Here is a 144,179-nt window from a genome sequence, read left to right on the forward strand (position 1 = left end):
CTGCCTTAAAGGACAGCTGCATAAGATCAAGGTAGCCTATAACAAACCAAGACCTACTGTCTCTGGGGCACCACCTCCCAATCCATTCTGAGCTAAGTCATGAAACTGATGACCTTGGAGATCTTTTCTAAAGCCTTCAGGCAGAGCTACTGAGTTTGGGGGAGGGGCTGGAGGCTGTATGAAATGAAGAAGTGCCAAAACTGTGGATCCTTCACAGAATGCCTGTTAGCCTCCATTTGTCCCTGAAGCATAGAGTGTTAATTCTCTAGACAAATTTCCCGATCCATATACAGTGTGTCTGAGAGAAGAGAATCTTTCTTCTGTCACGTTCCCAATAGTTAGTTTTCAGTGTGACTGAATTTAGGTTAATTATTCTCTGCTTAGAGAGGTCGAGGTAGTGCAGCTCTGTATGCTTTTAGGGGTCTGCAAAGCAGCCACCAGAATTCCTAGCTGCACAAAGACGCTTTAGCATAAACAGGTAAGTGGGAATTGGAATTTACAGTCAGCATTGAGATGACGAAAGATAAATAACGGCTGCCTCTGGCCATGGGGTCTTTAGGAGGCTGAGGAAAGTGGAGAACTCTGTTGAAGCAAGAGACAAAGATATGGCCCTGTTTCTAGACTTGGTTTCAGTGTTGGTGAAGGAGTCTCTCAACTTAACTCCCCACTCCTGCAGCCCAAACCAGGGAATTACAAAGGGGAGTAAATAAGACCAAAAGGCCAGAGTTTGGCTGAAAGACATGTGACCCTGGGGGGGGGCGGGCAAGGCTGGCATTCTCCTGTGTGGGAGCGCTGTTGATAGCAGCTGAGCATGGTGTGTGTCCTCTGGGACCCACCGGTGACGTGGCAGGGGCTGGCGGCAGCCCCAGGGTGACAGTTATGGAAGCAGGAAGAGTGAGAGTACCAGGAACAAACGGGGGTAGGGACTGGAAACTAATTCTTGTGGTGATTAGAACCCACATCTGTGATTTTCCTCCACAGCTGGTGTAGCCCAGGGGAACAAAAGTTACATTCATGAATAAATTAAAAGCAAGAGATGTTTCTTCTTTTTCTGGAATTCCTTAATAGCGATTATAGTATCTTTTGAAATCAGTAAGAAGAAAAGTCTTCCACAGGGTGAGAACAGGGAAATCTTTATGTTCAAGTGACAGTCCCAAGTGAATTTTTCAGAACTCTCTGAGAACGAACTGCCTAAATACTTTGCGATAGCACAAAAGCTGTTTGTCATGAGAACCATATTCTAAACAGAGCCCTTCTTTAGAGCTGTAGGACTGAGGTTAGTCTTTGTAACTCATACATTCTTCTGGTCAGCAGTGGAAGATGCCCTTTTTCTTAGCTCTGTCCAAAGGGATGGCGCTGTCTAAGAATGAACCCTCCTTTCTCTCATTTCTCAATATGGTCTCGGGGACAAAGCTCTCATTTCACAGCTCTGAGCTTTGGGCTGACAGGGTCCCTTTAAGGCTTGGCTTCACCAGCTGGATACTTTGAAAGAGTGGCTGCAGGGGACACTCGGACATAGACATCACCATTGGGCACAGTGAAGTTGAAATAACCAGGGCGCAGATGGGATACTCACTGGGCACCAGTCATGGGGAAAAGAATGGAGAAGTACCATCCTTGTCCATCTCTGAGCATCATAGGCCCAGGGCCATAGAACTACACAAAGGCCACATCCTAGAGCAATTATTGGCAGGTATTCACATAGTACTACAGGGAAATGTTTTGCTCACGATCTGTGTGAATTTATCAGTCAGATCTTTCTATAGACCTGGCCTCACTTTGGGACCACTTGATTTGGAAAAGCACTTGAGGAGGCCTGAGAGACCTGGCGGGGGGGCTGGAGGGAGGGGCAGTGACTGAGCCCCTGTCAAGGCTGTTTATATTAGTTGTATTAATATTATTGTTTCCTGCATTGGAACCATTAGTTACACAGCCTCAGAGGATCTGTCCTCTTCTGGAATGCCCTGGGAGCACACTGAGAAGAGAAGACTGGGCAACATAGCCTTTCACTGAATGCTGTTCATTCATTCTTCAGTTAATCACCCTGCTGTTCAGTGAATATTTATCGATCGCCTAGTAAGTGGGAGGCACTGTGCTGGGTGGGTGCCAGGGGTGACAGCTGTGAACAAGAGAGGTGGAGTCCCTACCCTTGGGGAGCTTTTTTTTTTTTTTTAATGTTTATTGGAGTAGAGTTGATTTACAATGTTGTGTCAGTTTCAGGTGTACAGCAAAGTGAATCAGTTACACATATATATATATATATATATATATATACATATATCCACTCTTTTTTAGATTCTTTTCCCATATAGGCCATTACAGAGCACTGAGTAGGTTCCCTGTGCTATACAGCAGGTCCTTATTAGTTATGTGTTTTATATATGGTACTGTGTATATGTCAGTCCCAATCTCCCAATTTATCCCTCCCCCACCAGTTCCCCCACCACTGTAACCATAAATTTATCTTCTACATCTGTAACTCTATTTCTATTTTGTAGATAGGTTCATTTGTACCCCTTTTTAGATTCCAGGGGAGCTTTTTAATACGATACGTTCTAGATATTAAGTATTATAAGGGAGATAAGCTAATGCAATAGAAAGTGCTTGGGGTTTGGGGAGGGCTGTCTTAGCTAGGGAAGTTCTCCCCGATCTGAATGGCAGGACAGAGTCCATCAAGTGACGACCTGAGGGGTAAGAATTCCAGGCAATGGGATTATCTCAGGCAGAGCCCCTGTGAGCAGAGCTCAGAGAGCAGACATTGGGTGGCCTGGGACCATGAATCCAGGCAAGATGAGAGAGGCAGACAGAGGCAGGATCATGGCGGGCCTTGTAGGCCATGGCAAGGAGTTTGGGTTTTGTTCTTCTGTTGTCATCCAGGCCAGTCTTTAAACATTGTCTTTCCTAGAGAACTCAGTTTCATCTAAAGTCCGAGGAAGCAGCAGTGTGGGCAAGGCTCTGCACCCTCCTGCCATGTCCGCACTTCAAACCAATATACCTCCTTCTCTTTATCAGTTTCACTCACTAAAATGCTGTGTATGATTTAGCCTCTAAAGGTGGTAGATGAAAGACAGCCAGAAATCCTTTCACTTTCTCAACAAGAGGTGCAGTTTGTTTATCCTGGTCTTGAATCTGGGCTGGGCCTGTGACTGCTTTAATCAAAGGATGTGGCAGAAGTGATGCTGCCCCAACCTTCAAGAGGATGCCAGCTTCCACTTCCCCCTCGACACGCGGGCTCTTGGAGCCTCAGGCACCATCTAAGAAGTCCTTCTATTTTACTGAAGAGACCATGTGGCAGAGAGCCAAGGAACCAGCCAACAAGGAGACCTGAGGCACCTACATATGCCCCTAGTCCAGCTGTTCTGGCCAGCCCCCAGCCATCTGAGCCATCCTAGTGGGCATGAAGATGCCATCTTGGGGGTTCTATCTCCAGCAGACACCGCATGGTGCAAGGGCAAGAGCCTCCTGCTTGCCTTGTCACGGACCTCAGAACTGTGTTCAAAATTAAATGCTGTTTCATTTCACTATGTTTTCCTGTAGTTAGTCACACAACAGTAGAAAACTGAAGGAAAGGTTTAAACAAACAGTTTGAAAGCCACTCCGCTGAGCAGAATCAGTGGTTTTACAAAGAACTCCAAGAGCTTATGTCTCCCAAGGAAGGAGAGAGTGGAGGAGAGTAGACAGGGCAAGGACTTTGGAGTAAGATGGTCCCGGGGTTAAATCGCGACATAACTTAGCTTCTTCGTTTCTAAAATGCAGATAATAATACATGTGCTGGAGGTTTAATGTGAGACTTAAAATCAGACACTTTATGTTAAGACCTTGGCACATAATAAAAGCTCAATAAATTCTAACTATTGTGTGGTCATCAGGGTCCTTCCAGTGAGGGGCTCGTGGCAGGCTCCCTGGGTTGGGAAACTTTGCTTGGCGGGGCCAGTGCTCGGTCACTGCCAGAGCCCACATGAGACCACAGTGCAGGTGGCAGCAAGAGCAGAGGCTGTTCCCAAACCTACTGTCCGATTTCCTTAAATGTTAATGCATTACTCGGACACAGAATTTCATAACATTGAGTTAGTAGTGAAAACATTTTCTCCTTTTCAATTCTCTATCAATCCTGATAAAGTCAAAACATAAGTGCTACTATAGCTTTAACACCTCTTGCTAATCTACTTTCCTTTCTTTTCTTATTTTAGCAGAGAGAGCTTAACGAAACAGCAGGCAACACTATCTGGACTAACATTGATATCATTGCTTCGTCTTCATTGTGTTTGTTTTTTTGCCCATTACTAGTTTCCTTTTCTTTGACTTGACATAAAGATTTCCTTGAAAGTAAATGAAGAACAGGGAGTCAGTTTAAAGTAGAATATTAGATAAGGAATTGTACAAGTGGCGTAAGACGTGGCAAAGATTGCGATGAAGGTACGCAGATGACATTTGCGAATGCTGCTGCATTGAATGTCCCTAGAGCTTTGACGCGGCCCTACTTTGGGTTGTCACTGTCAAGAAAAGTTGATAAACTCCTTGTATGACTGGACTGTCCCTCTGCCATCTCTGAGGCCCAGGTACACCACAGCCCCTCGGAATCTGGAAAGGTCAGCCCAGGGTGGCAGGAGCGGACGACAGCTTCATGGCTGAGGCTCTAACACACAGTCAGCTCTGGGCATCCAGGTGATGGCCTCTTGGTTTCCAAATCCTTCGAAGAGCCCTGCTGGCCCCGGAGCCACCACACCTGCCTTGGGCTGTTCTGTCGGCTCAGCTCTCTCTGACCTTCCCTCCCCTCCCCTCACCCCATGCCCCTCTGCTGCTCTTGCCTCCCTCATGCGCTCAGCACTTTTAGCTGTTCTGTGATAGTCTCAGAGGACATGGAGATGAGAGCTTTGCTGAAAATGTGCATCTTCTGCAGAAAAGGGCCACGGAACACTTAAGAGAGGAAAAGGACAAAAAGATCAAAGTGGTTTTGGAACAGAAGAGGGAAGGAGGGACTATAAAATTTGAATGACGTGCCTAGAACAAAAGAGAAGCGGGAGAAGGGAGACGGCTTTGTTCAGTAGCTAGAACTGAGGCGAGAAATGACAAGAACAAGGATGGGCGCCCTTTAAATTCAGGGCTGCTTAAAAACTAGAAATACTAATGTCACTCTGATCAAAGCACCGAAACCTATCACAGTGTTGATCTGGAGTAGTGAGTGCGACTGTGGCAGTTTTGGCAGTGACACAGTGTTCCAACGGCTCCCTTATCCTCCCAGGAATATGCTACCGGTCACCTCCTCAGTGAGGCCTTCCAAGATCACACCACCTAAAACAGTGCTCCCTTCTCTCTAGCTCTGATCCCCTGCGTCTTTTCTCATTACACTTACCACTTTAGGGAATTTTAATTGGTCATTTATTTACTGCCTTTTACGGACCTGTCAGTACCATGAACTGGCACTTAAGAGATATTAAATAACAATGCCAAGGTCTGAGACCCAGGAAACGGCAGAGCCAAAATTTGAATGAAGGTGTGGTGGACTCCAACACACGTTCTCTTAATCTCACTGCAGGACTACCTATTGCCCTGCTGGGAAATATGTATTGGGCATCTACTGTGTGCACAGAAGTAACATGATCTCCGTTGTCATAGACTATAGGCCTGGGGCTTCCCTGGTGGCGCAGTGGTTGAGAATCCGCCTGCCAATGCAGGGGACGTGGGTTCGAGCCCTGGTCCAGGAAGATCCCACATGCTGTGGAGCAACTAAGCCCATGTGCCACAACTACTGAGCCTGCTCTCTAGAGCCCGTGAGCCACAACCACTGAGGCCGAGTGCCACAACTACTGAAGCCCGTGCGCCTAGAGCCCGTGCTCTGCAACAAGAGAAGCCACCCAATGAGAAGCCCGTGTACCACAATGAAGAGTAGCCCCTGTTCGCCACAACTAGGGAAAAAAGCCCGCGCAGCAGCAACAAAGACCCAACACAGCCAAATAAATAAATAAATAAATAACTAAAAGAAAAAAAAAAAAGAGACTATAGGCCTGGTGGAGGAGCTGAGGACTTTGGGCCCAGACTGCCTTTGGGGAGCCAGCCAACCCCTCTTCCTCTGCTGTTTTGGCTCCAACATGTGGGAGGGCCAAAGTCCATACAAACGGAAGGAAGACAGAAGGGGGAGGTGGGGCGGGGAGCTGGGCAAACAAGCAGCCCTGAGGCGGTTTACAGAAGCTGAGAGAACAAGCAGAGGGAGCCTGGGTTCTTAGACAGGCTTGCTGTTCTCCACAGGACCATGTCCCTGCTCACCCCTCTAAGTCACCTCCACCCGAGGGAGTCGGCCCCGGGGGGCAGCAGGCTGAGTTCTCCAGCAGAGGCTTTTCACTGGCCCGGCAGCACAATCACCAGCACCTCAGCGGATACAAACAATATCACCGCAGTCAAAGGAAACTTGGGACCTGAGCTACAAGCTGCCCGCAGTCCGTGCACACCAAGCGTGCACACCAAGCGTGCACGTGCACCCGCCGTTTCCCTCCCGGACTTCCGTGCAGTTCGCTGTTAGCGGAAGAAGGGGCTACTTCGTCTTTATTCCTCTTTTCCAGTGCAGTGGTCTTAGCGTCCCATTTTCAAGTTTAAAGTTACAAGACGGAGGACAGCCTCTGACTCATGTCCAACTTGACCTGAGCAGCAACAATTCACTTTTATTAGATTATACCACTCAGAGCTCAGGTTGATCTGTTGCAGCAGCTCCTTGTTAACTACCTGGACTAATACGTCTCCCTAACGCACTCCGCACTTCCTGCCCAATCTGTCATAATTACTGCTAATAATAATATCTGTTGGGGACTTCTCTGGCAGTCCAGTGGTTAGGGCTCGGCGCTTTCACTGCCTCGGCCGGGGTTCAGTCCCTGGTGGGGGAAGGAAGATCCCACAAACCACATGGGGCAGGGGGATCTGTTGTACCCTTTTAGTATTAGCGGTGTTTGACTTAAACTTCCATGGGCTTGTCTTATGGCACAATTTTTTTTTTTCTGGTGTATTGCTTTTTATTTCTTTAGGACTCCAACTTTATGGAAACATTTCAAGAAGATGAATTACAGGTTGAAGCATGTGAACATTTTCATGATTCTTGCAAAAGGAGCAAGATATTTTTGAAAAAACTTTTTTACCAATTTATGCTATCTTCTTCACTGCATCTATGTACCCTTTTTTTTTTAACATCTTTATTAGAGTATAATTGCTTTACAATGGTGTGTCAGTTTCTGCTTTATAACAAAGTGAATCAGCTATACGTATACATATATCCCCATATCTCCTACCTCTTGCGTCTCCCCCCCCGCCCATCCCACCCCTCTAGGTGGTCACGAAGCACCGAGCTGATCTCCCTGTGCTATGCGGCTGCTTCCCACTAGCTATCTATTTTATGTTTGGTAGTGTATATATGTCCATGCTATGGCACGATTTTATCCTGGGGTTGCTTTTGAGAAAATAGTAATGATAGAATTAAATCTGTGCTTGTGTCCCCTGAGTGATGTGGCACAAAACTATTCCACAGCTTCACAAACATATCCATACAGATTCTAAATATCATCTGGGTAAGCATACCCGCTGAGCAGATAGTATTCCCCGCCTGTTACAAGAGGAGAATGAGGCTCAGGAAGGTCAATTAACTTGCTCACCTTCACATGGTTACTGAGCAGTGGAGCTGGGGAACTCTGATTCCAAAGCTCATTCCACAGTGCCCTGCTGCCTTGACTGACAAGTTGCCTCTATTTAATTTGCTATGAGAGTCCACAATAGGAGAATACTCAGTTATGAACCTCAAGGAGAGGAGGGAGCAGATGAGGTCACTAGGTGAACCTGGGTAAGATAGTTAAAAGGCAATATTAAAAAGGCCCAGTGTGAACGAAACCTTTGAAATACTGCAGGCACCCAGACAAGAGGAGAGAGAGAAACATGACTGAGAGCACAGGCTGCCCAAAGCTTAGAGAGCTGAGTGAGGCCAAGAAGGACAGATAAGGTATGGGGCGAGAGGGCAAGGGGGTCTATACGTGAGAGCATCCTTGCAAGGCCTGAAGGGGGAACCAGCCTGGGGCATTGAAGACAGAGAGAAAACCAGTCTGGCAACATGTAGGCTGTGTGGAGAGAGAAGGGTGGAGGCCATGGGACAGTGGGCCAAGGAAGGCTGGCCAGGGAGGTTTTGACTTGACCCCGAGGCAGGGCAGAGCCACGGAAATGACAAAGAAGGTATCAGTTGTTTGCAGAAGATAATCTGAGGAAGGTTTGGAATGTTGTTTTCTTTGAAAGTGGAATCGACCTACAGGCAGTTAAAGGTACGGGGGTTTGACTCAGGAAAAATGAAGATCTAGAATAGGAATGAGAAGACATCCCGTGGTTGCAGTCAGTTCTCCTTCCCAACTGGCAGGCCACCCCTTCAATAACCTTCCCTCTCCTACTTTGAATGAACAATGTACTCATGTACTATTGAGATTATGTGGACTGAAGATCCAAAGAGCTGTCCTCTCACCCTTTATCCCAAGCCCCTTGATCTTTCTGGCCTCAGTTGCTTCATCTGCAACATGGGAGTGTTGGACCAGACAATCTTTGGTTGTCAGCTCTGATGACTATGCTCTCTTAGCTGGTCTACCCTGTCCTACTTTTCATAAAGCCATTCTGTTCCTTTTTAAAATTGTTTTGGAAGATGTCTTGGGATATGTAATCAGATTTCTTTTGGGGGGTCTTCGGTTATGTGGGAACACAAGCCACCTGACCTACTTTTTATGGGGCCTGACTGCCTGTTCTTGTGTTTTGGCCAAAACCTCATGTCTCAGGGAGTGCAGTTCCCTTAGGCTGCAGCGTGTGAGGATTGGATTTGGGGGACCGGGTAGATATAAATGTTCAAAAACCACCTCTGAATGGACACTGAAATATTTATGGATGAAGTGATCGACTATCTGGGAAGTGGGTAAGGTATAGTTGAAAGCAGATTGGCTACAACCTGGTCATTGTTGAAGCTGAGTGATGGTATGTGGGGTTTCACTAAACTCTTTTTAAAATTAAAAATTTTCCATTATACAAAGTTAAAAAAGAAGCACACACATGTTTTTGTTTCATGTTGCAGCATCCAGAAAGCCAAACTGTGGAGTATCCACAAAGTAAGATCCCAAAGCAATCTTGAGACGTGGGAAAGTAAAGCTGATACAACAAAATCATTTACTGTACATGGAAGAGTCTCTCTGAGGACTCTGGCCTTGGATGACTTGTTGACAAGAACATCTCCCTTTATGGAGAGCTGTTATTTTCTTGCCTGCTTGAAGACTCCGTCTTCCGCTTTTTTCCTTTCCATTTGTTTGTAAGTTAACTGTCTCTCATGGACAGAGAGAGCTGCTCTTTCAGTAACCATAAAGAAAGGATGACAGAGCCCTCCAAAGCAGTGATTTTCCTTTTTTTTTTTTTTTAACCACAACTCAGAGTGAGAAATATACTTTTTAATCATTGCATACAAACACAACTGACATACAAGTTTCACAAAATAACACCCTTTACTCAGTGGGATACATTCTGATATTTTCTGTTCTGGTCTATTCTAGAGAAGTCTATTCTATTCCAGTATTTTAAAGCACTGTTGTGATCCACTAAATTGATTTCAGGATCACTAATGTGTTGCAGCCTGCAGTTTAAAAAGAAATGGTTAATGGAAAGATACACTGGGGAGGAAACTTAACATTTAAAACATCTGGACTGGGGTTGAAGTCATAGACAGCTGGATTTCATTTGTATCTGACAGTGGAAAAGGCCTCCACACTTTCTTTAATTGGGTGGAAGGTCAGATCTACAAGGCTTGCCAAGGATTGACAAAAGTATTAAATTTCAGCAGATGTGTTAATTGATGTACCCATCAACAGTGAGCAATCATAGTCACACACAGGCTTAAGATGGGCTTTGGTTGAACTGGGCTCAGCCACACGCTATCTTGCCATTTTATGACGGTAAAAAAAAGGGGGTAGCCTTGTTTTTCACACCCCACTATGGCTATTGCTCAGAGGAGACACCAGACAAAGGTGTAAAGCTGTGCATGTCCTTTGGGACCAGGTGGACCCAAATTTGGACCCTACCAACTCCTAGTCATGTGACTTCAGACACATCACTTAACCTCTCTGAATCTCAGTTTTTCTCATCAGAACAGGGATGATAATACTGTATTAAATGAGATAATATAAAACATCTAGCGCAGAACCTAACATGAGGACAAATCCTCAGCCGACATTGTTAACCACTTTGTCTCTCAGCACAGAGGCCGAGGGTGGTTTCCTTCAAAGCCTGCTCAATCTAGTGGCCTGTATGGCAGGTCTGCCCAGAGGTTTGTTGGAGGGAAACGAAAGGCAGAACATCCAAACAGAAAGAAGTCTGAAGTGCCAACTAGACAAGAGAGAAGCTGCATCTTCAGGCTAAGTGACCTAGAGAGCATCATTCACCAGTTTTAGGTCTCCAGTTCCTCAATCATGAAGTGAAGATAGGCGAAATATGATGTTCTTCCAAAACTCTTGGCTTGTGTTTCTTTCTTTCTTTTTTTGTTTTAATATTTATTTTTATTCATTTATTTATTTTGGCTGCACCGGGCCTTAGCTGCGGCACGCGGAATCTTCATTTCAGCATGTGGGCTTCTTAGTTGCGGCATGCGTGTGGGATCTAGTTCCTTGACCGGGCATTGAACCCTGGCCCCCTGTATTGGGAGCATGGAGTCGTACCCACTGGACCACCAGGGAAGTCCCTTGGCTTGTGTTTCTTAAAGACATTTAGCTTCCTGGCCACCAACTCAGATCCATTGAATGAATCATAATCATCCCAACCCAATATCCAATAATTCACCAGGTCCTTTCAAGTCTGCTTCCTCAATCTCTCTCCAATCCATCTCATTGTCTCCTGCTCCTGGCCTCCCCTCTGCACCTGTTGGCTGGACTCCTGGCTTCTAGTCTTGCTTGTTCTCCATCCAGTCTCTGCTGCCAGACACATAAGGTTTAACAATACAAAAGTGACACAGGGGCTTCCCGGGTGGCGCAGTGGTTAAGAATCCGCCTGCCAAAGCAGGGGACACGGGTTTGAGCCCCGGTCCTGGAAGATACCACTTGCCACGGAGCAACCTAAGCTCACGAGCCACAACTACTGAAGCCCGTGCACCTAGAGCCTGGGCTCCACAACAAGACAAGCCACCACAGTGAGAGGCCTGTGCACCTCAACAAATAGTAGCCCCTGCACGCCGCAAACTAGAGAAAGCCAGTGCGCAGCAATGAAGACCCAACACAGCCAAAAATAAATAGATTAAAAAAAAAAAAAAAGTGGCACAAAGACTGCTGGACTGCCAGCCCCTGGACTGCTGCCAATTCAGGGGCGGCAGGGATGGTGTCTCTCCCACTACTGAGGTTGGTCAATGTCAACGCACAAGGCCTGGTGTAAACCAGGCACTGAATGAAAGAACAGTTACTGTGTGCCCACTAAAACTTTTCCGTAAAATTATGGCAAATGATCTATTTTGGGGACAAAATAACTTTCAGGTTCTATGGCAAATTGTCTCTTAAAGTCCCTATTGTGTTTTCTGCTGGATGTTTAAGGATTAAATCAATTGTACTATAATTTCTCTCATTTTCTATTTCAGGAGAAGGATTTCAACGTTTTTTGGGTTTTTTTGTTTCTTTCTTTGGATTTTGGAGAACAAATATACTTTGGGTGCTCTTCCTATGTTCCTCAAAATACTGTAAGTGGATGCTGGTAGTTACTCATTATTTCTATAAATTTATTTATTTATTTATTTTTGGCTGTGTTGGGTCTTCGTTGCTGCGCGCAGGCTTTCTCTAGTTGCGGCGAGCGGGGGCTACTCTTCGTTGTGGTGCGCAGGCTTCTCATTGCGGTGGCTTCTCTTGCTGCAGAGCACGGGCTCTAGGCACGCGGGCTTCAGTAGTTGTGGCTCACGGGCTCAGTAGCTGTGGTTCGTGGGCTCTACAGCGGACACTCAGTAGTTGTGGTGCACGGGCTTAGTTGTTCCACGGCATGTGGGGTCTTCCAGGACCAGGGCTTGAACCCGTGTCCCCTGCATTGGCAGGCGGATTCTTAACCACTGCGCCACCAGGGAAGTCCCTATTCATTATTTCTAAAGCCTGGTCTTGTGACATAATAGCTGAAGATTTCCCTTAGCAAGAAGAATGCCACGCATTATGGTTTTCACTTCCATTTAACCAGGTTAAGTATTTAAGTGCTTTGTACTCTGATTAGAGGTGTCTGTGTATGAAGTGCTCCTTGAACAAAAGTTATGGGTAGTCAAATGTAATTTAATTGAATAATGTTCCATAATTAAGGCAAAACCGCATCACTTAAATAATTAGCTTGAAGTGGTTGCAGTAGCAGAGTTCATAGATTTGCTTTTATTTCATCTATGCTACTGGTGTCACCTGACAACAGAACGCTGGTGACATGCTGTTCTACAGAACATTCGGGTTCAGCCATTTCAGGGTTCTGGGCTATGCAAGGACTGCCCAGCTGCATTTTGATTAGAAGGTGCCAAAGAGCAGTAATCACTGGATCGAATTCCCACCTATCGTTTATTCATAAGGTTGAATAAGCATTCAAAACACAGCATTCTGGAGAGAATATGGGCACTTTCCACTAGCATAGTCATGAATACTGGAAGAGGTATCATTCAAAGGTTTTTTTAGCACAGTGATTACCAAACCACTACTGATTTACGATGCTGCAGAGTCACTGGGGGTGGCAGCTCCAGGTGGGAGCAGTCAGTGCAGGATCGGTGTAGGCAAAGGAGCAGCTAGTTTATGTTAAGCAGGTAACAGAAAACTCAGTTTACAATGGCTTAAATGATGACTTTTCCCCCGTGATTAAATATCCATAAGGAGGTGGTTCTTTGGTTTGGTTCAGTAGGTCAAAAAGATCATCTGGGCGCTCAGATGCTTCCTCTTTCCAGTCTGCCATCCTTAGTACATTGGTTTCGTCCTTGACTCGGCACAAGCTGCAATTCCAGCTATGCATCAGCACTCCAGGCGGCAAAAAGGGAGGGGAGGCGTGTTCGCCACATACGTCCCTCTTCATCAAGAGGACACAAAGCTTACCCGCTCTCCTCTGCCCAGCAGACATCTACTTAGGTCTCGTGGACTAGAAATGCGTCACACACGCCCCCCTGCCCGCCCCCCACCTCCAACCTCATGGCTCCAGGGAGGCCGCACAAGGAGGAATAGGACTTTCATTTCTGCCTTAGACCCACTCTTATCAGAGCAAATCCCTCCTTTTATCCCCTCCCTTAAAAAAACAAACAAAAAACCCAAGATTTGTGTAATACTCCATCCTGAAAGGCAATGGATAATAGATCATATAACTCATTTATAGCTGTAATTTCAAAATAATGCCCTCATTGTAATAGAGAAATAAGAGGAAAGTAATTTATAATACAATATTACACATTTCAATGCATAATTGACTCGGTATGACTCCACCAGAAGACAGAATGTCAGAGTTGGATGTTGCACCTATTTCAAAGGGATAGTTGAGAAGAAAAGAGAAAGAAGATCAGAAGATATTCCATACAAGACGTACAGGAAGATGAAGAGCAGAGGTTCAACTGTCCACTACAATAAAATCCAGTGCAAGTTTAAGTAGTAACAAACCAGACTTGTTTGAATATCATAAAAGAAAGAGGAAGGACAAACCTTAACTGTCCAGACAAATTACAGAGTGTTGCAGTGGAGACGATGAAGACTATGATATTCTCTCAAGTGAGTTGAGCCTTACTGCTAAGTGCAGCATCAAAAATAATTCTTTCTTTATGACTTGGAACATCAAATGGGGAGGTATCACAGAAAACCCACCTCCTATCAAACTTCATACATCAAGATTGGTGCTTAGCCTTGAAGACCTACAAAATTGTGTTTCAATAAGCACTGGAATAAAAGATATTCTAGGAAAAAAGCATGATAAAACAGCCTGTAGAGTAAATCAACTATACCTCAAAAATAAAGAAATGAATAGATAAATAATCTCTCCTAATAACTCCAAAAAAAGAAAAAAAGAGGCTACAGAGAAGGTGTTTCGTACAATTCTGGCAAGAGGATCAAAATAAGGTTGAAAAATAATAGGCAACCCCCAAATAAATAAATATCATTATTCTCACAGCATAGATTTCTTATCATTATGTTAAACAAGCAAAAAATTTCAAATATGGGATGACAAACATGAAATCATTTTGAAAGTGACAATAATTTAAGTCAGATTCCTGTGTCGTGCATCTCCCCTTATTTAATAATATTTGATTTCTAAGTCTATTAACAGGGACTCAAATTCTCTCTGCCACATAATTACATGTGACAGTTACCAAGGCAGACTAATGCTGGGGTGTGGCACTGTCAACTCAAATAGAAGGAGTGATGCCCAACAGTGATGTAATTTTCTGTAATAGTGAACTGCTCCTGGTGAATTTCAAAACATAGCACAAATATAATAAAGCATAGCACAATCTTTCCTCAGTTTATTCAATAGCTGCTCTCCTGGAAAATGTCACTGTTTGTTAAAGCTGCAAAACAGATAATTTGTATTTGTATGTAAAATGGAATTAGACTCTTGGGCACAGAGGATACAGTTTTTCATCTATATGACTTTCCAGTGGGCATTAGAAGGATATGCAGGGGGACATCCTTGGTGGCCCAGTGGTTAAGAATCTGCCTGCCAATGCAGGGGACATGGCTTCGAGCCCTGGTCCAGGAAGATCCCACATGCCACAGGGCAACTAAGCCCGTGCGCTACTAAGCCCATGCACCGCAACTACTGAGCCTGTGTGCCGTAACTACTGAAGCCCACGCGCCTAGAGCCCATGCTCCGCAACAAGAGAAGCCACCGCAATGAGAAGCCCATGCACCGCAACGAAGAGTAGTCCCTGCTCACTGCAACTATAGGAAGCCCACACGCAGCAACGAAGACCCAACACAGCCCAAAATCAATCAATTAATTAATTAATTTAAAAAAATAAAAAAAAAAGAATATACCAGGCTGGTCTTTGTGCCACAGAACTCTCTCACATTGCAGGGCATCTAGCAGTCTAGCCCCCATTCTCTGCCACCCCCCTTAACCATTCAGACATTTACATTCACACCCCAATACACACTTTCCTAAACATTCTCTGGTGTGGGCTAACCTTCCTGGAGAACCACTAGCTTAGGTGAAGCGTGGTCCACGTTGGGTTGCACACAATGGCCCTGGGGAACAAAATCAGGGTTCTGTAGGCAAGGAGGAAAGAGGACAGACACTGGGCAGCAAATAATGATATGTCTGCCACAGGGAATGAGTGGAAGGGAGCTCAAGCAGGTCCTTTCTGAAACCGCTTATCTTGGAAGAGGAGAAGCTGGAGGAATAAGCATCCACAGGGAAGTCAGAAATGGTGTGGGGAGGACCTGAGGTGGGTGTGAAACCTCAATTCCACAAGCACCAGAGCCCTGCAGGGTGAGAAGCCCTCCTGCAGCACTCCCAGCTCTCAGCTCTCAGTGGGAGCAGATGGTGTCTCCAGATATGAAGTGGGTTCCGAATGAGGGCGGTGGTGGCCAAGGAAGAGTTAGATGCCCCCATGGACCTTGGGCTGTCCAACAAACCCAGAAGAGGAACTTCTGCCCTGGGTAGCACTGCCGCACATGGCCTCCAGCTGTCAGGCCCCACCTACCAACCACTTGTAAGCAGACAAATCTGGAAAAGCAGAACTCTAGAAAATCTCAGATCGTTTCCCTTACTAGGCCTGTGGGATTTGACCAGGAAGTCACACAACTGCTGCTAGAATTTATCACACCTCCTAATACACACTGGACACATAGGAACAGCCCCTCTACATGGAGAAAAACCACTGGACATTTTAAAATATATTTTTAAGACAAAAGAGGGGTGTATCCTGAGGAGTCAAAGCAAATGTGTTCCCTTCTGAAAGTATTACTTCAAGCCATTAGGAAGCCTTAAACCACCTCTAATTTGTATCCTCAGAGAGTTAAGCACATGTTGCACCCAAGACCCAGTAGAAAGCAGATAGGAAAAGGGCTGCAATGGGAGCAGGAAGATTGTTTATGCATAAAAGACACAACCACCACATTTGGAAATGCTATGCACATGGCTGATACTAAATTAGGCCAAGAAGACAAATGAGACATTTTCCCACAGTTGAATAGAGACAAAAAAAAAGACCCAGAGAAGAGGGAAGTCATGATGTTCAAATCCAGGAAATCCAAATGTGTAAAAGAGAAACTGGGCTTCCCTGGTGGCACAGTGGTTGGGAGTCCGCCTGCCGATGCAGGGGACGCGGGTTCGTGCCCCGGTCCGGGAAGATCCCACATGCTGCGGAGCGGCTGGGCCCGTGAGCCATGGCCGCTGAGCCTGCGCGTCCAGAGCCCGTGCTCCGCAACGGGAGAGGCCACAACAATGAGAGGCCCGCGTACCGCAAAAAAAAAAAAAAAAAAAAAAGAGAAACTTCCAGGATGAGAAAACAGCAGAGGCAGTGATTAAATCTGAATGGAAAGTTACTCTTCTTTTTTACTTTTTACTTTGCTTTTCCTTCAAATATGCATGGAATGTGCTACTTATAAACCCAGAAAATCACAAATTACAAAAGGCACACAATTCAGATAAGAATATCTGTTTAGAGGTCCTATTTTCTTTGTCTTTCAGAAGAGAAAATCTTAAAGAGCTAAGGGGAGAATCCCAGGCTGAAGGCTGGAAATGATCCGATATGACTAGTTTTCAACCAGAGGTGAACATTTGCTGGAAGAGACATGTCTTCCTATGCTACTCATTTGCCTCCAGCTTTCCTCCACATCTGGAGAAGGTGGAACCAGTTCTGTTGTCTGTGGTCCTCCTCCTGAGCAGGCTTTGACTCAGGCTATACATGATCTCCCTCATCTCATTGATTGGGGCTCCCAACCAGAGGGGATGCAACCTTGGGTTAATTCTAGACCCTCTCGCATAAGCATCTATGGCCTGGCATCTGGGGCTGTGAGCTCTTGTGGCTAATGAGGAAATGGCAGGAGATTCGATGTGGGGATGAGTCTGTATGCAGTAGAAGCTCCAGACCTTTTATCCCAGGGAAGCTCTGGTTTCAATGGCTGGTCATCAGGTATTCAGGTCCCAGGATGAGGCCTCAATGCAACTCTCACAGCTGGAGAAACAGCTTCAGTCACTGCTCTGTCAATGTCGTGTAAGAAAGAAAGAGACCCTTACTGCATGACTGGTCCACAGTTTTCTTTTTTTTTTTTAATTTATTTTATTTATTTATTTTTGGCTGCGTTGGGTCTTCGTTGCTGTGCATGGGCTTTCTCTAGTTGCAGTGAGCAGGGGCTACTCTTCGTTGTGATACGCGGTCTTCTCACTGCTGTGGCTTCTTTTGTTGCGGAGCACGGGCTCTAGGCACACGGGCTTCAGTAGTGTTGCTCGCGGGCTCTAGAGCACAGGCTCAGTAGTTGTGGCACACAGGCTTAGGTGCTCTGCGGCATGTGGGATCTTCCTGGACCAGGGCTCGAACCCGTGTCCCCTGCATTGGCAGGCGGATTCTCAACCACTGCACCACCAGGGAAGTCCCACAGTTTTCTTTTAAGGGGAATTAATGGGACGTTTGATTCTCTCGCGGCTACCAATGAAAATAGCATTGTACATGTAAGTACTCCCTTGCACCTCCCAAGTGAGCCTTCGCTCTATGGCACGTTCCCCTGAGAGGAAGCAGAGGCATTGATATTTTATTTTATTTTTAAATTTTTATTTATTTATTTATTGGCCGTGCTGCTCGGCATGCGGGATCCTAGCTCCCCAACCAGGGATTGAACCCGTGCCCTCTGCAGTGGAAGCACAGCATCCTAACCACTGGACCACCAGGGAATTCCTGAGGCATTGATATTTTAAACTGAATAACATGGGCTGTCTTTTTTTCTTTTTTGTACTTGGATATGAAATGGGTAAAATATGTGGTTCACAATTGATTAGAATTCCAGTCTTTTTCTTCAGCGTAAGCCTTAGGTGTATCTTAACAGTGTTGAAAATACCAGCATGTTGCCAGTCCCGAAAGAGTCATTATTGTGCCCTCAGCCTTAACGATGATTTGGCCAGGTATAGAATTCTGTTCATAACTGGTGAATGGATAACCAAACTGTGGTATCCAGCCATAAAAAGAAATGAAGTACTGATACATGCTACTGTATTGGTTGAACCTTGAAAACACACTAAGTGAAAGAAGCCATTCATAAAGGACCATGTATTGTATGAGTCCATTTATTTGAAATGCAAGGCAAGTCTATGAAGACAGAAAGTAGGTTACTAGTTGCCTAAGGGTGAGGGTGGGGAACGATGGCTAAGGGTATACATTATCTTTTTAGGATAATGAAATATTCTAAAATTGATTGTGGTGATAGGTGTATCACTTTGTGAAAATATTAAATTGAATTGTACTCTTAAATGGTTGAATTATGTGGTCTATGAATTGTATTTCAATATAGCTGTTAAAAAAGCAAAAAGGCAATGCCGGGCAGTCACTCTTTTCTAGGCATGTGCTTATACTTAAGACTCTGCTTTTATCTCCTCTCTGTGGCTCTCAGATTCTTGGCTTCATCCTCTGCTTTTGATGCCTCACTTTTGTTGTCCTGTTTAGAATCTCCTCCCTTTCTTTTTCTTTTAAATTGAACCCAGCTTTTCACTTGACTCTCAGCTCTGCTTACTCTCTTAATTTTGGCGAGTCTGCCAACCTTGGGTGAGAAACCCCTCTTCTTGTTCCAGCCCCCTCAATTCCACCCCCAGCGTCATCAGCAGGCTTACCCATGATCTTGCATAACAGATAGGGAATTCAGCAGAGACAGGCTCTCAACTCTCTTCCTTAGTGGCTTTTTCTTGCACGGTCAAAGGAGCTAAGAGATTTGACCTCACTACTACCGCCCTCTGTGAGTACTGTGCTTTCCAAAGCAGCTTTCCCGCTCACAATTGTACTTGCTTTTCACATCAATCCTGTGAAGTAAATATGGTAAGCATTGTCGTTAGGGGAACCACTGACCGAAACTGCCCGCCCTGGCCAGGCCTGATAGTAACAACTTGCGGGAGTTATCTTACGACAGGAAGTTCCGGTAAGGAACGCAGAACTAACAAGCTACCACCAACTGGAAGAGTTCGGAAAAGGTCAAAAGGAGAGAGGAGATGCCAGTCCATATGTCCTACCAACCTCCCAGAATCCTTTTCGCTGGAATCCGTCTTGGCTGAGCAATGCGCGTGCCACCAGGAAGGACCCTGAGTCAGAACAATTGGGCAGAGACAACCCAGAAACTAACCCCATCACCATAAAACCTGAGACTGCGAGCCACGTGGCAGAGCAGTTCTCCTGGGCTCCCTTACCCTGCTGCTCTCTTCCCGGGCTCCCCTTCCCAATAAAGTCTCTTGCTTTGTCAGCCCATGTGTCTCCTCAGACAATTCATTTCTGAGTGTTGGACAAGAGCCCGCTGCCCTGGAAGGGGTCCCCTTGCCTGCAACATTATCAGCCTTGTTTTACAGATGAGGAAACCAAGCTCAAAGAGCTAAACTGACTTGCTCCAAGTCACACATTGGATCACACACCTCAGATCTTCTGATTGTAGCTTTATTATTCTTTCCACTGATGCAGGACTCCCCACGATGAAATTCTTCCAGATGAATCCTTTACTCTAATACATTTCTTCCTTTCTTCCTTTCTTTCTTTGGGTCTTTGTTGGTGCATGCGGGCTTTCTCTAGTTGCAGTGAGTTGGGGCTACTCTTCATTGAGGTGCCCCGGCTTCTCATTGTGGTGGCTTCTCTTGGTGCGGAGCACGGGCTCTAGCTGCGGAAGCTTCAGTAGTTGTGGCACATGGGCTCAGTAGTTGTGGCTCGTGGGCTCTAGAGCACAGGCTCAGTAGTTGTGGTGCATGGGCTTAGTTGCTCTGCGGCATGTGGGATCTTCCCGGACCAGGGATCGAACCCGTGTCCCCTGCATTGGCAGGTGGATTCTTAACCACTGTGCCACCAGGGAAGTCCCACATTTGTTTCTTTGATTTCTGCTCTTCCTGCATATTTATGGAGCAACTACTATGTGTCAGACCCAGCAAGCTGCTGGAGATACAATTGAGAAAGATGGTCCCAGCCCTACAGACTGTCAGCAAAGGTCGACATACCTCACCTCCTTATCTTTGCTCATATAGAATCTCTACTGCCACACCAGCCCCTTGCCCACCATCCTCCACTACTACCTACACATCTGGCATGACTTCTGTCTCCTCTCCACCAGGTCAATGACAACCCAACCTTGAACACTCCTCCTCAGGATAACACACTTTCCTGATAAACACACAATCTCTGGAGATCTTTCTCTGCTTTCCTTTGGTGTTATATATAGGTTTTAAGTGAAGGTACCTATGAACAGACTGCCCCTCCCTCACTACTCTCAGATAAAGGGGAAACACGTTACCCTCTGAGTCCAAAAGGACTCAGAACAGAGATGTGCAAATTGACCTTAAAAACACAGACTGGCTGCCAGTAGCCAGACTGCAGATAACTTGATCAAATGTACTAAATTCTTTAAAGAAAGAAAGCACCATTAGGAGGGGGTTGGTTAGCCATGGAGATTAGAGGAAGGACAGTCCCTGAAGCAACAGTTACTGGTGCCCACTCAAACACCATCCAGGGAAGGGAGTGCCTAGCCAGTGTGCAGGATCAAGAATAACTATTGTAGAGCTGGTCCAATGGGTCACTCAAATCTGCTGGGACCAAGCCCTCAAATTCCATCCCTTGTTCTGAAGCCATGCTGACCAGATAATCGCCAGCTACACTGACTTCTCTTGCCTCTGAGGAAAAACGAGCTGCTTGAGCTGACATGCACATCTGGTCCACTGTAGAGTTCTTTTTCTCACTGGAAATTACTAAATGAACATGTACATCAGCCTCTGTGAACATGAGTCAGACTTCAGTCAACCCTGTGATCCTCCCAAGACTGAGTGTCTGACCCACCGAGGCTGAGGGCAAGACCTTGGACCACTGTAAATCACCAAGGAAAATGGCACCCTATGGGGCTGAGTGACACACCCACTTCCTCCAACCTAACAGCAAATGCTGGTTGGTTGATGTACTATCCTAGCAGGAAGACTTGGGGAAAAATCAGGCTTTACCCTTGCCTGCCAGAGGCTTAAGCACCTCTGTAATTTTATTTATTTTTTATCTTTAAAAAAATTTATTTATTTTATTTTATTTTATTTATTTTTGGCTGCATTGGGTCTTTTGTTGCTGCGCACGGGCTTTCTCTAGTTGCGGCGAGCAGGGTCTGCTCTTTGTTGCGGTGCACAGTCTTCTCATTGCGGTGGCTTCTCTTGTTGCGGAGCATGGGCTCTAGGCGCGTGGGCTTCAGTAGTTGTGGCACGCAGGCTCAATAGTTGTGGCGCACGGGCTTTTTTGCTCTGCGGCATGTGGGATCTTCCTGGACCAGGGATTGAACCCGTGTCCCCTGCATTGGCAGGTGGATTCTTAACCACTGTGCCACCAGGGAAGTCCCAAAGCACCTCTGTAATTTTAGCTGCCACTGATGTTGCCATTGTTTCCGTAAAACCAAATGATCAAGGCTATGACATTTCACAAGGGAAACCTGGGAAGGACGATTATTTGAACAAACATATTTTGTCACCATCGTATTTGGTGGGAAATATCTTTACTCAGTATTTGTTGTTATTTTCAAAAGCCAGACTTCCTGAATTCATTTTAAATCTCCAACTTCTGAAACTTCAATAAGTGTCCATCTGCAGAGGTGGACTGTCCACGGAAGTCCCTGTTTCATTGTCATATGGCTCAACTGTGCAGGGGTAGGATAAAGTTGTTTTGTTTTTACGTAAGGGTTTTTGTGATGATTTATCTAAATTTTATTACTTATGTGACCTTGTATGTTTTGTAGAAGTTCATTTAAACTGTGAAGCCTCATATACCGGAAGAAGAAATATCTATGTGAGCCCATGGAGACTGCCATAGGTCACCTTGAACAATAAAATGGCCTTTTGGCGACAGAGCTCTATGCAGATGAAGAAAGGCATACACTTGTGGCTTGAGGCTAATGATAACTAATGAGTTACTTACATTAAGGTCTCTTCTCATTTAAGAAAGAAGAATCATATTTGGTAATGCAATCATACAAGGGTATCTGTTTTCAGTCACAAAACTGGAAAGAACTGTGAAGATTAAAGGAAACTTTAGAATTTTCTACACTATGTACTATGTTCTAAGAGGGAAAAAATGTATCAGGTTGAGAAAATTAGCTTAATTCTGTTATCCAGACTGTGTTCACTGGTTCGCTTCCTTCCATTTGTTGACTAATTGAATATAAATCCCACTAAAGAGCACTGGATTCATTTTTCATTTGAGTGAAAGGAGCTCAATTTCCTACCAGAACTGGCTACAGAGAATAGCTAATACACCGCTCAACGTGCTCAAAATTTGCAATTGAAATCCCAGGGGATACCAAGTCTCAGGTGATAGGTGCACGTGTGCACATGCACACACATGTGTGTGCACACACACAAACACACCCACACACAATGAGTTAAAATTTTAAGTGTTTTGATTATGAAATAACTTAGTTGCTAGGCCCTTGCTATTTTCTTACTGTGAATTACAAACCCTCTGAACAGGAAAGTCTAATTTCAGAGCTTCCCTCTTTCTTCCTAGCAAGTGGCTCAAGCTTATGAAGGGCGTGCTAACGAAATAAACAGTCTAAGGCATGATTGTGAGATTTCAAACAGCTGGATAATTTTGGCCCTCCAAGAAAGGGGGGATTAAGAAACACCCTAATATTATCTAAATGATAGGACACTATGCTAAGTGAACTAAGTCAGACAGAGAAAGACAAACACTATATGATATCACTTATATGTGGAATCTAAAAAATACAGCAAACTAGTGAATATAACAAAAAAGAAGCAGACTTACAGATATAGAGAACAAACTAGTGGTTATTAGCAGGGATAGGGGAGTGGGAGTTAGCAAATATTGGGTGTAAGGTAGGCTACAAGGATGTGTTGTACAACACGGGGAATATAGCCAATATTTTGTAGTAACTGTAAATGGAGTGTAACTTTTAAAAATTGTATTAAAAAAAAACCCCATATCCTAACATAGAAGCCAAAAGTTTGGGATTTTCATTGGAAATATATTTGAAGAGGTAAAATCCTAGTATAAATATTGGTAAACTTGAAATTTAATCTGAAATCAAACACTTAGGGGTTACACTATCACTTACTACCCTCACGTCATTTAATTTTCTTTTTTTGGTAAGATTTATGTTATAACAAAAGAAAAAAATAGATATGGTTCCTTCATTCGCCCATAAAAGCTAAAGGTGCGTCTCTTTTGAAACATTTGTCACAAAAATGTCTGAGTTGGACATGCAATTATCTAAGGCTCTTTCCATATAAAGCCCTCCTGTTTCCTCTCCATTCAAACAGATGAAAGAGTTTCTACTCTACATTGCTTGCTGGGACCTCATGCAACCCCATAGTCCTGTTCTTTGCTTTGCTTCTGGGTGAGTCATCCAAACCAGGATGTGGTTCTTCACTTGGGGTGAAGAATCTCTTGGTATCATATACAGCAACTTCGTAGCGTGGCAGAATTTAGCTTGGCAGGATAATACATTAGTCTGGACTGTTTCACCCACTGTCCTGGCCCTAATCCATGGGCAAGCTGGGCCTTCTAACCTGAAGGCTGAGTGACAACTTCTGGTCCAAGTCCACAGTGTTCCTCTGCAGCCTCCTGACCCTCACGCCATTTGCCAATACTCGGTAGGTCTGGAACTCCTGGGTCTTCAGGGTTTCTCCAGCCTGAACCTTCACTCCCATCAGTTCTTGGCCTTCTTGGTCTAGTCCTCTGAAGTCGCTGCCCTCCCTGCTCCCCTTTGTCTCAACCTTCACAAGTAAGATCTTGGGAACCATGCTATCTGTCAGGATGGGGAGATGAGAGAATAGCTGCTTTGGGCTCTGAGGTACTGATAGATGTATCCTTCCTTCCTCACTCCTCCCCAGAAGAGGAAGAGGGAGTGTTTGGAATTTTATTTGGACAAGTGAAAATATTACAAAAGCTAGTGAGGCTTTTTTGGGTGAACTCTTTGGAGACTTCCTGGCAGAGGATCATGGGAGACCGCTGTTGGATGGGGAGTTTGGGGTGGCATTTTTGGTTGGTGGCTTAGGTGGGAAGAAGCCAAGATCAGGCTCCTATTAGGTCCTGGGCTTCAGAAATAAAGAGAGCCTCTTGGTTTCCTTCCCAGCGGTTTCATTCACTTACCAAGCCTGGAAGAGGGGCAAGGATCCTGGGAAAAGCCTGGCCCTGGATCTTCCTATGGGTTTTATTTTTCAGGATCTTGAGCTACTACATGTAGTGCTAGGGAGAAAGAAATCCTAAGCAGTATAGGGGAAGAACATTTTCCTCAACCCCATGGTGGCGTTGGCTGGGACTGAAAATTAAACTGACAAAGGCAGATTAATAGGAGAAAAGCATACAAATTTATTAATATAAGTTTTACAGGGGACTTCCCTGGTGGTCCACCAGTTAAGGCTCCATACTTCCAATTCAGGGGATGCAGGTTCGACCCCTGGTCAGGGAACTAGGACCCCGCATGCCACACGGCCAAAAGGAAAACAAAAAGTTTTACAGGACACGGAACCCTTCATAAGGAAATAAGGACCCCAAAAACAGTTAGACCTGTATTTTATGGTAGGTTTGATGGAGTGGGCAGTCCTGTAGAATATGATTGGTTAAAGAGTATGAGGTAATAGTAGTAAACTGGGGGAAACTTAGCAAGGCCTGTTTGCTAGGATTCTTCTTGGCATCCCTTTGTCTTTGGAGATTAGGTTGCCCCTTTTTTTCCAGACATAAGGAAGACACCTCTCACCTGAGGGTTTTATGACCTGTTTCAGGGAAGAAGGGCGACAGGGGTTGGGGAAGGGTGGGGAAAAAGGTCAGGGTAACCTTCTTGCTTCTGCCGTTTTCTCAGACCCCTTCAGATCAAAATATTCAGTATGCCAAGGTGCCATATTTGGGGGTAGCATGCTCTGAACCCTAACAGCAGTATTGACTTCCACTGCCCAATGGTCTGCAGAATTATCAAATTCTGTCTCTAAATCCCCTTGGCTTTTCCCAACTCTCAATGGAGTGATCTTCTAAATGAAGTTCCATCAGGCATTCACTGTCCAGCATTGTCCCAAACCACTGGCCTTCCCTACAATGTCAACCAAGTCTATTGGTTACCCATCTGGCATGCCCCCTACTCTGTGAGTCTAGAACTTCATAAGAGCCATTTCTGTCTCTTTTGCCACAGGCAGAGGGCAAGTTGACCTCTGGTGTGATAGTCCTAAAGCCAGCCCCAGCTGCCTACAACTCCCTCAATTCCTGATCTCGGGAGGGCAGTTGACTTTGGACTTTTCACTTCCATTCAGTATGGGTCATATGGGCCACAGGGCTGCTGGGAAACACTCTGTCAGCAGCTCCCCCAAGTTGTCTGCCAGTAGGGCCAAGGAAGGCTGCGGGGTGGAGCCTGTCACCTCACTCCAGCTGTTCTCACTGAGCCTTGGCCATTACAGACTCCCCCAGGAGGAAAGTCTTCTGATCTTCCATCTACAGAAAGCTTGAACTCATGTTTGTGAGGCCCCTTCCGCACCCCTGAAGTTGTCAGGGCACACATGTGGGTCATCTGGGGGCATTCAGTCATGACAGCTCCTCAAGCAGTTTTCACTTCACTGAGCAGGCAAATTACTTTTACTTTAATTTTAATAGCATTTATGCTTCAGTCCTTTAGATGTATGTGCAACTGTTGAGCCACCACAGATATAATAGATACCGCTTTCCAATGTGCAAGCATCCAAAGGCTTTAGCAGAAAAGTGCTGAACTCTTGACTTCTTCCCTGGCGTCAAAGACACATAAAATATTGAAGGGAGTGAAGACAAGAGAGAGGTGGGGAGTGGATTTTTGGAAACGTATTGTTGGTTTGCTGAGTGTCTGATCCCAGCCAAGGGGCAAGAATTGCTCCTATCTCAAACCCAATGCAAGGGGTCTCAGGAGAGCTAGATGGGGGTCTCCACATTTGGGTCACAGTGATCTGGGGACAACTCTGGCCTGAGAAGTGTACCTCAATGCTGAGGGGTGGGCTGGCCAACAGCTTTGGTGGTACGCAAAGGAGGGGCGGTTAGGTTGCAGTCAGATGTCACTTATAGACTTTAGCAGACTAGGCACATGTGTTTCCTGTGCACCAAATGTAGGTCACAAGATGAGAGAGAGCTGGCACGGGGTCATCTTTGGTCCTATCCCAGAGATCCACCGAGGGGCAAACAGAGCTGAGAGGAGGCGAAGGTGGGGCTGGATGCCTAGGGGCTAATAAATACCTTAGGTCAAGCACCAGTGGAATAGAGTTGAAGTCACCCAGGGCAAGGTAACTGCAAGGTGGCTAATCTGTTTTCTTTTGGTGGCGGGGGTGGGGGGCAGAGCTCTCCGAAGAACCCACAAAATACTCAAGAAAGGAAGCATTGACTTTAAAGCCCTGCCAGACTCAGAAAGCTTGGAGCCAGCAGATAACACAGCCAGTCAGCTCAGAACTTTCTTGTGACCCTCAGACCCTGGAGAGATCAGAAACCACAGCAGGCAACCTGGAGGAGGGATATCAGCAAGGCAGGAGCAAGAGAAAAGACAAGCACAGCTTTTCCCCCAAATTGAGGCTTCCTGTCAGCAGCTGATCCTGGGCGGCCACATGCCCAAGGGGAACAATTTGACTTTAAATCACATTTGAAGTCTTGCATTGTATCCTGGCCTACACATGTTAAATACTGAACCTGAGCCTGGGTTTGTGACTTAAAGAAGTGGACAGAGAAGTCATAGGACCTGCCTGACTTTTTATACAACGGCACAGGGAGAACTAGTGCCACCAGAGAAATCTAGAGACATGGTAGGCAAAATTAAGTTGCTTTAGGACAGCGTTCCACAAGTCCCATTTCTTCAGTGTGCCAGTAACATGGTATGCCTTACTTCATACAGTCAGCATCCATTTATTAAGTTATACCTGGCAGTGGGGAGACAAAGGTGAAAGAGCTAAGGTCTCTGTCCCTGAGGAACTCAAGAAAATTAAGTGTAAGAAAATGTAAGAGGATTATCAGGAGAGGAAGAAAAGAACTTTCCATGCTGGGTTGGCTCTGGGCTAAACTTCCAAGGGCGCAGTGGCGATGGCTCTGGAATTCAATCGTCCAGGAGTTACACACCTTCTCCTTGGGCCGCTGGCAAGTGGATAGTTTATGACATTCGCCCTGGGCTGTCCCTGGTGACTTAGCAGGACTAGTGGACCTCTAATGTTTTGGGCAGCCCAGCATCCAGAGCTTCCTTCAGTGAGACACCCCTCCTCCGAAATGTGCATGCTGTCTGTGGGGCTGCTAATCACGTCTCCTCATGTACACCTCAAGCAGGGTGCATCCGTGTGACCCTACTTCTAGATCAGTTAAACTCCTGGTCACACTTCCTGGACACTTGCTGCTTGCCAGGAACTATTTTTAGGGCTTCACATATATTAATTCATTTAATCCTCAGAACAACTCCATGAAGCAGGTACATCTTACAGATGAACAAATGGAGGGAAAGAGAGTTCAGTGACTTGCTGAGGGACACGCAGCTAGGAAGAGGCAAAGTTGGCTTTGAACCTGTGTAGTCTGGTTCTTGTTGGCTGCAGGCGAAAGGTGGGGGGAGGGCGGGAGAGAGAGAGAGAGAGAGAGAGAGAGAGAGAGAGAGAGGGAGAGGTTATTTCAGCTTTTCCAGCCTGTAAAGTAATAGCAGGCAAGAAAAGAAGGGGTTGGGAGATGTTGAATGAGTCACCTACGATGTCTGCCAAATCTGTCTGGTCAGTTTTCTCTTTCTCTCTTTCTCTGTTATGTTTCTTTGTGCATGATTCAAACAGTTCTCCAATGTCAGACTCATTGCTTCACGAACCTTCATCTGTGAGAAGGCTTGCAATTTTATTTTGCAATTGATTTCATTGTAGTCTTTCTAGTCACGGGTGTCACCTGAAAATGGCAGATACCTTTACGGTTTCTGACAGGATGACAGACTGACCTCAATCTTTGATTGATGGCTGGTACGGATACTAGACTGTTTCAGGAGGGATGTTTGAGTGAGGGGTGATTTAAAGAAATGGGCAGCTCAAGAGGGTATTTTTTTATATTGTAAGATATTTGCTTTCCTACCTAACCTGCTATCCCATGTTCTTGTATAATGAGTACTAGGACCACGAGAACCCCTTGAACATAGCACAGTGTGACCTAAGCCTTGATTCCCTCCTCAACTGCCTTAAGGAGGCTGTGCAAAGAATATGGGTAACATTAACAATATGACGAGAAGAAAAACCTGTAGGTCTGAGGCCCACTGAGCTCCCGGGCTCGTGCCTTCCTCTGTGTTCTGTTTCCCCTCTGTCCATGGCTGGGGCTGATATCCATCAAAGTCCTTCAGTGTCAGCGTAGATATGGCTCTTCCTAACCCACTGCTGCTGCATCACAGAACCTGAGCGCTGTCGCAGCCCCACTTCTGACTTACCCACTTACTGTGGTGTGTCTTTCATACTCCCTCCAGTTATATAAGGGCAATCCAGCCCTGGTCACTTCACTGACCTATTCAAAAGACTGTGGTTGTATATATGCATTCACCACAGCAAGGAAACTGAAGATGTGTCAGGGGATAGGAGGGGGGAGGTGAAATGCAGAGATGGCATGTCTCATCTTGTGGAATTGTCTTGAATAAATGACTTTTAGAGAATTTTCTGCCCATCACAAAGAGACACCTTTCACTCTTCTCCTTAAAATGTCTCCAGACTGTCCCGCTATCACTTCCTGGCTCCTTGGGGCTTTCTTTCTCCAATAGCTGCTAAGCTAGGAGAACATTCAGCCACCAACCTTTGTCCAACACCGACTCACCCATATCTGCACTGCTTAACACCTTGGAACCACCCATAAGGAGGGCACAGCAGCGATGATTGCATTTTATGGAGGAAAATCAGCCTTGTGGAGGGCTTGACTGAATGGCCTAGGGTCACCCAGCTGGTAAGTTGTCTGGCCCGAGTTGGAAGCCAGGTCCCTGGAACTGTGCCTGCTCTTGCTGGGTACCACACAGCCTCCCTTACATTCCGGTCCCAAGTCTCCTCTTCTATTCATAGAAAAACGGGAGCGGGTGGATATTACATGGGATAGTCATCATTTTCTCTCTCAATTCTAAAATTCTGGGCAGCTTTTCTAGTTTTATTTGCAATTCCACAGAGACATTTAGCAGGTTTGTAAGTTGCATCCTAGCTCACTCATTTTAGAAAATGCATTTTTATATTCACTCTCAAGCTGATCATCTGTTTTTTTCAGAAGCTGCTGTCTCCCAAGGTGCAGAATCTGAAATGACAATCAGGATATTAAGAGAGATGAAGGTGAAGAATAGACTAAAAAAGGAATAATTGTTCTGTTGGTCGTTTGGCCAAGGAGTAAGACAAAAATCAATTATAAATAACTTTTAACTCATTGAGTTGACTTTTCTCTTATAATCAAGGTAAAACTCAAATTGAAGATGGCTAGAAAGAAGGTAAATTTTAATTTCCAGAAAGGACCCTTCACCCATCACACAGGTAACAGATGGGTTCCCAGCTAGTTATCTATCTGGCTTTTGATGATATTAGCTGCAATTAGAGATCCTCCGAAAGCCTCAAAAAATGGCCTTTTTAAAAGTTCATTTTATCAAGTGGGAGCATCTTGTAGTCTCTGGGCTCCTGTTGAAACTTTTATAATTAACTGACATGACAAGATAAAGATATTAACTCAAATGGCTTCCGTTTTTCCTTTTGCCTTGTTTTACCAGGAGAATTTTATTCTTCCATAGTGTGTGAGTAAAAAACCAGAAGTTTGGGCATCTGGGAAGACAGCCAAGAAATGTCACCCCATGAAAAAACAAAAACCATAGGAATAAAAACGATGACATTAACTAACTTCTGAGGAAATAACACATTTAAGTGATGATGGGTAAGTGAGAAGCATTAGACCAGAGCAAGATTCCTCAAAGTGAATTGTAAATAGAAACCTACTAGAAAGAAAGAGTTCTATGGCCAAATAATTTCTGCAAATACTAATTTAAATCTTGTTGAAACACATTCTTTATTGTAGCACTTCTCAGAACTGTTAATATGTTAACGTACATGGTGAAGAGAAGCTATAGTGGTAGGTATTTGCCAAATATGTTTTATCACAGAATCTTTAGTTTTGGTAAAGAAACCTACTTTGGCAAACTCCATACTAGAATGTTTTTTTTTTAAATTTCAACAAGGGATTCTGATTGTCTGCTAGTATATATTTCTACAAATAAATTTATTTATACAAATAAGTTTATACAAAAAATTTATTTACACAAATGAATTGTAACATACCTCAGTATGTGCTGTGATTACAGAGAAGGAGAACTGAAAAAGAGAACTGGGTAGTAGGAAGAATTTGTCTCAGGCTCACCGAGCATGTCTCTGTAGCTGGGGGTGTTATTTGCTACGGCAGCCATAACAATGTATTGTAGACTGGGTGGCTTAAACAACAGAAATTTATTTTCTCTTGCTCTGGAAGCTACAAGTCCAAGGTCAAGGTATCAGCAGGGTGGGTTACTTCTGAGGCCTCTCTCCTTGGCTTGCAAATGTCTTCATTCTCTCTGTGTCTTCACATGGTCTTCCCTCTGTGCTTGTTTGTATCCTAACCTCTCTTCTCATAAGGACACGAGTCGTACTGGAATGAGCAGCTGTAATGACTTCATTTTACCTTAATTACCTCTTTAAAGGCTTCACCTTCAAATACAGTCACCTACTGAGGGTTAGGACTTCAACACATGAATTTTGAGAAGGCACAATTCAGCTCCTAATACTGGACTGGAAACGTAAATTACCAAGAGCTCACTACACAGTCTGTAGAGATTATAACATTCTTTGCACTCCAACCCAATCCTTTTTTTAAAAATTTTTATTGGAGTATAGTTGATTTACATTGTTGTGTTAGTTTCAGGTGTACAGCAAAGTGAATCAGTTATACATATACATATATCCTGTCTTTTCCAGGATTCTTTTCCCATATAGGTTATAACAGAGTATTGAGTATACCCCAATCCTTCTTGAGCAGCCTTCTGAACCTGAGATGGTTTCCCCGAGGATGTTCCAACTGGGAGGAACCAGACTCACAGCCAGACACAGTCTCTTTGACCATTATACTTCCCAAGAAACTTAATATGCGTCAGCTTGATGGTTTGTGAACTAATCTCTTGAAAGTTTGGCTGAGGTGACTCAGTTTCCCTGGCCCTGATCACACCTAACTGGATGGATAAAATGTGGTTTTTAAACTAACAAAGCTAGGGATGAGATATTGCCCTTGTGGTGCCTCTACCAAGGGAGCAGAGGGAAAGGAATGATCTCTGATAGGAGGTCACCTATGGAGAGTGACTCTGTATAATAACGGCTCACGTGTTCTGAACAGTGTTGGGCATTACACATCAGTATCATCTCATCTATTGCTTATAACATCTCTTTGAGATAAAGGTACTATTATTCCATCTAGATTGTAGATGAGGAAATGGAATTCTGAAGAAGGTATTTATTACAGACAAATAGGGAATAATTTGAAGGGAATAATCAAACAAGTAGGGAATAATCCTATGCTCTTAGCTATCATCTCACATGCAGTTTGTATGCTCTCACTTGATTTTGTAAAGGAGCAGAAACTGTTTTTCTACCCTCTTAGGTACTGTAGCTAGGGCCTGTGATTTAAACTGAAAAAAGAGGAATTCCCAGGCAGTCCAGTGGTTAAGACTCCACGCTCCCAATGCAGGGAGCATAGGTTAGATCCCTGGTTGGGGAACTAAGATCCTGCATGCTACACGGTGCTGCCTAAAAACAAATGAACAAACAAGAAAACCTGAAAAAAGACAAAATAGCAGGAGAAAAGGCAGACAGATTTTATTAATATATTTACGTGCATGGGGGATTCACGGAAAAGAAGTGAAAACCCAAAGACATGATTAGATTTGGGGCCTTATATATCATTTTAACAAAGGGTGATGAATTGTGAAGAAGTGATTAGATAAAGGAAATGAGGGTTGGAGCTCCTGGGGCAGGGGGTAAACTGTGGGAAGTTGACTAGGAACTGGATGGTAGATAGGGTTGTTAAGTAAGATTTGTTATGCTGACTCTGTGACTCCTGGTGCCCTCTACAGAGATTAAGTTAGTTCTCTTCCTGCTTTGGGAGAGAGGAACACTTTTACAAATGGAAATGTATGTCACCTTTATGAAAGGCAATATACGCCCTGGTTTTGGCAGAAAGGGAAAGGGCGGAGAGCTAGCTCTTCCTGTGTCTGCTGTTTCTCAATTGCCTTTAACTTAAAATAATCAAAATAATACTATGCCAAAGTGGCGTATTTGGGGATGATGTATTTGGATCCCCTTCAGATTCTACAACACTTAGAGTTGAGGGAAATGAAGGCAGGAATTGTCCAGGGTTACAAGGTTAAGAAGCAGAAACTAGATAATAAGCTGATCTCTCTGACTTCAAAACCACTAGTGGGCTTCCCTGGTGGCACAGTGGTTGAGAGTCCGCCTGCCGATGCAGGGGACACGGGTTTGTGCCCCGGTCCGCGAAGATCCCACATGCCGCGGAGCGGCTGGGCCCGTGAGCCATGGCCGCTGAGCCTGCGCGTCCGGAGCCTGTGCTCCGCAACGGGAGAGGCCACAGCAGTGAGAGGCCCGCGTACCGCAAAAAAAAAAAAAAAAAAAAAGAACCCACTAGTATATGTACCATATAAATAGAATTTTTAAAAATAAACTTTTAGTTTTAGAACAGTTTTAGATTCACAGAAAAACCGCAAAGATGGTACAGCGAGTTCTTAAATATTCTGTATCCCTATTATGAATGTCTTACATCAGCATGGGACATTTGTTACAAAGAGGGTTCTTAGCAAGTGACTAGACTGAGGCACTGAGAGGAGAGAGGAAGTTTAGAAACTGAAGATTAAGAGGAGGAAGAGGAGTTGGATTCCGTGAATTCTGAGGTCCTTTCTCACGTTGAAACCAGGGGTCTGGCATCTGCAGGTAGAAAACTAAGACAGGCTTTCCTCCTCTATCAACTTTATTTCTTTAATTGCTCATTTCTAGCTAAAGCCTTAAACAGAATCCTGATTCCTACTCCCTGGAGGCATTTCTTTGGCCAGAGTCACTGATTTAATGAAGATATAAACATTTCTTGTGGGAACAGATCCCAGCTCACTGCTTTGTCCACACTTGCTTCTATGAAGAAGTTCTGTCCGGTTTCTTCTCTTCTCCACTGTGTTTTCTACTGTTTTTCTGGCTCCTTTGCATCCAGTTGTGGTGAGATAAACAAAAGTAAAAGGTTTTTTCTTGATTCTCCTGGAGCATTTTAGTAAATACAGGTGAGAACTCACTCAGTACACAATCCCCTTTTTGGCCAAAGCAGTACCCATTTCTGCATTTATCTTAGGGTGAAAGTCAGAGTTTGGAAAATTTTATTCTTGCTTTGTGAACTTGAGAAAAGTCACAGTTCATTATTTGTATCTTTGGTCATTTGACACAAAACAAAACTTTTTTGTGAAATTTATGCCTGCTAATACTTTTGTTCTTTTTAAGGTTTTTAAATTAAATCCTATATGTTAACTCACTCACACTAAATATTTACTGTAGCTTGTTGCAATATTTCCTCTTTTTTGTTTTGACAAAGTACCCTAACTTTCTTCTATTTAACAGTTAATTTTTGCAAGTTAGCCACTTGCCCATTCACAATAGGCATCTGTAATATATTAATTATTGCCTCCAGGTGGAAAAGGAAAAATGTAGGAAGATATCATCATGCTTCAATTTGTCTTGCACTCATTTCCCCTCCTTGAAAATGGAGAACTAAGGCTATTCTTCTATCAATTTTCCCATGTCTTTCTGTAGCCCCATTTAAGAAAAAACCTTTCATTTTATGTGTTGTCAGTCCCCTTGGGTTCACTTACATCAGCTTTGGCTGGGTTGATGTTTAAAACATTTTTAGAAAGGGTAAATAATTTATTTGAAAGCTGGTGGAGAAAGGCACTTAAAAAAATTAGACCAAGTGAGTGGATTTGAAAGAAAAAATGTTACTGGGAACCAAAATATATGGCTTAAAAAGGCAGGAGAGGGCTCTATTTCAAAAGAAAAAGTAAATGTCATTTAAGTGTTACCTTCATATTACATGTTATTCTGTGAATCTTCAGTGTATCCATACAGATGTAAATATGTCTGAATTAGTAAACATGTCTTTAAAATATTGGCTTAAAGAAATGCTCCTAAGTTTTGATACTGTCTTATGTTTATATCACATTACAATTGTGAACAGATTCACTAGCTCTTTAAATAAACATCATCCATGCCCCATTTCGACAAGTTCTCTAGGATTTTGAAAAACTATCCTGCTTTATTTTTATTCTAGACTCTACCTTGATAATGTCTACAACTGATTCTGTCATATTTAAGAAAGTTTTCCAGTTTTTAGCAACAAGCCCTATCCTCAAAGTTTTTCAAAAAACATTCTTGTTGATAAACCAGAAAAAAACCTGAGGCCCTGAAGGGATGATTTGTCCCAGCACACTCAGAAGAAAAGCTAGAGATAAAAACCAGGAGACTTGCTGGACTTTAAATGAACAAATGATCCCCACTGGGCATCTGCTAGGCCCTCAGGAGACGCCACTGAGACTGGGAAACTGGAGGATGAACCCTGCCCCTTGCCCTTGAGAACTTACCACTTAGTATGCTCTGCTTCTCATTTTAAGGTCATGGCTTTTGTCATACACTCTTTTTGTTTTTTTCAATTTTTGAATTTTATTTTATTTACTTTTTTATACAGCAGGTTCTTATTAGTCATCCATTTTATACACATCAGAGTATACATGTCAATCCCAATCTCCCAATTCATCCCACCACCACCCACCGTCATACACTCTTTATTCAAAAAAAGTCCCAATGACCTGAAAAAACATATCTATCTATCTATCTAGATAGGTACATCTCTCTATATATCTGAGTCACTTTTCTGTACACCAGAAACTAACACACCATTGTAAATCACTGATACTTCAAAAACAAAAAAAAGTCCCAAAGATCAAAAAGGTTGAAAGGCAACTGAGTTTACTGTATTTTATAACTTGAGTGTCTGTGAATGGATAAAAGATGTAGTCAAAATCCTTTCAGCTCAAGGTTTTGGCTGGAGCCTGGCAAAACAGGCGGGAGGGGAGCTGGTCTGTGGCTATCCTTTCCCCTTTTTGCCTCCCACAAGACATGTAGCGTCCTCCAGCATTCCCTCTCCTTCCCCTGACCAACTATGGCCAAGCCTGTCCTGAGTTCCCAGGCTCGAAGGTGTCAGCCCTGGACTGGGAACTGCTTCATTTGCCAGCCCTCCTGAGGCAGCAGATCCTACACCTGATAGAACTCCCTGGGTAGCCTTTTAAAAATATAGATTCCTGATGCTACCCTAGATGTTCTGGATTAGATCTCCCTGGGATAGTGGCCTGGAAATCTATATATTGAAAAACTTCTCAGATGATTAGCCTGGTTTGAGGACCAGTGTTCAAGGGATATTGCATTTAAGTATCAAAGGCATCAAGCTGGGACTTCCCTGGTGGTGCAGCGGTTAAGAAGCCGCCTGCCAATGCAGGGGACATGGGTTCGATCCCTGGTCCGGGAAGATCCCACACGCCGCGGAGCAACTAAGCCCGTGCGCCACAACTACTGAGCCTGCGCTCTAGAGCCCGTGAACCACAACTACTGAAGCCCACGCTCCTAGAGCCCGGTCTCCGCAACAAGAGAAGCACCGCAATGAGAAGCCCGTGCACCGCAAGGAAGAGTAGCCCCCACTTGCCGCAACTAGAGAAAGCCCACAGGCAGCAACGAAGACCCAACACAGCCCCCCAAAAATAAAATTAATTAATTAACTAATTTTTTAAAAAGGGATAAAGCTGAGAAGGCATCTACCAGCTGTTCTGGCAGGAGCAGAGAAGGGAGATGTTCGTGGGACATTTACCAGGGACAAATTTCTATGATATACGATTGCAAATTAAACTGATTTATAATAACAGCAGTAGTAATAATACATCCACATGTTAAAAGAAAAGTCAAAACCTGGGTTTAGGTATAAAATGAAAAGTAACTCACCACCCTGCTTTTAGGAGCTTGTCTATTCTGTACAGGACAGAGGTTCTCCTTTCTGACTGCTGTCTATGGAGATCTGAAGAAATACAGATGTCTGGCCCCTTTCTTAGAATTACTGAGTCAAAAGGCCTAGGAATAGGAGCACCTATATTTTAAAAACTCTGTAGGTGATGCTGACCTATAGCTAGATTTGTGAGCCTACGGTTCATATGCTCCTTTAAATTATTACTTATGTATAAGGTTATCAGGTACTTTTGCTGGGAGTCTTTATTTTTAACCTATGATCCCTCAAAATTCTGACCTCTCATCTTGGTCTCTAGGGGGAATCTACACAAATCTGAGCAAGTACCTGCTTGCCCCACAATTGTTTTTGTACAACACTGAATCTTTTTGTCTCTAGAAGAAGCATTTGTGCAGGAAACATTTGTGAAAATGTGGTCGTGAAATCATGGTTATAGTAGCAACAGTAACATAAATCAGAGGAAAAGAAAAAAATTATCCATAAACCCTTCATCACTCCCTGTAAATCAAACTACTTTCATTTTTGCCTGTGACTTTTTCTATCCTTGTAAGCATGGATACATAAACAATGGAAAATTTGATGTGCCTCTCCAACCTACATTGGTATCTCCCTGAGATCCAACCAAAAGAATGAGCTGGTATTTCCAGATGCTTAAGCAATTACCCCAAATTATCTGGCTTTGAACCTTCTAAAGAAATAAAGGGACTTCCCTGGCGGCGCAGTGGTTAAGAATCCGCCTGCCAGTGCAGGGGATGTGGGTTCGATACCTGGTCCGGGAAGATCCCACATGAGGTGGAGCAAATATACCAGTGCGCCACAGCTACTGAACCTGCGCTCTAGAGCCCTTGAGCCACAACTACTGAAGCCCGTGCACCTAGAGTCCGTGATCCGCAACAAGAGAAGCCACCGCAATGAGAAGCCTCAGCACTGCAACGAAGAGTAGCCCCCCGCTCACTGCAACTAGAGAAAGCCCGCGCGCAGCAACGAAGACCCAACACAGCCACACACAAAAAAAAAAGAAATAAAAATACTTCTCAAACATCCTCTACCAGAAGCTAAACCTGACAGCATTTTATTCTCAACTAGCTACTTAAAATCCCCCAAGAATGTATTTTAAAGTTCTTTCAAAATAACATATTTTCCAAAAGTTTCAAATCTACCTTTTTCTTTTATGAGAAGCTGGTAAGTGTCTAAATAACGATAACGGGGCTTCCCTGGTGGCGCAGTGGTTGAGAGTCCGCCTACCGATGCAGGGGACACAGGTTCGTGCCCCGGTCTGGGAAGATCCTACATGCAAGCGAAGCGGCTGGGCCCGTGAGCCATGGCCGCTGAGCCTGCGCGTCCGGAGCCTGTACTCCGCAACGGGAGAGGCCACAGCAGTGAGAGGCCCGCGTACCGCCAAAAAAAAATTAAAAAAATAACGATAAGGTGTTGGAGGCTTTGTCTTAGAGTGTGCGGTTTGGGGTATTTTGGGGCATCTATTTTCATATCTACATGTTTTATCTGCCTATAGTTCCCAACAGATGAAAATGACAATAAATATTTTTCAGACCCAGGATTTAATTTTTTCTTTATTGTTTGAAAGACAGTATCTTTCATAATTGGAGTCTGTGCAGTGTATTTATGTTTTATTATCCTTGGACATAGGGCTAAGCAACTTTATAAAACCCACAAGGCTTTTGAGTAATGTAAGCCTCTGTGATTCCCTCAGATTCTTTTTGGCGCTATCAATATTTCATTGTTTACCATTTGCTGCATGGCTTGGAACACTTCTGTCCTCCTCCCAACCCAATAAAATTCTGTAGTTTAAGCAGTAGCTTCAGGGAATGAGGGGGGCGAGGTTGGCTGGGGTCTTCTGAAGCAGGGGGACAGGAAAAGGCATCTAAACCTACTTTAAGATGAACCTTTTGGATCCTTAGGCCCACAAAAGAGAGTTTTCAGAGTTGGAGTTGAAATATAGGAGACTGGGCATTTTATATTTTCTGAAAGGAATCTTCTCTGATTCACGTGGAACTTCAGTGTTGCTGACATAAAACTGCGACGCTCAGAAAATCAAACTGCACACAAATACATTTAAGAATTTATAAGCATGTTCTTGGCACAGACTCTAAAAACAATAAGTGAGTTTAATTGGTTTTCTAAATTTATAGGGTACCTTTTTTCAGCTACTCGCCCAATAAAAAGTGGAATTTTTATTTTGAAGTTGCCTTTCACATTCAATAGAAGTGTATTTTAATTTTCAGTGACTTGGATGGCCTTTGTCCCTCTGTACTACACAATGGGCATAGGTTACCTTTCCTGCTAGTAATAAGAAAACTCTATTGTCATCCTCTGAATGCCGCTCTTTTTTAGAAGCAAATTGGCTTACAGCAAAGTGATTCAGTTATACATATCCATACATCTATTCTTTTTCAGACTCTTTTCCCTGTATAGGTTATTATAGAGTATTAAGTAGAGTTCCCCATGCTATACAGTAGGTCCTTGTTGATTATCTATTTTATATATAGTAGTGTGTGTATGTATATATTGCTGTATACCTGAAACTAACACAATATTGTAAATCAACTATACTCCAACATAAAATGAAAAAATTTTTTAATGTTAAAAAAAAAAAAGAAAATAGAATAAAGACACAATGCAACCCATGAGGCCCCCAGGCATAAAGGTTTAAAGGGTGTAGTTACAATTTCTTGCTTAGAGATCATCCCTGCTTCATCCTGCTTCTAGGACCCATAGTTGCAGCCTTGGTCCCAGAACCACTGCATCAGTCAGGAAAATAGAAAGTTAAGGTGATGTGGGGAATAATTGTACAGTAGCACTAGCATCCTCTGCACACCCTCCCTCAACTCCCCTAGAAAAGCAGAGGAAATCTATTGAGTGAGGAGCCCTCCTTGGCCCCCTTCATGGTGAGTGTGAGCACGCACTCAGGAAGGTATGTAAACCAGCCCTACATGCCTTTATCTCCCCCAATTTTTGCAGTAAATGTTTCAATTGCCCATGTCAATTCTCTATCAAATCTCTACCCTGAGGATGATAAAAAACATGATTTGTCCATTTGATGTGGTATCTCTTTGCCCACTCTTGGACACTATGGGTTGTAAAGTGTGTTCCTTGGTCTGAAGAAATGTAACTCATTTCTTGGTCCAGACCGGTACAGTATCTTCTGCTCTACTCCTTTTATAGTGTTTTGAGCATTTGCATCTACCACTGGGGATGCAAAGCCCAATGTGAAATAAGTGTCTATTTCTGTCAGGACTCCTTCATAGCCTCCCGGGGCTACCGGCAGTGGCCCACTATAGTCCACTTGCCAGCTACGCTCGGGGGTCTTCTCCCTGGGAACCTGCCGCACAGCCGACTGCAGTCCCTGTCGTGTCGGCAGACAGGACAGTTCTGGTTGGCATTTTGTGCCTCTGTGGGTGAAGGAGGACTATGTCGACAATCAGCCTATCTCAGCACTGCTGCAGCTCCTCCCAGAGCCTCTTATTTCACGGACCCAGTTGAACACCTTGAGTGAGCGCACCAAGATACCCACTTGCTTGTTCCAATCATGGTCCGATCCGGGAAAGAGGTTGTCCTCCTGGGCATTGACATGTCCTATTTAATGCTTCCCTTAAATTCCCATAGTGATTTCCATAGGACCATACCCCATATGGACATCCACTTAATAATCCAGTTTTCCACTGCTCATCTGTCTGACCCTGTGGCCAAGCCACCGGCCACTGTCCAAGAGGAGGAATACACCCAGATTTTGCATCTCTAACTGTTGTTCACTGCAGGGAAAATACATGTAATCCAGCCCACTAAGCTGATTTGTTCTCAACTTTTTTTTTTTTAAGGAGGCATGGCTTTATTTATTTATTTATTTATTTATTTATTTAGCAGTATGCGGGCCTCTCCCGTTGCGGAGCACAGGCTCCGGACGCGCAGGCTCAGCGGCCATGGCTCACGGGCCCAGCTGCTCCGCGGCATGTGGGATCTTCCCGGACCGGGGCACGAACCCATGTCCCCTGCATCGGCAGGCGGACTCTCCACCACTGCGCCACCAGGGAAGCCCTGTTCTCAACTTTTTCAATTATAGTTTTTCCATTAGTTGGTCACAGTGTGCAGCCTTCTAAACAGGATGCAGCCCATCCGCTTTAGAACTGCCATCCATAAGCCAATCCGCTTTTTGTAGATTACTTGAGAGCTATTCATAAAATACCACCCATGTGTCAATAGGATACAGTAGCTTCTCAGGTGGTTCCAAAGTCGGCCCCAGAGGAAATGAGGCTACCTGCTTGTGAATATAATGAAAACCTCCTTGCCTTTCTCCAGAAGCATGTCCCTGAATAAACCACTTCCATTTTATTATGGAGCTCTTCTGAGCACTGGCTTCCTTATTGGAGAGTTTCTCCAACATCACCCAAGACATAATGCATGTTTCAGGTTTCAAGATTATTTTATGTCCTTCAGTCATAGAGGCAGCTTCAATTAATGCCCAATAATAGCAAGCCAATAATTGCCTCTCAAATGACTTGTACCATACTGCTGCATCTGAAAATTTTCTGGCCCTAAATCCCAGAGGTCACCACTGGGCAGTGTTCACGGACTGTTGCCATAAACTCCAGTCTGTGTTACACACGAGTCGAAGATACTTCCAAAATCTTATCGGAGTATGAATCATAACGGCCCAATTTTGATTGAGCCATTGTTTTTGGCTGTTGTTATGGCTCCATTTCAAATACTGCTTTCTTTCAGGTAGTTTTACGATAGGAGTTAGCAATACTCCCAGATGTGGCATATGCATTCTCCAAATCCAGACCCTAAAGATGCTGTGCTCCTTACTTAGTGCCAGGGGTAGGTATGACACCTGTTTATTTTTAGTTGCCTGTGGAATGTCAGGGGTGGCTTCTGCCCAGGTTATTCCTAAGAATTTTACTGTTTGGGTGGGCTCTGGGATCTTTGCTGGATTTGTCAACTATCCTCTGTTGGTCACGTGTGTTGCCACTGCATTTAAAATGTGCTTGCTTGTTCCTCAGTTGCTGATATTATCATGATATCATCAATGTAGCATATTATCAAACCAAATTATGGCAGTCAGCTGGTGAATTCAAATAACCCTGGGGCTTTACAATAAATGTAAATTGGGATCCTTCCCAAGTGAAAGCAAACTGTGGTTGGCTCTTTTCTTAGATTGTGTCGAAGAAAAAAGCATTTGCAAGATCAATCACTGAGTACCAATCTCCTCTCCCTTGTATTTTTATACTGTTGCAACCATAGCAGGGACTGCTAATGTTGTAGGCGATACTACTTTATTCAAGCCTTGATAATCTACTGGTAGTCTCCACGAGCCATCCACCTTTTTCATGGGCCACACAGGGCTAATGCACAGAGAATATGTTGGCACCAGCACTCCAACTTCTAATATGTCATTAATTAAAGTGCAAATCTCTTTTTGTCCACAAGGCATCCAACACTGCGTCAAATTAACAACATGTGTAAGGGCAAGCAAATCTATAGGCTCTCGTTGAGTATGTCCAATCAACGAGAGCCAAAAGGCAAACTTACATGCCTTCAGTTTCACAATACAAGATATAGGAAGTGTTCCCCAATCAGACATAATATCCATCTCAGTAATACATTCAGGTGGAGGAAACACAACCACTTCACATTAAGTCTGTTCAAATGTTCCAATTTTCATCCAAACTTTCATCTTAATCCCATCACGGTTGCAGCTCCACATGCTCCCAAGCTAACTTAGGTTTTGAAATCACCCAGAATAGTTTTTGTTCACCCTCTGGTCACTTTACCCACACATATGCACATGGCCTTTGGTCCCCAGCTAGGGATCAGGCCAAGGGACCTTGGCCCTTTTGTCAATCTTCATCCCGATTAATTTGCTGACCATCGTCCCCTGTGATAAAAGGTCAGGTTTTTCATTGCCATCTTTTGCCTTCTAGCTTTAAAAATTCCTCCAGACTACAGTAAATAGAGTGGATTTGTTTAAGGCCCTTTCATGTTGGGGTACCAGCAGGAGCTCCATCAGTCCACTCAACCTCCAATAGAGCCTCATTAAGATGTTTTGACCCCATCAATGTCCTCCATATTCTGCCCATTTGTTTTTTCTTTTTTCTTTTCTTTCTTTTTTTTTTGGTGGTACGCGGGCCTCTCACTGTTGTGGCCTCTCCCGTTGCGGAGCACAGGCTCCGGACGCGCAGGCCCAGCAGCCATGGTTCACGGGCCCAACCGCTCCGCGGCATGTGGGATCTTCCCGGACCGGGGCACGAACCCGCGCCCCCCACATAGACAGGCGGACTCCCAACCACTGCGCCACCAAGGAAGCCCCTCTGCCCATTTCTTAATAACTATATGAATATTTCCATCCTGGTAGGACTAGCCCCTTTGAAACCACTAGGTGATGTTCTGCGGGACTTTGAGGAGCTTTGCTCTTTTATGTTTTAGAGCAGAAAGAATTTAGCAAGAGGCAAAGTGGTAGATAAGAAGTGATTGATTAGAATAGGATGCCTGTGAGGCTTATAAGCGGGTAGGCAAGAGGGTGCCGCACCCTGAGAACTTAGTGAGCTACAGTTTTATAATTAAAGGAAAAAAAAGGAGGGAGAAAAGACCACCTTCTTTCTCATTCTTGAACAGACGTCACGCTTCCATCATCAGCTCCCACTCCAGGTTGGGCAGGGGAGTTTTCTTGTCCCTACAAGATCAAGCCAGGACTGTCGTGGCACGATGGAAATGAGCAAAAAGGCAGTAACATACGCTAAAAATAGTAAGTCATCTCAGGTTTTAGTATAATGTCACCTTTTCCTTATATTTTTGTTTTTAATGTGCCCAGAAGAGCATGTCCTAGGAATCATTAACTTACTGAGCTCACCGGGCAGGATGTTTTATTTTTTATTGTTTTGGGGCATCTCTCATGCTTCTGTTGCATGGTTTTGTGGTTAAGCAAACCTGCTTTCTTGAGTGATCATTAACTTACATGGGTCTCCCATACTTCTTTTTTTTTTTTTACTTACAATCCCCTAGTGGGATTAACTATTTAATTATCTACTTTGTCCCTTTACTCTGTCCCTATCATCTTGACTATCCCTCTTTCCCCCTATGCTTTTGTGAATGGATCCAATTTTCTTAGACTAAGGGTAAACTGAGATAACAATTCTGTTATGGTCTCTTGAACTGTTGCTTGATTTCGCAGCAGTAGGTTTACATGGGGTGTCTGTGCAAAAGGGGCTCTCTTAATCACAGCATTTGCTATGATCTAAGTTAAGGAGCATATTACATAGGTGCACATCCTGGTCATCATAAAGCCAATCCAGCATGGACTGCATATGCAGCATATGGGCTACCTCATCTGGGGAGTTCCACTCAGCATTTAAGGAGGGGAGCCATCAGCTAACATTCTCAGGGAAAAGAAACCTTACAGTGGCTTTTATCCAGTCCCTCAGGCTAGCTGTCCCTTCAGGAACAACCTACTGTGTGTTTGGATCATATATAGCCATCTCTGATTTCTGATTGTTCAATAGTAAGCTGTAGGTCCTGGATCAATCAGACATGCAAAGCCAAGTAGACCAGTCCTAAGTTAAGTCATACTCATTACCCATTTTAGTAAAAGTTCAGAAAGCTGATGATATCGATCTACAAAATGAGATCGCTCCTTCACACTGTATCCTTTGGCTTAATAGTTTCTTGGTTTTTCACACCTTTAATACCTGCTTCCCTTCACCACCTGGACTACCTCCTTGGTGACCAGAGGTTGTAGAGGTATTATCTGTTGTGCCAGCATCATTTGTCCCTTTGGTAGTAGCCCTGAGGGTAGCAACCATAGCTCAGACCCACCAAATCCAAGCATGGCACAGTGCCAGGATCTGCCTCAATGCTCCTTTTACTTTCGTTTTAGTAATTACAGATAAAAATAAACAAGGGGTTATATGTTTAACTTGTTTCTCATAGTTTTGCATTCTTTTCTGTATCCAGTTGGCCAGCTCTCTGGGAGTTGGGGCCATCATTTCTAATTCCAATTCGTAACCTTTATCTCTGTAACTGACAGGAGTGTAGCTGACCTCTCATCCCTATTTTGAGAGATGAGAGAACTAAAGTGCAGAGAGGTTATGTAGCATGCCCAAGGTCACACAGCAAGAGAATGACAGAACCAATATTTGAAACCAGGCCTATCTGACTTCATGGCCCTGCCCTTAACCATTAGCAACACTTCCTTCTATAAACAGATTCTAAACCTTAAAATCTAGAAGCTTCTCCCATCCCATTGGGCATTTTTTATATTATTCCATGGAAATTCCCTCTCTTCAACCTCTTCTCCCTTTGAGATTGGACAGTCCACTCAATCTTGCTTAGCTTCAGATGTGTATTGGGGGCCAGGAACATCCTCTGGGCTCCTCTTTGGGCTTCTTATCTGTTTCTACCCCAGGACCTTTGCTGGGCAGAAGGAGATGGCAGTTCAAATACACTAGTGATTCTTAAACTTGGTTGTATGTTGGAATTACCCAGGGAGCTTTAAAAAATACTAATGCCCAGGGTCACTTCCTAAAGAGCCTGATTTATTTGGTTGATTTCTGTCTTAGTATTTTTGGGTTGCTATAACAGAATACCATAAACTGGGTGACTTATAAAGAATGGAAACTTATTTCTCACACTTCTGGAGGCCAGAAAGTCCAAGATCAAGGTGCAGAAAATGTGGCATCTGGTAAAAACCCACTTTTTGGTTTATAGACAGCTTGTCTTCTTGGTGAGTCCTTACATGGTGGAAAGGGTGAGGGAGCTCTCTGGAGCCGCTTTTATAAGGGCACCAACCGCATTCATGAGGACTCCACCCTTATGGCCTAACCACCTCCCAAAGGCCCCGCCTCCACATACCATCTCACTGGGGATTAGGTTTCAGCAAGTGCATTCTGGGGGGGACATAAACATCCAGTCTGTAGCAATTATTAGTGGGTTGAATGGTTACTCCCAAAAAGGTATGTTCACTTCCTAGAAACTGTGGATGTAACTTTATTTGGAAAAAGGTTCTTTGCAGATGTAATTAAGCATATTGAGATGATATCATCCTGGATTATCCCAGTGGGCCATATTTCCAACAAGTATCCTTATAAGAGACACCCAGAGGAAATATAAGAGACACCCAGAGGACAGACACATGCAGAAGAGGAAAAGGACAGGTGAAGATGGAGGCAGCTATGCAACCACAAGCCCAGGAACATCTGGAGCTACCAGAAGCTGGAAGAGACAGGAAGATCCACCATCCCCCCCACCCCTGAGCCTTCAAAGGAAGAGCGGCCCTGCTGCCACCTTGATTTCAAACTTGCAGACTAGAACAATGAGAGAATAAATTTCTGTTGTTTTAAGCCACCGTGTTTGTGGTGATTTGTTGCACAGTCACAGAAAACTACTACAGCTGGGGCATGGCCTGGGCATTGTATGTTTTAATCCCTGGGTGATTCTAATGCACAGCTAGGGTGGGAACCCCTGGAATAGGGCATTTAAAAAAAATTTTTATTGGAGTATAGTTGATTTACAATGTTGCGTTAATTTCAGGTGTACAGCAAAGTGAATCAGTTATACATATACATATACCCACTCTTTTTTAAGTTTCTTTTCCTGTATAGGCCATGGAATAGGGCGTCTTGGAAACATCTCCCCTAGCAGTTTTCCTCAGGTCCGGGCGTAAATGCTTTTTGCAATATTGTGATGTCTTGGGACTTCCCTGGCGGTCCAGTGGTTAGGACTTCGTGCTTCCACTGCAGGGGGTGTGGGTTCGATCCCTGGCTGGGGAACTAATATCCCACATGCCATGCGGTGCCACCAAAAAAAAAAAAAAAATTATGATGTCTTCTTACTTTCGTTTTTATTATCTTTGAACAGAGCAAATATTTGGTGCACTATGGAAGCAGCCAGGGTATACAAAGTTTATGGTGCTTAAAAATACATACACTGCATACATATATAAGGTATAAAAAGCTTTATGTACAGGTATATAGGTATCTGTACCTTGAGTACAAATCCCTACACCCAGGATTTTTCCCTTTAAGCCTGCTTGGGCTGTATCTGCTACTTCTTTGTCTGATTTATGAACTATCCTGTCCCTTTTTTCTCCTGCCTTCCTGCTGCCTGTTCTTGAGCAGTTTATTCCAGGGCTCATTAGCACCGCTGGAAAGACTAGCCTGAGGAAGGAAAAGGGACGATGCCAGCTGCACACCTGCAGTTGCTCTGTCTGCAGGGCTGAGGAGAAGTTGAGTGACAAGGAGGAGATAGCCTTTGTGAGGTTTCTGGTGTTCTGCCCGGTCTCTGTATCACTACACAGGGAGATACTGTTTCTAATGTATAGTCACTTTTCAGTATAAACCTTGAGGATGAAAATGCTGGAATATGTTGGGGAGTATCTGTACTCAGATAAAGAGACTTTGTTACTCTCTTAAGGGAGTGGGGAGTAACTGAACTGATATTCTGAGAGTTTCCAGGGACTGGGATTCAACACATATTTTTGTTTTTATTTGTACTTTCAACACAAATTTGATAGTCTCTGAGGCCTAAGATTTCTCCAGCATACCCTGTCTCTTCACACACACACACACACACACACACACACACACACACACATGCTATATCTGTATCTATATATATATACACACTCATATTGATATATATGTAAAAACATATATATTGATACTGATATATACGCCGATATATTCTACAATGTGGATTACCCTCAAAAACATTATGCAAAGTGAAAGAATCCAGGAACAAAGGCTACATATTGTATGATTCCATTTATATAGAGTGTCAAGAAAGGGCAAACTTATAGAGTCAGAGAGTAGATTAGTGGTTGCCTGAGGCTGGAGGTGGGAATAAGGATGAACTATGAATAGGTAGGAAGGATCTTTCTGGGGTGATGGAAATGTTCTCATGGATGAAAATGTGATGGTTGCACAACCTGGTAAATTTACTAAAACTCATGGAATCATAAACTTAAAATTATTTTATGGCATGTAAATGATACCTCCATAAACTTGTTTAAATATATGTATATGTACGTATGTATGTGTGTAAATATATATATATGTAATATCTAATTTAACCCTATTACTATCAGAGTCGCACATTAAAATTTTTCATCTTTAGTGGCAGAGCCTCCTTCGCTTTGAAGGGCCTGGGCACCATGCACCTGTCCCGTCCTGGGAAGTCAAGAGGCCAACACCTGTGAGTGTAATCTGACGTCCAAGGAGTTTTACTCACCAGGCCTTCAGGTTAGTCCAGGGCCTTTCTCCTGCTGGATAGTTTGGAAAAATGACACTGTTTTTTCCTCCTGTCAGCCTCATACTGGGATATGTACAAAGGTTTTATTATCACCTTCCACAGGAAGATCATTAAAACCATATTACTGCTATAAACTCTACACAGGGTCTTGGTTTGACTTCCTGTATCAGTCAGGGTGGACTGGGTTATGCTGCAGTAGCAAAAGATACCCAAATCTCAGTGACTTAAAAGAACAATAGCTTATTATACACTGTTGCTACCTAATGTTGAGGGTTGGTGGGGGGCTTTGCTCTGTGTGGTCCTTACTCAGGGATTCAGGCTGACAGAGCCTCCACCATCTAGACGTTGCCAGTACCACGGCAGGAGGAAGGAAATATGAAGGATTATATACTGTTTTTTAAAATTTTTAATTTCATTATTATTATTTTTTTTAGTTGAAGTATAATTAATATACAACATCATGTTAGCTTCAAGTGTACAGCAAAATGATTCAGTTATACATACATACATATATATGTATAGATATATTCTTTTTCAGATTCTTTTTCCTTATAGGTTATTACAAAATATTGAGTATAGTTCCCTGTGCTATACACTAGGTCCTTGTTGGTTACCTACTTTATATATAGTAGTGTGTATCAGTTAATCACAAATTCCTAATTTCTCTCTCCCCTGCCTCCCCCATACTGGTTCTTAAATGCTTCTACCCAGAGGTCACAAGCGTCTCTTCCACTCATGTTTTATTGGACTGAGCAAGTCACATGACATCAGCTAACTTCAAAGGAACAGAGAAGTGTAATCCTCCTTCCTGTGAGGAAATAGAGAGGAACCCGAAGTGGGTGGACAATAATAATGCCTGTCATACCTACTCTCACTAGAAGGCAGCAGAATGGTAAGGGCTTACAAGGTGCCCTCTGCTGGGGGAGGGTGACCAACTGTCTCATTTTGCCTGAGGAGTTTCCTCAGGACACGGCACTTTTTGTGTTAAATGTGGGAGTTTCAGGCCAATTGAGACGGTGGGTCACCCATGCTATGTTCTGCCTTGGGTTGCACATCCTGAGGATGGCGGATGGAGGCATCTCTCTGCCCATGAATACACCTTTCAAAAAGTCAGTTCCAGGGACTTCCCTGGTGATGCAGTGGTTAAGAATCCACCTGCCAATGCAGGGGACGCAGGTTCGAGCCCTGGTCTGGGAAGATCCCACATGCCACGGAGCAACTAAGCCCATGCACCATAACTACTGAGCCTGCGCTCTAGAGCCCTCGAGCCACAACTACTGAAGGCCGCGTGCCTAGAGCCCATGCTCTGCAACAAGAGAAGCCACCGCAATGGGAAGCCCAAGCACTGCAACAAAGAGTATCCCCTGCTCGCCGCAACTAGAGAAAGCCCGTGTTCAGCAACAAAGACCTAACACAGCCAAAAATAAACAAATAAATTTATTAAAAAAAAAAATCTAAAAACTGAGGTTACTACAGAGTTCTCACTGGCTTCTAACTCTAAGAGGGAACTAGAGTACTGTCTCCCCTGTCAGGGCCTAGAAACTTCCCTTGCTCATTCAAAAGCCATCAGTGTTAGCTTTCACCACATGCCTGAGGCTTTGGTTGGTGAGAGCCCATCTCTGGCTTCAGGACAGCCACCTCATACTGTGAATGGGGTAGGGGGGGTTGTCCTTGAACCACCATTCAGAGACAGCCTCTCGCCTTGGAGTAAACCTGCATTTCACAGAAGGACAACGAGGTCTTTCAAATGCTTTAATAACAATACTACCAGTGATCACACCTCTGTCCGAGTGCTTACACATACTGTTTTATTAAAAGCTTTTTAAATCCCAGTATGACAATCAAGGATAACCAGACTGGAGAGTTACTTGCACAAGTTCACAGAGTGGAAAGTAGCAGGGAAAGGGTAATAAGACTGCCTCTTAAATCCCCAACTCAAAGGCCTTACTGGTCCCATTTCAGTCTATGAAGTGAGTCTATCCCATCCCAAGGGGGTTACCTGCAGGTGATGAAGCTTAAGCCTTAGAGCTTAAGACAGGGCACTTAATGTCTTTCCATGGTCATGTGTTTTTGTAAAATTTGCAAAAGTAGGTTACATGTATATTCTTTTTCTGAAAGAAGTGTTATATTCTTCAGACCCCACAAAACCTGATTGACTCCAGAGCATCAGAACATGTCCTCTAAGCTCTTCAACTCCTCCTCATGCTTCAGATGGCGAAAGGGCATGACTTTCCTCTGCAAAACCTTCCCCATCTCTCTGTATAGCCATTTCCCCCTATTGTACATTTTCAGAGCACCATGTACCACCCATTCATAACCAGAGCTGCAATTTTAACATTGACTTGTGCAATTATGTGATTAAAATCTATCTCCCCTGAGAGACTGTTCACTTCAGGAAGGCAGAGCCCATGTCTGCCTTCACTTGTATCTCCAGTGCCTATCAGGGTGCTTGGTACATGGTCAGAGCTCAATAAATGTTGCATAAAATAATGTCAGAATATTGTGTATATTGTGTGCATAAAAATTATTTTAGTTAAGTTTATTTTGAAGAATTTGTTGTACCCTTAGAAATAATTGGAGACCACCAGAAATTCTGCAGAATTAGGGCTGAGTGTCACTGCTCTAGGTTAATATCTAGATATTGTATCTAAATATATCTAGATAATATAGGGTGACACACATACACTCTAGTGGGATCACCATTTCTACCTGGGGAAATTAAACCCCAGTTGTCTGAGAATCCGAAAATATCTCATTTTTAATACTCCATTTACCTCCAGAATTCCTTGAAATATAGATAGGAGAAAACTCAGCAATTACACAATAGCCAGCAAACAATCCTTGTGGGATGCTGACAATAGAGTTCAAGTTTGAGAGTCATCATACATCATTGTAGCTTCAATCTGGTGCTTCAAGTATACAATCCTTCTCAATATTATCAGTAGTTAACATTTATTGAATACTTGCTTTGTGCCAGGCACTGAGCTAGTTACCTTACACACACTAGCTAAATCCTAACAATGTTCTTATGATACTACTATCCTCATTTTACAAAGGACAAAACTGAGGCTCAGAGAGGATAAGTAACTTGTCCAAGGTCACAGAGTGGTGAAGCTTGAGGAGGAAAAGACTCCTGGTTGTCCTAATATTCATTCTACCCTTCTTTCTTTCTTAGTAAAATCTATAAATTCTAGATGAGCACATGGTTGCCAGTATAATGTCTGTATTCCCCAGCCTTCCTCGGATCTAACCATGAGATGAAGTCCAGACCCGTGGGAAGGAGGCAGAATTCGTGCTTGCTTGTAAAAGGAAGGGATGTGGACTTTTGTTCTTTCTTCCTTCTCCACTGGCTGGAAAGTAGACTTGGTGACAGAATTGGGAGAAACTGTCCTGATGGTTATGGCCAGACTAAATTCACTGGGATTTGAAGCCAGATCTGTCTAATGCTAGAGTCTGTGCTGAGCAAGGCCTTCAAAGGCCTTTCAAAGGCAACTGTGTCTATGAAGAAATTAGCAGAACTCAGCAGTAACCTGCTCCTGGAAACAAAAAGGCGTTGGCAATAAACCCGCATTGGGATGGATGTCCACTCCAAAACTTATTAACTGAGTGACCATGGGCAAGTTTCTTAACCTCTCAGTCTCCTTATCTGTAAAATGGGAATGATAATAGTAGCTACCTCATAAGGCAGATGTGAGGACTAAGCAAGACAATACACATGAAAGAGCTCAGCGCTATTGCCAATTATATTGTAAAGAGCAGTGAAAATCAGTGATTACTATTATTGTAATTATTCCACTGTAAAATCAACTGCAGAGTGTTGATAATATTGTTGATAGTACCAAAGGGGATTTAAGATGATATCTTTTATTTATTTATTTATTTTTTTGCCATGCCACGCGGCTTGTGGGATATTAGGTCCCCAACCAGGGATTGAACCCGTGCCCTCGGCAGTGAAAGCATGGAGTCCTAATCACTGAACCGCCAGGGAATTTCCAAGATAATATATTTTAAATGCTTGGTATAATCTTTAACATATAGTAGGCACGCCACAAATGGTAGTTTTTACGAATACATACATATTCAAAATAGAAAAGGAGCCCTCTCCCCACAAAAAGGCAAGGAAATGAATGTGAATAAAGACATTTCAGTTTAGATAGGATGGTGTTAATATGTATTTTTCATCATCTATTTGCAGAGCAGGGATTATAACAATAAAAAAAAAACAAACCTAATATTCCTTTCTCTACTGCTTTAACTGAAAAGCTATTTCCTAGGGCAGGCTTTGCCAAAGACATTTGACCTTGAGACCTCACCCAATTTAAAACCCTGCTGAAAATCCTTTCACTTAAATGTAACATCAATGACAAAGAAAGAACTAGGGTTAGTGAAATTCATAACAGATGATAAAAGAACTGTAGGGTGTGACCTACTGTTAACAGACAGATGAAAGGAAACTATTGTGTCTTTCTAGAGAAAAAAAAACAGACTCATTATTTGAAAAACCCAAAATAAACATTGATTTTAAGAACAGAAGACTTGAATTCTGGTCTTATCATTATCCTGGTCCTTTAGCTGCCTTTGAACCTCCTAGAATTGGTCATAGGACCTTGTAGAAGAATGTGGAAAGTATGAGGATAAATAACAAATAATTGAAATGGTCATTTTAGTTCTTTAAAGTAGTTCAAAAGAAACATTTAAGATTTTCTCAGTTACTTTCTGCAGAAGACTCTAAACAATGAAACAACTTTAGTGTGATCATTTCCTTCCATCTGGGTTGCTAGGGTTTCCTTTATTGCTCATTCATATGCACATCATCACTAATATTAATTAGTAGCTTTTCCTGGTAATAGTTTTACCACAACACAAGGAGAGAAACACAACACAAGCTGATCCTGGGACCAGCATCTCGGTGGATGAGTCGATTCAGTTAGACGTGCATTTGTGGAATGTTACTAGAGTGCTAAGGAACACCTTTTATTGGAATAACACATTACAGTTTTCAATTTACTTTCACACACATGAACTCATGTGGCTGTGGTTCCAGGGTCACAGTACGAGGGCTTGAAGATCTGGGGTCTTAGCACTCTCAGGTCGCTCTGTGCCTCTCTTTTCCAATATGTGAAATGGAGGTAACGCTACTTTATCTGTCATACGGAGTTGTCCTGTTGGCTCAAATGAAAATAGATGCATGGGAATGCTTTGCAAACTGTAAAGTTCTGTGTCAATAGAAACTATCACTTTAAAGTAATATTAGAGATGAGGAAATCAGGCTATGAAATGCCCTTGCACTTGCTTAAGTTGTCTGGGCAGGTAATGGCAGAGCTGGACTCCACCATTCCTCCAAAAAGAAATACATAGGGAGAGGAGGTCTGTCATTCTTTTTGGCCACCCAGCAGCTGAACCCCCTTGCCTTTGTTTTGAAGAATCCCTCCGCCTCAGAGGCACATGCCTCCTTTCTGTTCCTTTTCCTGGCCTCACCTAAGCTGGGGGTTGGGCTGTGACCTGGGCCCCCAGGCTGCTGTCCTCACTGAGCTCCTCTGAGGAGTGACTTGGATTTTGTTCCAGATGTTAACATCCCAAATCTGATCCTCCTGAAGAAGCGTCTGTGAACTACCCAGTATCCTTAAAATCAGTGCTCTCCAAACTGTAAGGTGCCTACAAATCACCAGGAGATTCTGTTAAAAGGTAGAGTGGGACTCAGCAGGTCTGGGTGGGCCTGAGATTCTGCGTTTCTAACAAGCTTCCAGGTGATGCCCCCGCTGCTGGCCTGTGGACCCCACTTTGTGCAGCAAGCCTTTTCTAAATTTGTTCTCAGTTTAACTAATACCCTGACTAATATTACAGATTCTGTCATCAAAAATGGGGGGAACAGGGTTTATACATAAAACAGTACTGAAACACATGAAAAGGAAAACTTGCAATTTTTCTAGGATGACAATTATTCTATTGTCTTCTAGAAAAAAGCCTGGATGATGTTCAACTTTCAAAATTAAGGTGAACCAAAATTGTGTTGAGGGACTTCCCTGGTGGCGCAGTGATTAAGAATCCGCCTGCCAATGCAGGGGACACGGGTTCGCGCCCTGGTCCGGGAAGATCCCACAGGCTGTGGAGCAATTAAGCCCGTGCGCCACAACTACTGAGCCCACGTGCTACAACTACCGAAGCCTCTGCGCCTAGAACTCGTGCTCGCCAACAAGAGAAGCCACCGCAAGGAGAAGCCCGCGCACTGCAACGAAGAGTAGACCCCGCTCGCTGCAACTAGAGAAAGCCCACGTGCAGCAACGACGAACCAACGCAGCCAAAAAAAAAAAAAAAAAAAAAGTGTTGTGACATTTTATTGTTCTGTAACACCCCGAGAGTTAATTGAAGACACAGTGATGTACTGTAAAACTAGATGTGGAAATGATTCTTTGAGGTAGTTACGTCTTCAGAGGCGCAATTACAGTGGGAGCATAACGGGTGTAGGAGGGCAGGAATGCCAACTTCCTGACTAAATTCACTTTCTTGGAATCTCTTCCTCATACACTCCCTGTCTCTTTAAGTAACTGAGACAAAGAGAAAGTTCAGCTAGATAAAGGCAGAAGCAGAGTGGCCCTCCCTAAAATTATGGTAACAGGTGTCAGACATAGAAGCCTGAAGACTAGTGTCTAAGTCATCTCGAGCTGCCATAACAAAATACCATAGCCTGGGTGGCTTAAGCAGACATTTCTTTCCCACAGTTCTGGAGGCCAGCAGATTTGGTCTTTGGTGAGGGCCTGCCTCCTGGCTCACAACTAGGCTGCCTTCTTGCTATTTCCTCACATGGTGGAGAAAGAGAGCTCCGGTGTCTTTTTCTCTTCTTATAAGGATATGAATCTCATTTTGGAGGGCTCACCTTCATGACCTCGTCTAAACCTAATTACCTCCTAAAGGCCTCACTTCCTAATGCCATCACATTGGGGGGTTAGGGCTTCAACATATAAATTTGGGGGCCGGGAAAGGGGGGAACATTCAGGCCATTACAATTAGATACAAGATTCTTCTAGATTCTTCTAGATAAATGATTTAGCTTCAGTGCTGGGAGTCTGTCAGCTCTGGGCAAAGTTCCCTGTTGTCAGTGGTGGTGTGTTTTGCTGTAATGAACATGCACTGTGGTGAGCTCTGACTGACAGCAGAACAGTGGGCAACACCCTCTTTCCCTGTGGAGCCTGGAGGATGGCACGTTTTGTCAGTTGGAGAAGCAGATGCATAGCAAGCCCTAGGATGCCATGTAAAGTACCTTAAACAAAAAAGTTGGATGCCCTTGTTCTAGAAAACAAACAATGTAAGCTCCAAGGTAGCTCAGAACTCAAGAGAATATATCAAATGGCCTTTCGGAAGAAAACCAAGAGTTGCTTGAACACATAAATAAAGATTTCCCCTGGCTAATGTCAGCACCCAAAGAACATCTTACTGTTGGTTTCTTGTCTGCACCTGCCTTTCCAAGACGGAAACAGAAAACAAGAGTCTAGGACACAGAGAAAACAGACATGGAGAGAAAACTGAGTAGTTTTTGCCATAATTAAGTCAGAAAACGGCTGGTCTTCCCTTAATCACAGCTTACATAAGCAATTCTCACACTGGTATTGCAGTGTTTAAGGAATTCTCCTAGATGTCTTCAGGAAATCCTCTCTTCGAATCTCTCTCCACTAACACCCCTTCTCCAAAAATTAAAATAAATAAACTTACATTCTTAATCTAAAAACGTGCATGACACATACAAATTTCATATAGTACATTTAATATCAAAATCAGATAAAGTATTTTTAACAGAATAGTGCTAATAAATAAATAATAGTGTTAATAATAAATAAATAAATAGCAAAATTTGTTACTAAGATGCACAGACCTTTGAGATATATTGTAGCAAAAGAACAAACAAATTGAAAAATAGTGCATATATCATACAATTTTTGAAGCAAACATACACACACGATGTTTTTTTGTAATATATATGAAGGTGCAGGGAAAATGGTCTGGAAGAGACACTCTCAACTGAGATGAGTAATTATCCCAGCAAAGGATTAAGCAATAACCACCACACACACAAATCTAGTCATTGACCTTACCTAGAGAGATCCCCAAGAACAAGCCCCATTTGGGCCTCCGAGAAAGAAGACACACCATCTCTGTGCATTTAACCAAATGTGCTGGGCAAAATCATACACCAATATATTTAAATAAAAGGAGAAGGAGATGGAAAAATAATCACCTTATCCCATTGCTCTCCTCTCCCACTCAAATAATGCCTTGGACTCTACTCTCTCAGGCAAAAAGAGTCGAAAACTAAAAAGTGAAACAAACTAAAGATGAAGAAGTTAGCTCTGGGCCGGGGCATCCCAATCATTTGTGGGACCCTGGGCTAGAGTACAAATGGACATCCATATGTAATATGTCTAAACATGTAAAAGTTATAAATCGAGTGAATGCGCTGTTTAATGAAATATATTTTGTCTTCCTGCCTTGACAAATATCCCCGTCAAATATTCACTTGATTCATTTGACGGGAAGGACAGGTCAAGTGAGACTTCTCAGAGTCATACACCAGCACGAGGCAGCATTTGGAGAGCCGGCTTGGGGTCCGCGGGCTTCCCTCTTGGTCTTCTGCTGCTGGTCCGTCTGTGTGGCGAGGGGCTCTGTGCACGTGTGTAGGCCACTCGGCTTGCACACACAATCTAGCCACATCCCTTTAAACAGCTGCACCTGGTCTCCCTGTGCCCTGGCACGGGCTCTTTAGTGCTATGCCCCACCCTTAGAAAGCTGGACCTGGGGAAAGGCCTATGCTGGCCCTGGAAGTGAGCTCAGGGCCATTTGGAGAGGGATGTGGGGGTCTCTCATCCCCTGAGATTGGTCTAGAAGTGGGAGGCAGAGCACAGGCTCTGGAAGGGCACATCCCTTGGGGACTCCTTAGCCCGTGGGAGGTGTGATTGGAGGAGGGCCATGGAAGGGTCTTCTGAAGCCAGGGTCCCAGGGTTGGACTCCCTCTTACACTGGTCTAAAGTCAGTACTATTCTTGGTTTGGGGCTGTCCTGGGCTCAGGTCCTGACGAGTTAAGGGATTTCAAGGGTCACTTTGACTATGTTATATATAGATCCCAAGTCAGTGAATTAACTTATTCTTCCCACTTTGTACAAAACATGGATATTTAAAAATGTGCATTAAGACTTTCTTCTCCATGAGAGATGCCCAGGACTGGGTCAGAGACTGACTGATGAAACCAGACCTACCTCTTTCATCACATCCCCTTATTTCACTGGAGTAGCAGGCAGAATCGTTAACACCGTAACTTGTCCTCTCTCCCTCTTTTGCATAGTGAGTATGGTTGAATTTACCTAAAAGCGCAAATGATGTGATTCCACCGCACTAACTCTAGGGTCTTATTTCCTTTTGTACGAGTTATTATTTGGCTGCATAACAAATTACCCCCAAATATAACAGCTTAAAACAACAAATATTTATTATTTCATAGTTTGTGTGGGTCAGGGATATGTAAGTAGCTTAGCTGAGCGGTTGTGGTCCAAGGTCTGTGATGAGATTGCAGGCAAGCTGTCCACGAGGGCTGCAGTCGTCCCAGGACTCAGGTGAGGCTGCAGGATGCTATTCCAAGTCCACTCACATGGTTTTTCAGGCTTTAGTTCATTTGCTTGTCGTATCACAGGGGCCTCCTGGAAGCCAAAGGAGAATTTCCGGAAGGAGAGAAGAGTGAGGCAAGAGTCAAGTGAGACAATGGCATTTGGAAAAGGGTAACTCAGATCTGGCAGCTGCAAGGTAACTTCCCAAACCAGGGTCTGCCAACAGGTGCTGTGTCAGGCTACCTGGGGAACTTACGAAAAATATATCAATAGTATATATACCCTTAGAGTTAATAATACTGTACTGTATATTTGAAAGTTGCTAAGACATTATATCTTAAAAGTTCTTGGCACAAGAAAAAAAACTTTTAGGGCTTCCCTGGTGGCACAGTGGTTGAGAGTCCGCCTGCCGATGCAGGGGACATGGGTTCATGCCCCGGTCCGGGAAGATCCCACATGCCGCGGAGTGGCTGGGCCCGTGAGCCATGGCCGCTGAGCCTGCGCGTCCGGAGCCTGTGCTCCGCAATGCGAGAGGCCACAACAGTGAGAGGCCCACGTACCTTAAAAAAAGAAAAAAAAAAAAAGAAAAAAACTTTTATAATTATGTGTGGTGATGGATGTTAACTAGACTTATTATGGTGATCATTTCACATATATACACGTATCTAATCATATTGTTCACCTGTGACTAATAAAATGTTGTCTATCTCAATAAAAAAATACCAGTTCCTAGACCCACTTTTATTTATTGTTTTTCTTTTGCAAGGAAGCTGAAGTCAAGAAAGTTAAATGACTTCCTCAAGTTCCCATAGCTAGAAAAAGACTGAACTGCAAAAGGCTGGAATTCAGGCTCATGTGGAAGACACAGTTCCTGTGAGGAAGCAACACACAAGCCTGGCTCCCCACAAACCCAGGTGAACATGAACCCTGGCTCTCCGTTGACCACCAGGCAGCCTTGCGTGAGTTTGAGTCATAGGATCTGTACAAATCCTGGTTAGCTTATACGTGAAGAGGGTATAATATTTACCTTGTGCTGTTATTGTGTCGACTAAGTTATTTTTAATGCTCCCTTGCCAAAGACCCCTAGGAATATACCCATAGTTTACAAAGTTGAATTTATTACTCATTGCAGTGAGGGAAATGCACACCATCCTGGAGGTGTGTCAGTGAGAGGGTATTAGGAAATATTATTAAAGGATTTGGGATTTTGTTAGCTGATTGGGGGAAGGCTTAGGAAAGCAGGGGTCATTCTATGAGTGTGTAACCTCATAAATCTTATCCATAGAAGGGCAGACCAGAGAGAGGCTAAGGCTGTTAACTGGCAAAGAAGCAGCGGTCACTCTAACTGGTCAAGATAGCTGTATGTCCACTGTGGCTTGGACAATGTTCATATTTTGTCTGTGTTTAGACACGATTAAGGAGTCTTGTTCTTGTCTTCATCCGTCGTGGTCACAGAGGGGCCTTGTCTCAGGTTGATGATCTGAGAAATTGTCCATGTTTATGTTTAAGAGAAGAACACCAAGGCCCAGTGATAGCACCAGGCCAGCTTTTTCCCAGAGTATAAAATATCTTATCATAGTGCTGGACTCACAGGTGTTCCATCCATCGGGGTTATGACTTTATTGCACACACCCACACTGCCAGCGCTGGACCTTTGAGTCACAGTGAGGCAGGTAAGGGGTGTTCTGGGGTGGAGACATTTGGAAGAATCTAAAAGACAGGTATCCCTTCAAGCTGCAATGACCCATTTTCTTCCCCAGCTTCAGGCCTTACAATGAAGCCATTTCCATGAGGTCAAGGGTACGTCAGCCTGTGGAGAATTTCAGAAAGAGCAAAGAGGGGTCTACAAGGTAGAGGGCCTATCCCTGACTCTGCCTTGCTTCCTTCCTGCAGTAAAGGCATTCTGAGCACTTACAGGGAGTCAGACCTGGGCTAGATGCTGTGTGACACCCACCACCTCATGGAAAAGACAGACAAGCAAACAATCACGCTGAAAAACGGGGTAAAAGAAAACAGTGTACAGTGAGGATCACAGACAGTCTAAGCAGTGGTTCCCACACTTTCCTGAATATTGCAATCACCTGGATCTTTGAAAAATACGGATGACTGGATCCCACTGCACTAACGTAATTGATCTGGGATACTGCTCAGAGCGTCGCGATTTGAAAAACTCCCTGGGTGATTCAATGTGCAGCAAAGTTTGGGAGCCATTGGTTTAGTCCATCCATCCTTACAGTCTGGGGTGGGGTTGGGGTCACACAGCTGTTTTATCTTAGGAAGCTGTGGTCCCTCATCCCAGACACTTGTATTTAGGTACAAAATCTGAAAGAGAATTTCAGGGGGCTTACAGATCCTAAGAAGAGAATCTGGGAATTCCTTGTAGGGGGCGGGCTGTCTCGTGAAAACCCCCCAGACACAGGAGTATCCAATCCCAATCAGAATGACATGAGCTCTCCGTCCCCTCCAGAATGGCGCTGCCCCTTCTCTTTCACAGAAGCCTCGGCTTAGTGTCACCAAACCTAGTTCGGGCATGGCGGTAAGCAGCTACCGAGCGGCCGGTGTGCGCACGTGTGAGAGTGTGCACACGTGTGAGAGTGTGCACGCCGGCGTGCACGCGCAGGGCCGCCGGCGAGCGTGCGTTTCCGTTTGGGAGCCCGGGCGGCCTCCGGCTGCGGCTGCAGCAGCTCGCCCGGCGCCCCCTCCCGCCCAGTCCCCTCCCCCTGTGGCTCTCGCTCGCCCTCTTCACTCCCCCGGCAGCGTCGGCCGCCTCCGGGTGCGCAGGGCAGCGGTCGGCACGCGAACCCCTCCTGCAGGCGCCCCGGCGTCACTCGAGCGTCGAGCCCCGGGCGCGCGTGTCGTCCCCCCCGCCCCCCAGTCGCCGAGCGACGATGAGCCGAGGCGCGAGGGTCGCGGAGAGCAGGTGAGCGCAGCCGCTGGGCTTGGGGGGGGGTTCGGAAGGAGAAAGGGAGAGCGGGGGTGGGGTGCGGCTGGACCCAACATCGCCGCGTGGAGAAGGGGCTTTGCGGTCTTTCGCACCCTTCACCGCAGGCTCTGCTTTTGCCCTTTCCCGGGTGGGGCGAGGGCTCCACTCCCGCCCCGACATCCCCGCTCGGGCCGCACAAACAAAGCGCCCTTCGGCGGCGGCGCCTGCCCCGCTCGGGCACGGAGCATGGGGGAGGCGACGCGCCGTACTTCCCGGATTCCAACCTCCTATCCCCGGCGGGGGGCCCGGGCGGTCGCACCTGGGTCGGGCGGGCGGCGGCGGGGTCGCGCGCAGGTGCTCGCGCGGAAGGCGGTGGCGCGCAGCTCGGAGGCCCAGGGCTCCCGGCCCGGAGGCGGGGCTACGGGCAGCGCTGCTGCCCCCTGTCGCCGCGGCTTCCCCACGCCCGCTACCCGTCCCCAGGCGGGGGCGGCGGCGGCGGCAGCGGCAGGTGGTCCCGATTTGTTCACATACACCTGGCGGCGGGCGGGTGAGGAGGAGGGCAAGTCTCCCTGCGGCATCCCCTTTGCTCTCAGCGTGTGTGGACCGGCTCCCTTCCCGCCTCCGTGGCGACTCCCCGCCCCCCGAGGCCCGGTTCTGCTGTCCTCGTGTGTCCCCAGCCCTCGAGCTTCAGCTCTCTGGAGTTCCTGCGCTCTCTGCACCTGGAGGAGGACTGGGGAGGTTTTACTGAACACCATCGGTGCTTTGGCCACCCGGCTTTCAAGTTGAGTTGAGAGCAGGATTATTTCCTTAATCCCTTTTTGCCCATGCGTGGGACACCCCCGTGCCCATCATCCCCTCAACGCCCCCATGGGGCCCTAACAATGTCTTGAGCACAGTAGGCGCGAGATCAACATTGCTTGAAGGATTTCTGCTATTACTGTAAAGGCAGCCAATACCTCTGTGTGTTATCAGCGTCCCACAGCCCTTTAAAAGCAGCGGCTTTTTACGTGGAAATGTCTATTAAGAGCTGGTTTGGGATGTTGTGGTCGAGTTCTCCAGGACTCACTGTCATCTGCAAAAGCAGGCTTTTAGTTGTAGTGTTTGGATGTAGTGTTTCAGCAGAAGACACGTGATGGCTTGTTTGTGAAATATATCCTTTAGGTAATCCTCTCATTGCAGTAAATACTTGCAGGTAGTCCAACCCAAAACAGTGCGGAAACGCTCGGCAAAGATTGAGACTCTGCAGAGAATTTACTTATGGGACAGTCTCTGACACAAAAAGAGTTTCTACAGGATCAGCTAGAGGAAGAAGAGAATGCGGAGGTTTAAAGTGTTCACGACTTCAGTTTTTCGTGGATCATTCATGGAACATTAGGCCCAGCTTCTCTCAGGAAGGAGGGAGGGATTTTTTGGTTTTGTTTTGTGTGTGTGTGTGTGTGTGTGTGTGTGTTTCCTCATCTTCTTTAAAACACTGTTGCAATCAGGAAGGCAGTCTTAGAAAAGTCTGTTGTGGATGGGTTTTGCTGTTGAATTTCTTGAAGTTAGCATGAATAAAACTACACTAGGACATAAACTGTGTCCGCTTGGAATATCAAAAACACTTCTTTAGAGGTGGTCAGTTAACAGCAAGACTTGTAAATGATTGTTAAAGAGAACTTTGAATCAAATTATGGCTAAAAGTAAAGTTTTGTTCCTCAAAAAAAAAAAGAGGAAGTGAATTGAAATACAGTGTGTGAAATTAGCACAGTTACTTACACAGAGCTAAGGAAACCTCTACCAGCCTTCCTAGTATTACCCTGAAATGTGGGCCCTCCCCACCACTTTCCCTGAAAACTTGTTAGCCCACCACTTCAGTGTGGTAACAAAGTCCATATAATTGTGTGTCAAACGAGGGGGAGGTGCAATTCTCAGTAAACTGTAAAGCACCCTACAGATGTTTGCTACAGTTAGTTGTAATTTGTAGTAGCTGCACAGTATGTCCCTCTGATACTTAGCCATTCCCACATTTTTGGCCATTTAAGCTGTTATTACTGATTTTTCAATATTAAGGAAGTCTCTGTTTTATATCTAATTACCACATTCTTTCTGTCATTTATTTGTCCAATGAACATTTTTTTTTTTAATAGTGCGAACTATATGCCAAACTGTGTTAGATGCTGGGGATGTGGAATCCTTGGCTGCACGCACGCACGCACAAACAGACACTCATACACACTCCTTGTTCCTTCAATTCCCAGAGGTTATAAACGGCTTATAAACAAAGCACAGCAAAGCAGTGCAATAAAACCATTCATCTAGGTGTACATCAGACCTGGGCTCAGGGAGGGGAGTAGAGAAGGGATCCCTTCTACGGGGCCGAGTCATGGGAGTCACCCCACCCCGTCCATCCCCAGTCAGGTGAGCTGTCCTTCTTGCCCACCCTGGGCATTTAGGATTTCTTTCTCTTCCTTCTTCTTCCTCTTCCTCCGTCCCTCCTTGTCCCCTCACTGCCTGAAGTGTTCCAGCTGCCTCCCGTCTCCCTTAAGCCAGCTTAGTTCCAGCCCTTTTCCCTCTTGGCCCCACTTCCCTTTGGAGTACATTATGCAGAGATTTCATTGGCAGTTAGTTGCAAGGAGAAAGAAAGGAGTAAACCCCGAAACTGTTCCTCCTAATTCCTGCCACCCCACAGCAGCCGTTTGGGCTGTATCCCCAATGCGGTCACTTCTTCCTTCCACCTAGGGTCATTCTCCATTCACGAACGTGGCCAGTAAAACTAAAGTCCTATATAATACTTTTCCTTTCCCAAGATGCTGAAAACCCTTCCTTTGTGTGTATGTATATACAGTCATACAGAAAACACAGCATCTTAAGTGCACAGCTTGATGAATTACCACAAAGTGAACACATCTGTGTAACCACCATCCAGGTCAAGAAATAGAATATAACACCCTAAAAGCCCCCCTTGTTTTCCTCTTACTTTCCTGTCCTTCCTCCCCAGAGGGACCAAAGATTGGTTTTGCTAGTTCGTAAACCTTATAAAAATAGAATCATACAGTATATACCCTTTTGTGTCTGGCTTCTTTTGCGACATTATGTTTGTGAGATTAATTCTCTCGGTTGTGTGTAAGCAGTTTTTCATTCTCATGGCTTACAGTTTTCCATTATATGATGATATCACATTTTATTCATCCATTCTCCTCTTGATGAACGCGGTAGTTTCCAGGTTTTGTCCTTTACCCCTTGGATGCCCAAAGACCTACCCATTTCACTATTATTTTTGCATGGTGTAACTGGTGTAACTGAAAAAAGGAAGGGAGAGGGGTAGATGAAGGAGCCAGCCTGGAGAGCCAGGCCTGTGGAATTTTTATCTTTGCTGATACTAAGTGTTTTCTGAAGCGTTGAAGCCTGTGCTCTCATTCAGAAACCTGAACACAGAAGAAACAAGCTATGGGATGGCTTCCATCATGGGCGGGCGAGCTGATTGCAGTTGGTGGTCTTTGGGATGCTTAGAATAAAAGAAATTGGGTGATAATGGGAAACCAGCCTGGCTTGGGAAGTGTCCCCTGGGGGCACTGACAGCTGGCAGCTCGACCCTGACCTTCCCCCAGGGCCTGGTCCCAGAGGGCTTGGTACTCAGGAAGCCCCTCTGTCCTGGCCAGTGTGGAAGAGGCTGTGTAGTTGGCTTCCAGAGCTTGATTCTGGGTGAAGGCACTTTCCTTGGAGGATGTTTTAAAGTTGCCTAGCCTCTTGAGGGGTTTTTGTCATCTGGTACTACAACTTCTTTTCAGGGTGGTCTGGCTTTTGTGGTCTGGGGGACTGAGATTTTCTTTGGGGAAATGCTTGGGCCTTTTGGACTCAACACAGGCAGTGTCTGAGCCTGTAGAATGTCAGGGGGTCTCACAGGATCAGACATTCTCCATGAAAGATGCTGATGACAGCAGACCCTGCATTGGGACCCTGCATTGTTGACTTCCTCCTTTGCTCTCAAGCTTCCAATCTTCCCAAGGGGGAAATACGAAGACTGCTCAGTGGACTGAATGGTCGCCACTCAGCATCTGGGGTTGCCATCAGTTTGGTTACAGTTAGTTTCTCCACCTCCCTGTCTTTCCTCGTCTCCTACCTCTCTCCCCCTGAACACACTTGCTTTCCTCCTGTTCCCGGACCTTGATTAATTCCTTCCTGCCTCAGACAGAAGCTGTGCAACATTCTCTTGTCCATTCTTGCTTGTCCTTTGTGGCTGTTTAAATGTCACTTCCCCAGGAAGCCCTCTCCAGTTTTTCAATCTTAGACACGTGCTCTTGAAGCACTTCCTGTCTCAGATACAAGAAGACAGTCTTCCCCATCAGGCTGATGTGTTCTTGAAGGCACAGACCCAGTTGCTTTGTTCGCTTATGCCTGGCACATAATCCATCCGTGTTTGTTAAATGGATGAATTGATGGGCAAACCAAGAGGCCTGAGACAAGTTGTGAGATTGTCTCTGCTTATAATTTGCTGTGTGATCTTGGGTGTTCGTTAACTTCACCTCTCCTAGAGTCTATCTCCCCCTCTGTAAAATAATGCATCAGGCTGGAGGATCTTGTAGGCACCTTTCCGCTTCAGTTTTTTTCTGAATCTAACAGTGAGAAGATCCTACCTGAGGCGTAGCATTCTTTGAAAATGCAGGCTGGCCTTAACATCATGGTTTAAGTGGCCTTAGTTACACGCCTGTGTTCTTAGCATAAGAGCTCTGTCCTTCCCAGTTCATCATAGCCTGCTCTGGGCTAAGACTACAGCTTATATTTGCTTTTATGTTGCTCTTCCCACATGATATACATTTATTTATTTCCTGATCTGTCTTCTCTTCCATTAGTGTGCCCCTTGGGGACAAGGTTCATGTGTCACGTGTTACTTTTATACCCTCTTCGCTTAGCACAGCACCTGTGAGTTAATTTCAGTTGATGAAAAGAGATCTGTATTGTAGAGAATATTACTTTCATTGAGATTATTCTCTGGAAAGTATAGCTATTTCATGATTATGCAGATTAACTCTAGTTTGTGACTAACATAAACTCTTTTCCACTTTCCTTAACCCATTTAACTTCTTCTGGCCTATTTCCCAGAAGGTTGATAGGGGCTAAAAGAAGTAAAACACTAGTTGGTTTAATTCTGGTGAAAAGTTAAGAGGAGGATTTGGGGCTCATTCTGGGTTTAATTATACCTAATAACTAAGGTCTCTGAGCCTTATTTCCTCATCTGTGAAACGGAGATGACACTAGTTCAGTATCAAGCACTAAAAAGGTTGTTGCAGTGAGCCCATCGATGGGCTTGGGGTCCTTGGCTTGGGTTCAGGCACACAGTAAATAGTTTTTAAATATTAGTTAAAGAAAATAATTAGGTATTATATTACATTTTTATTTTCACTCTAAGAATTGCTAAAGATCTTTAACTGGAGAATTATTACTTATCGAGCCAGATTTGAGTGAAATCCTTCTGGTACCTACTATCCACCTGTCAGGCTGGGAGTGGAGGTGGGAGAAAGGCTCCCTCAGGTTGGATTTTACTATGCTGAGATGCAGGGTTTTTCTCCTCCCGCTGAGGGAAAGGGGCCTGTATTAGACGGGGCCTGGGAGCTGATAGGCATGGGGCGGCATCGAAATTATACCTAGTCATCATGGTGGAGTCCCGATCAAAATGTAAGGAATTTTAAGTGATATTAAGTAAATGTCCAAGTCCCTTCCCTGCTGGTCTTCAGCCCCTAAATTATACTGGGAACATTTGGAATGGGTACTCTCTGTCCGTGGTTGCCGTGGTTTTCCTTTTAAAAACCACATGGAAAAAGCAGAAAGGAAGAGGATGTGGGGAACTAGCTAGCATCCATGTAGTGTGTTAGGGAGAAGGGTTCTTCTGGTGTAAGGATTTAAACTGTGACATGACACAGATTAACAGGAGAAAGTCACACAAAAATATAATAACAGGGACACACGGGAGATACCGAGGAAAACTTGAAAAAGGCCAAAGCCCTCACCTTAAATACCGTCCTCAGCTAAAGACGAAAGAGGATGTTAAGGGTGAGAAGAGTGAGTTCTGGGAGGTCACCAGGAAGAGCACGGTAAACACAGGTAAGGTTTGTGATGCACATTTAACTCACTGCCTTCTCCACTGATAAGATGCAGATTTGGACACCCTTGCAGACAGCGATTTCCCTTGCAAATGTAAATGTTTCTTACAGAGGGTAACTCCTGCTTGGTTTTCAATGTTTTTTCCCTTTGCCTGCTGTTTCCTAGAGAATAACCAACTTAAAATAATTAATATGCCAAAGAGACATATTTTAGGGTAGCAAATTCCGCTGCTCTGTAAAGTGGCTGGGCCCCTGTGGGTCCCCTGGGGTTGCTCCCTCCACCCGGCTGTGACTCCTGGAGCTGCCCTGCGGGCGGGCTCCTCCACCTCCGGGCTAAGTCTCCTCCCCCATAACTGTCGGGTGTTTTAGTACAGAGAGCTGGCCCTGTACCCTGCAGCCTCACTACATGGAGAAAATAAATGTTTTCCATAAAGGTTTTCTTGTGTTTAGCAGAAGTTCTGGTATCTCGACACATGTACACACATCTGGAAATAAAGATAAACAGCTGTAGAAAGGGGAATATGAAAGGGACAATTAAGAGAAAAACGCAATTTGTCATTGGGGACACAGAGTGGGTTTTAAGCAGACATATTTTGTACAATAAGAACGGCTAGTTCTTATTCTTATTCAATACAAGTTCTCATAATTATTTTTAAATTAAAAGGCACAACGACTGCATTATAAGAGGTGTGAGTCTGGAGAAAAAAGATGCAGTGGTTAGCTTTTTCTTCTATGTATTTCATTGGGAACCAAATTTTAGCCTTTCTTAGTATCTTGAAGCATTTCCTAATTTCAGGTTTACCACCACTCTCTGACCTTTTGAGCTGGAGTTTAGGATTAAAAAATAAGAGGACTTAGGTCGGAAAATGAAAATACATGTTTTTCCTAGAAAATACCAAATACTTGGGAATGTTCACCAGAAAAAATCTTGATTCAAGGAGGTTTTCAAAATCTGGAGGCTCCTGACTAACTTGACTGAAGAAGAGAAAGGAAAGGGCAAGCAGTTGGTCTGCTGCTTTTGCTGTTTTCTTCCTCAGTCTACTTTCACTGCCGGGATTGGGGTTTGGGGTAAAGTGGTGGGGAGTGAAGGGAGACATGGTACCAGGCACCTATGGGGCTTTGAAGTCATAATGGCCTACCTAGGGTCAAGTGCTTCTTTTCTGTTTGTTAGCTGTGTGACCTCAAGGAAGTTAATGAACCTCTCTGAGCCTCAGTCCCTGCATTTGTAAAATGGCCTTCATAGGCTTATTGGGATGATTCAGTGAGAAAATGCAGAAAGATTTTACATCCCCATAAGTGCAAATAGCATCATTGTTGTTTTCTGCCTGCTTTTTCATTTATTCATCAAAGATTCTGATTCAGTGGGCCCCGAAAAAATGTTTTTTAGAAGGCACCCTGTAGAGTTCTAATGTCCACAGTCCACACCTTGAGAAATGCTGTCCTTAAGGGATGAGGAACAGTTTGGGCATCAAGGGGGAGGGCAGGGCTGTCACGTACATGCACACACAACCCGAGGGGATACCCCAACATTGTAGTACATGTCCATGGAGCACACATAGTTGGGGTACCTGACCTGCAAGGCCACAGGCGGTGACCCTTTTGGGGGGAGGGTGCAGAGAGAGTGGTGTGTGTGTGTGTGTGTGCGTGCGTGCGTGTGTGTGTGTGTGCGTGCGTGCATGTGTGCGTGTGTGTGTGTGTGTTATGCAGGGTATGCTTGGGACACTGAAGAGCTTTCCCTCTGAGGGAGCACGCAGGGTGGGAGACGAGGAAGCAGGGTGGGGGTCCTTGTGTGCCATGCCAGTAGCTCAGGCTTTGGCCAGAAGAGTCTAGGCAAAGACATGATTAGGTCATGCTGACGGTCACACGAGGGACAAACCAAGAGAACGAGCCAGTAATTATGAGAGAATATAATCAACCAGCTGGGTGGGGAGAGAGCTTGAATGGAGGCGGAAACAGTTTGCATTGAGGAGGGGGCAGATTTGAGAGAGGTGTTGGAGGAAGCGGAGGAGGTTAGGAGGACACGGATTGTGCTGCTTGCCGAGAAAAAGGAGCTAGTGATGACCTGGAGGTTCCAGTTAGGTGACCTGGTGAGGTCAGGAGGAGCGGGTTTTCCTGGAGAGGGGAAGACAGTGGTTAGTTAAGTGCTGACTAGTCCATTGAAGGTGCTGAATTGACCCTTGGGCCCTAGGCACCTGGGACTCTGGGAAGGGGCCTGGAAGGGGGCAAAGATTTACGATCTGAAACCTTGGCGTGAAGGCGAGCAGGAGGCAGTGTGAGGAGGGTGCACTGATGTGATCCTGGGACACGGCGATCTAATCCCCAGGAGGCTGGGGCCTGGAGCCGGGAGATGGAGCACATGGAGAGGGGAGAGGCCACTGAGGCACGGGAGGGGGGAGGGGGGAGCCTGTCACGTGCTTCATCTAAAGAGAGAGCAGTCACTAAGGACGGAGAGGGCCCACTGGGTCTGTCGGACAGGAGTCCTCGGTGGCTCTGGCTTGGGTGGTTTCGGTAACGTGGGAGAGCAGAAGGCAGGTGGCTTTGATTCCGGGAGAGGGTGGGGAGTGGGAAGCGGAGACCGTGAGTTCTCGCGTGAGACCGGCACTAGCAGGGCAGAGGGAGTCCAGGCGGCGGTGAGGACGGAACGTCAGGTCAGGCGGGGGAAGGACCGGTTAATTGAATGGGAGCTGTCCGAGCCCTTAATTCTCAGGCGTGCTGTGACTGAGGGAGGAGGCCAGAGAAGCAGGTGAGAAGACCTGGGCAAGGGAGGGCGACTCAGGGAGCAGCTCTGGAAACCAGGAGGAGGGGCTGGGGGCCAGCGCGGGCTGGGCAGGGCAAGGAGGATGGATCGCTGGAAACGCGGCAGAGCAAGGGGCGTGGCGGGCACGGGGATGCAGTGCAGGGACCCTGTGCCGGGGTGCCGGGGTGTGAGCGGACAAGCTGGGCTTCAAGGGCACGCTCCATAAGCCCCGTCTATATCCTATGGTTTGGAGTCAGGCTGTAATGGTAGGTGGGGAGTGAGAGGGGCAGGAAGAGCCTTGAGGAGGGAGAGAGTTCTTTCATCTGCAACATTTCTGCAGAAACATAGTATGATCATTTTGAAGACTTTCATAATTATTTTGTATAAAATTAGTATCCGTTTATGAAACTGGTTTTCTTTTCTTGTTCTAGTGATGATCACAGTGCCTCTTCAGAAGAAAAAGGTATGGAACTCTTATGTCAATGTCGAGTTATCGAAAACTTAACCTATACTGTGGAAATTTGCGTTTTTAGAAAATGATTTTTTTATTAATTTTATCTGTTGGCTGCAGTTTACATTCATGCATTCACCAGCTTATAGAAATGTGTTAAAATAATCAACAGGTTAGGATGATGCGATAATGACAATTTTTCAGAATTTTCTTTAAGATTGTTTTTCAACAGATATTCCAAAAGAAAAAAGAAGTGTAAAGAACTTGGGCCTTTGTAGTTTTTATAACTTAAGAATAGAAAATAAGTGCTCTTACATCTCTCTCCTTTAAAACTCTGGATCTAATGTTCTTTTTAACCTTATTTTAAATTCAATAAAGTAAGATTAGAGAAGTATTGTCAATTGAATTCTATAAATGTTCCATACACAATGACTAGATATTTTCTTTAATACTTGAGTGTTGTTGTCAATTTTAGATACTTAATGAAAATGACAACACACAATTCTATCCCTGAAAGTGGGTCAAATAAACATTTATTTATTTAAAAAATTTATTATTTATTTTTGGCTGCGTTGGGTCTTTTTTGCTGCGTGCGGCTTTGTCTAGTTGGGCGAGCGGGGGCTACTCTTCGTTGCGGTGCACAGGCTTCTCATTGCAGTGGCTTCTCTTGTTGCGGAGACCAGGCTCTAGGCGTGTGCGCTTCAGTAGTTGTGGCTCGCAGGCTCTAGAGCGCAGGCTCAGTAGTTGTGGCGCACGGGCTTAGTTGCTCCGTGGCATGTGGGATCTTCCCGGATCAGGGCTCGAACCCGTGTCCCCTGCGTTGGCAGGCGGATTCTTAACCACTGCGCCACCAGGGAAGCCCAATACTCCTTTATTAAAGGAAGGTCTTGGTCTAGGTTTGGGGGTTGCTGAGGGTCGAGTCCTCTCTTGGGCCTGTGCTGCTTGTTATTAAAGGCTGTAACCAGTGTGTGGGGATGTATTTCTTGCTTTGGCTCCTTCTCTTTATCATGTGCTGCATGGCTCCGAGTCCTTCTGGAGGGTGGTTCCGAGGCCACTTTAGTTGTTGACCTGTGTCACTTGGCTGCAGAGTGGCTTAGAAACTCCTCAGCTCATCGCTGGGCCACTGTCTTACTTTTGCAAGTTCCATATCCCTCCTGTGTTTCATTTTTCCAGTACAGAATAATAACCTGCCTGATAAAAGTATTCTGATTAAAATCTAGTAACAGTTTCTGCAACATTTGGCTGCAATGTGTAGTGTATGGGGCTGTCGTGAATCTGTCAAGTGTAGGGTTGGATCTGGCCAGCTTTTCTGCTTCCTGGTGCTGACCTCAACCTCACCCGTCCCTCTCTTTGCTTTTGCCTGTTTTTGTCTGCTTGAGATGCCTCTCCCTTCCTGCACACTTAACCTCCCAGGCTTGTTTCAGCGCTACCAAATTCAAGGACTTGTGCTGAATCCCGCACCTGCAGTGAGTGGTCTCAGTTTCTCTCTTGGACCAGCAGAATACGGGCCTTCCTTCGTTTTGTACTGTCCTGATTTCTTCATTTGTCTGTGCGTGGCTACTGCTTGCCCTCACACAGGCTGTTTGCTGGGACATGGATTTTCTCCTAATGCTGCAGAGTGCCCATCACACGGTGGACACTAAGTCAGTGCTCATTAAATTGAAGGGACAGTAGTCTCTGCCCACACCCAGGGGAATTAGTCAACTGGTAATTAAGCCCCTGTTGTTCACGAGCCTGGCGTGGGTGAATGTTCCAGACAAACGAAATGGAAGAGTTGTCTGTTCCATGAGCAGGCTAATTGAGCATGGCGTAAATACAGACTAGGGACATGGTAGCTAAGGGGCAATCCTTCCCTACACAGAAATGCTCTTGCTCTGTTTAACATTGTTGGTAACTTCTGCAGCAGTTACCCCTTCTTCTCCTATACTATAATATCTCCATTCCCATGCATCCACACTGGCTTAGGCTCTCATCACTTCATATCTGGATCTCTGCAGTGGCCTCTGTGTCAGGCTCTCTGGAGTCTAATGCATCCTGAGCGTCAGTACCCCCCAGTGTCCACCAACATCTTGGGGATGGCCCATGGCCCATTCCAGCTTGAAGCTGTCATGTAATTCTGCGTCTCCATGTTATTCCGCGTCTCCATGTCATTCCCCGTAGGAGAACAATCCCCCAAGGCCAGTTCTTCCTAACTGCATTCCAGGCCCTCCCTAGTCTGGTCACAACTTATCTGGCCAACTTTACATCCTCATTTGTGTCATTTTACTAAATTGTTGACAGTTGTTGGCCTGAATTGATTGTTAACTGGGGAAGGACACTGATTCTTTGGTATAGTAACACCACCGTCTGCCCTTCAGTTACAAAATCTAAAACCAGGTGCTTTTTTTTCCTTTCTGGTGTCAAGTTACTTAATCACCAGGGATGTTTTTAGGGAGCTGCTGAGTTAATCAAACAAAGAAACAATGCCCTTTGGCACAAAATTGAGAGATTGCCAGGGATCCAACCAAATGTAATTATAAAGTTTGTTGGCTTTCTGTTTGCCCTCTATTGGAAAAGGCTTATGGTTCCTTGAGCTAAATCTTTTTTCCTTTGAGAATATGGCATTGTTTACCATTGGTAACTGGGCATTCATTTGACAGGCAAGGCTGCTTTGGCTCTAAAGAGGTGATTCAGTTTATGGAATAGGGCGCTTCTGTTATTTTTGGTTTAGCAGCTTTTACAAAAATGGACGTAATCTTCTATTTTATCCTTGTATTTATACTATTAAACTTTGTTTCTTTCTCAAAATTTAGATTGCCCCAGTCCCAACCTAGATACTACAAAGGACTCTAAATCAGGTAAGGGATGTGATTAATATTGGTAAATGCCCAAATGAAATTTTTACAAAATAACAAATTCATAGCAAGATAAATTACCATTTATTTTTCTGTTTTACTTCAAACAATCTGAATGAAAGGTAGGGACTTTCATCTTTCTACTTGAAAGAGTTGAATGAATTTTAAACTTCCGTGATTACCTAGCCTAGTGAAATCAGTGACTTTAAAGTTTGGTGATAAAGATGTACTTAGTGAAACTGAGAATTTATCTGATGGTGCAGTCAGGCCATTTTCTAGATTGGCTCCACTAACCTAATAGCGGGTCCTCTGTGAGCCCAGCCAGGTGGTGGATACTTGGCTAGGGTAGTCCTGGGAGGCTTCCCTGAGGAGGTGATGGTCAACTTGAACTCTGAAGGATGAATTGAGGTAACAGGGCAAAGGTGGGGAAAAGAGTTGTCTTAGTTCAAAAGACTTGCAGGTGTAAAGGCCCTGATGTGGGAAAGTACACAGTGCTTGTTTGCAGAGGCTGAAGAAGGTCAGATGACTGGAATCAGAGAGAGAGGAGAAAGGTGGCAGGGCCATAGTGTGTCTGCAGAGGCAGGCGGGGGCTAGATTACATAGGCCCTTTGGATTAAAAAATCTGTTCTCCGGAGAAGATGTACAAATGGCCAATAAGACATAAAAGATGCTCAATATCATTTCAGGAAGATACAAATCAAAACCACAGCAAGATACCACTTCACACCCACTAGGATGGCTATAATGAAAAAGATAGTAGCAAGTGTTGTCAAGGATTTGGAGAAATTAAAACCCTCATGTACTGCTGATGGGAATGTAAATTGTCACAGCCATCTGGGAAAACAGGTCATTCTCAAATAGCTAAACAAATTACCATTTGATCCAGCAATTTCTCTCCTCTGTGTATACCCAAGAGAAACTTGTGCATGAATGTTCACAGCGGCATCATTCATGATAGTCAAAAGTTGGAAACAACCCAAAAGTCCATCAGGTTTTAAATGCATAAACAAAACGTGGTATACCCGTTTGTACTACTTTGCTAGGACTGCTGTAACGAAGTACCACAGCCTGGGGGGCTTAACCAACAGAAATGTATTGTCTCACAGTTCTGGGGGCTAGAAGTCTTGACATCAAGGTGTTGGCAGGGTTGGCTCCTTCTGAGGACTTGGAGGGAAGATCTGTTCCAGATCTCTTTTGTTGGTTTGTAGATAGCCATCATCACGATCATTTGATGTTCTTCCTATGATGTGTCTCTGTGTCTGAATTTCCCTTTTTTGTAAGGACACCAGTCATCCTGGATTAGGGCCTACCCTAATGATCTCATTTTACCTGACGTAAATACCTCTATAAAGACTATCTCCAAATAAGGTCATAGTCTAAGGACTTCAAACATGAATTTTCTTTTGGGGTGGGGGGACACAATTCAATACACAACACCATATAATGGAATATTATTCAGCCATAAAAAAGAATAAAGTGCTGATACATACTACAACATGGTTGGACATTGGAAACGTGCTCAGTGAGAAAAGCCAGGTACAAAAGCCTGTGTGTTATGTAATTCCATTTATATGAAATGTCCAGAAGAGGCAAATCTATTCAGGCAGAAAATAGAGTATTGGTTGTCTAGGTCTGGGAGGAATGGGGAGGTTGGATAGTTAAAAGGTACAGGGGTTTTTTTTGGGTGATGAAAATGTAAAATTGATTGTCATGATAGATGTACAACTCTGTGAATATGCGAAAAGCCATTGAATTGTACACTTTGAGTGAATTGTATAGTATGCAAATTAGATCTCAATAAGGTCGTTATAGAAAAAAAAACAGGTTATATCAGAAGAAAAATATCCAAAGCTTGTTGTCCAGAAAAAAATCCACATGTTTTCTTGAAAAACTTAAGCTCAGTCATGTCCGTGCCCAGGGCCCTGCTTCCCGAACAGTTTGCTGGGACTGTGGTTTTTGCACACTTGATTTATTCCTGTGATTAGGTTTATGTGGAGTAGAATATACTTCAGGACAGACAAGTAGCAAAAGTTGTCCCTCTGATTTGTTTCCTTACCCTTGTCATTTCTGAGAACAGAGCCAGCTGGCAATCTTGTTGCCAGATGGTCGAGTCTTTATTGTTATATCTGGAAAATTAAGTACATTTTCTCTTTTTCCTCAAGGTAACATTGTACGGGTTTGATGATTACATCGGCTGTTTTTATGAGGCTTCCATGTTCCTAGTGACAAAAGGGGAACAGTACCTAAAGTTATGCGAAGTACCCTTTGGTTTTAATGTTAAATAAAAGAGGAGAACTATGGATTTGTAAGATGTAACCAAAATGGAGATTAAAATGGGATTGTGCAAGGACAGCTCTCCCCCAGCTGTCTGAGAAAGGAGGAGAAAGTCCGCTGCTGGTGATAGTGTCCGAATCAAAAGATGAGAGTTAAAAGTGTGTACCCGCAGAGTATAGTCCAGCCAGTGGGTAGCACAGATTGTCAGGTGAGTGAAGGGACAGACACCTCAGGCCAGAGTGGGGTGGACCCTTCTCATCTGGATGAAGGGAGGCTGGCCTTGTCAAGAAGCAGAGGGTGATTTTTGTAAACTGAGAGCAGAGCTGATACGGGGTACAGGGCAGGGCAACGAGCCCCAGAGGGGAGACGGGAGTGACCCCTGACTTGGCCTCGGGAGTGGAGAGGAAGCCGGCTGTGCAGCCGCTGTTTCTCTCTAGGCTGAGAGTATGTGGAAGGGGTTGTGGCCTGCATTCCGCTGCTGTCTGCCCCGAAGTGTCCAACCCTCAGAGGGGAGAAAATGCACCGGCCTCTGGACCAGATAAGGCATGGGACCTGCTCTTTCAGTTTGCCTGCTGTCACATTCCCTCTGTTCCCTTTCTCACCTTTCCCTCCTTTTATTTTTTTTTAAAGTAAAATTTATTTTTAAAAGCTTAGCGTTTTTTTAGTTGAATGCAGTGGATCAAAGGAAGGAGTATGGATTTTGTCCGCATCTAGGCTGGCATTCTGAAGGACAGCCGGGCGTGGTGAAGGTGGCACCCATCAGAATGAGAAGCTGGGAGAAGAGAAGCTCAGAGCTGGGGGTTGTTTGCGCACCAGCTTCCCTGAACAGGGAGCCTGCTGCCAGAGCTTTCACCTGCACAAATATGGGAAGGGTTTAGTGCTTGTAGTAGAAGGCTTGGACTGGCCTGTCACTGGAGTTTAGGAGTGAATGTGACCTATTAGTAACACTTAAGTGCCTACTGTGTGCGAGGCCCTGGGCTGGTCCCTCTTCGCAGACATCTTATTTAGTTCTCAAATTTGTGCCGTGAGGCCGAAAAATGGTCCTGGGGGCTTGGGCAGGCTCACAGGGCAGGGAGGCAGAAATAGAATCAGGAGTCCTAGGTCCAGAACCAGAGGGAAGGTGAGCTGAAGGGCTGGCCCCAGACTCCCTCTCCCAGGGACCTGGGGCAGAAGGTGGGCCTCACCTGGGACCGGTCCAGGCAGAATTACAGCCCTGCAGAGGTCCCAGACTGCCAGAGGGAACCGACAGAATAAAGAGGGGCCATGGTAGGGGCTGCTTGCTTCTTTAAAGCTGGGCAAAGCATTCGTTCGTTCACACATTCATTCATTCATTGAGCATCTGTATAGGAATGCGTGCTGGGGAATCAAGGTGGTGAGACACAGCCTCAGTCCTCCAGGGCTCACAGAGCAACAGCTAAGCAAGCAGGCACTGCTTGGCAATGGGGTAAATGTGACAGGATGGATCAGGAAAGAGGCAGGGCTCACCTACCTTGGTGGGGCAGAGGGAGACTGTCAGCAGAAGTGACACTGCACTGGCTCTTAGTGGATACCTAGGAGCTCTGGAAGTGGGGTCCGGGGAAGGGATTTCCAGGCAATGGGATGGCATCTGTAAGGGCTTGGAGGAAGGAGTGGTAATCATCCTGGGGCACAGCTTGGGGAACGAGGAAGTGATTAAAATGGGTTGATTCTAGGCCAGTGGTTCTCAACCCTGGCTGCACACTGCAGTTATCTGGGGACCTTTAAAAATAATACTGCTGTTTGAGCCCCATCCCAGAGTCCCAGGCATGGGTGTGTTTAGAAAGCTCCCTAGGTGATATCAGCATGCAGCCAAGGTTGAGAACGCACTGCTCTGTTCTTTCAGCCCTGGAAGACAAAGGCCATGTCCTATCACTTTGATTTCCCAGCACCTGTTTCAAGACCTCACCCTCCCCTCAGGCATCCTCTCGTGCAGGAGTCTGCCTCCTACTCCCCCCACCCCACCCCATCCAATCAGTCTCCAGCTCCTGGGTGTTGAACTGCTGAAGTAACAAGAAGCATGTTTGCAAGTGTAACAACATGGTTAAGAGGGCAAGTTCAGGCCAGACTGCTCAAGTTGAAATCTTAGCTCCAGGCTTCGTGGGCGGGGGATAAGGGGTAATGCCCTGGTGCTCCGTGGTGTTGCATAAGTCAGTTAACTGACCTCAGCTTACCTCATTTGGAAGTGAGAGTTAATGTGTAAATATACGTAAAGCCCTTACGTAAATATATGTAAATATATGCAAAGTGAGTAAATAAATGTAAATGAGTGAATACACGTAAATGAGTAAGTATATGCACAGTGCCTGGCACATAGTGAACACTCCAAAAAGCTGCTCTTAGCTGCTGTATTATCGTTCTCATCTTTATTCTTAAATCTTTCCATTTCTCCATGGAACTATTGTCCGTCCTTGGTTTTGGTTGTCAGTAGTTGTGTGTAGGAAGGGAAGATTTGAGAATAATATTAATAGCTTTCCGTGTATTTGCTCAGGGGATCCTGGGCCTGCGTGGGGGGCGAAGCAGGACGGCAGTCGAGGGGAGGGAATGGAGGGGGTGCACTTGGCTGAGCAGATTCTGCCTGGGCGCTCATCTGGTCAGCCAGGGGAGGCCCAGTGTGCGCCTGGAGGTTGAGGTCAGATCCAGATTTGGGAGTAGGTGGCCAGCCCTCTTGGGGCTCTTGAGGTGGAAAGAAGGCTGGAAGTGGGGAGTGTGGGTGGAGTGTGGAGCGGAGCAGAAGGCAAATGGAGGACACACGGAGAGGCAGGTGGAGAACCAGGACAGACGGGAGGGCTGTGCGGGCAGGACGGGGTGGTAGGGGTCACGTCTACCCATGGGAGTCATGGGTCTGGGGCTTAGTGGGCCTTTGGGGACATCAGGGAAAGGATTCCAAACTAGTTGTGGGAACAGAAGCCTGACTGCCTTGGATGGAGGCACCGAGTTCGGTGTGAGAAAGGGGAGGGAGCATTCTTGGGGACCGCTCTTTCCAGAAGTAGTTGAACACTATAGACTGTCCTATGCTTCAGGGAAATGGCATTTACACTACAGTATTCTGCACTGTTGTGTCATTGAACTTTTTGCATGGAGCCTTCTAGACGTACGAGTGCGGGTCCAAGATGGGAGCAGCGAGAGCAGGTCAGGCTGGGTGGGACTTGGGTGACACCCAAATAAAGTGATTATTGCAGCCAGAGTGTGATTTGAGCTCATATTTAAGCCATTAAAGTATGTTTTATCCAGCTCCAAAGAAAGATAAGCCTTCTTTTATGTAAACCACACTAGTTTGGGACTTAGTGAGAATGGATGAAAAGAAGAAATTAGGTGAGTTTGGATCTGTTTTATTATATGTATAATTAAAAAAAAATAGTTCCTACTTTTATTCATTATGTGCTTCTCCTGGCATATGCTTTTTTTTAGGTGAGGACAGCAGTTCTGAGAGCAGTTCTGAAAGTGAATCTGGTGAGTTATCTGTGTATGTGTTTCTTTAATTACAGAATTCTAGTTAAACATAGACACCTTTATTTTTATTTTAAAGTACTGCCCAGATCACTTACATTGCTTGAGGACATAATAATTACTAGTGTCTTTTTTGTGAAGTACTGAAAAAGTACTCACATGGTAAATAATTGCTAGTTGGCAAGCAAAGTGGCAAAACAGGATGAGCTGAAAAAGAAAGACAGGAAATGGTTGCTATTGGTGAGAGGCAAACATTTTACCTATTCTCCCATTAGCCTGTGTTTTTTCTTAGTTGTCGTATGAATCTGATTTAGACCTTTTTTTTTTTTTTTGTAGATAACGAGACGCCAAAACCAGAAAAAACAAGTGAGTATATCCTTCCTTCCTCTGACTTTCTTTTTTGTTGTTGAAAGGAAGAAAGACGGATAGGCTTTGAGATGTTTAAGTTGCAAGTTGCTTGTTCATGATCTTTTCCTGTGTAAAATTGGGTTCAACATTGGGAAACGAATAAGCATTTTGAAAATTTGAGCTCAGTAGACTTGGAATACAAGGGATGTGTTCCTGCTCTGCATTGATGCCAAGACTCTGCATGTGTGGTTCTGCCCTCACGGTTCCCAAAGGAGAAGAGATTGAGGGACTGGCTGAAATCTGCATTGTCGCCGCAGCGGCCTTGGCTTCCTTCCGAGGTGGTCGCCGCCCACAGTTTATCGCAGGGTAAACTGTTTGCTGCTGAAAATGTTGTACATTTGTGGTTTAAAGTTTCTGGCTTGGTCTTCTGGCTGTTTGTGAACAACTTGGGTATGAAACCACTGTAAAGACGTAGATTCTAAATATAAAATTTGGTTTTGATCTAAACTTTTGTGAAAGACTTAGGAAAAAAATGTTGCATGACTAAGCTTATATTCTAACTGATTTTGTTTTACTGCAGGATTTTTTCCCCCCAGTTCTTAGAATATAATCTGCTATGAACACAAATACTATAGCAAGGCAGTCAGAGGGCTCCTTTGTAATATTTTTAAATTAATGAAGTCTCTTCACTCAGAAGTCCTTCTGTCTTTAATCTAATTCTCTCTGCGGTTTCCCAGTGGAGAACCCGTGAAGGTAATTGTAAGCTCCTTACAATCACGTTATGTATTGATAAGAACCTGTAATTATTTCTGTATCACACTCGTGGAGTAGATGTCACATTCTGATACCCATAAGGAAAGAATGTGTACCAGCCCTCCTACTTCCAATCCCCTTTATACATTATAAGGACTATTTCATCCTGCAAAATGCGGTCAGAAGTCTAGCCTCCAGTAGATTGGATTAGGATAGAAATGAAGTCAGAAAGCTGTGTATTGGGATCCAGCCTTTGTTGTCCCTGGTTAATAATTGAGTAAATGGCCATAGGGACATAGAGTCCAGAGGCAGGGCCCTCAGAGTCCTGGAAGCCAGGCCTGGACCAGGGCCTCACCAGGGTGGCAACCAGGTGGAAGACATTTGAGTCAGAGAGGCTCGAGATAGGCTCATGTTTGGGTGGGAGGGCACGGTCAGTGAGGTCAGACAGGGCATGTGTGGGTCAGGGAGCTGCTGGACCTGGCCCTTGGCCAAATTAGACTCCTGGATGTCTTTGGCACTGAAAGTGGGTGGGCTGAGGATGCTTGTCTCTGGAGCCCCGAGGCTATCCACGGGGCCCTGCCTTCCCCCAAGTTTATTCTCTTTGTTAAAAGACCTTTTATCCTCCACCCTGGGGGGAGAAATCAAAGAGACCCCACCCCCACCCCGTTCACCTCCATTCTCAGGTCAAGTGGAAGGGCCCGGCAGGCTGCCCTGGGATGCCTACGTTTCTGTGGGCTGGCTGGTGATGCAGGCCCACCCATCATCCTCATGATCGGATATGCCTTCCACTCATAGGCATGAGCTCTGAGGTCACCTGTGTCGTGTGGATTAAAGAGAAGCTGTGGTTTATGTGTTGGAGAGAATTGCAACAATTTCTCTGCTTTGGCTGGGAGGACCTGGTGGAAGACTCAGTTTGCTGGGTGGTTAGGATTCTCTAACCTCTTTTCTTTTCTCTGCTCCCAAGGCAGATAGGTAGAAACAAAAACATGAGATGTGGATGAAATGCAGTGTAGATCAGCAGTCTCCAACCTTTTTGGCACCAAGGACCAGTTTCATGGAAGACGGTTTTTCCATGGACCCGGGTCAGGGGGGTGTGGATATGGCTCAGGCGGTAATGCAAGTGATGGGGAGCCCCAGAGGAAGCTTCACTCGCTCGCCCGCCTGCCACTCACCTCCTGCTGTGAGGCCTGGTTCCTAACAGGAACCAGGGGTTGGGGACCCCGGGTATAGATGATAGCCGCTAAATAATTTAGAATTTTATGATGCTTTTTAGGTTAGTGGCTGTGGAAATACGATTGAAGAATTTTGTGGTGCAGGACTTAGGTCAGTATTTAAGAACCTTTGGATCTATAGTATTCTGAGTCCAGAATTCTGAATACTTTTAGTCTCTAGTTTCTATTTCATCTTAATGCTGTTTTTTTAAAGCTGGTTCTGTCTTGCAACTCCTGGTTCCTGTATAATGAATGCCCTGATAGCAAGCAGCTTGTGTGGCCAGGGCTGGAGCAGCATCCTGGGGAGAGTCCACACCTTCTGGGCATTGGTGGTGGCCTAGGACCTTGCACATGTGGTGAAGATGCCCGTCTTACCCATGGGCTCACCCTTCCAAAGCTTGTTCAGATCTTTAAAATATAAAACCAAGCATTCAACATATTAGGTCTTACCCCAAGTGAAGAGTTATTGTCTACTTTAGAATTCTTTAATTTTTTAATGAGTTCCACCCATTGCCCTAGCAAAATAATAGTTAATAACAGTTAGCTAGCACTCACTGAGTGCTTGCCGAGTGCCAGGTGTAATACCTACCTGTAATTTTATTTTCTATCTTTTTGGGGGTGGTATTATGTTAATCCTCATTTAACAGATGAGGAAAGTAATGGACAGAGAGATTTAGAGCATAACTAGAGTGCCCAAGCTCATGCAACTAGTGGCCGGTGTAGATAATAGGAAAATTCACCACTGTTCCCTTTCGTAATACATTTTTGTATTCTGGAGTTCTAGTCAATCAGAAAGTGAGCACTTACCAGGCCCTGGGGTTACAATCCTCATGAGGCTTACATTCTAGTGGGGAGAGAGACAGGAAGCAGAAACACTGAACTGTATAGTGTGCAAGGTGTCAGGTAGGCCCTGCTTTGGTCGGGGTGGCGGCATCAAGAAAGCCTCTCTGATAAGGCGACATTTGAACAGAGACTGCAAGGATGTAAGGGAGCGAGCAGCATGAATATTTGTTCTAGGAGATAGTAAGTGTGCAAAGGCCCTGAGGCAGGAGCGTGCTTTGGTGTGGAGAGTGGCTCGGAGTGACCAGAGGGCAGTAAGCGTGGGGAGGCTGATAGAAGCTGAAAGTAGTGGGGAGCCAATGGAAGAAGGAGTCTACATGCTAAATCAGAGACGCTTACAAGATAGTTCCGGTTTAAATATGCCTAAAATCAGACGTCAACTCCTCTCTTACTTCCAAGCTTATCTCGAACTCTGTACTAGCCTGAAGGGCTGATGCCAGTCAAGCCCTACCTTGGGGACAATGACTCCAGCTTAGTTCCCGACTCCTGGCCACCGTGAAGGGCTCTTCACTGGGGGCTGCGGCTGTCCAGCTGAGACGCTGGCCTAGGTGAGGAGTAACTAGTGAAGAGCTCGTTCATGACCACCTGTGCCTCGGTCCCTTCTTGTCTCCACAGATGGGGAGCTAAGAGAATCTTCCACCGAGGAAGCGTCTAATCAGGGTAAGAGCGAGGCAGTGCCCTTGCCCTCTCGTTTTCTCTAATTCATCCCGTTCTCCCTGTGCCTGTGGTGTGAGAGGAGGATTCTGAGAGAGCTGTTGCTTCTGTGCCAGAAGATCAGCTAAAGACTTAATGTACCAAAACGGGGTGCATGGAAACTTAAGAGTCGCTTTCAAGCTCGTTTTCATGCCTTTAGACCTACAGCGGGACTCACAAGCATGATGCATCATGTGGCACTGAATCCACTCACGGAGATGTTGAATGTATGTTTAAAGTTCCTGTTGGTTGTGAAGCTGGAGATGGGGGTTTGAGTGATTTACGCTGTGACTGACTTACGCCAATACATGTGTGACCATATCTTTTACAGTTGAAGAATGGGAGGGTAAAGAATTGCCCACAGACCATTTTAATTCAGGTATGAACTGATGTTTTCCAAAATATTCGCATTATTGCTGAGGGACCTGTACCTTTGAATTTTGTAATCTGGTCATATCTTATATATTTATTAAAACAATTTTTGTCTGAAAATGCCAGTCACATTCCTATAAGCAAAACTTTTTCTCTGTCATTTAGAATTTAATGAAATCCAATCTCACTGTGAACACTGTAGTGCTGAAAATGTAAGTAACTTTTAATTATGAAGGGATGATTCTTTAATTTGCTTTATTTAAGAAAACAGCATTTACTTATAGGTTATATATGTGCTTTTCCTCCAGAAGCACAATGAACTAGTGACCCCCAGGCTCCTTTCCCGGGGACAGTTTTTGTAAGTAATTGTGAATGCAGAAGACATATCTTCAGTAATTTAACTTTCTACATAATTATAACCCCAAGTAGGGGAGACACAAAAAGCATAACTAACTTTACACATTTTATGTAATTACTTGGATTGTTTTCTTTGATAATGGTGCTGCTTCAGAATGTTATAGTGTTCCCTTAGTGCTTTTGAGTGAAATTAAAAACAAAAAATGAATTGAAAAAAAATAATTTTCAGAGGTCTTCTCCTAACCAAACATCAGGACTAAACAGGTGTTCTTATCTATCCAATGCAGACTGAAGGTGGACACAGAGGGAACTTACCAGTGCACGGAGACTGGTCTGATATTTGAGGTTAACAGAAAAGTTGACATCAAGTATTGCGTCCTGTCCTGGAGCAAATACGCGGACCTGGTTGTGAAGCCCTGGGTTGTCGGTGGACCCTTGTTTGATGTTAAATGTGACCCAACCTGCCTTACCTCCATTCATTTTCCACATTCCCTCTGCTTGGGTCGTAAGTACTCGTTTGCTAAAAGTTTAGTTGGTGTGTGCATGTGCACATGTGTGAGAGTATGTGTGCAACCCATACAATACCTGGAATACTGATTCACCTTCATGTGTTAACAGACTGCGATGCCAACATGATGTTCAAAGTCTTACATGTTAAAAGTACTGGGGCCTCGTTAGAATATACTGTGGACCATTCTGCAACCCATGTCAAATGGCACGTGAGCTCTCTTTCTCCTGTGGGACCCGTTATTCAAAGCGAAGAAACAGTATTCCACCATGGGGCTGTGATCCTGTACAAAGCCATCGACCATAACCCATCCTTGTCTTTTCGAGTGTACATAGCAACCAATAATGAGTCCTTCATCAAGGTAAATCAATGAAAGTGAATACTAAGTGTTGAATACTTTGTGTTCAGACTTTACATGACATCTGGGTGGGTCCCGTCCCTGTTGATTTAAGCGTCACCCACAGCGGGTCTGATTTGGTGCTCGCCCACAGAGGTCATCAGGTCAGTGCCTAGGTGCATGCCAAGTCCTCAGATCCATGGAGTACAGGTGTTTATACATGTAAACAGTGTCGTGAAGATAAGAGATAGGAAAATAGCGCTCCAGAGGTGGGGATGGCACAGACAGGCAGGCCTGGCCTTGGAGAGGGTTGCCTGGTGGGCAGCCTAGGCCATCTATTCTCTACTCCTTGCTGCTAAACATGTGGTCTGGGGACCAGGGGGCCAGGGGACATGGAGACCAGCAGTGGCTGGCTGACATTAGCAGGGAGTTCGTTAAAATGCAAAGTCTCAGCCCCACCCAGACCTGCAGACTCAGAGCCTGCACTGGTCAACATTCCCAGGTGATTGGGACGTTAGAGTTGGAGAAGCACCTGCTCTGGATACACTGGGGAGCCGTTTCAGGTCTTTGGGTCAAGTGTAGGGCGACTGAAGGTTTCTCCTTGGCCTAAAGCTCCGTCAGTAAGATGGATCTCTTAGGGTAACTCATTCCAGAGCAATTTTTTGGATAAAAATTGACCTTGGGTTCAACATTCTGGGTTTTGTAGCAGCAAATGTTCATGAAGCACCCAATGTGTTTAAGGTAGCATGGCCTGAGGGGAGGGGTATGGATATTCATAATGGAACCGGTTTTCCAGAACACAGAATAAGGCCATGATGTTTAGCCCATTTTCTGCACTGTAGCTATAACAGAGAATTGAATCTCCTTTCGTAGGCTGACTCACTGTCAATACAGTTATAATGACTTAGAGGCGGACGGAGCACTGAAATATAGTAGATAAAGCAGTGACTCAAAATTATACTTTCAGACTCAAAATTAGGGTTTAACAGAATTGGAAAAAAATAAGCATTAGAGCTATAATAAAGTGTACTAATTTATGAGTTATAATTTGAGTTATAGAATTTATATCGAACTACCTACTCCCAGTGGTTTTAGGTTGTAATATTTCCATGCTTTAAAATATTATACTGATTTTAATTAGCAATATGTATTAAAGTATAAAAACTTGATTAAGTAATAGGTTCTTAGTTTCCTCCTAAGCAAGTAGAATATGCTTCCTGTAGTCCCCTTAAAGATAATACTTTCCGTTGGGAAAATAGTCTTTAAAACGGTATAAAAATAATCACATCTAAAGTATAATTAGTATAGCACAGGCCACTCTGCTCAGTGTTATGTGGCAGCCTGGACGGGAGGGAGTTTGGGGGAGAATGGCTACATATATACGTACGGCTGAGTCGCTTTGCTGTGCACCTGAAACGTTCACAACATTGTTAATCGGCTCTACTCCAATGTAAAATAAAAAGGTAAAAAATGTATAATTAGCATTAGATTTGGAATAAGTACTATTATTTGATGAGCTTTATATTTTTTTAAAGTAAAATCAATTAATTAAAAGTGTTATTCCACACTTCCTGGGAAGCTGGGGTAGGGAGCTGATTGTATCAGCAAATGTAGAGAAGGATGCCACCAGAACAATGGGGAGTGTGGCATGCATAAGGCAGGATGTCCTTCCTGGCTGGTGTTTTATTTTTACACCTTTCTTCTTGGGTTGATTTTTTTCCTACGTAGGAAAAGATTTCCTTGAACTCTGCCTCAGGAAACCTAAATTTCATGTTCGGCTGTACAGCTGCTTTACCAAGGGAGCTTGGGCCAAAGGTTACATTAACCTCTTGGGGGCATTCGAACATTACATGTAAAGTCAGTGTCCCCTCTAGGGCCATGTCAAAGGGATCGTTGTGAAAATAAGGATGGAAACAAACTCTGAGTAGGCTGGAACCATGTACAGTAAAAGAGTTGCTTTCTGTTCACACGATGGGCATGTAGTTAGTAATACAAATGTGTAATGCGAGTGCTAATTTAATTTTCTCAGATTCTTCAGAAGCAGATTTTTTGGTGCCACACAGGGTATAAGTGTTGCTTTTGGCTGTAGTGCTTTCGCAGGAAGATGTTTGGCGATCTGGGTGCCGGAAGTGCAGATCAAAGGCGACTCAGCCTCTGTGGCTTTTTTCCCTTGTGAGCACTGTGAAAGCTACTCTCCCGCTGTCGTTCTGTAGGAGGAAGTGAAGATAATGCAGCTGGCACATGCACAGCCTGGCTCTTAGGTCTCTGACAGTTGTTGCTGATGGATTTCGAAACCAAAACCCATTTCCTCCTTTAGGATATTTCCAAGTCTGTAAAGCACTCCTCTAAGAAATTCATGAAAATCGACAAGCCTCCCGTTTGCCAGAAGTTGTTGCAGAATGGGAAGAAGTACAGGCTGATCAGTGATCCAGAAGCTGAAATCACCCCCGAGGTAGGTATTTTAAAAACCACCTTGGAGTAGTAGCAAGGATGTATATTTCTTAGATATGGTGTTTTGAAGATATTCAAAATAATGCATTTTGTTTTCCTTTTTTATTTCCCAGTTTCTAAGAAGGCGGTTGTTTTGCTAAACTTGTTGTTTATTCCAAAAATGCAGTTGAATTTCAGGATTTATCTGAAGTCATTGGAAAACTAGACTATCCAATCTCTTTCCCTTTAAAAAGGTTTTAAATGTTCTTGCATTTTAAATTAAATTCTTCAAACAATGTTAGCAAGGGATATTGGGCTTTTCTTACTGGAAGGCATTTGAAAAATAGTTATGAGGACAAATTGTTGTTAGATTTGAACTATTCACTGTACACACCATGACATTTGTAAGTGATCTTGGTTTCTCGGAAATGACTTAGTTTATTTTTAAAATTATTTTCATTATGTGCTCTGAGCATATGCCACAGCTTCTCTAGTCTGGACGTCTGCATGGAAATTCCTTTTGTACACCTCCTTTTGTTTGTTTGTTTGTTTTACAGTTTATGAAAAGTTGAAAACATGTTTTGATTCCATTAAATTAAAATGTGAGCCAAGAGAGCTAATGGCAGTGGTCCATGTTGTACTGTTTTATTATATTATTAGGGGCCTCGTGCCCTGTAGAAGCAGTCAGGTTGGTCAGTCTTCTGTAACCTTCCTTCCTTTCCAGTTTCAAAGCGTCTCTCCACACCCTTTGAACCATTTGAGCCTTACAACAACATGGCTGAGGAAACTAATGTGCAAAGCCCAGGGCCCCGACTGCTCTTGGCCTCTCAAGCCACTGTCCCCACACTGGGATCTGAGAGGCTGACTCTCAGCCCTTCTAAGCTGATCAAGCCCTGGCAGATGGTACATCAAAACAATCACGAGAAGCAAACTGCAGCCTTGTCTGGGAAGTGGAATTAAATGAGAAGGGTGTGCTTGGAGCAGTGATTCTTGGCCTTTGCTGCATAGTGAAATTCCCTGAGGAGCTTTAAAAACATTCCGTGGCCTGGGTCCCACCTCCAGAGATGCTGACTTAATTGGTCTGGGAATGGCCTGGGCATTGGGCTTATTAAAGCTCCCAAGGTGACTATAATGTGTTGCCACGTTTAAGAACCACTAGGAGAGGGAATAATACATATTGAATGGATGGACGTGCCCAGCAAGACACCGAGGGGGTCCCAGGAGTTCATTCTTACAAAAGATGTGGATAGCTGGAGGGCTTTAAATAGCATACGTTCTGTTAACCACATTTCTGGCCGATAAAATGGGGATAATCTCCCAGGATTGCTGTAAGGATCACACCAAGTAATGGTTTGGGAGCACTCTGAAAGTTATCAAACTGTGTAAATATAAGGTGTTCTTATTAGTTTTAGACCGTTAATGATTTGCTTAACTGACATTGATCAGAAGTGCCTATTACCAGTCAGCTTGAGATAAGAGCTAAGAATCAAAAAACTAATAAGTCACAGTCTTTTCCCTCAAAGTGAGAGAAATACTCCATTCATGAAAAGAAATAATTTTAGCATAATGTGTTACTATAGAGATGGGTTGGAAGTGCAGTGGGTCTCCAGGAATGCTTTTCACATGGGTGATGTTTGTTCTGGGTTTGAAGGGTGAGGGATTCCCCGGAAGAGATGAGCTTTCCGAAGCTCTCCCGGAAGAGGGGCCGTTGGTGTCTAAGTGAGGGGGCGGGGATGTGCAGTTGGGCTGGAGGCCCCAGGATAGTTCTGGAGAAGCTGAACGTGGAGGGATTTAGGAGGAGTAGGGCCAGGAGAGGGCGCTGTCTCAGCTCTGTAGGCCCTGGTGACTGACCCTTAGAAGGTTGTGAAGATAATACTAGTGACTTGGAACGGAAAGGGTGGGGGACAGGTTAAGACCATTGGTTTGTGATGGTGATGCCCAGTGCAGGTCACTGATAGTTTTTAAAAGATGTATTTCTCCCGCCAGCCTTGCTAGCCAGCCTGGAGAGCAGCAGAGGAGGTGGAAGGCAGGAGGCAGTCTGTGTAGTGGTTAAGAGCTCACACTCTGGAGTCACGAGGTGTGGATTCAAATTCCAGTTCCGCCACTTCCTAGGTGTGGACCTGGGCAAGTTCATACGCTTCTCTGGGATTCTTTATCCGTAAAATAGCGATACGAGGATTTGTTGGGGGACGGCGGTGTTCAATGAGGACACATGGACAAAACACTGCACGTAGTTCTATAAATGCGGAATCAACTGCAGATTGGAGAACGATCTAGGAAAAAGATGGTGAGGAGTTTAAAAGCACCTAGGATAGGGTGGCTGATGGGTGAGCACAGGTGCCATTTGGGAAAGATGAAACGTTGAAATCAGGAAAGGCTGAAAAGTTACACTTTAGAAAGCTAGGGCCACGGGACTAGAAGCTTCAATGAGGTAGAAAAGCAGTTTGGAGTAAGAGTAAGGAGGGATTAGAAGCAGGAGAGTGAGAGGATGTATGATTAAGGAGTGGGATTTCCAAGGTCAAAATTTCAGCATTCAAACACTAACCCTTCTCATTGCCATTATTCCTTATCTGACATTTTATGTTGTTAATTAATGCAACTTTTAAATTTCAGAAAATCACATTTGTTTGTTTTTTTAAAGGAAATTGAATTTGTGGATGGTTCACTTTTAAAATTGAAAAGTTATAGTGAAGTGTATTTGGAGCAACCAGTGGAGTTCAAATTACTTTTGGTTGAAATGGATTCCGAGGAAATTGTATGGAAAGCAAAACTGAGAGAGTGTGAGTGTTTTGTATCTTGAATTAAAACTCTGTTTGGGGGTTGCGGGGGCGCAGGTGGCCTGGGTGGAAAAGCAAATAGAGTAGTTGTCTGTCCCATCACTGTAATATTAAAACATTCGATTAAGAGAAACAGAGGCCCCAGCTCCTGGGCAGAAGTGCCGGCTCTCCTTCTCAGGCACCCACCATCCAAATCCCCAGAGTCAGTGGGTGCACAGAGTCCATATTTGCTCTCATGTCTTTATACTCCAGAAACGGAACCCAGTCTAATCAGTTTGGAATTCTGTGCTAGTTTAAGCAGGAAGCTTTTCTATAGGTGTGACTCCTGTTCTCAATATTATACCCTTAAGTTAGCCAGTTTTGAAACAGGCCCTTTTATCCAAACTACAGTTACTTAGCTGGGAAGAGTCCTAGTTGGGACTGTGTATTGGGGATTGTAGTATTTTTGCTCGGTATTCATTAATATGCTCAAATAAATGAACCTGAAAGATGTTACTTTTTAATCACAGCAAATGCCACAGGAGTAAAGGTATTTAACGTGTAGCAGCCTGAATGACAGATGTTCTTCTAGACTAAGCCTCTTGGCAATTTTAAAGACCACTTTTTAAGACTTCTTTTTTTAAACTTACTTAATAATATTCTGCATTGTAAGATGGTTCTGGTCTCCATTATTTTGGCAGCCTAAGCTAACAATGAACTGAAATTGCCCATCACTATTAGGCATCTTCACTAAAGGAACCTGCGGAAGGCCTGCCTGACACGTAGGCATCGGTTAGAGCAGGGGCTGAATTTCACATGGGGCAGGTGGTGTCGAATCACAGGTGAAGTGTCCAGAAAGAACCCCTCAAGTACAGAATGATAATACATATATGAGATTCTTTTACGTGGAGTACATACAAATACACTTAAAATTTAACGATGTTTATTTTTATGGCTTCCGTCTCCATATGGCACATGATGCCACTGTTCTATTTACGGTAGTTCTAGATTTAAAGAAATATGGAGCGAATGACATTTCACCTGGCAGATGGGTATGGCAGATATCATGACAGTGGTGGGCGGATGACTGAAGTTTGGGAAACACTTGTCCCGCAAGACGTGTTGGAAGGAGTACTTGTTATTTATCTCAAGAGTTCAAGCCCAGTGCATTTGCATACATACTAAGTTAAAACCCCAAACTCATATTTGAACTTTAGAGAGGTTGCCGAGACCCTGGGGTTTCAGGTGCTTTCATAAATCGATTGCTTTACTTCCAGTTTCAAAACCATTTTTTCCAATTGCTGCTTATTGTAATTTAACAGGTGACTGGGTTCAGCATGATCAGAACCCGAACATTTCGAAAAGCAGCACAAGTGGTAAGTGCTCGTAACTGGACGTTAAACTCGTCTATACCTTCCATCCACTAGAATTTTAATTCTGCTGTGCAAATACGGTCACGTTAAGGAGTGTTCCATAACTCTTAATCATCGGAACGACCTTTGAATCCATTTTCAATTTGTTTCTATCTCAATGATGATTTTTTTAAAAAGAACTCTAGTTTGAAGATGGGTAGATAATAAGAACCCTAAGGGAAAGCCAATTTGTTGTTGTTGTTGTTTTTTAAAGGTAATAGGCGGCGAAAGATGAGTAGCAGCTTACCTGATGAGGTGGTCTATGATAAAAGAATGAAGCAGATTGGCACTTCAGGTTTGTAAAAACGTCATCCGTGGCTATGAGTCGTTTTCCCTCGTCTCCCCCATTGACTTGCATGCAACACACGTGCTTTTTGGGTCAGTCCTCCTGGAGCCACATCCTAGGTGTGCGTGCCCTCCCAGATACTTTCCCCCTGTGTCCCAGCTCCTTAGGACTGGACAAGGGTCCTTCTTGGTCTGCCCCAGCTTACTTTGCCAGCTTGACTGTGCACTCCTCCCCTTCCCTCGGTGAAAGTAGAATGGAGGGCCAGGGGAAGCTCCTGCAGCCCGTAGGGACAGGGCCCGTGGCCTGTCCATCTGTGCATTTTCCCATAACACTGAGCCTGCAGCCTTTTATGTAGAAGACAGTGAATATTCATTGAAGGGGTAAATAGTGAATGTCCATGTGTGCATTCACTGGCCTCAAAGTTATTAGCTACTTTTGGGGGAAGGAGCTGCCAGCTCAGTTATTGGAGACAAAGGTCAACTTAATTTCTTCCAATTAAATGGCAGAGACCAAGGCTTGATAGTTGTGAAAATACAGTAGAGATTTAAGCATTTAAAAACAATACTCCAAGGAGCCAGAAGATGGAGTATGTACCTCAAAATTCAAGTCCAGCCAGAATTCACAAATTTAAGTTAAAAAACCCAGACTCAAATTATATGAGACAAGATCTCAAGGCTTTGGGGGCCTCGTGTAACTCCCCAGATTAACCCTTTCATCAAAATACCTTTTATTCTACCATTGTAAGAAGGTGCAGATCTCTAAAAGCAGATAAACTCTCTGTAGGCTAAAATAAGCTATTCTTCACATGCTAGAGCAGGAGGTTGTGAGAATGACATATGTCTGATTTTACTGTATGTCACTAGAGAAAAGTTTATTGTTTCTATTTAATGAACATCAAAATGAGGCTCTGGAGTTATTTTAAAAGCTAACCAAATTGGGATACAATATTTTTCCAGTTTTATCGAGATATAATTGACAAAATTGTGTATACTTAAAGTGCACCATGTGATGTTCTGATGTATGCATATATTGTGAAATATTTACCAGTCAAGTTAATTATCACATCTGTCATCTCACATAGCCTTTTTTTTTTTTTTTTGGTGGTAGTGAGAATGCATAAGACCCACTCTCTTAGCAAATTTCAAGTGTACAACACAGTATTATTAACTATAGTCACCATGCTGTGTATTAGATCCTCAGAACTTACTCATTTATAACTGAATGGGAAACAATTTTATATTAAATTGATATTTAGGGAAAGTTTTTTTCTTGCAATTATTTGGCTATTTAAAATTAGCTCCAACAGCAAGTAACTAGAAATAGAATTAAAATGATCAAATACTACCTAGAAATTAAGATTTCCAACCTTTTTAGAGATGACAATGTAGTAGCGAATAAATTAATAAGATTTACTTTTTTCAAAAAAACTTTTTATTTTATATTGGAGTACAGCCAACGAACAATGTTGTGATAGTTTCAGGTGCACAGCAAAGGGGCTCAGCCATGCATATACATGTATCCGTTCTCCCCCAAACTCCCCTCCCATTCAGGCTGCCACATAACATTTTGGGGGCTTTGGGGATGGTCCTGAGAACTTACATTTTTGACAGATCCCGTGTATCAGGAGACCACTAGGGGGCAGGGGCCACCCTTGAGAACCCATTCTTCAGTCTAGAACATTAGAGAGGAAACTGAAGTGCGTTAGGGTCCAATACAAACGTTAGGTTCACTTTAACAGATTGTTGGCTGTAGATGAGTGAAAGCGTCGTGGTCCTGGAGGAGGGGCAGGAAGGATTCTTCCTCCCTCTTATTCCTTTCTAATGTCACCTCCAGTGTTCGTAAGGCCTTGAGGATCCTTAACCGAGACCCTGTACCCCATGAGCTTTGCTGCCCTGTGGGAACATAGAGAATCCACCTTACTGCTAGGGCTGATATTTTTTATGGGGCCAGTGGTGGCAAACATATACCCTTCCAAGATTATGACACTGTTTCTTAGTGAGCAACAGATATTACAGATACCGTCCCCTGGCTTTTCCGTGGAATGTGCTCTTTCCCCTAATGCCAGGAGATGGTGGAATGGAGACTGCAATTCATATCTCTTGCTGTTCTCTTTATTGACCACTAAAGGTAGCATTTAGTATGTGGTATTAACACTTAGATGAAGTTGCAGAGCTGGGCAAGGGCAAAAGCTGTATATTTTTCTTTTTGAGCCACATAAATTATTTTTGGTGCCTGATTTTTTTTTTTTAACTCCAACCTAATTTGTGCTGCTTTATAAAACAATTTCATTCCCTGAATTATTGAATTATCATGTGAGCATTATACCCCAGTTTAATGTTGTATGAAATTGTTTCCTTTGGTCCTTAAAATAGTTGGGAAAGCAGGGATTTTTTTTGACACTTAAATATATATATATATATATATATATTTTTTTTTTTTTCTGTATGTGGGCCTCTCACTGTTGTGGCCTCTCCCGTTGCGGAGCACAGGCTCCGGACGCGCAGGCTCAGCAGCCATGGCTCACGTGCCCAGCCGCTCCGCGGCCTGTGGGATCTTCCCGGAACGGGGCACGAACCCGTGTCCCCTGCATCGGCAGGCGAACTCTCAACCACTGCGCCACCAGGGAAGCCCGACGCTTAAATATATTTTAAAAGCAGTTATTAAAGTTTTGAATCATGGTTTCTTTTTTTATATAAAGAGAATACGTTTTCATTGTAAATGGCTATAAATGAAGTGTTTAGAGGAACAACTGAATTCTTCATGTGCTTTTAGATGGAGTGAAGACTAAAACCTTGTTAACAGACACTCAGTTGATTAACCTTGCTGAGAAGTTGGGGAAGGAGTGGGTAAAGATTGCCATTGCCAACCTGAAGTTGAAGATTAGTGATATTGATGCTATCCTGGAGAAGAAAGAAGATGTCACGATCAATAAGTTTAGGATGCTGAAGAAGTGGCAAGAAAAGGAGCAGAGTAACGCCACAGCTCAGAATTTATGGAACTGCTTGAAAAACATCAATTCAGTTGAAGTTCAAGATGTGCTGAAAGGTAAGCAGGAAGTTATCTTAGTCATTTACTTGAAATCAAGCTGTCTTTGCAAATAGCAAATTTCTATTATAGAATGTGTTGCTTGTGTATTTATAAGCTCGGGTTTAGAGAACTGTGCAAATGCTGTAGCAGTAAGCATGTGGGCTGCCATAATCTAAGTAAAGGTGACTTGTGTATGCAGTCAGAGGAAGTGTTCAAATCCCATCTCAAGTGCTGGCTAGGTTTGTGACTAGGCAAGAAAAATTTTTTTTTTAATTGAAGTATAGTTGATATATAATATTATATGTCACAGGTGTGCAATATAGTGATTCACAGATTTTACAGGTTATACTCCATTTATAGTTATAAACTACTGGCTGTATTCCCTGTGTTGTACGATATATCCATGACTAAGCAAATTCCTTACCTGACTTTAAACCTCTATGTTCCCATCTGTCAAATGGATGCAAAACCCCAGTGTCCTGGGTCTGGTGTGATAACGAAAAGAGGTACTGCTTGTAAAGCTCCAGGCAGGTAGTGAGGCTCAGGCAGGGACCTGACTGGTAGCATTCATTGATCCTTCTAGGCTTTCTGTGGTGCTGAAGCAGTGCTCCAGGAGGCCACTGCGTGGCACTAGTCAACCTCCAGCAGCAAAGAAGGGAAGGGAAAGAGCAGAACCCAAGAGAGAGCTAAAGGGAGTTGTTTCTGGTCTCAATCCAGAAAACCACAGGGTTCCTTCCTTTGTTTTAAGCACTTCTTTTTTTGTGGCTTGACTTACTTATTAGCACATTGTTAGAATCAAGGTCAAACCAATTCACAGCTTTGATTATTACATATTGTTATCATGATTAACAAATGTGGTGTTACTTCTCAGAAGCCTCAGCAAATCAGAGAGAGGTTTTTATTTGGAATTCTATTTGGACTTTTTATCCCTTAAAGAATGTAAAAGTGTGTCAGCTCCCCAGAAGCTTATATGAAAAGTAAAAGTCTGGGGCGGCCAACTCTCAGGATGCTGTCAGGTGTGGTGGGCAAGCTTTCTGAACTCCCCCACCATTGTTTGGATGCAAAAGCTGCAAGCAGATAGAAGAGCCAATTTTTCAGTATCAAATTTTTCATTCTTTTTCTTGGGTATGTTGAAATTATGTAAGTCACTGAGGCCCACATGTGGAAATCTACTTACTTGCATTTAGGCACTTCTGCCTCTTGACGGTCTGGCCTCTGTGCCGTGATAAGGAATTAATCACAGCCTCTTCCATCAAAGGAAGGCTTGGAACTCTGACTATCTCACAAATCCTGTAGAATGGGTTGTTTTTTGTTTTCTTTTTTCTCTGCTGTTGACCTCACTAGACGCTTGACTTGCTGACAAGGGTTTGTGACATTTTTTAGCAGTGAAGGGGATCATAAAAGCTTAGTCCATTCCCCTCATTAAATAGGAGAAAAATCTTCTGTGAGTTAAAAACAAACAAAAAGCCAGAGATTTACCAGTGTTTTATGCCCTCATGTAGCCACAATGTCTGGCTAATTGGCTGAATTTTGTTTTTTTATCAGGACGTTTTAGTATCTTGTAACTACAACCTTAAAAAATTGTACTGGTTTATCTTCAGCTCAGGAAAACCCAGCCCCTCCCAGGAATTCTTTTTTGAAATGGACAAGTGACTTTCTTTAAAAGCATGTGCCCTTTCCCCCCCAACAATGAATCTCTGAATTCATTTCTCTATTTTGTTAGGTTTCTTACAGGAAACGTGAAGTTTGGAAGATGAGCTGAAAAAGGAAGCTTCAGGAACTTTTACCTGCAAAGACCCTCGCCGTGGTAATTGGGTGTGGACTCCGGAACCTAGAGCTGCACAGCCTGTGGAAGCAGCTCCTTTCACAGGCTGCCCACAGCTCACATTATTCAGGGGCAAAGGGAATGAAAGATTTGGAAACCTTGAGGAAGAAAAAATCCTCTGCAATATCAAGATTTTTTTTTTTTTTTTTTTTTTGTACCTCCCACTCACACCTTCCCACCCGCTTCCCCACCCAAACAAATACACTTGCAAAGGGTGCTTAAAATGACCCAACGCAGTCAGGTGAGAAGTGCGATAGTTTTCCTTTTGGAGTCTGTGAACTATGAAATATATATCAAGTGTTTGAAACATTTTTAGCAGTTAAGTGTTGGAGTACTTAAATGGCACCAATTTCGTTTAGCTTTTTTCCTAATGACATTAACAATAAAGAGAGGTTCCTGTTCTTTTAGCTCCCACGCAGTCAGACACTTATGTGCCTCCAGGTACAATATGTCTTTTTATGTGGGGTGTGATTTCCACGTCTCACATTACTAACCAGTCTGGCTAGTGGTCTGCTAAAGCATTAAACCAATCATGTTACCTGGTCCTAGGGTGATTAGAAAGGAATGTAATCCTCTCCCCATCAGTGTTGGTGCAAACCCTCAGAGGTGATTGCCTCATCTCACTGGGCAAGTTCAGCTGGGTCCATCTTCAGAGTCCCTGCAGGTTCATCAACCTTCTGAAATCACCAGGCCAAACACTACATTTCTTGACTTTGGCCCCTGGGTCATTTACTTTGGGGAGGGTTGGCGGGTGGGGAGCACAGGAATGCCACTCAGAAATAACCTTAGCCAGGACCAAGGGAAAACTGTCATCTCTTCTCAAAGAGGACTTGCCCCAGGGAATCATGGGCCATATTGGCTCTTGTTAATGGGTGAAATCTTTTTTTTTTTTTTTGGTATGTATAGATACTGTCACTCTCCCAGAATTATGCATGTGGTGATTAACATTTTGGATATGTTAACTTATTTGAAGAAACTATAAATTACTATTAGTCTCCTGAAGACATTAGCTGGAGAGTAAAATTCAATCTCAATGAATTAGAGAAACACACTTTAACTATAGCTTTGCCTGTGAAGAACAAATTGACTTTATAGGGAAGAACATATTTCTAATGGTCAGGGATTCTGTGGAATTCAAATCAATGTCACTTTATGAGTTTTTTAAAAAATTGGTCTATATATTATAGGAAACACATGGAGTTTTAACCTTCAGAAGTGTAAAATACTTAAAGGACTTGAATGTTTTAAACGTTTATTATTTTTTATAAGTTGTTTTCCAAAGAAAAGCATAATTTCAGAAGTGCTTTGTATATAAGCTGCTTTCCTAACAATTTCCAACCTTTTTCCTACTATGGATAAAGGGAAGAACAATAAATCTGCATTTGTACAGTGCTAATATGTCTTCTTTGTATTATTATTTACTGACACATTACTTTTTTTTTTTTTTTTTTTGGCGGTACGCGGGCGTCTCACTGTTGTGGCCTCTCCCGTTGCGGAGCACAGACTCCGGACGCGCAGGCCCAGCAGCCATGGCTCACGGGCCAACCGCTCCGCGGCATGTGGAATCCTCCCAGACCAGGGCACGAACCCGTGTCCCCTGCATCGGCAGGCGGACTCTCAACCACTGCACCACCAGGGAAGCCCGACACATTACTTTTTAAAGCATCATATTTCTTGGTTACTATTATCTTGGCTGTTTGGGCGTTAGTTGGTTTTGCTCCCAGCCCCAGTTCTTGGACTGAGGCCGAGTGAGTGTAAACCAGGGTAAACTAACCCAGGAGTTTGCACAGATTCGGGAGAACCTGCACATCCCCTAACCCTTCTCAATCCAGGAATGATTTAGAGTGTGTCTCCCCGCCGCCCCGTGGATGGGGAGGTATGTTTTTATGTAAAACCAGGCGGATTCATAATTAGTTCCTTACTTGTGCATCTCTGTTAACAGGATTTTTCTACATATTGGGGGCACGCATTGTTTTTTTTTGGGTTGCTTTAGGGGACAACCTTTCTTCCCTGCTTCATCATGTGGAAGTGTGTTTCCACTCCATTTTCTAAAGAGGCCAGTGTATTTGCCAATATTTAAGAGTGCTCTCACGAGGACAGTGGTTTTCAGCGGTTGGCCCAGCCTGTTGCCGTTGCTGGAAGTCCTTCTTGGGTTGAAGCAGCACACTGTTTGCTGAAGGTGGGGATTCCAGACTGCTTGGGAATGCATCTTTTCCAGCCCACATTCCAGGGCTTGAGCATTTCTGTTAATGGCTCTGTGGCTGCTGATACTAAAACAGAGGCCCTGGGGTTGAATTCTGAGTGCAGAGTTCTGAAGTTCTTCCTGCTTTTTTAACTGGGACTTCCAGCCTTGAGCCTCCAGAGGATTTAAGATCCAATTTATTCCAATCGTGATGTAAATTTCCGGTTAAACAGCCTGTAGTTAGGCTGCTATCTTTATTCTGCAGAAGTACATTCTTGCTGTCTGCTGTAACCTTTGGCACGAGTTTCATTTTTAGAAGGGGGTCTGATCTATGCATTTATAGCAGTGTTTTATTTTCAAGCAAGTTGAGAAATCAAAAAGATGGTTTTGTGACTTATAAAAACTTAACTGCGGGGAGGGGCTTGGCTGAGTTCTGTTCTTTCTTTAGCTGTAGGAGCCTTTTGTGAAAGGAAATCTCACCTGGAACCTGCATTGGTAAAGCGTTCAGAAGTAGAGCTGCTCTGCTGGGGGGTTTCTGGGGGCTGATGAGGGGTCATCGAGGCACCCTGCTGGACCCCTGACCCACTCCTGTCGGGGGCAGCGTGGGAACCAGCTGATAAGATGACTGCTTGGGTCTCTGGGAGCTGTCGTCCAGGAGTTTGTATCTACGATGCCTGCAACGGGAGGTAAACCCCTTTCCAGTTCACCAGTGATGGATGTTTGGGCGGCACCTTGCTCCTGAAGGGATCACATAATGCCAAACCATAGACATGTAAATTATTTAAGTCAACAGGCTTGTGGAGACCTTCCAGCCTTCCTTTCCCTCTGCAATGATGACAGCAGATGACAGCTGATGCTCCATCAGCCTGTGTTCCAGAAGAGAACCGTGAGAGCAGAGCCCCCAGCTGATAAGCAATGAGCATGTACCTCAAGCAAGAAATAAACCTTTGTTTTAGGCCAAAAAACCAAAAACAATGAATGAATTGTTAATGAATTTTGGGTTTTCCCCCATTCTAAGCATGTATAATGGTTTTGAGCCGAGCAAGCACGTGCATTTTACAATTTTTAACTTTTTTTTTTGTAATTGGGAATAATTTGATTTTTAAAGACTAAAGACTTTCTTATGTATTCCTAGATTAGGAAAAGAAATGAGAAACGTGTGGAAACCCATGAAGATTTGCCTTTCTCTACCATCTTTGAGTTCTGGGGCCTGAGTACACAAATACTTGAATAACATGACATTTCCTGTACTTGAAGCTCTCACAGTGTAGTGAGGGAGAGAGGAGAAGCATAAGCAACTATGATGCTGTTTGCATGGTTGTGATGAGTTACTGTGTGACCTTAATATGAGAAGCAAAGGATACTGGGGTTGTGTGCATAGGCCAGAGCCAGGCCGCCTGGGTTCAGATCCCAGCATCTGCCCCTTACCCTGTAAGTGTCTATGGCCTCTTGGTTTAGTTTCCTCATCTATAAAAAGGGGAAGGTAATAGCACCTCCTCCTAGGGTTTTGGGGAGGATTCTGTGCATTTGTGGTAAACACTTGTAGAAACATGCCTGGCACTTAGTAAGCACGGAGTAAGCATTAGTTCCTATTGCTTCTGAAAAAGGTTACGTGAGTGTATTGTCTCTGATGTTACATTGATGTCATAATTTATACTCATAATTTTAATATCATACTCAAAGATACATACATGCAACTAAAGTTTTTGACTTGTTCTGACCAAATACATTTCAACCGAAAAGTTGATACAATTCAGTTTTTGGAAAATTGTCATTGGGTTTTTTCTTTTTCTTTTTTAACGTCTTTATTGGAGTAAAATTGCTTTACAATGGTGTGTTAGTTTCTGCTTTATAACAAAGTGAATCAGCTATACGTATACATATATCCCCGTATCTCCTACCTCTTGCGTCTCCCCCCGTCCCACCCTCCCTATCCCACCCCTCTAGGTGGTCACGAAGCACCGAGCTGATCTCCCTGTGCTATGCGGCTGCTTCCCACTAGCTATCTGTTTTACGTTTGGTAGTGTATATATGTCCATGCCACTCTCTCACTTTGTCACAGCTTACCCTTCCCCCTCCCCATATCCTCAAGTCCATTCTCTAGTAGGTCTGTGTCTTTATTCCCATCTTGCCCCTAGGTTCTTCAGGACCTTTTTTTTTTTTTTCTTAGATTCCAGATATATGTGTTAGCATACGGTATTTGTTTTTCTCTTTCTGACGTACTTAAAAGTTTTCTCAGCTCAGACTACTACAACAAAAAACTGCAGACTGGGCGGCTTAAACAACAGACGTGTGTTTCTCACAGTTCTTGAAGTTGGGAGGTCCAAGATGAGGGTGCTGATGGATTTGGTGTCTGGTGAGAGCTATCCCTGGTTTGCAGCAGGCCACCTGTCACTGTGTCCTCACATGGAGGTTGGGGGGAGATCTCTCCAAGTCTCTTATAAGGGCACTAATCCCACTATGAGAGCTCCATGCTTATGACCTAACCTCCTAAAGGCCCCATCTCCTAATACAGTCACAGTGGGGATCAGGGCTTCAACATATGAATTTTAAGGGAACACAAATGTTCAGTCCACAGCGATATTGTAGGTTCACTTTGCCTTAAACTAGGAAGCCACAGTTACGCTAGCTAAAACCAAATGTTTTGTCCTTAAACAAGGACAACAACTGCATGGCCCAGGGTGACATGGCCAGGGGGACTCACGGTCTCTGTCTGTGCTGGCTTCAGACAAAGCTGGTTTTCTCTCCTCCCATGTTTTCTTTCCTCCTTAAGGTGTCTAAGGCCCTTGTGCATCTCTTGAGTTTTCCCAAACCCACCTTTGGATGTCTGGCCAGACCACTCTCCAGAACTGACCCCTTTCCCCAAAGCTCTTGGCTCTCAGTAGGGCAGCTGTCAGCTGTTTTTTATGTTAATTCTCTGATTCAGTCATTTTTACGTGTGAGAAACACTTAAACTGTTTATTTTCTTTTAAAAAGTAATTTGTTATCAAATGTCTCTAGTAGTCTAGGTCTGGGGCCTGTTTTTAGGGGGGACCTCGGTCTCACCAAGTTACTTTGCTCCCACCCTCTGTTCTGGAAAGGCAGGACCCTGCTTTTTTTGCTGTCGTGTCTTGCACCAGATGGCCTCCTCTGCTGAACGCCCCGGATAGCTGAGTGCCCTGGAGGGACAGGGCGTCACTGAGGTCTTCAAGCAAACAGTCTAACAATTTAAAAAAATTGGTGTTCGGCACTGACTAGATGCCAGCACTGGACTGAGTGATTCAGTCCTCACAATAGCGCTGTGAAATAGGGGCTACAGTTTTCTGAATTTCACAGATAAGAAAATAGTAGCAAAGAGGCTTTAACCAATTTGGCCCGGTCACCAAACCCCGGGGCTAATAATCATTGTCAAAGATGGCTCACATTTATTGTGTACAGATTATGTGCCAGGTGCAACGCTAGTGCTTTGTAGGAGTTGCTCCATTTAACCCCTGATTAATCAGATCAAGTTTCTAGTAGCATCTTCACTTTTTTTGTTGTTTTCGGCCCGGCCGCATGGCTTGCGGGATCTTAGTTCCCTGACCAGGGATCGAACCCGTGCCCCCTGCAGTGGCAGTGCGGAGTCCTAACCACTGGACTGCCAGGGAAGTCCCTATCTTCACTTAGAAGAGGAAACGGGTAGGGTGAGGGCAAAACAACATGGCCACATCATACAAGTTATAAATGGCAGACCCAGGCTTAAAACAAAAAAACCCAGAAAACTGACCGTGTAGTGAAGAATGGAATTAGTTGTGAAGTTGTTTCTTGGGCCAGTCATGTTTCTGAAGCATATGTCATGGCAATTTCTAGAACGAAAGCGACCCTTTGTGTGCCACTTTGTCCCTTTGTATAAACCCAGTCTGTAGCACAGTCAACAGGCTTTCCTCTCGTTTCTGGGCACAAACAACCGGCCAGACAACAGACAAGTCGCCATTCAATGGGTGGGCGGGGGGAGGAAGGAGAGGAAAGCAGGGTCGGGGCGGGGATGGCAGCAACTCTACAGTGCCAGCTTCATCAAAGCCATGAGTTCTCGCCACAATCGAAGCTGCCGACCCCAAAACCGATACTTAAAGGCAAGAAGCTCCTACCTGTGAATCACCTGCCCGTCATCCAAGCTTGGGGAGGAATTCCTAAAGGAAAGAAGGTATGTGATGGGATCCAGCTTGATGATTTCTATCTAATTGTACATCAAGTAGGGTGAGACTCTGAAAAACGCGTAAGTTTCCCCACAAGTGAGGACCTGGGGTGGCCATACACATTCCCCTCCCTGTTTACAGGGATAAGAATTGAGCTCTGGAGGGGAGGATTCACATGAGGAAAGGTAGGGGGGACAGGACGGACTCTGAATCGTTCATTTCTTATGACCTTTTCATATTAAGGAGGAATGTGATTATCAGAGTTTGAAAATTACATGGTATTATTCCATCAGGTAAATCTTCTAAAATTCCCATGGTTTAAAGAATTGAAAAGCACATCTCTTAAGCCAAAGGAAGGCAGTTATCCATGTGGTTCAGGCAGAAGTTCTATATAATTTAAAGCAAAGGGAGAGTTCTTCTAGTTGTAATTTAGAAGCAACTTCCCCCTGAGAGCCCAAAGGGTCACAAAAATTAGAATAATTTGACTAGAAGACCTCTTAATGATGCTTTTCCCAGTTGGTGGATATTATTATGTATTTGTTTAATGCACAGTATGTTATGGGGCTGTGGTTAATAGGGAAAAACATTTTTATGTCTTTTATATTTAGATTCAGATGTTGAACAAAAGTAATAAAGTATATTCTCAAAAACTAACTCAACGGCCTCAGTATTAAGTCAGATCTAGCCTTATGAGGCTCCCTTTAAAATGTGAGACTAAAGGAACTAGGAAATGAGTAAGAATATCATGGCATTCTTTCTAAGGTGATTTTGTTCAAATTTCATCAGAGTTTTCAGTTTTCCCATGATGTGTATTTTAACACTCAAATATTCCAATCACATTAGAAAAATATGAGAATTACTTTAATTCAGTCATTTTATTTTAAAACAACATAAGGTATATCTCAAATTCACTTGACAATAAATATCTTAATAAATATAACATAAATAAATATAAGTTCACATGCTTTCATGAACACAAAATTATATAAATAAATATTTTAAAATAAATTATGCTTGAGTGTTTGTTCCTACAAACTCTTTGGTACTGAAATAGCTTATAAATTCTTGCTCTTCTATTAAAGGGGAAAAAAGAAAAACACGTTCTGGGAGGACATTTCCCCTCATCAATTTGCTCATGAAAACTTAAAAATAACTTATCCATAGTAAATATGAAATAGACTTGATCAAAGGAATCATGTGGATAGAACAGTCACATCCTGCAAATCTGGAGTAATGACTAATGTAAACAAGCATGAGAATTCCTGTACCAGCTTAAGTAGGAACAGGTCAAGCCACCCCCGCCCCAGTTCTTAACCCATGCCCTATTACAATTTCTTTGGTTCCAATATTTATAAAAATGACTCTAAGTTTAGGAGAGACCTCAGCTTTTTAGGAAGAACTCAGATAGCTCATCATTCTGTCGATGGTCACCACACGAATTCTGAAGGCATGAAGAAGTATGCAGAGCTTGACTTTAGTCTTATAAAAATCCAGTTCTCCCAGGGAGGGTTTCTGTGACACAATCTTGCTGTGGGAATTCAGGGCCTAGGAGAATAAATATTGAGCATGACATAGACAGTATTCCAAAATTAAAACGTTCATCCGTAAAGATGGGTGAAGCCAATACATGTCTCAGAGCCTGCAACCCACTCCCTCACTGCATCTTCTAAACCAAATCAAATCTACTCCCAGCCAGATGGGCAGGCAGAACCTGAGAGAAGAAATGCTCATTATCCAGGCACATGGATCTTCAGGGAGCTCTGAAAAGACCCTGAAAGCTATTTAGAAAATCATCAGTAGGAGTTGTATTTTAGCAAGGAACAATTCTGTTAAGATGACATCTGCTGTGATATGTAATTAATTTTTATATGTTACATTAAGAAGCGGCATCCTTTTCAGAACGGGGAGGTGATGGGTTGTATTGATTGGAAACTCTCAGTCAGTATCAGACCTGTTGACTAAAGACACTTATTCATGTGAGATAAATAAACCTGACAGTTTGAGCCCTTTAATTTGATAACACAATGCAAGACCATATATTTGCACAGTGATCAGCAGTTTTGCTTGTACTTCCTCACAAAAAGCCTAAAAGAAAGGTAGGGTGGGTAAAGTCATCCCATTTTACAGAGGAAGAAACTGAGGCACAGAGGGACAAAAGGTCTGGGCATAGTTGTCTGATGACTGGTAGAACTGATTCGACTCTTGGTCCTGAAAATGAAATATCATCTACAACTCTCTAGATGGTAACATTCTTTGATACTTGCACGGTGTTCACTGCCTTTCAAACCAGTAATCTGGTACCCCCCCCAAAAAAAAATTAAAAAAGGGTGAATGAAATAAATTTCTTTTCAGACAATCATTTCTGATGCCGTATTTTTATCCCATGCCCTGGCCAACATGGCACTCACCCTGCTCTTTCTTAAGCGGATAATTCTGTGTTTTATGTTAGCATCATGTGCTATGGTGATTCAGAAAGTTACAAAGCACGTTCTTGTCTATGAGTAACACTGTGGCTGTCCCCAGGTGATAGGTCATTCTTTTCTTTCATTCACATTTTGGTTCAGCACGCATCATATCCAGGCACCAGCCCCGCTTGTCTTCTCTAGCAGTATTTGCAGATATGCATGCCAGCCCCTTGCATGTACATCCCAGAGGCTTTAGAGATGCATGAGAAGATGAGTGCAGTGGAATCCCTTTGATGGGGGTTTAAATCCTGCCTCTGCCGCTTCCAAGCTGTGTGACCTCAGACCAGTGGCTAACCCTCTAAGCATTGGTCTCCCCATCTGCACAGACCCCAAGTGGTTGCCAAGGGGACAGCATAAGGAAGTGTATGCACCTTTGCCCAGAGCCTGGTGCGTACCGCATGGTCAACAAGCAGGAGGCTGCTTTCCTTAATGTGACCTGCTTACGTTGCCCTCTCTCTAGAGGGTGCCCCCAAGGCTGTCTCCCCCAATATGTAGCTGGCTTCAGAAGGGGGCATTTCAGGCCTCCCCCAACCCAGGAAGGGCTGATGGTATACCCCTTCATCAGGGACCCTGGCTGGCGGTCTCAGCATGAAGAAGGCCTTCCTTACCTGCATCAGCTCAGCAACAGCCGCCAGCATGTTCTGATCCACAAAGATCTGCCTCTTAGGATCCATCAGGAGCTTTGCGTTCATGGCCTGGAACTCCATGTGGTACATCCTCAAGTCCTCATAGATACTGCTAAGGCACAGGGTCTGCATAATACGACAAAGAGGGGAAGGAACTACTGAGATGGGCTAAAAACGTACCCCCCCTTCCCCTGCTGTTGCATTTGAGGAAAGAGTTTTGTGTCTTACCGTCATAAAAGAGCTCCTTCTGGAAGCCAGGCAACTCCCATTCTAGAAGAAAAAATAATCAGATATCAATGACATGAATTCATAACATGAGCTAAAACCTTCAATTTTCTGACTTACAGTTATTAAAGAGGTCTCTCTGGAAGCCAGGCAACTCTCATTCTAGAGCCAAAAAAAAAAAAAAAACACACACATCAAAGACATTAATCATTAATTCTTAATGTAAATTTTTCTGACTTTTCTTCTCAAACATATCTTTTTTTTTTTTTTTACTGTGGTAAAAAATACATGTAAAATTTACCATTTTAACTATTTTTAAGTGTACGGTTCAGTACTGTTAAGTATATCTCACACTGTTGTGAAACACCACGTTTTTATAAATTTTTTTTCCAAATTGAACTTCTACAATGGGACCTGTTGAAGTCCCATGGTGATGGACCCCGGAAACATGCACATATTTGGAAGAAGACGAGGTCTGATGCACAGCTCTTAACTGTATTACAAGCTTTGGGAGGAAAACCCTCTATACCGTGGCTAATTCCAGTGGTAAGCAGGCCTCCACTGTGCTGGTTCTATCTTTGGTGATATCTTCGTGATCAATCTCTTCAGAAGTGCAGGAGTAAAATTCTAGGGTTTGTCTGGCCTGTAAAACATAAAGAGAAACCCAGTTTACAAGATTTACAAGGCACCCAGCTGCCCATGGCACTGGCACCAAAGCTAGAGCCGGCTGCCCTTGACCTCCACCTCTGATCTGTAGGAATTTTAGGGTCTTCATAAGACAAAAGGAAACAGATCATTTACACTCTCTCTCCATCCCTCCTCCCCTTTTGCTTAGGCCATGTTTCTCTGGATGATATTTTTTCCATTACGTAAACACTGTAAATCATTTCAACAGGCTGTGCTAACCAGCCTCTACACCACGCTGTGACACTTGCTTTCGAAAACGTTTTTTTCCTTTTGTCAGCATGGCTGTGTTTTATGAATATCTTTTTCAAGAATAGCTTCTAAAGGGGGACTGTTAGGTCACTACATGATGAACATAACAAACATGCAACCTTAAAGACAAGCGGAGATTTAATATGTGGTGTACACACACACGCGTGCGCGCACACACACACACACACACACACACACACAGATGTCCTCTTACAGGCATGCTGACTATAATTATGATATTAAGAAGTCGATGACTTTTTGATTAAAAAGCGAGATCATTGTTCCATTTAACAAGCCTGATGTGTGCCAGGCACTGTGCTAGGTACAAAGGAAAGTGACAAACAAGGGGACTATGTTATGTCCCCCAGAATTCCAAGTTCAGCTGTGGAGTCAGGCAAGTGCCCAAATGACCAGGAGACATGCTGGCAAGTGAGAAGGGCTGAGAAGGGTCAGAAGGCTCTGCGAAGGGGGTGGAAAGGGAAGCAAGGTCTTCCCCAGAGATGGGGCATCTACAGAGGAGGGGGAGTTTCAGGCAGAGGGAACAGCGTGAGCCATGAATCAAAGCTTGAGAGTACAGAACATGCTGGGGTACAAGTAGTAAAATTCCTGTCTGTGGTAAGCAGAATAATGCCCCTGCCAAAGATAGCCACCTCCCAATCCCTGGAACCACAGACTAGGTTATGTTACGTGGCAAAGGTGAATTCAGGTCGCAGATGAAATTAAGGTTGCTAGTCAGCTGACTCTAAAATAGAGAGGTTATCCTGGAGTGTCTGGGTGGGTCCCATGTAATCACTGGGTCCTTATAAGCAGAAGAGAGAGGCAAGAGAGTCAAGCTCAGAGTGATGCAGCATGATTAAGTCTCATTTGTTGGCTTCGAGGATGGAAGGGGGCCACGAAGGAATGTGGGCTGCTTTTAGAAGCTGGAAAAGGCAAGAAAATTGGATTCTCCCCTAGAGTCTCCAGAAAGGGATACAGCTCTGTTGACACCTTAATTTTACTCCAGTGAGACCCATTTTGGATTTCTGAACTCCAGGGCTGTTAAGATAATAAATCTGTGTTGTTTAAAGCCACTAAATTTGTGGTAATCTGTTACAGCAGCAATAGAAAATGAATACACTGTTCCTGGAGGTGGTCAAGCAGATCGAGGCAGCTGCTATCCTGAGCAGGTTCTAGAAAGTTAGATTTGCAATTATACTTCAATAAGAAAAAAAAATCTCCAAATAACACAATAGTTTTATTTCTGTGATAATTGCTTACCTTTATTCCAAAATGAAAACGGCGACTACCTCTCGATTACTATTGCATGGTTAAAAAAGATGACCTTCAGGAATCTATAAAATAGTGCCTGGCATACAGTAGGCACTCAATAAGTACTTGTTGAATGAAAAAAATGAATAAATAGAGCCAAAAAAAATTAGACTTGAAAATGTGGGCCCACTGCTATAGTTTTTCAGATCTTTTCAGGAGAAGCTGGAAATTTGGATCCTTATATGGGAGGTCTACTTTTTCAATGGCATGAAACTCAAAAACCAGAATGAAATAAAAAAGACATGGCTAAACTCTACAGATCTGTGGACTAGATATGGCCTGTGAGTCACATGCATTTGCCACCTCTATTTTCTCTGCAAGTAGCCAGCTGATTTGTTCTGGCAAAATTGATGCAGGAATCATATTAAAAAATCAAATTGAGTTCTGCAATCTTTCACCTTTGGTGCTGCATCTGGGAGTAGAAGAGTCAGCTTTTTCACATAAAGCATCTATTTAAATAGGAGCTCCTAAATTTTACCCATATCGAACCTTTCTTTAGGAATCAAAGCACCTATCTCTGCAGTTTTCACTTGGTGAGCTGCCTTTTTAATTAAGATGGATTGAACTGTAAGGAAAAACTGGCAGCAAGTTATGAAAGATTAGAAGGGGAAAAAAAGAGTTCTTTAAGAAGGACTCATGGCATTGAGCTTACTTTAAGATATTCATAAAGCAACAAGCTAGAAATCTTCAAGGAAGATTTACTAGAGAGCAGGAAGGCGAAAGGACATCTTTTAAAACATCAGTCTTAGGCCGTTGCAGCAAAAGCAATAGATGTTGGAGTGCTTTTAAAGGAAGAAAAAAAATTTTTTTTACATTAAAATATGAAAGCTAAAAAGATGACTGAAGCTGTAAATAAAATTAGATAACTCTCTCCCTAGAAAATGAAGCCTGGATGTGCACTGTCACGAGCTCCCTGAAATGTGATGCTCCAGCAACAAGCCGAGTCACCAGACTGGAAGCTGGAGAGGAGCATTAGACACAAGGCTAATTCATCTTCGCAAGCCCTGGAGCACACAGGCCGCCCCAATAGAGGTTTCCTGGATTGATAAGTATGTCAGAGGAACAGTGTGGGCCTGACACAATTCCATCTCTGTTGGCAGGCTACAAGGAACACTGTAAGTATCCACTTTCCTCTGTGTAGACACAGCCCAGACGAATGCCATTATAATTTATCACCCCTCCTGCTTTCTCTGGAGACACAGTTTCATTGCAACTCTTTAGCTAATAGTTGGGCCATGTGTAAAGTTCCCTCTTCTTCTCTTTTTTTTTTTTTTTTTTTTTTTTTGCGGTACGCGGGCCTCTCACTGTTGGGGCCTCTCCCGTTGCGGAGCACAGACTCCGGACGCACAGGCTCAGCGGCCATGGCTCATGGGCCCAGCCGCTCCGCGGCATGTGGGATCTTCCCGGACTGGGGCACGAACCCGCGACCCCTGCATCGGCAGGCGGACTCTCAACCACTGCGCCACCAGGGAAGCCCCCTCTTCTTCTCTTGACAGCTCCTGATTAACTTCCACAATTTCCCTGCAGTTCCTTCAGGTGACCAGGGGTTCGGAGATGCCCCTTCACTACAGAGGCTGCTAAGTGGGAACCAGAACATTGAAAAGCTCACCTTCTCAAGGGTGTTGCTGACGGCTCTCAGCAGGTTTTGGGAGTGGTTGAGGCACTGGAACATTCCGGGGCCCGCTGTGGTGGCGGGGAGGCTCCTGGCCAAACTAAAGTGGTTCAGGTGGTGGAGGAGGACCAGGGTGGCCACAAGGAGGAGGGCTGAAAGGGAACGGAGGGGCAGGATGAGCTGGCCTACCTCCATCTTCCATCTCTTCTGGCCATCTCCACCCATCCACTCTTCTGGGCACCTGCCTCCCTCCACCCGTTTCCAGTCTTCCTTCAACAACTGAGAGATGAATCGGGTTCTTGTAGGACAGCGCTCTGTGCTAGCGTTAGAAGCCTACTCGCTGTCACGGCCACCTTGTGAGTTCAGATAGGGTTGTGGACAGAGTTCACCCAGAGAAAGTCTCCATTTCAGGAGGAGGGAAAGTGAGGCCAGGTGGTGAAGCGACCCAGTGTTTTGTAAGCAGTGGGGTGACAAAGCCTCGCTTTGAAGCCGGCTGGGATCTGCCCTCTTAGAGCTGTAGCCTAGGACCCTGGGCAAGAAACCATCCCGCGGGGCCTCAGTTTCTCATCTGTGAAGTGGGCATAATACTTAGCTCACAGGGCTCTTTCAAGGTTAAAAGAGACGATATCCTATCGAGCGTAGGGTAAGTCTGCAATGTCTTTCCTCCTTTCGTTCTCCTCTGCCCGAAGATTGCTGACTGCCTTCCAGGCTCCGCGGAGCCTGTCCCAAGTTTCTGCCTCCTCTTCCCGGCCGCCGCCCCTCCCCACCCAAGCGCCGAGCGCCAGTCTCGGGCTGGTTACTTACTGCGAGGCGGGCACATGCTGAGCGGCGCTGCGGGGGCACCGAACCGAGCGGGCAGCTGGACGCAGACGGGTGCACGCGGCAGGTGAGGGTGGTGGTTGGGAGGCCGACCCGGGGGGTCACATTTTTATAATTGCCCGAGGCGCGGCAGGACTTTCCCGGGACTCTGGTCTCTTGCTTTCTTTCTCTCTCTGTCTCCTCTCTACATCAGCTTCTCGGTGACACGTGGAGGCTGGCCCGCGGGGCTTGCGGCGCTTTCGGATTAACTCCCAGTGCACCCGGCCGCAGTCGTTCCGGGACGGCCCCGCCGCCTCCGGCCTGGCCCAAAACGAAAGAGAAATTCGCGCAGAGTCGCGGCGCGGGGTCCCCGGGCAAGCCCGACCCCTGGCCCGCCACCCTCGGACGGCCCCCGCCCCCAGGTACCCACCCCTGGCCCCGCCTCCCTGCAGCGCCCCCTCCCGACGGAGCGCTGAGTAGGGCCACCCGCTCTCCAGCTATATCCAGGATGAGTCCTGACCTCTGGCCTGGTTCTGGAGGGGGGTGGGCAAATCATTCATTTATCATTCCTTTATTCAGATAGTCCACGGTGTGCCAGGTGCGGGGCACCCAGCAGTGAACAGGTCACTTTGGGGGCACTCCCACACGAAATCTGACTCAATGTGTTTTGTTCCTGGGTACCCTCTTAAACACGGAAAGGGATGAAAATCAGACAGGCTATGCAGTAACTACTCTCCTAGAGAATCCAGTGTTTCTACAGTGTCCAGGAGAGAATCGTTACAATTTAGTGGGATGGATGTGCAGGGTCTTGGCAGGAGAGGCCAGAGAGAGGGCACGTCAGCAGGAGCAACGGGGGTGAGGGGGCAGCAAAAGCTCCCAGAAGCAGGGGGCTGCGACCTGAATGTTGAAGGGTGAGTAGGCATTAGACCGCTTCCAGTGGGATGGGATGCAGGTTCTAGGTTGAGGGAACAGGGATCAGAAGTACAGTCAAGGAAGGTAGAGGGAGGTGGCGATCTAGCGGTCCTATACAGGGTGTGAGGTTGGTGAGGGTGATGGGGCTGTGCCGTGAGGGTAGTAGATGCCGTGCTAAGGAGTGTACATTCTGGTGAGGGTGGTGGGGAGCCTTCTAGGGTTTTAGGCAGGAGACATGGTTGGATTTGCATGATGGGAAGATCTTTCAGCAGTAGTATGGAGGATGGATCCCAGGGGTCAGGAGTGGGAGGGCGTGGCCAAGGCCCTATTCAGAATGGAGGGTGGGCAAGAGGGATACTTAGGGTGGGGAGGGACCAAGACTTGGTAACTCCTCAGGTGAGAGGGATAGGAAGGTGCTGAGAATGGCTGAATGGAGGTTGTTCCAGTTCCTGCACAGGGGTTACTGTAAGAGGGGAGTGAGTTTGGAGGAGACACTGAGAAGTTCCACTTTGGATGTGTTGGGTTTGAGGTTCCTGTGGGACTTTTCAGTTCACTCATTTGTACCACGAGCATTAGTCACCCTGGGTATGTGTGAAAGGGAGATGTGTGTTTGGTCACCCACTCAGCATCTCTGATGGATCTGACTGCACTAAAGCCCCAGGACTTCACAATGGAGCTGCCAGTGCCCACCTTTGTGCAGATGCACTAAACTTGGATAGGGATAAGCCTTTTGGAATACAGGAGAGAAGAGAGGGTGCTTCCTCTGGATCCCTGTTGAAGTCGGGAAGGATGAGGTAAGCCTTGAGATGTTACCATGAACACTCGGCAGGGCCAAACTTTACTGAAGATGGAGTGATGAAGCCAACTAGGAGAAAGAAGAAAGCTGTGTTAACCCCTTGTCTGATTCAAACTCTCTCTGTTGTTGGCATCAGTCCCCCTAGCAGATCATCTGCTCAAGGGTGATGAGGTACCCACCATAGGGACTTGTAGATCTGTGTAAAATGGGAGCAATAGTTGATCTCCAAAGCTCCTTCCAACGCTGTGGTCTGTGAATTACCCCTTGGGAATAGAGAGCAATGCATTGTCAGAAACAATTGCATCTAGCAGATTGTGTGAAGCAAATGACAGGTGCTGAGCTGTGTTGTTGCCATAGGGGTTTAGGATGGAGTTAAATGTACTTAAGTCAGATGAAGTCAAGTTTATCACAACTGAGCTATTTCTCCCTTGGAAGGGCCATCTCCTATGGAAAAGTAATTTCTGCAGCATAAATGAGCATAGGGCCTCTGCTCAGAATGGATTCTTGGCCACCAGACACAGTTTTTGCCTATACTTTTGTGAAAGTTCTCTGATGTGCTGCACATCCTTTGGCCAAGATAGAACAACAGCCTTCTTCTGGGATAACATTACTTTTCTATAAGAGATATTCTTTGCCCATGATTACTACTACATGATAGCTAGCATTGTACTGGCAGTCTTGGCCAATGCTATAAGGAAAGAAAAAGAAATGAGAGATTTAAAAACTGGAACATAAAAGACAAAAGTGTCACTATTAGCAACAGAAACAACAGATCAAATACTAGAACTAATAAGAGAATTCAGCATCTTCACTGGATACAAATACCTACTTTCAAAAATCAACCAAATTTCTCTACATCTGCAACAACCAATTAGAAAATATAATAAAAAATAATATACCAGATAATAAATAGACAGTAATAAAAAGAAAATACCATTCACAGTAGCAGCCAAACTATAAAGCAACTGCCTGTAGATGGAGAGGCAGTACAGTGGTTAAGAATATGGACTCTAAACTATTTGAATCCAGGTTCTGTTAGTTACTTGCTGTGTGTTCTTGGGCAAGTTACTTATCTCTCTGGGCTCAGTTTCCTCGTCTGGAAAATGATGATAATAAAAGTACCATAGGTTTGTTGTGATTATTACATGGGTTAGTAGAAACATAAAATAGTCTTTGGAGAAAATTTAATCGAGAACATAGAGTGATTTAATTTAAATGGGAAACACATACCCTTGGGTGGAAGATCTTGAGATGTAAATAGGTCAAGTCTCTTCTAGTTAATTCACATATTTAATGCAATTGCAATACAAATTACAAATAACTTTTCTGAAGAACTTAATAATAAGCCTACTCTAAAATACGTGAGAATAAAAGCCCATGAATATCTAAGTTAAGCTTGCAAAGGAATAATAAAGATGGGGGAGTAACCCTACCAGATATAAAGACATAGTTCAGAGCAATAATAATAAAAATAGTGTTTGGCAAAAGGACAGCCAAATGGACCTTTGAAACAAAATAGAAAATTACAGACTCATATATATGCATATTTAGTATAAAGATACAATAGCACCCAGGACAATCAGGGAAGCATGGATTGTTTACTAGAAAATTCTCACTGTAAGGTGAAAAATAAAACCGGACTCCAACCTAAAACAACATACAGAAATGAAGCCACTTGGAAGTAGGTTAAAGACTAAATGTGAAAAGTAAAGTTATTACAATAGTAGAAGAAAATGTAGGAGGCTATCTTTGTCACTCAAGAGTGGGAAGGACTTCTTAAAAACATCAAAGCCCCAAGCCATAAGTGAAATATTCGTAAATTTGATTATATAAAAATTAAGAATTTCTGTAGTATAATTTCCTGTTAACCATCGACAAAGTTAACAGATAGCTGACAGACTGGGAGAAGATATTTTGCAATGTCTAAAACCAATAGGAGAGTATACAAGGAACTCCTACAAGTCAGCAAGAAAAAGAAACCCCAATGAAAATGGGCAGAACTTATGAACAGGCAGTATACAAAGAGGAAACCCCAAAGGCTAACCAGCATCATGGGATGCTCAGGTATATTATAATCTGAAATATGTCAAAGAAAATAAGAATAAGGTATAAAATGCCAAAGAAAATAAGAATAAGGTATCACTTTTTAGACTGGCAAAAATGAGTACATTGGATATTGACAAATGTTGGTGAAATGTAGGATTCTAGGATCTTTTCTATAATGCAAGTAGACTGACGCAGATATACTAGAGGGCATTCTGGCGTCTAGCTTTGGTCAGATTAAGTATATGCATACCTGATGACCCAGCATTCTATCTTGGCATGTACATCCCAAGGAGATTCTTATACAGGTCCATAAAGCCTGTATATGAAGATGTTCTTTAAGTCACTGTTCGTAGTGGTGGGAGTTGAAGGCAATCTAGTTGCCCACCAGTGGGTAAATGAGTAGGTGAAATGTGAGGGATCCACTTCATGGAGTACTCTGCAGCAGTTAGAAATAATGGACTATATGTACATGCATCAATATGGGTAGGTCTTTAAAACATAATACTGGGTAAAAACGTAAAGATAAAAACAGAGTAAGATCTGTATATAACACTAGAGGTAAACAATTAAACCTCTTGGAGTCAGATTTGTTTGGGAATACAAAAAATTTGGATTTTAGAAAGTGAAAAGGTAACATCTCATGATTGAACACAATATTTCTGCAGCAAAATGTAGGAATGGTTACATTAAGTGGATAAAGGCTACAAATAACCTCACATCCAATGAGTCATATTTTGCTGCTAAGTGAGCTTAAGAAAAATAAACCTTTGGTGTCCAAAGCTGGGAGGTTTCAGAATTGTAAGTGATTGTGGACTTCCATATACTTTAATGAGAAGAATGTATTCAAAATTGTACACATTACACAAGGACACCTGCAAACAAAAAGATACGTGTTAAACATATTAGGATAGATCCCATTGAGGAGTGATGGGAATGAGAATAAGGAATGGAGATAAATAAAATATATAAATATAAGTATACACACATATAAAAGAAGGGACCTGTGATGTCATGAATTGAAGAATATGATCAACTTAATCCTCTTCATCTGAAGTCCTTATTCTGCCCAAAATGTTGATAAGTAAAGACACCCTTTCTAAGCAGATAACTCGATAGTTGTTTGCAAACTTTAATTGTAGTTTAGTATATTCAGATAGTTTTTCTATTAGTCATTCCTTTCCCTTTCAGTTTGAGCAGTGGGCCAATCTGAGCTCTCACCTAATAGATCCATCACTGGGAATCAAAGATCTTTTCAGGAATTTGGCAGAATGTATTAAGGCTCTGTATCAGAGTTTCTCAACTGGAGGCAATCTTGTTCCCCAGGGGACATTTGGTAATGTCTGGAGAAATTTTTGGTTATCATAATGGGGTAAGGGGGTTGTTACTGGCATCTAGTGGGTAGAGAATTGATGCAACATGTTGCTAAACATCCTACAGTACACAGGATGGCTCCTCGCTTCCCCAAACTAAAAGAAGTTATACCATCCAAATTATCAGTAGTGCTGGATACCTGCAATAGTACTAAATATCAGTAGTAGCTCAGGCTATCTTCTTTCATCAGTATTCTTCTCCATGAGTAGACATGTTCATAGTCATAGGCTCTGAACAATAGACTTGGGACTGTATCTCTGGTGCCATAATTTAGAGTGGCCGCCCATTCTTGGAAGAAGTGAGATTCCAAAGAGACTTGTGATCAGTTGAGACTGTAAATGTGAATCTGGAGGTAGGTATTGTAAACACTAGCGTCCTTCGCAATGTAGCAGGGACTCTCTGCCAGATTTCCTGCAGTTCTTGTCTATAGCAGCTATTGCATTTGAGCATACATTGGCTGGTGTTCGCAGGCCATCTGACAGTGTGGGGTCCAGTACAGCGCTGCTCTTAAAAGGTGACCTGGGCTTCCCTGGTGGCGCAGTGGTTGAGAGTCTGCCTGCCGATACGGGGGATGCGGGTTCGTGCCCCGGTCCGGGAGGATCCCACATGCCGCGGAGCGGCTGGGCCCGTGAGCCATGGCCGCTGAGCCTGCGCGTCCGGAGCCTGTGCTCCGCAACGGAATAGGCCACAACAGTGAGAGGCCCGCGTACCGCAAAAAAAAAAAAAAAAAAAAGGTGACCTGTTGGCTAAGAGGCAGAGCCTTATGTTCCTTGCTGCATATACCAACCTCAAACATGACATGTTGATGACGCTGGTTCCATGGAGCAATTTCTTCTTTGGTGGTGAGGTGTTTCAGCAGCAGGGAGAATAGTAGTGAGCTGAGCCAGAGAGGCTACGGTAGAGTCTAAAGTAACTTTGCGTCTATGATCAAAAGACTTAGGTTCTAGGCCCCTTCTGCGACTTGGTAACCATGTAAGCTTAGACAAGCCACTGCCTTTCCTAATTTTCATATCTGCAAAATGGAGATGGTAATCCCTGATTGTCTAGCCTTGTCATATGAATTAGATTATATAATGACCAGGTAAGACTTTTGTACAGTGGTAGAGTGTCATCGCTATGAGATATCACTATACAAGGAGAGGTGCAGTAATTATTTTTGGATTAAGGCACACACTCACCAGTTTCTTCCACAATTGACTCTTTGCACTCTTTTAAATGTTAAGTGGCAACTTCCCAATGAGGGGCGAAGGAGAGTCCTAAATATTCATAGCACTGTTTCTACAGGCAACATCCATATGTTATCATGCGTCTTGAAGAACCTCAAAAGTATTAACAGTGATCTTCAAGAAAATATTCCAGGAAAGGTGTTGTCATTGCTTACTGATGCTCCAGAATAAAGATTTTTATGAATATTGTTGCAAACTTTTCTGCATCTTGAGACAGTTAAACAAACAAAAATGATACAGCTCCTGGGCATTGCAGCGTCATGCATTATGATATCACCTGATGCTTAGACATTAAAAAGAAAAGAAATGATGAATTTGACTATATAAAGAACAAACATTTCTACGAGAAAAAGATACCATAGATAACGTTTAAAGACAAATGATAACCTCAAAAATAAAATTTGCAATGGCGTATGACAGATCAAGGGCTGATCTCCTTAGTATATGAATATGAATATTAAAAAGAAAAAAGTGGGCTTCCCTGGTGGCACAGTGGTTGAGAGTGCGCCTGCTGATGCAGGGGACACGGGTTTTTCTCCAGTCCGGGAAGATCCCACGTGCCGTGGAGCGGCTGGGCCCGTGAGCCATGGCCGCTGAGCCTGCGCGTCTGGAGCCTGTGCTCCGCAATGGGAGAGGCCACACAGCGAGAGGCCCGCGTACCGCAAAAAAAAAAAGCCAACAACCCAATAAACAATGGGCAAAGGTTATGAATAGACAGTTTAAAGAAAGAAAAACACAAATTACTTAGAAACATATGACAAATACTCGGCTGCACTCAAAATTAAAGAAATGCAAATTAAAATTACTAGATATGATTTTTAACCTGTAATTTGCAAAACTAGAAAGTTTGATGACTTATGGGTATGTGGAAATAGGTTTCAATATTCTGTTGGAGGGAGTATAATCCAGTGCAATATACTTGGAGGGTTAGTTGGCAATAGCTATTAAAATAAAAATATATGTATACTTTTGCTCAGCAATTCCACTTCCAAGTATTTATCCTGTAAACTATTTGCATGTATACATAAAGACTGATTTCCATTAAAAGTATTATTTTTAATATCAAAAGACTCGAAACATTCTAAATGTCCATTAATAGAGAATTGTTTCAATAAAGCCTAATTCACCTTTTCAATGAATTTTTCAATGTAGCTATTAAAAAGATTGAATTAGATTTATACGTGTGTTAGAAACACTCTTCATTATGTGAAAAGTCATGTGAAAAATCAAGGTTCACAACAGTGTGTAATATGCTTCTATTTGTGCAAGGAAAAAAGTATATATATATATATACATACACATAGATATAGGTACAGTATCAACATAGATCTACACTCCTAAGAGCATAGAAAATCAATGACCATTTCCTCTGGAGAAGGAGATTGAATCTTTGAAGTAGTGGGAAAACCTTTTTATTTAATATCCTCTGTACTGTTTGAATTATTTAACATGCAAATATATTGCAGCTTTATTTATTTATTTTTTCCTTTGTTTTATTTGTATTCTGAAAGATCACCTAATGGCAGGTGAAGTGAACTGCTAAGAGAGCTGCTGGGCACATTCTGACAGCTTTTTTTTTTTTTAATTTTTATTGAAAAATAGTTGATTTACAATGTTGTGTTAGTTTCAGGTGTACAGCAAGGTGATTCAGAGACATATATATATATATATATATTCTTTTTTAGTTTCTTTTCCAGTATATGTTATTATAAGATACTGGGTATAGTTCCCTGTGCTATACAGTAGGTCCTGTTGGTTATCTATTTTTTTTTAATTCATTAATTTATTTACTTTTGGCTGCGTTGGGTCTTCGTTGCTGTGCACGGGCTTTCTCTAGTTGCGACGAGCGGGGGCTACTCTTCTTTGTGGTGCGCATGCTTCTCATTGCGGTGGCTTCTCTTGTTACGGAGCACAGGCTCTAAGCGCGGGGGCTTCAGTAGTTGTGGCTCGTGGGCTCAGTAGTTGTGGCTCGTGGGCTCAGTAGTTGTGGCTCATGGGCTCTAGAGCGCAGACTCAGTAGTTGTGGTGCACAGGCTTAGTTGCTCTGCGACATGTGGGATCTTCCCGGACCAGGGATCGAACCCATGTCCCCTGCATTGGCAGGAGGATTCTTAACCACTGCACCACCAGGGAAGTCCCTGGTTATCTATTTTATATATAGTAGTATGTATATTTTAATCCCAAACTCCTAATTGATTCCTGCCCCCCTTTCCCCCTTGGTAACCATAAGTTTGTTTTCTATGTCAGTGAGTCGATTTCTGTTTTGTACATAAGTTCATTTGTTTCATTTTTTTTTAGATTCCACATATCAGTGATATCAAATGATATTTGTCTTTCTCTGTTTGACTTACTTCACTTAGCATGATAATCCCTAGGTCCATCCATGTTGCTGCAGCTTTTGAACAGAGAATTTCCTCTAAGTTTCAGCATTTTTGCTTGATTTATAATATAAACACTGAATCTGTCATTGGATTAACCATCTACTGCTGAGGCAGGGGCTTTTGTGTCTGACTCCATCCATCCATCCATCCATCCATCCTTCCATCTTCTCACTCTTATTTTGAAGAATATTCTACATGTGTGCTACGCACATTTAGATCTTCTCTTTTAACTATTATGTGCACTCACATTAGTTTACTGGCTGGAGCCTTTCTAGCCTCTGGCCTGGTAGGGTGGAAAGACCATGGGCTTTGTCTGCAGTACTGGGTTAAAATCCAGCCCCCGTCACTTTCTAACTGTGCAATTTGGGGCAATTTCATGAACTTTTCTGAACTTCTATACAATAGGGAGAAAAACACCTACCTGATGGGGTTGTTGGGGCAACTTATTGGGATAATGTACACACAGTGAGACAATGGGTGGAGCCCTGTAACACAGCAGCATTGCCCTTAGCATGTTGCTATTTCCTTTTGTGACATTGGTTTCTAAACCGTGACTAATGAGGCTTTAAATAATCCCTCAAGGGCCCATCACATGCCTTATTCTTCAGTGAGTAGAAGGGTCGGGGTTAGCATGTGATGCTGTAAGGCTCCTAATGTGGAAGGAAATGGAATATTCCTAGTTAAGATGATCCTTTTTTGCTTCTTAAAAAATAATGAACCTTTCTCAACATACAAGACCTGAAAAGTAGGCTGGTTACTACTAGCTTTTTACAGTCCCCAAACAGCCATTTTTATAGTTTCATATAATTATTATTTATTTGTTTAGTTTCTAGCATTTTTCATTCTTCCACATTTGTATGGTCTTCTATCAGAGATAATATTCCTTCTGCCTGAAGAGCTCTTTTTAGACTTCTTGTTTTTAAAAAAGCACAGGTCTGCTGGCAACAAATTCTCTCAACTTTCGTTGTCTTAAATGTCTTTATTTTGGCTCAATATTTGGAATACATTGTTGTTTGGCAGTTATTTTCTTTCAGCATTTTGAAGATGTTATTGCAGTGTCTTCCGGCTGCCACTGTTTCTGTTTCTAAGTTGCTGTTTAATTGTTGCTTCTTTGTAGGTAATTTGGGAAGATAGTCTGTCTGCTTTTAGGATTTTCTTTTTTGTTTTGTTTTGTTTTCCCAGAAACTTGGTTATGAACATTCCTAGATGTGTGTGTGTGTGTGTGTGTGTGTGTGTGTGTTTGTATTTATCCTGCTTGAGGTTTGTAGTACTTCTTTTTTTTTATTTTTATTTTTTGCGGTACGCGGGCCTCTCACTGTTGTGGCCTCTCCCGTTGCGGAGCACAGGCTCCGGACACGCAGGCTCAGCGGCCATGGCTCACGGGCCCAGCCGCTCCACGGCATGTGGGATCTTCCCGGACCGGGGCACGAACCCGTGTCCCCTGCATCGGCAGGCGGACTCTCAACCACTGCGCCACCAGGGAAGCCCTGTAATACTTCTTGAATCTATACCTTGATCCCTTTAAATAAGTTTTGAAAAATTCTTAGTCATTACCTTTTCAAGTATTGCTCCTATTGCTCTCAACTCAATTTCGCTCTGGAACTCCAATTACATATATGTTCGACCTTTTCACAATGTCTTACATGCTTTTCTTTGCGATTTTCCACCTTTTTTCCTTCTTTTTTGGTTTGGATGCTTCCATCTGGATATTTCCTGCCAACCAATCTTCCAGGTTGCTAACGCATTCTTCATCTGTCTAAACTGTTTTTGAACTCATTTGTTGAATTTTTCAGTTTTAGAATTTATATTTGCCTTTTTTGTAATACATAGATTTCAGTTCTCTGATGAAATTCTCCATCTTGTCATCTATTTTCTTGAACATGTCAATCATGGTTATTTTACATTCTGTGTCTGATAATTCCAGTATCTGGGTCATCTCTGTGTCTGTTTCTATTGTCTATTTTTTCTCTTGTCCCTGTCTCTTTGTATGCCTGGTAATTTTTGATTGAATGCCAGACATTGCATATGAAAAACTGTAAAGACTCTCAATGATGTTAACTCTGGCAGACAGATTAAAAGCAGAATGCCTTAAACCAATCAGGGAATAAGCTTACTTGAAGCTGGGTTTTAAGCCTTTACAAAGGTTGGTCTATATCTATTTACCCTTATTTCTAGGATGTAGTCCCATCAGTTCCAACTGAAAGCAGAAGGTGTTTACCATGGCCACTCTGCTTTGGTAGGCTCTGAATGCTAATGTTTATTTATCCAGCACTGTGGTACTGTCATTAGCTGTGTTTAGTTTCTCAGTCTCTTAACTACCACTTTTTGTTCTGCCTCTCTAACTCTTAGCCTGTTCTGCTTACTAACTGGCAAATATGTAGAGGCAAAAAACAGATAATTCTATTTACTTATTATTTTTTAATGTTTTTTTAAAAATTTATTTATTTATTTTTGGCTGCATTGGGTCTTTGCTGTGCACAGGCTTTCTCCAGTTGTGGCGAGCAGGGGCTACTCTTCGTTGCGGTGCACAGGCTTCTCATTGCGGTGGCTTCTCTTGTTGTGGAGCATGGGCTGTAGGCACGTGGGCTCAGTAGTTGTGGCTCGTGGGCTGTAGAGCGCAGGCTCAGTAGTTGTGACGCACAGGCTTAGTTGCTCCACGCATGTGGGATCTTCCCGGACCAGGGCTCAAACCTGTGTCCCCTGCATTGGCAGGCAGATTCTTAACCACTGTGCCACCAGGGAAGTCCCAAAGTAGATAATTCTATTTAAATCAGTTCTCTGCACTTTCTTTCCCTCCAAAATCTTGGCATCTCAAGTCCTGGTTCCTTTGGTGGCCCTGAGCTCCCATATTTGTCTCTCCAGTGAATCTGCCAAAACTTCTGCTCAGCTTCTCTGCTTTTTAATAGCCACTTTCTGCTCAGCTTCTCTGCCCTCTAGCCATTGTAAAGATGAGTCAGCAGATGACTCAGTGGGGATTGGAATGTCAGGCTTATGTCAGTGAGTTTGCCTTCTTTCAAGCATCTTGACTCTTCAAGCCCGGGCTGCCTTGGTGGCTCTTCAATGTTTGCAGACATTAAAATTTTTTTAAAATTTAAATCTTCTAGGTCTTCTCATGGGAGGATTTTCTTTCTACAAGCTGCCTGCCATGGCTAGAAATAGAAACCAAATAACCATTTTAAATACAGGGTCTGCTCAGAGTTCCAAAGTTGAAGTTTAAATTCAGAGTGATTATGACAACTGATGGTGTTCTCCTTTTTAAAAATAATATACTGTCCTTGGTACTAGAAGAACTGTGATGGACACAGAATAATAGTAATGACCTATAACATAAGTCATTACTATTATCATCCCCATTTTTATAGATGAGAAAACTGAGGAACAGGGCATCTCAGTCAGTCACTGAAAGTCATATAGCTAGCAAGTAGCAGTGCTGGGATTTGAATCCATGTGGTCTGATTCTTGAGGTCACGCTTAACAGAAGCATAGGACGTTAAACAAGTTCTTATTGAGAATGTAGTATGATACTCTTCTCTCTCCCTTCCCCCAGATCTATAACAAGCAATAACAAATATACAGAGAGACCTTTATACCATAGCATCCTTCAGGAACTCACTGGATTTTTCTTTTCCATTTGTATCCCCTGCAGGCCTTTCACAGAGCTGGGCACATGCAGATCCACAATAAAACATTTTGATTTCCAGTGTAAAGCTGAGGTCTGAAGTTATATTTCATCATTTGTCCTGTTGCTTTTCTTGTGTTACTGTTAAGAATTCAGCAAAACATATTGCATTTATGAAAATGAAATTTAGGGATACACGGTACGATTGTGCAGCCCAAAGAGATAGTTTAGGGCAAAATCTATCCTGTGCTTTGCTTGTCAAGCTAAGGGATACCCACTGCAGCAGGGAGGAAAGGGTACCTTTTTCTCATTCAGGTTCTGGACAATTCTAAGTTAGAATTTTTCTCTAATCTATCTCACAGGAGGAATTACCCATCTTTTTTGGCCAAAGCAGTTGAACAGGAAGATGTCTAAACCCAACTGTTTGTTATCCTATACCTCTGTTTATTTGGGACCCACTGCATGGGAAATTTACAGGGTCTGATAACACTGATCTCAGAGTAGGGAGAGGGAAAATAGGACAGGAAAGCATTGGGCATATTTGTACTTCAGAAAGGGAAGAGTTGAATCAGTTTTCTGTTCTCAAATGCTATCTTTGGTGTCAGACCAAAGCTTTTTGTTTAGTAAATTTCCAGAGAAGAAACTCCAAGTGAAAGTAGCAGCCAGGGCCTTTTCTGATATCCTACAATTTCATTTCCTCTGTTATTTTCACAGCGTGAAATGCCCCAGTGTTTCTCTCCTAACCAGTGGCATAAGTTTACCCAATGTCAAGGAACTCCAGAGACCTTAGAGCACATTCTGTATATTTATTCCACTGGTAGTAATATCCTTTTAGACAATGGACACAGAACAGTGTTGAGTGGTTTCTCCAGAAGCTGAGAACTAATGTTCCCACACCCAGTAAATATTTAACTCTATAAAAAGGTTAAGCAAATATATTCTCATAAAGCATGTGAAATTGATCTATTTTGTATTTAAATAGAGCTAAACCAATTTCATGCAACAATTTTAGGGCATCTATCTAATAAACAACTTTCTACAAGTGATTTTATTTATCTTGGGATCATCTCAACCAAAAATTCTGGGAATAGGCAAACAAAAAACTCACTGAATTCTAAGCAAAATTCCACCAGACCTTTCACATTAATTGGAATAACTTTTTCTTTGTTAAGTTGCTCAGGGACTTCTTTTAAAAAAAACATTGATCTCTTTTGAGAGGCTCTGGCCAAAATGTAGTAGATTGATGCTTATGAGATCTGTTTATGATGATGAATTACAAGGCTGTTTATGTTGATTCCTTCTCTTGCTGGAAAAAAAAAATCCAAATTTGAGCCATTGGCCCTTAAATAAATGTTTCCCTTGAAATAATAAAGAAAAACATACCACTGTTAAAATAATGTATAAAGGGCAGAAAACACCTTTCAGAAGACCGTCTTTGCTTCCGGGTGGAAACCAAATAGGCTAGTATTTTTAGAACGCTGAGGCTTTGTGTATGGATACAATAATTGAGTGACTTCAGCTACTTAAACAGTCTTGTTAAACAGGGAAGCTTGGTACTTTTTCTGACTGTGTTTAGGGGATTTTGTACCCAAATATTACTCTGGAATGATCAGGGGAAGGGTGATTTTACTGGTTACTGGTAATAGTTGCTAACATTGACTACATGATATGTTCTAGGGACCGTACTAAGCAATTTTATATTATTTAATTTAATCCTCACAACAACCCTATGAGCTAGATACTGTTACTATCCCCGATTTACAGGGAAACTGAGCTTTAGTGAGGTTAAATAACTTTCCTAAGACAGTAGAGCTGGGATTTGAACCCAGCATAACTTTGCTACTCTCTTAAAATACAGTGGCATGAGGGGGGTGGTTTAGAGTAGTGGGAGGGGAGTGTAAGTTAATACAAACTTTTTGGAAAGCAGTTTTGAAATACTTATCAAAAGCCTTTAAAAAATACCATATAGGGCTTCCCTGGTGGCGCAGTGGTTGAGAGTCCTCCTGCCGATGCAAGGGAAAGGGGCTCGCGCCCTGGTCCGGGAAGATCCCACATGCCGCGGAGCGGCTGGGCCCATGAGCCATGGCCGCTGAGCCTGCACGTCCGGACCCTGTGCTCCGCAGCGGGAGAAGCCACAACAGTGAGAGGCCCGCGTACCGCAAAAAAAAAGAAAAAACAAACAAACAAACAAAACATATATTTTGACCAAATAATTACACTTCTGAGGGTCTAGTTTAGGGCATTGTTCAGAGATTTAGACAATGATTATGTACAAGAATGTTCACTGCAACATTATTTATAAGAGTTTATAATATAGGTTGAAAACTAATGGTCTCTACTAATTATAATAGGCACATAATATAAATTATGATAAAGGCATAGTTGGAACATTGTGCATCTTTTAGTAATAATATTAAAAAACATATTTTGGGGAAAATGTTCAGAATTTGTTGTCGGGTGAAAAAGAGATATAAAACCATAGATGTATAGTATGATCATAATGATGTTTAAAATGGAAGGAAATCCAGCAGAATGTCAACAATGCCTATCTGCGGATAATGGATTATGAGTAATTTTTATTTTCTCCTTTATGCTTTTTGATATTTTAAATTTTGTCTAGAATGAGTACAAAGTACTTTTATAACCAGAAGAAAACGCTATTATTAATTTTGTTTAAACTGAAGAACAGTAAATTAACCAACATTGCAATTTCCATTGTCAGCAAATCACCTTTTGCTTTTAATTAAAAAAATTTGTTTTGCTCTAACTTAGTCCTTTTTTGCTGTGCAATTTCTAGAATATCACTGTAGAAGAAATCATCATCACAGGCAGATATCCTGGAGCAGAGTGAAGCCCTGAGTTTACTCGAGGCTTGCCCTAAGCGTTGTCTATAAGTGCTCTCCTTGGGCACATTTAAATCCCCTGGACCTTCCCAGCAGATGGTAAGGAGACACCCAAAGGCAGGGCTCAGGGAGCTGTAATCAAAGGGCATCAAAACATGGAGAACATGGTCAGAATGTATCCTCTGAAACTGACGCTAATCAAAGTAGTAGAATAGAGCTCCTACAAAGTAAAGACGCCTTCAGAGAAAAATTGTGAATACATTCTTTTGTTTATCCAGCAAATATTTATAGACCGCCTTCCATGTTAAAAATTCTGTGTTAGGAGGGCTTGGGAAAGTTAGTATAAGTCAGCCATGATAAGCCCACGAGGCTGCCTGAGTTTTTGTTAGGGTGACAGAGGTTCTCCAATCAGGGGAGCAGAGAATCTCTCAGCGTAGTTAAGAGGCTGGCAAAAGGAGTTTTCAAATCTGATTGAAGTTGGGAGGTATTGTGAGGTAAGACCTGCATAATGAACATAAGGGAAGCTTAAATCACCTCTCAGGTATGAAGTCCTACCTGTGTTCCCTCCTTGCCGGAACTGTTTACAAGTGGGAAAGATGCCGTTTATAAGTGGGAAAGCGGGGTTGGGTAGGCAGTGGTGAGGGAGAAAGAGTGCAGACATCCACTAAGCAGGGTCTAATGAACAGAAGACTGAGAAGTGGTAAGACACAACTAAAGCAGACCCAGTTCCTTCTTTCTCCTTCTCCTTTTAAAAGTCTCAGACTAGAATCTCAGATTCCTTTGGCCAATATCATAATGAGCTAGAACACCTCTACAAGTGCTCATCCCTAATTCTCTGCTCTGACCTGGCCACCTCTCCACCGGCATCTCCCACAACTCTCCCTCTTGTTCGAGTTGCTCCAGAGACACTGGCTTTTGGGCCATGAAACACGCCAGGCATGTTCCCACGTCAGATGTTTTGCCCTTTTTGTTCCTTCTCTGCACCACTGTCCCCATGGTCATTCACACGTCGGATCACATGTCTCTTTCTCATAGTCCCTTCCCTGCCATCTTATGTAAAACACTCTCTTCCCTCCCCCTGCCCCCTGGGACTCTCCAGCCCCCTACTCAGTTTTATTTTGCTTTCCTAGCACTTACCACTATTTGACAATATATTATATGTTTAATTGTTTGTTTATTGCTTATTGTCTTGCATTAGAATGTATACTCCATGAGGGCAGGGACTTTGTCCATTTTATTCACTATTGTATTCCCAGCATATAGAACAATGTTTGGTACATAGTAGGTGCTCAAAAAATAGTTATTGGGGCTTCCCTGGTGGCGCAGTGGTTGAGAGTCCGCCTGCCAATGCAGGGGACACGGGTTCGTGCCCCCGTCTGGGAAGATCCCCCATGCCGCGGAGCGGCTGGGCCCGTGGGCCGTGGCCGCTGAGCCTGCGCGTCTGGAGCCTGTGCTCCGCAACGGGAGAGGCCGCAACAGTGAGAGGCCCACGTACCACAAAAAACAAACAAACAAACAACAACAACAACAAAAAGTAGTTATTGAGTAAATAAATAAATGAATGTACTTTTCTGGAGGGTTTTTTATCCCATATGTATCAAAACATAAAATGATACATACCTTTGACCTAGCCAATCCAACTTCTTAGATTTGCATTAAGGAGATAATCATACAGTTGAAAAATAATATACATAATAAGGTTAATCGCAGGATTGTTTACAGTAACACACAGAGTGAGAATCTATATATCCATTAGTGGAACATTGTGATATAGGCAAACAAATTGACATTGTTATATGTCAATCAATATTGATCAACATGGAAAAATGTTTACAACATGTTAGGGGGGTAAGGAAAATTGATTCAGGAACAGCATATATGGAATGATTGCATCTTAATAAGATTCTTTCGTACTTTGTATGTATCTGTGCATAGAAGAATGTGAGGAAAGGTATTCACTAAAATAATAGCAGTAATCTTGGTGGGTGGGAGTGGGATTTGGGGTACATTTTATTGTTTCTGTATACTTTGTGTATTTTTAAAAATAAATGACCTTGTGTATTTCTGAAAAAAATGTAAACAAAGCTAATAGAGCTGTTTTAAAAAGTTTTTTTCTACTCTAGAGCTGATTTTAGTCCACCCTGTGTCAAAGCAGCCCACGGTTGACTGACTCACCAGCTGAAATTCCAGGAAGAGGTATTGTGGGTTTACCTCTTGGCTCCCACAGGGGACGTTCGCTGCCCTTCTCGAAGTTGTCATTCCTCTTCTCCATTGCTCCGCCACTGCCCTAATTTAGATTCTTTCCTGGTCACGTGGACCAGATAGCGGTTGCCCCCTAAGTGGTCTTCCTGCCCCCTCCAATGGAGCAAACCACAGTAGCTCCCTGTGACCCACAGCAGACTCAAAGCTCTCAGCCAGCCATCTCGAGCCTTCCACACACAGCCCCAGTTCTTGCCCTATCAGCTTTTTCATTCTGTGCCCTAGAGAATGACCTTCCAGGAAAGCTACAGTACTTAAAATCTGTACTAATCCTTTGCTTAGGAAATTGGTTTCTTTTAATTTAAGTAATGTGTATGTATGACTGGTAAACTCTTTGAAGGCAGGAAGCATTTCTTACGTTTTCTTGCTTTATGCACTGAATCTATTTGTTTATTCATTCAGCAGATATTTGTTGAGCACCTGCTGTGTACATGACCCTCTGCTCGGTTCTTTTTTTTTTGCGGTACGCGGGCCTCTCACCGTTGTGGCCTCTCCCGTTGCGGAGCACAGGCTCCGGATGCGCAGGTTCAGCGGCCATGGCTCACGGGCCCAGCTGCTCCGCGGCACGTGGAATCCTTCCAGACCGGGGCACGAACCCGTGTCCCCTGCATCGGCAGGCAGACTCTTAACCACTGTGCCACCAGGGAAGCCCTTTTTTTTTTTTTTGCGTGTGCTAGGTTCTTGAACAGAGCAATGAACGCTCGGAAGCCACTGTGAAGGGGCTTTACTCATTTGAGATCTCTTGAGTGACAGTCTCCTTCCAAACTGCACACCTACCAGTAATATTTGCTCTGTCCCTTCAACAAGGGAATGATTTGTAAGGAAGAGGGACCAGTAACTAACACTCGATTCGCTCTATTGTCAATAAGGACTAACAAAAGGGCTTTGAAAGGAAATAGTCTCTTCTCTTTGTCCTTCAGGAACCACAAACCCTAGACTCTATAGAATGAAACCTTCATCAGATTTCTTGATGAACAAAGTCTATTGAACCAGGCAAGCTTCCTGCTGAAGAGACAGGACAATCATAATGCTGAGAGGTGAGATCCTGAACGAACGTTCCCAGACCGTTGTGAACTGTCAACTAGATCGTTCTAGGATACAATTTCCATTGTGAACTGCAGCAATTATGTAATATCATGCCATATACTTCCCAAGTTTTTCATGGATATTAGAAACCATGAGGTTAAATCTAAGAATGCTAAGAGACTACTTTTTAAAAAAAATACAAAATATGAAGTTATTGTCATCAATAAGTTTGAAAAGTTGCGTAAATATGAATAAGTAATCAAAGCTCTCAGTGGCTAAATTAACGAAATGCACACATTTCAGTACTTACTCTAGGTGTTTTAGGGGGATTCTGGGCCAATAATTCCCCTCGCTTTGCCAGACGATAAATTAAGTAGTTACTTATTTTTATTGAGAAGTGAATGAAAGATTCAGAACTCTGAGAGACAAACATAATTCAAAGGGCTTTTTCAATAGAATCCCATTTGCTATCTACTCAAGGTAACATTAAATAATAATCAGTAATGTTTTTCTTTTGTCCCAAAAGTCCAAATGCGTATAGTCTAACCCCTTTCTTATAACCAAGATGATTCTCAGTAGACATCCAATTATAACATTTCCTTTCTCATTTAGACACTGAAAGGTCAACTTTATTTTTTAATAAAAAAAAATCCCAAAGTAGCAGGTATCCATAATTTTTCAAGACACAGAGCAAGACATAAAATTTTTGCAAAATGTCTTTTGCTTGCATTAATTCCTTTGTGGTAACATATTATCCTTTGGAAATGAGATATTGTGCACCGACAGCCCATATCATTCTCTTCTGGAGGTAGGTTCCAGATGATAGAAGTATTGTCACATGGTGTATAGCCAAGAGTTTTGGTCTATGGGAGTAGGATTTTTCAAAGGTACCTTTATCTTTTTTTTTACTTTCTATTGGGAAAAATGGCCATAAAGATGGCCATGCATTATATTATTAAGGAGGTAAGTATTGGTGTTATTTTAGAGACAAAGTTTAATAAAATAGACATTTCTCTAGATCACTTTCTTAACAATGTGGGTAAAAGCAGCCAGGGTGGGTCTGGTGGCTACGTGGAGTTAGGGATCCGGCTTCTTTGATCTTCTTACTACACTTAACATGCAACTTCTACTTTGTGGGCCAACGTGACTGCTCTGGCTCCAGCCAGCACATCTGCATTTCAGCTGTTGGGCAGGGGAGAGATGGAAGGGGAGAGCACACTGCTTTCTCTCAAGGGTATGGTCCCAAAGTTGCATACCTCATTCTACTTACATCCCACTGGCCAGAACTTAGTCAAATGGCTACATCAAGCCACAAAGGGGGCTAAGAAATGTCAACTTTACTTAGGTGGCCTTATGACAAGCTAGAAACTCTATTCACGTGTAAGAAGATGAGAATGGAAATGAGGGGACAACTGGCAGCCCCATCCCCATGTACAAACAAGGAGGGAGAATAAAGAATTGGAGAAGTTAAGAAAGAGGGAGAAAGAGAATGGAAGAAGGAAAAGGCAAAGGTTGTCTTGATAAACGTAGACTATATATGGTATTTTCTTTTTTCTGTTGGTCAGTTGACTCTAGATGTCTGAATTTACTTCTTATCACTGCAGTTTGCAATGCAATAAACCTCCGTTTATCTCTTCTCAGTAGCTCTTATTTATTCAACTCCATTCAAAGAATAAATACTTGTGGATGCTTTCTGCAAACCTGAAACTGTGGTAGGTGTCAGACACATACAGTGGAGAAAAAGAAGGATAAGTACAGTGGAGAAAAAGAAAGATAAGTCCCTGCCTTCAAAGAATGATATGAAAGTGTGAGGTGGGGGAACAGATACTAATCAAGTAATTGAAAAATGATGAATGATATAAAATGAGGGGTACAGGGAGCTATAGTGGCATAGAGGTGAGCACCCAGCTCACCTACGCTGGGGAGAGAATAATTTCTATTAAATGCCTTTCTGAATAAAACACCCACAGAAGCCTAGTAAAAGGAGAAAATTATTTTTCTAGATTGCTTTGATCCCAAGAATGTTATACCAGAGGCTATAGAGTCAAGTTCATTTAACTGAATCTAATGAAACAACCATGTCTTCAGTATCTACTGTGTCTGAGGTACTGGGCCAGGAACTGCAGAGGCTACAAAAGAGAACGAGAATGGGTCTCACGTCTTAAGAAGCTCATGCTCTAGTGAAGGAGACAACAGTGCAACTCAAGGCATCGCGATCAAGAGCTACAGTAGAAATGTCCACAAGGCCTCGGGGGAAAGGGAGATGAATGCTAACTCTGTGTGGTCTCAGTCTTCATGGTGTCTTAGCTGAGCCTTGAATCCTGTGATTGCATAGAAGGGTCTTTTAGGAGGACACAGCTGGAACAAAAGGCACAAAATGAAGGGTATGTTTAAGGACTGACTTTTAGTCCAATGTAGCTGGTGGAGTGTTGGGGGGTAGAGGGGTGTCGTGTGACCCTAGGCATAGAAGTTAGGGCAGATGCGGGGAGGCCTTGGTTACAGCGCTGAGGACTTTCTTCTGTAGGCCAGGGGAGTTTGATGATCAGTTCCTCTCTGCTTTTAGAAGCTAACCACAGAGAAGGGAAATCTGAAGCAGGAAAGGAGAGCTTTAAAACGTGGCTAGGGGACTTCTCTGGTGGTCCAGCGGTTAAGACTCTGTGCTTCCAATGTAGGACGTGTGGGTTTGATCCCTGGTTGGGGAACTAAAATCCCACATGCCACGGGGTATGGCCAAAAAAATTTTTTTAAATTAAAATTAAAATGTGGCTAGACAGAGAGGATCAAAGAGAGAGGCCTTGATGAGGAGGCATGTTTAGGCTGAGCATCTGCCTGGTGTTTACAGGATGGGGAGGAGAAGCACAGAGGGGAAGAAAACTCTGAGGTTTTAAGCTTGAGTGATTGGGAGAGTGGTGCTGACATTCAGTGGTTTAGGGAGGAAAAGGAGGAAAGAAGCACTGGCTAGACACTACTGGTTGTCTACCCAACGGCCATATCTCTGTTCTTCACAGAGCCCAGTTCTGTCAAATGTCAATCATCCTCAGTCCCTTAGGAGTGTCCTAATCCGTGTAAGCCATCAGCTCAAGGAGACGCCCCTGCTGACTGTTACTGGTCCAGGGGTGGACATGGCACTTAATTGACCCTACCGTATCGAGTGCATAGTCCATGTCTGGGAATGTACACTCCACGTTGTAAGAAGTGGACAGCAGAATCAGGTAGCTAAACACCCAGACTGAAAAGGGAAGCCCCACGGAACTGAAAAGATAAGATGATCATGGGGAGAGAAGAGTTCAGGAAATCAACCTCATCAAGTTGTTTATGAATCCCTGTGCTCACCCTTGGCCTGTACATGTATAGACATGGCCCTAAATAGATTTCCAAAGACTATGAGAACTGAAGTATGGGACAGGCCACCATGCTGGCCCCACACTGGTCACTGGATGGCACATACAGGGCACAGATCCCGATAGCCTGCAAAGACTCGGAAAACCGAACTGTCATTAGAACTGCAACCCATAAAAGGCAGGTCAGAACTGAACCCAACCAGATCAATTGCCTGCTAAGACAGAAATATCAAAATTCTCCATAGGATATAAACAAGAGCCTGAGCCTCATTACACAACAATCAGAGTATCAAAGGTACAATCCAAATTTACTCATCATACAAAGAACCAGGAGAATGTCAACTCAAAGGGGACAAGATAAGTGACAGCAGCCAACAGATTTTGGAATTATCACTTTTAAGTAGCTATTATAGAAATGCTCCAAGAAGTAAAGGTAAGCAGTCTTGAAATGAATGGAAAGATAGAAAGTCTCAGCAAAGAAATAGAAGATATAAAAAGAACCAGATACAATATTGAACTAAAAAGATACAATAACCAAAATAAAAAGTTCCCCAGATGGGCTGAATAGCAGAATGGATATAACAGAAGAAAAAGTCAGTACATGCGAAGACAAATCAATGAAAATTATCCAATCTGAACAACAGAGAAGAAAACAAAAGATTTCGTGACGGTAGGAAGAGCATAGCCCCTCTCTCTCCTGTGGGAACATACCAAAAGATCTAACATTCATGCCATTAGAGTCCCAGAAAGAGAGTAGAAGGAGGAAACTTCAGAAAAACTATTTGAAAGAATAATGAGTGAAAATTTCCCTAATTTTTTTTTTTTTTTTTGGCCGCACCACGTGGCTTGTGGGATTTTAGCTCCCCTACCAGGGATTGAAGCCGGGCCCTCGGCAGTGGGAGCTTGGAGTCCGAACCACTGGGCCACCAGGGAATTCCTGAAAATTTCCCTAACTTTGGAAACAAGCCACAGAGATACAGGATAAGAATAAAGAACAAGGCAAACAAAATTTCATAGAAGACAACAAGGGATTGAAAAGATTTTGGACATATGAATGCCCAATACTACCCCTTACTTACTGTGAGACCTAGGGGAATTTTGCTTATGTTTCTGAGTCTCAGTTTCCTCATCTGTAAAATGGGTAGAGTAAGGCTTATCTAAAATAAGGCTATTGTGAAGATTGAATTCAGTAATCTAAATAAAGCACTTAGCACAATTCCTGAATCTCAAGAAGTGCTGAATAAATAATAGCTTTTAAAAATGGGGAAATAGGGTGGTCAGCAAAGAAGCCAAGGATGATGAGGACTGAAAAGAGACCATAGCGTTTTGCACAAAGGAGATGATCATCTGAGATGATTTTGGTAGCATGGCCAGAGCAGGAGCCAGACCATTGTAAACTGAGGAGTAAATGAGGGCAGAGGGAGGAGGAGAAGTCAGCATAAACATTATTTGACAAAGTTTGGTGATGGACAGAAGGTGAGAGCTAAAATACTTGCTTGAGAATGCAAAGCTGATGGAATACTCCTTCCTTTTTCAGATGGAGAATTTGATCCTGTTTTTTTAAGCTGAAGGGAAGGTGCCCAGGAGAGGAAGAGATTAATGGTTCGGGAGAAAAATGGGATGCCTGATGGCACAAGAAGTGATTGAACCAAACCCACAGTTGGTTTTCTTGTGTGTTTTTTCTTTTTTTGTGTGGACGTGTTTGTTGTTGCAATGGCTTAAAGCAGAGATAACAAGTCTATTACAAAAGAAAGTGCGTGACTATCATGGTTTGCAGATGATATGTTTACTGTTCCAAAGCAGAGATTCTCAGCCCTTTTCCACACATGGTCCTTGAAGAAAATGACAGTGTCTATAAGCTATATTGGAGTAAGCCATAGGGGATTTGGAGGCAATTTTCTGTGGCTTGGTGAAAAAATTTTAGTGTGTTTTTATATTATATAATTATGATAATAAAAATAAAACATAATGTATTACAAAAGATATTCAATATTGAATTTATATAAAACTTCCATGTAAAATATTCTCAGATTATTTACCTAGATACTTAGGTTTACTTCTCTGGATGTAACTTTAATATAAGATTATATGCCTAAATCTTTAATATGAGATTAATATAAGATTATATAAGGGGTCATCAGCATTCCTTGGTGTTGACTTTTTAATAATCGTCTCTTGCTAGTCAACACAAATGAGAAACTTTGTTCATATAAATTGCTAATTTAAAATATTTAATTTAATTTTAAAAATTTATAATAGTTGCCAGGAAAATCTAACAGTTTTTTCATTCTTTTTTCTTTTTTTTTAACATCTTTATTGGAGTCTAACTGCTTTACAATGGTGTGTTCGTTTCTGCTTTATAGACAGATGTGATATTGCAATTTGTTGTGATGATGCAAATAGATTTTTCAAAACAATATAGCTTTTTCATATCATGTACTTCAAAGTAGTGACGAAGCTCTAATGTGAGGAAAAGACAGGTGTTATTAGAGCAGTCACCTTGCAAGTAGCTTGAATGTCACTAAAAGAATCCATCAGCACAAATACGTGGCAGCATCTCCTGTGTCATGACCAAGATTCCAAGCTGCCACCTGTGAAGTGCCTGCCCTGAGCCCCCTTGGGCTGTGATCTGGGCACCATGGGCACCTGGTACCCAAACCCCTCCAGAAGTTCCATGGTCCTAGGTCCACAAGGTAGAGATGTGCTCTGCAGCTGGCACAGAGGGGGCATCCTGGCTGGACGGCACCCTTGAGCTTGCTTAACAGGTTGCCGCAAAGCGAGGTGTGCGGGATGTGGCCGGTTCTGCTCATTGCTAATAGTGATCTCACACAATCAGAGCTCCTCTGCTTAGGGCTCTCTCTCGAGCCTCCAAGGAGCTTCTTGAATGTAGGTGATTAGTTACAAGTGGCCGCACCAGACCCTCCCTGACTGCTGGGCAGTCAGTGTCTTATAGAGCACCCGAGTCCCCCTCTCGGCACAGCAGTGGACCGCATGCAGCGTACCAACTGGAAAGCTCCGGTCTGGAAAGCCAAAGGAAGAAAGTATTGACATGAATAAAAGAGTGAGAAGAATGACTTAATATGTGAAAGATACATGCATATATGTTAAGATAAATATCTGAAAATTACCAGATTTTCTATTCACTAACTATAATGAGTGAGGAAACATAACAGAAAAAAAGATTGCACTCCCAATAGCAACAAAAGAGATGAAATACCTAGGAATACCTTAACAAGAAATATGAGAGATTTATATGAATAAATGACAAGATTTTACTACAAAGTATAAAAGAAGACTTCAGTAAATAGAACCATACTGTGTTCTTGGATGGGAGAACTGAATATTATAAAGATGTCAATTTCCTACCAAATTAATTTATAGTTATAACTCCAATCAAAATCCCAATAGAGTTATTTCTGGAATATGACAAAATCATTCTAAAGTGCAGCTAGAGGACAACCAGCAAAAGTAACTAATACATTTTTTTAAATAAATTTATTTATTTACGTTTGGCTGTGTTGCTGTGTGTGGGCTTTTCTCTAGTTGCAGCGAGCAGGGACTACTCTTCGTTGCAATGAGCATGCTTCTCGTTGCGGTGGCTTCTCTTGTTGGGGAGCACGGGCTCTAGGTGCGCGGGCTCAGTAGTTGTGGCACGTGGGCAACTAATACATTTTGAGAAAAAAAAAATGTGGATGGCGGAGAGGGATTAGTTTTCCCAGAAAGTAAAAGACAACAGAAAGGAACAACAATGTTTTCAGTTTATTTCTATTGCTAGTATAGTTTAGGGAAACAGAATAGATAGGCCAGAAATAGCCCATAGAATATATATGATGATGATAAAGATGGTACACAGCACAGGACGGAAGTGGGGGATTCTCCAATGAATGGTCCTAGATATTTATTGGTGGGGGTAGGAGGAAGGATTGGAGAGAAAGTGTTGCTAAGTGTGTGTTTCTGTGCACGGGTCTTCAACTAGAGTCCCACATTCCACTTCTCTCCCAAGCCCTCACTTTCTATTCCCTAGGGTAGGAGGAGGGAAACACCTCACTGATGAGTTTAGAAGAAATAGAGTGTGAGTGGCTCAGACCCGTCCTCTCTTGGATCTGCTGGGCTGCAAAGAAGATGAGTGCTGTGCTGCCCTCTGCTCTGTGGCCCCTTATTGAGGAAGCTCCTGTTTCTGCCCTTTGGGGATTCACTGTGGTCTAGCAGGGCCTGGGTTCGGGTGGCCCAGGCAGCTTAATCCAGGGTGTATTAACAGACCCTTTTGGCTGTTTAATCTTAAATTACATATTCTAATCAGCTCTACCCAGAAATAAAGGAGACAACATCGGCCTGCATTGCCTTTATCTCTTAGTTGGTTTCTAACTCATGAAGGGGAAAGGATATTATTTGTTGGTCCAGTTAAAACTCCAAAACTGGACCAATTGGTTGGCTAGTTGGGGAAAAAATTTATATCATAATGCATGCCAGTATATGAAGAATAACTTTTATAAATGTCAAACTATTAAAAATAAAAACTGGAAGACAATATCAAATTTCTGGATCAGGGAAGACTCTCCAAGGTTAAAAACAAATGCAAAGATCCCAAAGGCAAAGATACATAGCTCTAACAAGATTTAAAAACAGTGTGTACATATAAAGAAGCAAAAGAAAACAAAAAGAATAAAACGACAATTATCAAGCTGGAAAATTATTTCTAGTAAACATTACACAAAATTACTGCCATAAATTTCTCAAGTAAACAGATAAAATGACCAAGAACATGAATACCTCAACAGATGAATGGGGAAAAATATTTAATAGACAATTCACAAAAAGTACATATAGTTAATGAATATGTGAAAAATGTCATATTCACAAATGTCCAAAGAGATGCAGTTAAAATGAAACATTCTTTGTCTATCCAGTTGGAAAAAAATGATAAAACAAGAATGCTAGTACTGGTGAGGGTATAATGAAATGATCACCGTGACTGGTAGGAACATAAATCAGTACCATTTTTCTGAAAAGAAATTTGGCAACATTTATCATGAGTCTTAAAATGCTTATACCTTTTGACTCCAATAAATCTAGGAATCTACCATAAGGAATTTGCAGAAATGCAAAATAAAGATTTATGTGCCTAGGTTTTTATGATAAAATAAATGGAATAATATGTGTATGTCCAACACTAGTAAAGGCAAGTACATTATCATATATTAGAATATGACATGGCCATCAAAATTAAGCTACAAAAAGCTTTAAAATCATCTAAGAACATTAAAAAAATCAACAACAACAAACTTATAACCCTCTCTGTTAAAACAAAATGATCTAAGGCAGCTTGTGAGTAGATTTAAAGTTCAGCAAGATTGCCTAGGTTAGAAGTAGGTGAGGGAAAGAGGCCAACAAGAATAGAGAAAAAATAAGAGCTGGAAAGAACCTATTACAAAAATGAAAACAATTGCTCAAGTCTGAACATTGGCTGTGGTTGGGCCACAAGTCTGACTCCTTGCAAATTCGAAAAGGAAAGATGTCTTAGAACATCACAGTGTGGAATTTGCTAGGGAAGCAACGTGAGATACATACAAAGATTGTTAGGCACGATTAAAGGCACATATGAGGTTCAGCAATATGATTTTTGTGGTGGATCCACTTGGCAGACATCTGTGATTTTCTCCAGCAGCTCTCAGCAGCCTGAAAATAGCAGAAGCCACAGCATCAGAGGCTGAGAAAATGGGTGTTGGGTAAATTCAAGTTTGGAAATCGACACAATGAAGGTGGGAGAAAACCAGGGTGGTAAAAGTATCTAGGGTGCTGGTTTGAGCAATCATTTATTCTCTCAGCAAGACTTATACTTTTTGACACATACTGTGTACCAGGCACTGTCCTAGTTATTCTTGGATACGTCAGTGAACAATAACTAAGATCCCTAAATGTGAGAGTGGGGTGGGGAGGGGACACAGCATAAAGAATAATCACAATAATGTGTGTAATGAGGAACAAAAGAAATGATTGTGCAGGGCGGAGGGAATTGGGTGTGTGGACCAGGAGTGGGTGAGGATGTGTGGCTGGGCAGTGAGACTTCAAGGAAGTGAGTCAGGAAGATACCTGGACCACCGGGATCTAGAACGGGCAGTGAAGGAGGAGAGGTGACGCAAGGACCTGGGTCTTAGATGGGGAGAGTGAGAGGGTCTGGGCACAGTTCGTGCGGGAAAGAAAGAGCAATCAGGAAGCTGTCCCAAGAGTGGGGAATTCCTGAGCTTGGAAACTTAGAGATTCACAACTTTTATCTTAAACTCACTCCCTTTCCTCACAGAACTATTTTAAGATTTTCCAGTTACACATGTCCCCAGAGGTGCAGCCTTTTCCCTGCCTTGATTTCAGAGCAAGTGCTGTGTGGGCAGAGTGAAAATTAGGATTTTATAGGAGAAAACGCCTTGATAAAAAAATTTTTAAAAGGACTGAGTGACTCACACCTTCCAAAGTGCCTTCTTTAGCGGTTTCAAAATAAAGGTAGGATTGTAGGGCACACAATTGTACAAACAAGCTGATCACAACTTTGTCAGATAACAGCACAGTCCAAAATCATATGCATAGAAAGAAAAGAAAAGGAGGATGGAAGAAAACACCAAAATATCCACTGTGGCTGGCTGTCTTTGGGGTGGGACTACCTAAGCTCTCTTCTTCCTTTGTTTCTTCTTGTTTTACTTTTATAATGGTTGAAGAATCTTTTACTTAAACATAGGCTAGGTTTTTTCCCCTCAGTTTTAAATATAGACCTGCCAGAAAGGAAGAGAATGCAATGGACAAAGGATACAAGAGATAATTAACCTAGGAAATAAAGATAGTAAAGGTAGTATGAAAAAATAGGCTACATCACTAGGAACCACAGAAATGAAAATTGAGCCTTTTAAAATTTATTTTTTTTTGCTCATTACATTGGCAATTAAAAAAAAGATTCATCAGGTGGAACTGGAAAAAAACAGAGGCAAAGAAATCATCGAGGAAATGGTTCAACAAAATTTCCTAGAACTAAAGGAAATAAAGCTGACTGAGTTACCATCAACATAGATGAAAATAGACTCAAGTCAACACATAGTCTCAAGACATTTCACAGCACAGAGGACACGGGTAAGATCTTACAAGTTTCTAGAGGGGAAAGAAAACAGCCTGTGCAAAAGAGAGTCATAAATCAGAATAGTTCTGGATTTTTCAACAGCAAAACTGGGAACTAAAAGAAAGTAGAGAAATGTCCTCAAAAATATCAGAAGCAAAATGATTTCCAGCCTGCAATTTTATACCCACCAAACTATCAATCAAATGAAGATAAGACAGAGACATTGTCAAGATCTCATAAATTTACCTCTGATCCACGCCTTTTTAGGGAGGTGACTGGAGGGTGTGCACCACAAAAACTAAGGAGTAAACCAAGAAAGAAAACTGCTGAAAGAAGAGACAGGGAAAGAGAACATCTAGGTTGATGTTAAAGAAAGACCCCCAAATGGCAGCCAGCCCAGATCAGAACAAGTCAGAGGTTTCCAAAAGAAAATTCCTCAGGAATATGATTTGATAGATACCCAATGTCTCCAAACATCTTGAGAGGAATTTAGAGGATTAATGGAGAATTTGCAGTCAAATTGCTAGGAAGTACATTGAAAAATAAGCAAATAAAAATAGGTAATTGTTAATTCTAGGGGATACACAGAGTTGTAGAGGAAAGGGAATATAAATCATAGTACAACTTCTGACTCAGTTTGAATAAAGTCCAAATAGTCATCAGAATGTAAACACTGACTATCTCTCTAATCAAAGTTGTGATGTGACTCTGATGGGAGGATGGGGGACTAGGAAGGGGCATTATATGGTGTGGAGAAGAAAGCTAGATCCTTTTCTTTCATAGAAAAAAGTTTTAAAAAGGATGCATAGGGCTTCCCTGGTGGCTCAGTGGTTGGGAGTCCGCCTGCCGATGCAGGGGACGCGGGTTCGTGCCCCGGTCTGGGAGGATCCCACGTGCCGCGGAGCAGCTGGGCCTGTGGGCCGTGGCCGCTGGGCCTGCGCGTCCGGAGCCTGTGCTCCGCAGCGGGAGGGGCCACAGCAGTGAGAGGCCTGCGTACCGCAAAATAAATAAATAAATAAAAATTAAACATATTATAATCACAGTGTTGGAATTAATGTTATCAATATGTTTGCTGGTATTGCTGGAGATTCAAGGAAACTGATTCAATCTCTAACCATTTATCTCAAGTAGCCAAAAAAAGAAATTCACCTATAAGCTAATATATGATGACAATTGCTTATAATTTTTAAGTTCTCTGGATGTGCTAGGCATTATATTCAGTACTTTATGTGCATATTTTCATTTAATTTTTACAGTTATCTTAGGAAGGGAGGTAGTGTTATTATTCCCATTTGGCTTGAGAAAAGTATAGTTCAGGGAAGTAGGATCTGAGCCTGGATATGTTTGGGTCCAGAGCCTGGGCTTTAACTGCTGTGCTGTATATGCACTCTCATTAAAGGTGAAGAAATCTGGTATCAGATATGAGAATGATGTCTCAACCATTTCTACACTAGACATTCAGTGTAGGTATGTTAATGGGGCCCAAGTGCTCTCTGAATGCAGGTACACACACCTGGTATTTCTCCCAGCTCCAATCTCTCTTTATGCTCAGACGTACTTGACCCTGGACTGGCTGTGCCATGTAAATACTGCTTTCATATTTGTGTGGGGTTTTAGTATTCTATCTGTAGGTCTTCCACTTAGCATATGGTGATGTCTGGTTTTGATTGCATGCTCCCATCGACCAAGGAGCATGTCTGTCTCGCCTGCTTGTTACAGAGTTCCATCCCAGTCCTAAGTTCTGCCCATCATTCACGCAAACTGCAAGTAGGAAAAATGAGTGGGCAGGAGGGGCTCAGAGGGGGAGGCAATGATCAAACCACACACACACAAAGAGGGGAGCCATCTGAACCAAGTGTAAAGGGGAGCATGGGCCCTCTTGGCACCAAACAGAGAATCACAGTCTGATTCTCCTGATCTGGCCACCATTGGCCTGCCACCCTCCAAAGAGATTTCATTTGCTTGCCAAGGAATTGGTCCAAAATGGCTTGTGAAAAATGTCCCAGCAGGCTCTTGACAAACCCTGAAATGAGATGGGAAAGTGTTAAACAGGATTGGATTGTCAATAAATGATATGTAAGAACATCAACATAAAAAGCTTTTATGAAAAAATAAAAAAGCTTTTATGTCTGTCTCAACTATTCAATCTCTGACAGTTCAGAAGTGCATCTTCCCTGCCCTGGTGTTAATAAACACTGACATTTGAAGTGAAGCGAGCTGTTTCAATATCCTTTGGAAATGGAAATGGAGGTGTTGAGAGTGTGCAGATGAACTCAGCTGTTTTTAGTTGTTTCCAGCAGGAAGTTGTTCCAAATAACCACGATATTACCAGAAATAGGAGGCGTTGGAAGTTTCTTTACATGGAGTGAGGATTCCAGAGGGAATGATCAGAAGTTTTCTTAGGAAAAAAACATCATAATGGCAGGAGATGGAGAAAGATATTCTAAGGAATACAGAATTAAGAATATGCGAGATACCAGAAACTGAGAGAGGCTTGCCTTTTGGACTATGGTTTAGGGATATAAAGAATTATGGGATGAACTGGCCTCTAGTTTCCAGAGAGTAAAGGCAAAGACCCCAGTGACATCAGTCCAATAACTGGTCGTACTTAGAGACTGGGGCTATGGGCATCACCTTTGCTGGGAATACAGCAAAGCTGTGAAGAATCCATTGTTCTGGTGATCCTGGAGACTCCTCTTCCTGGAAGGTTGGGAAGGGTACTCTTTGGTTCCAAGAATGCTCACCTCTTGAAAAATTAGCAGTGGTGCTCAGTGGCTTGGAATCCTCTGTGCATTTGTTGTAATTTGGGATGCTGTCTATGGTAGGAATTATGAGCATTACCCATTTATTCATTACCCATTATTCATTTTATAATTTTAAGTAGTTATAGAAGTTTATAGTTGTTGCTATGTTTTATGGCACATCAGTTGTGGCTCCTGTGATGTATGAAATGATGAAATCCAGACAGAAGACAACCCCAATTATGAACTTTCCTATGGGAAAATAGACCATGTTTCTTAATGTTGTAATTACAGGTATATTCACATATGTACAGAAAAAAAATTCCTAAGACATCAAATATTGACAGTGAATTTTTAATTCTTCATTCAGATGTTTCTTTGATTTCTGAAATGTATATAATAAGCATATATTATTTTATAATAAAAAATAACAGGTTATTTTGGAACAGAAACACAGTACTGTCTACTCCACAGCTGAATCAGAACAATCCCCAAATCCTCTGTAATGGGGGATAAGAACACAGTTACACCATAATTTAAAAATAGGAAATACTGAAGAGTAAGTACTGGGGTTATAAGAGAAGGTGTCTTCAGTTCTCAGGTGTTGGAAATAAGGTCAAAAACCAGTTGTTCACAGGGAAATGTGGCTGCTGTCTTTCTACAGGAATTCTGTTAGTCTAGGAGTCATCACCCATTAGTTTGAAGCTACCCCAGAACTGTGTATGAAATCCAGACAGAACTGTGATGGCTTCACTCAGTCCATCTGGAAGATTCTCCTGGACAGGAGCCCTGGCCTGGTCTCCATACTGAAAACCTAGGAGACACACACACACACACACACACACACACACACACACACACAGAGAGAAAGAGAGAGAGAGAGAGAAAGAGAGAGAGCGCCTAACTTGCTTCTTGACTCAGTCTTGCTTTATAGCTGCACTTGAAGGAAACATCTGTTCATCAGGTAAAGGGTAAATATTTTAAATACTCGTGGGTCAGACCCTATCACTGCTTTTGGATCAGCTTTTGGAAGTGAAAATTTCAAAGTCCCATTCGGCAAGATAGAGGGTCCCACTTTGGTTCCCTCCAGCAATTCAGTGAACAGCAGTTATGTCAGGACCTTTGTTGTAGAAAGACTTTTAGACCTTTGCTTTGACTTGGCTCTGTATCATCCCAATGACTCTGGGAAAATCCACTACTGACATCTGGTCACTTGCCTTCCAGATGACCCCCAATAATTCCTTCCTCTTCCTATTTATACCCTTGTGTAGTCCCCTCTCACCCTGTATGAGGTAAATAAATGGGAACAAGTATTTTTATTTATATTGTATATACAAGAAACTGAGATTCAAAGGAGTTAAGTAACTTGATTAGTATAATGGGCTATAGGGACGAGAATTTTATGTCACCTGATATCAAATCCAAGACTTTGTTCACCTTCTCATGATGCTGTTCCTTGGAAGGAGAGGAAATGAAATGAGTGAAATCAGTTATTTTCCATTTATTCAAATAGTTTGCTCACAGGGTTAAACAGTGCCCTCACACCCAGAGGCAATGTACAAACACGTATTTACCCTGCAAAATTCTTTTCAGTTAAATACATTAATAAATGATGAGTAACATCAAGAGGCATGTGTACCCCCCTTTCCTCCTCTCAACCCACCCCCTCTTCTGTTGGTGCAGAGATAGATTTACATAACATCCTGGTTGCCATGGCTGATATTGTCCTCTGTTAGTTAACTCTTAAAGGAAGGAGTCGTGTAAAAGCCTGTAAATGACCACATGAATTATGCATAAGGGCTCGACTCAAGTCATGCATATAAAATGGGCATTAAGAACACAACCTTGACTCTCTTATCCTTTTATAAAGGGTTCCCACACAGGGCTTGCTAGCCTGGTCTGAAGCTCTCTCGTAGAATGAAATGGAGTTTGATTTATTGGTTTGAACTAATTTACAAAATGGAGACCAGTAACCAAGAAAATCAAGTTATATAAACACAGTGGGCATCTGGCAAGTGATAATAATATGCTTTTTAAAGTTTCTGTGTACCTTGTAGAACATTATATAATACTCTGTGCACACAGTGAGTGATGAAATCTGATCCTTTCTTCTGCCCAGCCAAGAAGAACCAGTGAATGATATGCTGAAAAGCTCAGAAGGTACCAGAGGAGATTCATATTCAAGTCCCATCTCGTGTTCTCCAAACTTATTCTCGATGATGCCTTTCGAGATCAAACTGAGTCTCCGTGAAATCATCTTACACCAGAGGAACAGACCATTGCTACTGTAGGAAGATGGCGATGCAGGGGTATCCCCTGCTCTTTACCACGGCAGCCAACCTCCTTTCCACATCAGCTGTCCAAGACCCAGTCCAGTTAGTTCAAACCCATCTTCTCACCAAATTCCTAGGCTCCTAAAGATTCATGGACACCTCAACAGCGGTGTCTGGTCTGTCCTTTTGTCTGAGACTCTAACTGAACTCTAGTATGGCCTGTTGGAAAAAAGCATCCCTATATGGTTTGATTGAATCTTATTTGGGAGAATTTGTTTTTGTTTTTCAACCACACACAAGTACAGCTTGTTGATGCTTTCCAATGGGCAATGGAAAAGTCAAGATTTGGGTCAGCGGGCATGCATGCCTAGTCCAAGCCATGGCCATCCCCGCCAGGCTTCTGGCCACTGATGTGGTCTCCCTGCCACTGCTGCTCACTCCACACAGCACCTGAAATCACTGATGGCTTCTCATCACACGTAGAATAAAGTCCAAGCCCCTAACCCCGGCCTATGAGGCCTCCATGATGTGGCCCTGCCTGGCTTTCCTAACTAATTTTGTACCACCCTCCCCTTGCCCATCACTTTCCAGCCCTCGTTTCCTTTCGGTGTTTTGAACATATTAAGCTTACTTCTACCTTCAGTCTTGTACTTTTTTGCCTGGAATGACCCCAACGCCCTCTCATTGCCTTTCCAACTCCTTCTTGTCATTTCCATTTCTTATTAAAAATCACTTCTCGCAAAAATCCTTCCCTGACTACCCAATCTGAATTAGAAGCTCGAGCACATACCTTGGTTTTACTTTCATCTTATTACTTCCTGATAGTTCCTTGTTTATTCAATCTGTTTTACTGTCTGGCTTTCCCCTACCAAACTGTAAGCTCCAAAGGCAGGAACCTTATACGTGGAACACTGGCTGGTACTAACAGGCACTCAATGTTTGTTGAATGAGGAAATGAATG

The 144,179-nt window shown here is 43.4% G+C and overlaps 2 protein-coding genes across 3 annotated transcripts; one reads left to right on the forward strand and one right to left on the reverse strand.

Annotated features, from left to right (window-relative positions):
• Nucleotides 1-57,020: 57,020 nt before the first annotated feature.
• Nucleotides 57,021-96,375, forward strand: LOC111171642 (uncharacterized). The gene is made up of 18 exons (XM_030760747.2): nt 57,021-57,072; nt 59,608-59,983; nt 69,232-69,263; nt 72,044-72,088; nt 77,786-77,827; nt 78,161-78,190; nt 81,592-81,636; nt 82,001-82,048; nt 82,207-82,253; nt 82,350-82,399; nt 82,686-82,903; nt 83,017-83,267; nt 85,561-85,695; nt 88,315-88,453; nt 89,752-89,805; nt 90,056-90,136; nt 92,900-93,172; nt 94,878-96,375. Exons 1-18 carry the CDS (start codon nt 57,021-57,023, stop codon nt 94,895-94,897), a joined length of 1,938 nt encoding a protein of 645 aa, XP_030616607.2. The 3' UTR covers nt 94,898-96,375.
• Nucleotides 96,376-102,126: 5,751 nt separating this feature from the next.
• IL12A (interleukin 12A) lies at nt 102,127-109,322 on the reverse strand. 2 transcript variants are annotated; one of them, XM_022573420.2, is made up of 7 exons: nt 109,292-109,322; nt 108,485-108,639; nt 105,161-105,274; nt 104,752-104,793; nt 104,635-104,676; nt 104,389-104,532; nt 102,127-102,860 (listed from the first exon to the last, which is right to left on the reverse strand). In XM_022573420.2, the coding sequence occupies exons 1-7, from the start codon at nt 109,305-109,307 to the stop codon at nt 102,705-102,707; spliced, it is 669 nt and encodes a 222-aa protein (XP_022429128.1). In that variant the 5' UTR covers nt 109,308-109,322; the 3' UTR covers nt 102,127-102,704. The 2 variants fall into 2 exon arrangements, with proteins under 2 accessions (XP_022429128.1, XP_089767084.1); XM_089910958.1 differs by lacking the exon at nt 104,752-104,793.
• Nucleotides 109,323-144,179: the final 34,857 nt, after the last annotated feature.

This window comes from Delphinapterus leucas, chromosome 4 (assembly GCF_059928025.1).
Source record: "Delphinapterus leucas isolate spDelLeu-1000000601 "Yukka" chromosome 4, BTC_Dleu_Yukka2, whole genome shotgun sequence".
Lineage (NCBI taxonomy): Eukaryota > Metazoa > Chordata > Mammalia > Artiodactyla > Monodontidae > Delphinapterus > Delphinapterus leucas.

Coding starts and splice junctions, on each gene's coding strand:
- LOC111171642 (XM_030760747.2), top strand. CDS start 57,021: ATGAGATTGCAGGCAAGCTGTCCACGAGGGCTGCAGTCGTCCCAGGAC. Junction 82,400..82,685: donor CTTTCCCGGGGACAGTTTTT/GTAAGTAATTGT, acceptor TATCCAATGCAG/ACTGAAGGTGGACACAGAGG. Junction 88,454..89,751: donor GAAAGCAAAACTGAGAGAGT/GTGAGTGTTTTG, acceptor GTAATTTAACAG/GTGACTGGGTTCAGCATGAT.
- IL12A (XM_022573420.2), bottom strand. Junction 104,533..104,634: donor GAAGGAGCTCTTTTATGACG/GTAAGACACAAA, acceptor CGTATTATGCAG/ACCCTGTGCCTTAGCAGTAT. Junction 102,861..104,388: donor CTGTTGCTGAGCTGATGCAG/GTAAGGAAGGCC, acceptor TTATTCTCCTAG/GCCCTGAATTCCCACAGCAA.